This window comes from Dermacentor albipictus, unplaced genomic scaffold (assembly GCF_038994185.2).
Source record: "Dermacentor albipictus isolate Rhodes 1998 colony unplaced genomic scaffold, USDA_Dalb.pri_finalv2 scaffold_34, whole genome shotgun sequence".
NCBI classification, from domain to species: Eukaryota; Metazoa; Arthropoda; class Arachnida; order Ixodida; family Ixodidae; genus Dermacentor; species Dermacentor albipictus.
The window spans coordinates 1,165,367-1,309,545 of NW_027225588.1; the positions used below are offsets into that span (position 1 = coordinate 1,165,367).

The 144,179-nt window shown below is 46.8% G+C and overlaps 1 protein-coding gene across 6 annotated transcripts; it reads left to right on the forward strand.

The window, feature by feature from the left end:
• The first annotated feature begins 28,387 nt into the window (after nt 1-28,387).
• Nucleotides 28,388-114,039, forward strand: LOC135921217 (carboxypeptidase M-like). 6 transcript variants are annotated; one of them, XM_065455531.2, is made up of 10 exons: nt 28,388-28,542; nt 48,483-48,613; nt 52,395-52,622; nt 66,462-66,559; nt 78,168-78,340; nt 79,535-79,728; nt 90,146-90,319; nt 95,580-95,732; nt 107,861-108,003; nt 113,552-114,039. In XM_065455531.2, exons 3-10 carry the CDS (start codon nt 52,415-52,417, stop codon nt 113,660-113,662), a joined length of 1,254 nt encoding a protein of 417 aa, XP_065311603.1. In that variant the 5' UTR covers nt 28,388-28,542; nt 48,483-48,613; nt 52,395-52,414; the 3' UTR covers nt 113,663-114,039. The 6 variants fall into 6 exon arrangements, with proteins under 6 accessions (XP_065311603.1, XP_070385976.1, XP_070385979.1 ...); XM_070529875.1 differs by lacking the exon at nt 28,388-28,542 and adding an exon at nt 32,272-32,355; XM_070529878.1 differs by lacking the exon at nt 28,388-28,542 and adding an exon at nt 32,393-32,675.
• The last annotated feature ends 30,140 nt before the right edge of the window (nt 114,040-144,179 follow it).

Genomic DNA, 144,179 nt, shown 5'->3' on the forward strand with positions numbered 1-144,179 from the left:
CTGATAAAGGTTAGATCGGGACTCGTGTCTGGACTGACGCTATTCCCCTGCCTGGTCGGTTGGTTCTCGTCGGTTAGCAGCTCGCACCCTACGTTCTCTGCCGCCGTGCAGATGCCGCGCCCCTTTTTGTCCTCGTTAGTGTAGCCCCATCTCGGACTCTTGGCGTTAAAGTCGCCCGCAATGATTAGAGTATTCTGCCCCGCTAACTTTTTCGCCTCCGCAAAGAGCCTAATAAAGTTCCCCTTTCTTTGTCTGGGTGGGCTATATAGATTTACGATGTAGGTGCTCTTGGCTTTTCTTTTCTTTTTGGGAATTATCTCCGTGATTACGTGCTCTATTTGGGTATCCTCTATCTCTCTGTGTGCTATGGCTACTATTTGTTTGCTTATGAGGGTCGCGGTGCGGCCGCTCTCTTGACATGTGTAGCCCCTGAGCGTTGGGGTGCTGTTTGTTTCTTGCAACATGATTAGATCTGGTGGGGTTCCTCTGGTGTATATGAATTGCTGTAGGAGGCCCTGCTTGCGCTTGTACCCCCTGCAGTTCCATTGCCAGATTTCTAAGTGTTGTTTCCGTTCTGCCATGTCTGATTATTGTTGGTTGCGTTGGGGGTTTCTGCGCCGAACCTACGTTCGTTGTATAGTCTGTCTCTGGCGTCGTTGGTGGTTCTTTGCGTATTCTGATTCTTCACGTAATTTCGGAAACTCTGCTCTTGCAGGGCAAACTTTTGTTGTGTTTGCTGTATTTCGCTTTGCATCTGTTGCATTTGACTTTGCATCTGGCTCTGTAGATTCATTATGAGACTTCTGAGGTCAAGGAAACGCATTCGGCGCCAGTGCGCGCTCCCGAAGCGCGATCAAAGAAGTGGGCACAAATACGGCGGACTGCGTAGCAGACGACGCGGTTGTCCCCACCCTCCACGGAGCGGCGGAGGGGGGCGCGCGCATCGAGGCACCCTAATGTCGCTACCACTGAAAATTATAGAGGGACCTTACCGGGAAGTAGGGTGCCTCGATGCGCGCGCCCCCCTCCGCCGCTCCGTGGAGGGTGGGGACAACCGCGTCGTCTGCTACGCAGTCCGCCGTATTTGTGCCCACTTCTTTGATCGCGCTTCGGGAGCGCGCACTGGCGCCGAACGCGTTTCCCTGAAAGTAAGCTGTTTTTTTCTCGCCGAACGACACGTATCATTATGAATAGAAGGAGAATGACTCAAATGATAAAATGTCACACTTTCGGCGAAGTCAAGAACCTCAGTGGCTGCTATCAGAAGGCAGTCATTCTTCGAAAGCGCACACACACAAACGAGGCTGAAGTGGGGTATTGGGAATGTATTGCGACATCCAATATTTTATGAAACCTCTTATATTCTCTGGCCTTAAAAAGATTCCGTCGAGTTAACTGAATATTTCTTTTTCATTACAGCAAAACACTTATGTAGAAATCACTGAAAGAATGCACAAAAAATATGGTGTAGTGATCAAAAGCTTTGCGACACCGCTGCATCAATTTATTACAACAATGTGCGAAAAACATGAAAACACTATAGAAAAAAGTTATAAAAAGTACACACCAGCTATGTGCACACTATCAAAACTGTGGTTTCACTGCAAGTTTACTGCAGCACACGTTTTGCTTCCGCAGCCGTTGGCTTCTTTCTTTTCAAGCTGACGCAGGTGAATGCGTAACCTCATTCGGGCATAGGTGGAAATGAGAAGCTTCTGAACAGTTGCACTGTGCACTTGGCAAGCATTCACGTTGAACTTAACCATTTTGATTAAGTACGTCACAACAGCCTGTAAAGGAGATTGTACAGTAAGAAGGCTTTCGGTCCATTCCGTGATTCCCTTGAATAGCTCCTCGCACGACTTCAGAACGCTCATTACTTGAGCATTGGGGTAATGCAGGTTGTCGCCGTTCCGGATGTATTCTTTTAGCCTTGTCAGGTAAGAATGCTGACTGTCTGTCGAACCTAGCAGAGCAGTTTTGCACTGCTCGCAGCTGCTTATCGTTTTGATAATGCCTTTCACGAGGAATCCGGCAATATGAAAGAGGGTGCTACATTCTGTAGATGTCAGCTCTTCAATGAAGAGTATCTCAGAATCATCGATTTCAGATGGGTCTGGTTCAGCTAGCTCACGCTTGCCATCTGTCAGTAGATCAACCAGATACTCCGAATCATCGACAGCATAGCTGGTTGTCTTCGGCGTGCACCAAAATTGGCTAATGCACACAACTTTGAGAGCATATTTCATGTCCAATGCATCTGGAACCGGCTTCTTCAGGCGAACAACAGAGAAAAGGTTTTCCAGGCAATCTTGCAGTAGTCTGCCAGTTAGAAAGAAAGTGTAACCTTCAGAGCTCAAAAGAATGTCCTGGAGTTGAAGTACAGCAGTAGTGGTGATTAGAAGGCCTGCCTGTGATGGCTTCCACTGCGAGGTGCTGCCCATATTCATGCCTTGAAAAGTATTGATGGCCAGCTTGAGAGTACAGACAGCTTCATAATGCTTCTCCATGTCTTGAAGACTAAGAGAAACGGAGGAGTGGCGCGATGACATCAGAGTATACCACCTTGATACAAGTTCTAAAAACCATGCTGTGGTTTCTTCTTCTCGCTCCAGTATTTTTTCTTTCACCAAGTACCGGATTGCAGCGGGGGTCTCTTTGAAAAATTGCACTGCAAGTCCCACTTTCATCTTTGTGAAATGTCCCGAGGAAACATGTGCTTCAGAAAGCTTCGGCGCGAGCTTCAGCTCCCTTTCTTTGTCGAACTCTAGGACAGCACGTACGTGCTCTAGTTTCACATCCTTTGAAGGTAGGTTGTGCTCGCTGACGGTTGCATCACTTAATGTGAACACGATAGAGTTTAGAAGCTGACCCTTGATATTCTTGAGCACATGGGCAGCATCTGCATTGAAAACTAACTCCATTTCACTGAATGACGGATGTGTTATAGAGCACGTAGTCTTGGAGTTCCGATGGCTGGAAAACCCGAGATCCGCCATGGTGAAGGCGCATTTGCTGTGCAGGAAAGTTGGTTTTCGGAATTTTCCAAACGGTGAACGAAACAATCACTGGTCTAGTATTAGAACTGCTAATCACCACAAAGGAAGTAAAAATCAACAGCTCCAAATATTTCGATGTCATTATATTGGTACTCAACAAATGAAATCTTAAACTTCATTAATTTGTCGTGCGGCCTTCGCGCCTTTACTTATTTTCTTCAGAACCTCGGATGAAAGCTACGGTGTAACGATCTCTGACGCGTTCACTTCAATCAGTAATCAGTAATACAGACATTTGCAGCGTTAGGCAAACAGATTAGAGCGGCAGAGGCCTAGAGCATAAAGGTCCGGGCGCCACTGCAGCACACGCATGTATTGTGTTCTGTTCAGATCAAGGTCCCTTATGTCTTGAAACTTAGTCTCTTTACACTAAAGATGCGATTCATGACCACAACTTCGCGTCCTGAAGTGTACGTTGGCTAAGCATTTTAAACACAATGCTTGGTGCCGCGGTATATGCTGGCATAATCGATCGTACCCAGTATCAAGCACGAAATAGTAATGAATGCCTACAAAAACTGTAACGCCGTTTTTAGCGCGCACGTTGGGTATTATTTTAAAGCAGTACACTTATCTATAGAGCAAGCAGCACGGAAACGAAACAAGGAATATAGTACTTACACTGCAGAGGCGTGAAGTGTTGGCCGGCTGCCACTTGACCCGTTTCACTTTTAGAGTCCACAGGAGCCTTCTTTTCGGATCTCTCGGAAATGAAAACATTCTCCAGCCATTTCGGGAGTGATTTGTGCACGCAGGCACGCAACACCCCGGCATGTCTTCCTCGTCTTGCGGCCAAGAAAAATTGCAACCGACGGGAAAGAGGCCGCCGCACGTGCAACTGACGCAGGCGGGACGGGGAGGGGGCACAAATATGGCGCGCGTCCTCGCCGAGGCGGCACTTACCCTTTCAAAGGATTTCCTCACCCTCCACAGAGCGGCGGAGTGGGGCGCGCGCATCGAGGCACCCTAAGCGACATCTGCCGCGCGCGCCACCTAGGAACTTCCTGTAGCAGACGGCGCCCAAGCTAAACCGCGGCGCCGTGGCATTCGTGAGGTGAAAAAATATCTGCATACGCGCGGAAATAAAACCTACTGGTGCCTGACTGTGGCGAAAAACGAAAGAAGGACCCGAACTGCTAAATTTAGTCCTTTAATTTCAAATGAGCGCTCCACGAAAATAGCTCAAGAGAGCGTAATGAGGGCTTGATCGCCTCGATTCCGTATGTTTACATTTCGTTCGTTTGAGCTCAATCACCGCGCGAGCCTTGGTGATTGGTTGCGCTTAATCCCATATGCTCTGTGAAATCTTTTGCATGTAAGTGTGCTGCGTACACATAGCGGTTGCATTGCACGAAGAAGTCGTGTAGAAATGAAGGCTGACAGTAGCTTGGACCGAAAAACTTTCGACATACCGTCGCTCAAACGTGCGATTCTCAAAGCGCGCGACCCTCACGGGAACTAAACAACATCCTGTGTGTGTGTGGAAACGAGTGCGCCAACAGTCTTCTTGCCGCTGAGTGTGTCTGTCGTGTAGCGATTACACGACGACTGCTGTGTCTTGTGGTTCAATGCTACGAGCCAGTGCAACTGTCGTGACATGATGAAGAGGCGGTATGGATCGTGTCAGCGTGTCTCCTCGATCGTGTTCGGGCTGCCAGCGCGATCTGATCTCGCGGCACACCAATATCAAGCGTGGTGTGTGCGCGTGTGTGAATGCGGTTGACTGTTCTCGTGAACCGTGCGACGTCGCCGCGTAAACTCGAATCCTAACGCGCATTGTTGTGTTTATCCCTTTTCGCCTCCGTGCACCGCTAAAGCCCCGTAAGAATTAGAGGGCGCTTATACGAAACGCACGCGGATTGGCCCAGCTATTTCTGCACTTTGTTTTGCTGGCAATCCGTGTATCGCTTGTGGCGTTTTTCTTATCTTCATTTGTAGTTGTGTGTTTTTCATCAGTAAAATGGCATTGCCGATTACTGAAACATCTTCGAGTGTAAGGGAAACTTGGAAGGAACGAGCTCGCAGCCGTATGTAATGTTCTTTGATATACTGTATTACGCTTTATTATTTCACGGCCAGTAGCTGTGGCTATGCAGTATTCGCTTTTAAAAACAGAGTAATGCAGGCACTTAGCAATATATTTATTCACATATGCAATGCACAAAATACGATTAGGATATTGGAAATTTCTTTTTGGACATGTTGTAAAGCGAAGTTAACAACGCGCGCACAAACACAGGAAAGTGCAAAAGTAGAATTCGCTGCTGAATTTTATTTTTTATCGCACGTAACGCAACGCGGATATTTGTCAGCGAGTTAATGTGTTTCTGCCCCACTATTTACTTGCATGCTAGGTCATACTGCACTTGCTAAGTCAACGGGCCCGTAATGCTCTAAAATCAGTAATCTCCACAAACTTCGGCCGTCAACATTAATGCGCGCGAATGAAATAATACTGCAGCTCTGCACACATAGGTGTATACTTTCTCTCGCACCTTCGTATCGCTCTACGTTACTTTCCTCGCATAAGCGGGCAGTTACCGACGGTTCGGTCTTTCCGTCCATTTCTATGCAACCAGAATTACCTTCTGGTTAGGTTTTGTTTGCTGCGCGGGATGCAAAATAGCTTCTTGTCGTCCTCCGTCTGATCTCGGCACCCATCCACACAGCAACAAGGCATTTCGGTCCTTCGCATCCTAGGTCATACCGATCTATTCAGCGGGCTCACAGCGAACTAAAATAAATAATTTCCACAAACTCCGGCCCTCAACAATCATGCACGCGAGTGAAATACTATCACCGCTCGACACACGCACGTGTATACTTTATATCGCACCTTTGTATCGTTGTATGCTATTTGCCTCGCATAGTCGTTCTGTTACCGACGGTTCAAAGTCCGTCCGTGCAATTCTGTGCAACCATACTTTTCGTCTGGTTAGGTTCTGGTTGCCGCGCGCGATGCAAAATAACTTTTTGCCATCCTTCGTCCGGTTTCGGCACCCAACCGCACAGCAACAAGGCATTTCGGCCCTCCCGGAATGAAATTATCGCAGCGATGTGCATAGCACAACAGGCGAATCGCCCGGCGCGCAGGAACTTTCATGGCGGCAAAGGGGCGGAGCAAGGTCACATGTCACCAATCAGCCTATCGCAGGCGTTGTCGGCTGGATCAAAGCCAGTCGGTACTTTTAAATGATTGAGGGACTTTACTTCCCGGTACTCCGCGGTAGAATCCCTCAATAATTCCAAAGTAGAGAAAGGCTTTGATCCAGCCGACGACGCCATTGATGGGCTCATCGGTGACATGTGACCTTGCTCCGCCCCTTTTCCGCGATGAAAGTTCCTGCGCGCCGGGCGAAGTGCGCGCGTTTCGCCTGTTGTGCAATGCACATTGCTGCAATAATTTTGTTCCAGGAAGGCCGAAATGCCTTGTTGCTGTGTGGTTGGGTGCCGGAATCGGACGAAGGATGGCAAGAAGTTATTTTGCATCCCGCGCGGCAGCCAGAAACTAACCAGAAGAAAAGTATGATTGCACAGAATTGGATGGAAAGACTGAACCATCGGTAACTGCACGGCTATGCGAGGGAAGTCACGTAGACCGATACGAAGGTGCGAGAGAAAGTATACACGTGCGTGTGCAGAGCTGCGATAGTATTTCATTCGCGTGCATGGATGTTGAGGGCCGAAGTTTGTGGAGATTATTGACTTTAGTGCATTATGAGCCCGTTGACTTAGCAAGTGCAGTATGACCTAGCGTGCAAGTGAATAGTGGGGAAGAAGCGCATTAACTCGCTGACAAATATCCGCATTGCATTACGTGCGATAAAAAATCACAAATTTCAGCAGCGAATTCTAGTTTTACACTTTCCTGTGTTTGTGCGCGCGTTGTTACCTGTGCTTTACAATATGTCTAAAAAGTCATTTCCAACTCTGCATATCCTAGTCGTATTTTGTGGGTTGCATATGTGAATAAATATATTCCTAAGTGCCTGCAATACTCTGCTTTTAAAAACACACTGCATAGCCACTGCTACTGGCCATCCAATAATAAAGTATAATACAATATAGTCAAGAGTTCGACGAAAGTTCGTCTGGTCAGGTAACAGGATGATGAAGAAATTGCGGCCACTGACCAAGTCAAGGTGAAAAAACACACAGAGACGTTTCGGGACCCGTACGTGTTCCTTGATCACACTAAAAGCGGGCAAGAGCCGCAAGTCGTTTTTATGCCAAATTGTGACGTAGCGAACGGGTGTAGTTAGCAGGAAGATTTCCATCAGTCCTGCTGATACTGTTGTCAGTAGTTTCAATAAATAAAGATTCTTACAAGAGTCGGGTCATCGAATTCTTTTCCTTAGCTATTATAACAGCGTTTTCCCAATCGATGCGGTGACTGCGATTATCGGCGTGTTCGGCAAGGGCGTTCGATACTTTTTTCTTGTTAGAGACGTCCCTTTGGTGCTCTTTTAATCGTCTCGTGAATTTGCCGGTTTCACCGATGTAGCTGCAGCTGCAGTCTGCGCATGGTACCTACGTAGACGACTGTTTTTGCATTGCGCGAAAGCCCTACGCTTTACGCCTCCTCCGTATTCTCAACTCAGCAGACGCAGCCATACAATTTACCACAGAATACGAGTGCGACAACAGCCTCCCCTTCCTTGACGTCCTCGTGCGGCGAAGTGGAACGAGGCTGTCATTTGCCGTGCACAGGAAGGCGACTCATACCGGCCAGTACTTCAATTTCAATTCATGCCACCCGGCTTGCCATAAGCAATCCGTTGTCTCATCTCTCGTGACGCGGGCCACATGCATCTGCTCAAGTGACCACGAAATGCAGAACAAACTGAAGAAAATTCACGAATTATCCAGGAACGGGTACCCCAAGAAGTTTATTGACAAAATGGAAGCCCGCGTCCTCCATCCGAAGCCGTCTCAAGGCAAGTCGTTCATGAAACGCGCTGGCGTCCCATATGTTCCTGGCGTCAGCGAAGCTCTTAGCCGCGTATTCTCAAGATACGATCTCAGAATAGCCCACATGCCATCCAACAAGCTGAGAAATCAGCTTGTTAACGTAAAGGATCGGCTTGAAAGCAAGAATTATCCCGGTGTCATATACAAGGTACCATGCGCAGACTGCAGCTGCAGCTACATCGGTGAAACCGGCAAATTCACGAGAAGATTATAAGAGCTCCATAGGGACGTCTCCAACAGGAAAAAAGTATCGAACGCCCTTGCCGGACAAGCCGATAATCGCAGTCACCGCATCGATTGGGAAAACGCTGCTATAATAGCCAAGGAAAAGAATTCGACGAAGCAACTATTGTTGGAATCTTTATTTATTCAAACTACTGACAACAGTATCAACAGAACTGATGGAAATCTTCCTGCTAACTACACCCGTTCCCTAAGTCACATTTTGGCATAAAAACGACTTGCGGCTCTTGCCCGCTTTTAGTGTGATCAAGGAACCCGTACGGGTCCCGAAACGTCTCTGTGTGTTTTTTCACGTTGCCTTGGTCAGTGGCCGCAATTTCTTTATTATAATACAATATATCAAAGTGCATTACATACAGCTGCGAGCTCGTTCCTTCCAACTTTCCCTTACACTCGAAGATGTTTCAGTAATCGGCGATGCCATTTTACTGATGAAAAACACACAACGACAACTTAACATAAGAAAAATGCCAGAAGCGATATACGGATCGCCAGCAAAACACAGTGCTGTAATAGCTAGACCAATCCGCGTGCGTTTCGTATAAGGGTGCCCTAATTCTTACGGGGCTTTAGTGGTGCACGGAGGCGAAAAGGCATAAACACAACAATGCGCGTCATGATTCAAGTTTACATGGCGACAACGCACGGTTCCCGAGAAGAGTCAACCGCATTCACACACGCACACACACTACGCTCGATGTTGGTGTGCCGCGAGATTAGATCGCGCTGCCAGCCCGAACACGATCGAGGAGACTCGCTGACACGATCCATACCGCCGCTTCAGAATGTCACGACAGGTGCACTGGCTCGTAGAACTGAGCCACAGAACACAACAGTCGTCGTGTAATCGCTACACGATCGACAGACACACTTAGCGGCAAGAAGACTGTTGGCGCACTCGTTTCCACACACACAAAAAGTATGTTGTTTAGTTGCCAAGAGGGTCGCGCGTTTCAGTGACGTTATGTCGAAAGTTTTTCGGTCCGAGCTACTTTCAGCCTTCTTTTTTACGCGAAATATTCGTTGAAAGTAACCGGTATGTGTACGCAGCCCACTTACAAGCAAAGGAATTCCCAGAGTGAACGGGATTAAGCGCAAGCAATCACCAAGGCGCGCGCGGTGATTGAGCGCAAACGAACGAAAGGTAAACATGCGGAATCGAGGCGATCAAGCACTCATTCCGCTCTCTTGAGCGTCTTCCTTTCAGCGCTCATTTGAAATTAAAGGACTAGATATAGCAGTTTGGGCCCTTCCTTTTTTTTCACCCCGGTCAGGCACCAGTAGGTTTTATTTCCGCGCGTGTGCGGATATTTTTTCACTTCACGAATGCCGCGGCGCCGCGGTTTAGCTTGGACGCCGTCTGCTACAGGAATTTCCTAGGTGGCGCGCGCGGCAGATGTCACTACCTTGTTATAGAGGGACCTTATTGCCCGGGTCTCCCGCTTTTGCCTTCGCTCCATTCCATTCTTTTTGTCTGATTTGGCTTGTTCCCGCTTTCACGCGCGTGTTTAGTGAAATTTAACTCTCGGATCGACTCATTCTATGCGGCAGTGCGATGGTGAAGTGCTTCTTGCCATTTTGTAGAAGCCGCTACAAATCGTGTGGGGAGAAGTACTCGCTTTTCAAGCCGCCCCAGGATGACGCAAGGCTCGAAGCGTGGCGGCGAGCAATACCTCGCAAGGACCGTGTACTACAAAGAACAGGTCGTGTTTGCGAAAGGCATTTTTCTTCCCACTTCATCTTGAAGACGTGGTCAGCTAGCGGAAGTTGATGACCGCGTGTTAATGTCCGGCAAGAGAAGAGCGGGCATAGAAAAGACGCCATTCCATCTATCTTCGAAGGGGTTCCGAGCTACCTTTCAAAACGGATCCGAGCCCTCGCAAGACAGCGAAGCGACCATCTGGTCGCGCAACTTCTTCAGCCTATCAACAGAGCAGCAGCGTAGTTGGATCAAGACTGCTCGCCGACACAACTCAACCTGTGGCCTCTTCCGATGAAAGCGACTGCGTTGCGAAGTTCTGCGAGGCCTCGCCGTTTGAAACACTCTTCAACGAAGCGGGCAGCATTTGCTTACCTCAGCATTCATGGGCAGCACATCGCACCGACATTGAAGGGGTGAGAGACATTATGTTTTTTGACGCACCGGTAATACACAGGTACACAGTAATTTTCAATAGAAAGACTGCGTGTGAACAGTGACCTCACAGTTAGGTGCATTTCTTTGGCAGGCCAATTGATTGTGCTGCTGTTGGTGTAAGTTCGTTTGCCACGACGCCATCTGATATCCAAGTCATGCTCAAAACCATTGCTAGCCTTAACGTGTGCCGGGGAGGGCCGAGTTTAAAGGACTTCCGGAGTTGCTTCGGTAGACTCCCAGAAGTGCTGGAGACACGAGAAGTGCCTACTACAATTGCCTGGAGGAGCCATATGTCATCACTGCAGCGGTCTCGCTGACACCTTGAGGTTGCACGCCGACCGCCAAGCTGCAAGAGCGAAAGAGGAGTGACCATGGAAACGCATCAGGCTTTCCGTGCAGCCTTCCCAGCAGGAAAAGCTCAAAGCTCTGCGCCGGGCAAAATCGGTGCTCCAGCAGTCACGAGCGTGACTTATTAGGCGCAACAAACTGTTGATCAAGCAGAAACAGGACACCAGGACAGAGCTAACAAAATTGCAGGATGAAGACGTCAAAGATAAACTCCAGGCACTGGACATGCCACCAGCGCAGCTACTTTTGTTAGGGGAACGCGTTTCAGCTGCCAAGAGCACAACAAAAAGAAACCGGCGATACACAGATGACTGGATTCTCTTGTGTGCTCTTTCTGTTCTACACATACGCAGCCCTGCTACGTATTCTTTTTTTGCGAAGCAACGACATTTTGCCTTTGCCATGTGTTAGTCCTGTAAGGAAGTACATCAGCAAGGTGGGCTTGAAATATGGTTTCAATGAAAACTTCTTCCAAGCCTTGAAGCTGAAAGCCTCTAAGAAAACTCCTTTTCATCGCCGAGGAATGCTGATAATGGATGAAATTCAACTGAGGAAAGAAATGGGTGTAAACTCAAAAACGATGACCTAGGCTGGTCTCGTCGATCATGGGGAGAGAGAAAATCAAAGCAGTGAGCTGGCGGATCATGGTCTTGTTTTTGCTTTTTCTCCTTTCGGAGAAAATTATTTAGAGCCGATGGCTGCGTTTGCATCGAAAGGGTCAACAAAGGGAACCCTCTTTGCTCAGCTCTTGATACAGTGTATTGTACATTTAGCGAAAGCCGGCTTGTTTGTCGACGGAGTTGTGTGGGACGGCGCTTCCACGAACCGCGCGATGTGGAAACAGCTCGTCATCAGTGGAATACTCGGACAAGTGGTTAACTGCTTTGAGCACTCAACGGACACTTCAAGAAAGGTATACGTTTTTTTCCGACGCACCCATCTCTTTAAGTGCATTAGGAACTGTCTCCACGACAAGAAAGTTCTCAAAAAAAGATGGCCACTTATCAGATGGTCGTGCTACGACGCTGTGTTTGTTGCCGACAGCAAGAACACTGGTGCGCTTCGAGTCTGCCCCAAGCTTACTTACAACCACGTAAACCCGTCGAACATGCTGGAGATGAGGGTAAAGCTTGCCACACAGCTTTTCAGCAATTCTGTTGCCAAAAGAATAATGTTTTATGCACGGAAAGGTGCATAAAACCTTGCGTGCATTTATGCACGCAAGGTTGGCTGATGCGGAACCGACTTTTTTTGAACGACCTGTTCGACGCACTAAGCCACCGGTACCCTGTAGAGGGCATTCGACCAGGAAGCACAGTTTTCCCTACTCTCCAAACTGCGTCTGAATGGCTCGACACATGGGAAGAACAGGTTGTAAACGGTGACGTTCCAAAAGAACTCTTTGTGACCCAGTCGACTGCCGAAGGTTTGCGCGTTACGCTGAAATCTGTCCAACAGCTTTCTACCTACCTTCTAAAAGACTGCGGTTTGAAGTACGTGCTGTCCACCGAAATTAACGAGGATCCCTTAGAATGCTTTTTCGGATTAATCAGACAGGCCGGAGGTCAAAATGAACATCCGACCTTTCCCACATTCTTGCAGTTATACCGCATGCTAAGCATGTATTCTTTGTTAAAACCTGGGAAATGCCCGCAGGATCTCTCACATTATCGACCAATAGCCTTGGCAAGCTGTGTCGGTAAAGTGATGGAGCGAATGGTACTGAGCAGACTGGAATGGCTACTCGAGAAAAGTGGTGGACTTCCTGATTTCATCAATGGATTCAGAAGAGGCCGATCATCCATTGACGGTGTGATCGACCTAGTATCTTCTGTTCAACAGGAAAAGAGACGCCGTCGTCTGGTATGCGCAATATTTCTGGACATCAAAAGTGCCTACGACAACGTCTTCCACCATTCGATTCTTCAGGCGCTTGAGGATATAGGTGTTGGTGGCCGGATGTATGCGTGGCTGCAGAGTTACCTCAGTGGCCGCACCATTTTCATGTCCACTTCGGATGGCGAGACTGATAGACATGAAGTTCGCAGGGGTGTTCCGCAGGGTGGTGTCCTTAGCCCAGTATTGTTCAATATGATACTGGTGGGCCTTGCAGACGAGCTACCTGAAACAGCGCGTATCAGTACGTACGCGGATGATATCTGTATTTGGTCATCTGGGGTCACACGTCCGCAAGTGCGTGCAAGGCTTCAACGTGCGGTTACCATAACGGCGAAGTACTTGCGCCGTAGAGGCCTGCAACTCTCAGCTACTAAGTGTGCAGTCATGGCATTTACGCGCAAATTGATGTCAAATTATCCAATCGTTGTCGACGGAACGGCGCTCCCTTTAGTCACCCACCACAGATTTCTTGGCGTGATAATAGACCGCAATCTTTCTTGGACCAAGCATGTTACTGCGCTTAGGGCTAAACTGTCCAACTTCATACACGTTCTACGTGTAATATCAGGACTGAGATGGGGGCCATCTGAGGGAAGTTTGCTCCAAGTGTACCAGGCACTTTTTGTGGGCTACATACGCTACAGCATGCCTGTGTTATCTAACATGGGGTCATCTTGTATACGCACGCTGGAGAGCCTTCAGGCTCAAGCACTACGGATATGTCTTGGCTTGCCACGCTGCACGTCAACTAAGGGCACAATAGCGGAAGCACGGGCTTGTCCTATCGACATATACAGGTCTTGTGAACCCGTGCGAACCTATCTTCGCCTGCTAACCAGACACTCACGCCATCCACTGTCAACGCTTCCAAGCATCAACCTTGACTGTGCTTTTTCTAAAGCTATTGCATGTCACGCAAGCATTGTGCCTGCAAGATTCCAGGTAACCGACATCCCCGCGACACCTCCATGGACATTGCCAAGACCACTAGTGAGGCTTCAGATACCCGGAATTAGGAAGAAATCTCACGTTTCCTCCATTGGCTTGAAGCAGCTCACCCTGTCCCATATATTTACTTTATATAGTGGGACTGTAGAAGTATATACCGATGGTTCGGTCACGCCATCTGCCACAACGGCCGCATTTGTCATCCCACAATTTGGAATTACTCAACGATTTCGATTAGACCACAAATCGACATCTACGGCAGCGGAACTTGCGGGAATACGGGAGGCTGTCCGTTTTATGAGAACGCAGACACCCCATAAATGGACAATATTGTGCGATGCCAAATCAGCGCTACAGGCGCTAAAATACTTTTTAAACAAAGGACCATACTATCTGCTCGTGCTGGAAATCGTCGAACTTTATCACAGTGCCGAGTTAAGTGGCCACGTGATCACCTTTCAATGGGTGCCTAGCCATTGTGGTGTTTTTGGTAATGAACTCGCTGACAGTGAGGCAAGATCGGCCTCCCCTTCATGTGATGAAGTACGGATTGCCTACTCGCGACCTGACACCAACTCCATGATCAAGGCACTCATGCAGGACCTTACAAAGGCTTACAGAGCCCACTCTGATAACATTCACAGACGTTTACGTATGATTGACCCAGACGGTAAATTCTGTTTGCCCCCGAAGCTTACACGGAGCAAAACATCATTGCTACACAGGATTCGGCTCGGCGTTGCTTTCGCCCGTCGCTACTCACACCTCATCGGCCAATCGAACAGCCCTGATTGTGTACACTGCCAGATGCCCGAAACACTGCAACACATACTGTGCGACTGCCCAGCATATATGCTGGAGCGAAGGACGTTAGAGAGTTTCCTAGCCAGCGTTGGCAGACAACTACTGTCGGGTGAAGCTATTCTCGGTCCATGGCCTGACACTGCAATTTCAATGCGTGCCACAAAAGCATTGTTGAAGTTCCTGCAGGACACCAAGCTCGACGAGCGGCTCTAGCGAGGCAACTGTCTCATGTACATAAGCACTCACCACTTCTCTTATCATCATCATCCATCCCAATACTTTCACTCCCCTTCCCTCTTCCCCAGTACAGAGTAGCAGACTAGAGCGCACTAGCTCAGGTCGACCTCTCTGTCTTTCCTATCAATAAATTCTATATTCATTGTCAATATTGTTAAAACCTCCGCAGTTCGGAAACTGTGCAGCGCCTGATAACAGTCAGGCTGCCGTTGTTACTCTGGCGGATTTAAGGGAGATATATCAAAGTCCAGGTATGGAGCAGCCAAATAAACTGCAAGAATCGAAGCAGAAGCTTGATGGGCTGATCGAAGAAAGCAGCTGGGGATGTGACAACATATTTGAGGTAAACGACTGCGACGAGACGTTGTAGACTCCGTCGTATACTACGTCACTGGCTTTGTCTCAAGAAAACTTGCAAATGAGGCCTCCTGTACGATTTGCAAGGAGGCGCTTGAGGGAACAAAAGGGATCGCAAACGTGCTTGAAGCCGACCTGGTGAAATTAAAAACGAGAGGCATGCTGACGCACCCGAATACGCATCGTTTTGATCTCTTCAAGTACTGTGAGCAGAAGTTTGAAAAATATGCGAGTGGCAGGCATGCGTTCTATAGGACAATTCAGGCCGTTCTGGAAAAGTTCCAGTTTACATTTTCATGCAGTCTTCACAAAGAAGACATGCTTGCGAAACTGATCCACTACTACGCGTGCTTATATGCTTCAATACTGCAGGCAGTTGAAAAGCCAGGAAGACAAAAACAGCCAGGACTTGCGAAAATTGTCAGAAGTTGTGTGAGCCCGTGGTTCGAAGCGACTGCATGAGCGCTGAAATTTACTTTGCCATGCCATATTTTTCCTCACTTTATTCTCCCACATTAACGAGTTGTGTCCGGATTTGTGCGTCTGTCAGAATTTTTCAATAAATTTCTAAGAGCTTTGACTTTCATGCAGTGAAGCGTCTTCATGATCTTTGCGGGGCGAGTATGGACATAATTCATGTTATCGTAATATCACGCTAACATCCGAGACGCGGTGCGCCCGTGTATCTTTTCGGCATTGGTATGGGTCTTTTCCTTGCACACGGTAATGTTCGGCAATATCTAATAACTCTCAGAGTTAGTATGAAGCGTGCACTGCGAAATAAAAGACAGCGCCTTATTAAACGCATATGCATGTCATCAACGCCACGTCGCGCTAGGCCCTCGTGTACTGATTTCGACGCTTTGTTTAAAAGAGGTGAAATGTTTTTGTGTAAATAAAGGACACTTTACATCCCCAAAGTAGAATACCAGAAGAGGAAATCTTAAGGCGAGTTAACCACGCAGTTCAAGGAAATACAGGCCCAACGCAACATATAGCCATCGAATAAAGAAACAACTTTAGAGAAGGCAAACTGTACCTTCTACAGTGGTTCGAAAATAAGAAGCGGCAGCGCATAGAACTTAGCGTGGGGCCCGACAGATGGCGCTGCTTAAACAGGAATTATAGCAAACAGGTCCGCAATAGACATTAGTAAGAGGCGATTGGAGGATTGGTGGAAGAAAAATAGGGAAATGACGAAAGACGGGGACGTACAAGAGCACAGTTCGCAATAGGGGATCAGAAAATTTGGGCGTGGTAGTTCATAGTGTTTTTTTTATTTTGTCTTTTTTCATTGATTCACCTAGGTAGGATATTAGGCAGTATAGCAGCAAGAGCTTGGTGGCACAACCCACCGCCCCGTACTAAAGGGGACGCTCATAACATCCATCCGTCCATCCAGCGGCTCGTGACTTGGATTTTGTGGCGAATGGACGTGCTCTTCGGGGCTCCGTGGCGACGACGAAATCAGAAGTTTTTGTGCATGCTTTGAGCTTGCTTCTGTTTTTATTTGCTGGTTTTTTGCATTTAAACAGTAATCGGGGGATTTTCCTTTTCTTTTTTTTTGTCTTGTATTTCCGGTGCGCGGGAGTGTTTCGTGTACATTTGTTTTGCAGTATGATTAGAGCGTCTTTTGATGCCATGTGTTAGAACACATGCAGCTGAGTGGGACGTTGAGTGTTTGTAGTCTTTAAATAGTAGCTTGGAAGTGACAAGACAAATAGCTATTATTGGTTTTACTGTGCGTGTTTGGTAGAAAAGTGAGAGCGTGGCCGCGTGGTTGAGTGCGTGCGAGAGTGTGTCATACCTTCGGTCTCCGCGGCATTGATTGTTTTATTTTGAGGATTTGGATCCTGTGCGTATCGGTTTTTTTCTAAAACGCACGTGCTCTGCATTGATGTAGTACTATAGTATTTGCAAAAAGCCGTCCAATACATGGCGAGAAAGCCGGTAAAGCAGGCAGAACGGGCGGGGGGGGGGGGGGGTCTCTCAAGGCAGATGAGGAGGAAGCGGGTGAGAATGAAGAGGGCGTCGAATCAACCGGTCCACAATGTGATGTCGATACTAGGCTGCAGCAAATGGAAGATTTCCAGGAAGAGCTTCTCAGACAGGTGCAGGAGCTCAAAAATAGCTAAACAGAGAGCGTGAGGCACGGAAGGTAGTTGAAAAGAGACTTGAAGCAGCCGAGGGAAAGCTGAACAGGGGCGTCATTGTGAAAGACAATGTGCGTGACAATGAAACGCAGACCCCCGACGCGACAGGCGCGGGAGGGTCAAAGAAATACGTGGAACGCAGGCAGGGTGATGAAGGGTTAGCTGGAAAGAGCAGCACCTACCTTGAGGCCGGTACGCGGAAAAAGCAGGAGCCCAGGGGACAATGCCCTTTGTCGAGTCCGAATCACGCGGAAAATGACAAAGGGAAGCAGGGAGAGGTAGGAGAGAGTGAAAGGGTGATGATCGCTTGTTATTCAAACCTGGCAAGGTGCTCAAAAGCAATTGTGGAGAGGGTGAAAGGCGACAAAAGAGTGGCGGTAGGGACATTTCCAGGCCGCACACTGGGTTCTGTCATGGAGCGAGCAAAAGAAAAGCTCGCGGAAAATGCCCACGAGCGCAACCTCGTCATAGTAGCAGGTGGGCTAAATGACGTCCTAAACAGGAAAGGGCCAGGACTAGCCCAGCGCTTGGCGAAGGGGGTGGACGACTTGCGCCAGCTATCCCCTCAGGTGCAGATCGGGGTGTGCACGTTGCCGGAGGTGCCTGTGCGTGACAGTCAAGTACAAAGAGCCGTGGTGGCTGCTAATGAGGCAATATGGAAAAGGAGCCGAGAGAAAGGCTTCGAGGTTGTCGAAGTAAACAGAGAAGTGAGAAGTTGTGGTGGTTTTAAACCAGACTGGATCCACTTCAATTACAGGCTAGCACGAGAAGTGGGCTGGCGACTTGGTGGTCGCGCTGTTGCTCTTTTAAGGGGCCCGCGGGCGCTCAGGAGGTCAGAGTAGATAGTAATGAAGAAGATCCCCTAGGGGAACATCAGAAGAGCATTGCCGTCGACAACAGAAAAAAAGAGGAAAACAAGGAAAAGAGCTCACCACACAATAGGCTACATAAACATGCAAGGCGGCAGAAGAAAGGAAAAGTGGGCAGAGATTGAGGAGCAGTTACACAGAGAACAAATAGGGGTGTATGCGGTTACAGAAACGCACCTTAGAGATTCAGGAGAGCCGCCAGTTATTGAGAATTATGTTTGGGAAGGGTGCAACAGAACTAAGACGGAAAGAAAGGGAGGGGGAGTCGCAACGCTCATCCATCAGGGAGCCAAATGTAAAAGAGTAAATTCACAATGTCAAGAGTATCTTTGGTTATCAGGTACAATGAGTGGGAAATAAACTTGGCTGGGCGTTACGTATTTGTGGACCGGAAAAAATTGCACAGAGAAGAATTAAGAGTTAGTGGAATAGACGAATACCAGACCAGATAGACGAATACCAGACAGTTGGCGACAAAGTAGAATGAATTTAATTTATAAAGGGAAGGGGGAGAAAGACAGAATTCACTCGTATATACCGTTGACCATTACATCGGTAATATAGTCTAGCAATGCAGGCAATCAAATCAAAACTTTAAGCATGGACAGAGAATAATGGCATTTTAGGAGAGCTTCAGAATGGCTTCAGAATAGGTATTCGTTTGGACGATAACTTGTTTGTTCTTACTCAGTGTATTGAAATATCAAAAGCAGAAAGCAGACCGTTATATGTGGCCTTTTTAGACATTACAGGAGCTTAAGACAACGTAGACCGTAATATTTTGTGGTATATTCTGGAAGGGGAAGCCTTAGGTAACGATTGTCTACAGCTTTTGAGAGAGCTTTAACTAGAAAATACCGTTTGCGTTGAATGTGAAGGGATGAGGAGCGAGGAGAAAGTTCACATCAACAAGGGACTGAGGCGGGGGTACCCTTTATCCCCGCTGCTGTTTATGATGTACATGGTGAGGATGGAGAGGGCGCTAGAAGTAATATCGGATTTAATCTCTCATACAAACATGCGGGTACAGTAATAGAGCAGCAACTCCCAGGTTTATTTTATGCGGACGACATTGTGTTGCTAGCTATCAAGCAAAGTGATTTTGCAACGTCTGGCTAATATAAGTGGACAGGAAGGCAACAATTTAGGTTTGAAATTTAGTGTTAGAAAATCTGGTGTTATGGTATCCAATGAAAGCAGTGAACAGACAGTGGAGATACAGGGCCAAGGAATACCTCTGGTAACAGAATATAAATTCCTTGGTATATGGATAAACGAAGCAATGGATATATGGAAACAAAGGAAAAAAAATCATAACACTAAAAGGGAAGAGAAATGCAGCCATAATGAAGCACAGAGCGCTATGGAGATACAATAGGTACGAGGTCCTCCGAGGTATGTGGAAAGGGGGTAATGGTTCCAGTACTTATTTTTGGAAATGCGGTTGTTTGCTATAAATCAGGGGTACAATCAGGACTCGACGGGAACCGAAGGTCAGTGGGTCGCCTCGCATTGGGCGCACACGGGAATACTACAAATGAAGCTGTACAGGGTGATATGGGCTGGACTTGTTTTGAAGTGAGAGAAGCTCGCAGTAAAATCGAGTATGAAGAACGGCTGGGAGAGTGTTCAGGTATGTGTACAGGAAAAACATTGATTCACAGTGGAGGAAAAGAACTGGGAAGCTTACCAGCACGTATGCGGCCTGTAGGGTGGACAAAAAAAAATTAAATTGTGGGGTTTTACGTGCCAAAACCACTTTCTGATTATGAGGCACGCCGTAGTGGAGGACTCCGGAAATTTCGACCACCTGGGGTTCTTTAACGTGCACCTAAAGCTAAGTACACGGGTGTTTTCGCATTTCGCCCCCATCGAAATGCGGCCGCCGCGGCCGGGATTCGATCCCGCGATCTCGTGCTCAGCAGCCTAACACCATAGCCACTGAGCAACCGCGGCGGGTAGGGTGGACAACACAGCAACAAAGAAGGTCAAGCGGAAAGTCAGAGAGGCTGAATTAATATCATGGGTGGCAGCAATGGAAAAGAAACCTGCCATAAGTAACGAATTAAGAGGAAAAAACGAAATCAGGAAAGAAACCATTTATGATAACTCAAAGGGAACCTCATTACTTTTCGAAGCGAGATCGGGATGCCTTAGAACACGCACGTATAAAGCGAGATATAAGAAGGAAGAAGAAGCATGTGCTTGCTGCGGTAAAGCTAGGGAAACTACGGAGCATGTTTTATTAGCGTGTGAAGACGTCTACCCAGTGGTCGATTTAGGCACCACTGGCCTCCTTGAAGCCCTTGGGTTCAGAGGGAGCAGTGGTAAAGCAAACATGTCCGCAATAGACATTAGTAAGAGGCGACTGGAGGATTGGTGGAATAAAAGTAGGGAAACGACAAAAGACAGAGACGTACAAAAGCGCAGTTCGCAATAGGGGATCAGAAAATTTGGGCGTGGTAGTTCAGAGTGTTTTTTTTTCTTCTCTTTTCTTTTTCTTTTTTCATTGTTTAACCTAGGTAAGGTATTAGGCAGTGTAGTAGCAAGAGCTTGGTGGCGCAACGCACTGGCTCGTTCCAAAGGGGACGCTCATAATATCCATCCATCCATCCATCCATCCATCCATCCATCCAGCGGTAATGCCTTTCTTTTAGTGTAATATCCAATATGGCCGCTTTATTCCGGTGGCGTACGCTGGGTACGCGCCGTGCTCGACTTGCTGGGGCGTTGCGGCATGCCTCAGCTGCCGCGTTTTAATGGCCAGGAGACTGAAGAGCCTCTACTGACGCCCATACAAACAAGCCACAAGTGAGTGAACAGGACGTGTGACTTTATTGGCAGAAGAAAAGCAGTGCACCTTCTCGTACGAGAGCAGAAATAAAATTTGCATTTCGAGATACGCTGAAGCTGTTAACGCGAGCTCGTAAACTGCTCACTTTCATCGTCGCACACAGCGATATGGTAACGAGTGACAATCAGTAGCGCAAGAAAATTGGGCAGTGCACCACCTGTTTGCATCGACAGTCGCCGTAACTTGCATTACGAAGCGATCGGGTGATGCCAGGCATCCGCTGCCGCAACCAACACAGCGACGTGGACTAGTCGGCATTTTAGCGTTACCTCATTTTCAACCTGCACGTTTCTTTTTGTTCTTTCGGGTTCCCCTAATGTGTAACTCATACTTGGTGCCCCACCTGCTCTCAATATGGACATGGTCCGCGTTGTGGGAATAACCATTTTGCAGGCCTTTCCACTCATGTAGATATCATACATTTCAAACCATGTAATCGTGTATGATAGTCTCCGTACACGCCAACTCGTAGCCAAAGAAGGCCACAAGCACACTTTACCCACGGCTGCAGCAGGAAAGGTCAAATAGGCAGCACCAATCGCAGTACATGTAAACAGGGAGTTTGTGTCGCTGTGCGGACTGCAGGAGCAGGTGCTTACCTCAAGAGGCCATTGGCGAATGCAACTGACCAGGCCGCCACATCCGAGAAATGTAACACGGCAACTATGACTAAGTGGGACAAGACTGAAACAAGACTCTGCAATCAAATAACTTCAGCATACTCTAACATAATGCTCAATTTATACATTGGCTACGATCCACATGACAACAGCGAGCATACGCCCACACGGGTAGCTTGCGGCACATGCAACCATCCGACTGTAGGCATAGTGCTTGCCTTCGTCGCACATGCTTGTCTGGTAACAAGCAACAACCAGCAGCGCAAGCAGATTGGACAGCGCGTCCCACGTGTTTGCACAGACAGTCGCCGTTGAAGTTGAGCAACTTGCATTGCGAAGTAATCGGGTGATGCAAGCATCTGCTGCCGCAGCCAACACAGTGACATGGAGTGCCCGGCATTTTAGCGTTACTGCCTATCCAACCTGCATGTTTCTTTTTGTTCTTTCGCATGCCACTGATGTGTAACTCCCACTTGGTGCCCCACATTCTATAAATATAGGCATGGTCGGTTTTGTGGACATCGCCATTTTGCAGCCACTTTTGCAGGCCTTTCCACACATGTGGATATCAACTTCATACACTTAGACCCATGTAATCATGTATGAGGTCTCTGTTGATGCGAAATTATGGAAGGCCACAAGCAAAATTTGCACACGGCAGCAGCAGGAAAGGACGGAACGGGGAGCACCAACCATGGTGTGTGTAAATTCACAGCCTATGTCACTGTGCGGACTGTAGGAGCAGGTGCTTGCCTGCTCCTACAACTGACCAGGCTCCCACATATGAGAAATTTAACACGTTGACTAGTACCAAGTTGGACAGCAGCGAAACCAGATTCTGTAATCAATCACTTCAATGTAGCTTGCACAAAAACACAGGCTGTCGAGCAAGAATAGCAGTTCTGAATGAGACTAGGAATTCAATATGGGAATGAGAAAGCTTGCATTCAAGAAAGAAGCCACCCTACCTTGCCAGCACTGAAAGCCAAAAACATTAAGAAAAGTTAAATACTGCATAGCACACAGTGTAAACGTCAATGTAAGACACACGCCAAAGCCGCATCAGGTATTTTAGGAGAGCAATTGCACATGGCATGATATACTAGAAATTACTGCTACAGATATGTTTGCTTCTAGATAGTGACTGGTATTAAATATGAGGAAAGAATCAGTTGACCTTTAATGTTTGGATGGGAAAGAGGAATGATCTCTAACAAAAATGTGGAATGAAAAAAGCTTGCATTCATTGAAACAAAATGACACTAGGCACGAATTGGCAAGGCCACGAATCTCAATAAGGAAGGGCAAGCTGACGAACACTCTTGGCCAGCATCATCTGTGCTTGTTCAGAGGTTGCAGGTAGATCTGAAGACACAGAATTTTTGTTGTTGAGGTACCTGGATGATTTGGCCAATATCTGTGCGGGTCGAATGATGGCGGAGGCTCTTTTCACTCTTGAAACAGTCGTCCGTAGACTTGATATCTCATCCAAATTATACTGGAATGGCTTTTTTGTTCGTGGCCTTGCGAATTCGGCTCCAGCCCCTTCCTGTCGGTGTCGATGGGGGCTCCCGTGATGACTAAGATGTACTTAGCACAGACTCTGTTGGGGCAGAACAGTGGCACATGAGATACAGCAGAGATTATCCAAACTCATGTAGTGTTTTCTTTTACGTTTGAACCAATTATGCCTAAACGTAAACATGAACAAACGTTCATGTCATCTGATACGAAACAAATGACATGTATCGCAATAAAAGCAAGCCAATGCACCATATATCAAGCATATTTATTTCTGAACCAGGTGTTGTTTACCTTGTAGTAGCAGCCTAAGTACACACAATGACCTTGTTGTAGCAGGCACCAGCTTCTGTTTAGTGCATGGAGTGTGTCGATTTATACTGATGCTGTCCTCATTACTGCATGTCTGGAACAGAAATTTTGACTGCATCAGAAATCGAAAAAGTACAATTTTGCAATTTAAGATGCGAAAACGTGCGACATGTACATTGTAATGGTTTGTGACTACAGAACACATGCAAATGTGCACTGTTTGTTCTAGGGTGCTTAAGAGGCATGGTTAATAAATATTGTTACTCTCCGTGAAATTGATGTGTGCATAACTACAATGCATATTAACAGCTTAAGTATTATTAAGGTCACAAATGAGAACCTTTGTGCGCTCATTTATACACTAGAAGAAATCACACTGCTGGTTTGACAAACAAATAGATGAAAGACATGAAGCTATTAGAAATGATGCATTCTTTTTCTGTATGAACGTGATGCACCACTTCACTACTGCAAAAATGTCCTGAGGTAACCCAAGCTGAAAAGCAAGAACATTTGGAACCAACAGGATGGATGCACGCATGGATGAATTATCATCCGTGCAAGTGTTTATTATATTAAATTCAGTACATTAGTTTCAGTTTATCAAAGGGTTATTCCGTTCTGTGAACAAAAGAAGTTGCCGATGGCCTCGAAAAAAAATGTATATCGATAAGGCTACTCACTCACCCATGGCTACGGCTACAACGAGATGAAAAATGTGTCGCGCGTTCCGATATCGCTTTTTCTTTCGTGAATGTGTGTAATGATGGCATCACAAGTGAAAGTTTACTTCGGAAACAGCAACGGAGGGTCCTGACTGCCCATATGTAATGCAGCACCTAGTTCGTTAACTTGCCTGCGCCTGTAAGTTAACGAGACGAATTAATTACACAGCGATTGAAGCAGCGATGTTAAACGACTCACCGATATTGCTGTCCCCAGTCGCAGCAGGACCCAGCTCCCATTTCGATGCAGACCTGTGTCACACGGCTCATGACTCAAACCTAGCTTTCGGGCTTAGACCCCAAGTTAAATAACGCCATATATCGAAGCGCAATAAACTGCTTTAAGTGCAAAATAACCAACCGATGTACGAACCAAAGAATCCGTACCTGCCGTGAGCGCGAACATACCGGTAAAAATTTTAAATCGAGGCCAGTGGTCACGTGGGAGGTCGACGATGCTGAGCGCTATTTTGCGTTTAACATGGCAAAAACAACAAAGTTTGTAATAAAGAGCACAATGTAAATTAGGGATGATAATTTTGTACTCTTTGTCATGTAATAGAAACGCTTCGGTTATTGTTAAAGAAAGTTCGTAGGTTGAAATAGCGCTTAATACGGCGCCTCTAGCGGTAGATAATGCGCTCAACGGGGAACTTTTTAATTGGGGTACTATGCCTGTTTCTTTAGCAGCGCCAAGCGGTCAATTTTTTCGCCCTCTGTGGCCATTTGTTTAACTTGAGAGTGTTGGGGGCCAGGTATAGCGCTGGCACCGGTGTGACCCGGTCGCTCGCGGAGCGGGGAAAAGTTGGTCGCGCCATCTGTAGGCTGCCTCCAAAAGTAGAATGTTATGACAGGGCGCTGGGCGCGGGCGTTCTCTCGCCTAAACTACTCTTACACCGTGGTAAAGTCTCTTTGGTCTCCTGGCAATTAGAACGCACCGGCTACGTGGCAGCCAAGGCATTGAGGCATGCCGTATAGCCGGCAGTGCAGGCTCGGAGCGTACCAGCGTGCGCAACCGGTGAAGAGTACCGCCCATATTGGATTTTGCTCTGAAAAAACGCACTTCCGCTTCCTGGTTGAGCGGCGCCATCTGGCGTCCACCTAAGTAAGATCCATGCGCTGCCGCTGCTTTTTTTCGGACCACTGCAGAAGCAACAGTTTTCCTTCTCTAAAGTTCGTTCTTTATTCTATGCTAAAGCGTTCTAGTAACTGGTGGGTCCACTTATTCTGAGCCACGTACGGTGGTGCCGGAGTTTTTAGAGAATTTCAATGCGTCCGGTAATCCGGCAAGCGCTGGTGGATTGCCGGATGAGCGGGGGCGTAAACGTGAGTGACCAGATTGGTGACGCCAGCTAATTGTGCAAATCTCAACCACATAAACAGAGTGCCAATTACTATATTCTTAGCTTATGTGTAAATTTTTGACAGTGGCGTAGTCGTCTTCACAATTACGCCGTTGCCGAAAATTTGCACCAGCAGTGAAGCAGGATATAGTGGGTTACGGCAATTTTAGCTCTGTATTTGCCTGGTTGAACTCTAGGCCACGAGGCGGCTGCACCGCTTTCCGCTCTAGCCACTGACGTTTACGCCCCCGCACATCCGCCCAAACCGCCCCCGTTTGCCCGAATAGTGGACACGCTAAAGGTCTCTATTAGCGAGAATGCATAAATTAGCTGACAAGGATTCCTGGTGCCACCAACAATTTTGTTATGCCGCAACGCATCATTGCCATACTGGGCACTTGCCGCGTTAATCGCACTACAGTTTGTTGGCGCGGCGCATTTTGTTAAAAGCAGCAACGGGAGCGCCCAAGCACTGCGCTTGTGGGCGTCACAGTAATGGTATACAACAAATTTTCGCTTGCATAGCGCTACTGCCATCAACTGTATATCAACACTGTAACGTGAGCATGCGCGTATCCTGGCCGTTCCCGCGGGCTTTATTCGTGACCAGCGAAGTAAGGCCATTTAAGTTATCGCCGCTTAGTCCGCGTTGAAGCGAGAGGCAGCACGAAGGTCAATTCGCTCGCTACTGCTGCCGCGCTTCCTGACTCTAGCGTTTTCACAGCGACTGTGTGCGGTCATCAAGTGAGATGTGTTCAATGTTTGCTTTTGCATGCGTGACATCACGCTTGTTATATTAGTTCGTAAGCGAATGTTTACAAGTTTATACGGCCGTTAAGAATACTATCATTACTTCGTATAGCAGTCTAATAATTTGGTATCGCAATCGATGCTTGGCCTTTCAGGTGAAACTGCGACTTTCTTTTTTCTGCTGCCTTGCAGCTGCCCGCTTTCTTCTCCTCGATTTTCAACCCCGTCCTCCACGCAACGATGCCTAGAAACGCCAAATATCAGAACACATTCTTTTTTTCGGTCTCTTTATTTACAGACCGCCGCCGCCGGCCACGAACGCACCTGACGCCCCCCTACTAATCCGCTAGAATTATCGGGCCAAGGCAGGCAAGACCGCTTGTGAAAAAGTTACGTCAACCTATAGAAACGCAGGCCGCCCATTCTGAGGCAAGTTACTTCTGTTTACGTAACTTCTGTGTGACAGTGTGCAAATCGATCTGTCATATACCTTCTTTATTTGGTCTACACAAGCAAAAACGTTATGAATTTTGAAGCAACAGTGTAAAATTATTTGGCAGCTACTTCGAGGACATCAACCAAAGCGTATACACTTAGACAACCTTTTGTATAACGTATCTATTTCAATTTTGTTCCATAGGAGCGAAGTGTTGAGACCTATACTGTTTTCCTCCATATAGACAACCTTCCACAAAGGCTTGAGAATTGAGCAGCGATAATGTATGCTGACGATATGGTAGTTTTATTCTCACGCAAGAAAATCTATCAAATAGAAAGTGCTACCAACAAGAAAGTAGAAAACATAAGCAAATGGTTCAGGAACAACATATTACCGCTAAATATATCTAAAACAAAGGGCAATATATTTTAGTCCAGTAGAGCTAAAATATCAGCACCAACTAATTGAACATTCTGACTACAACTCCAGAAGTTCAAAACTATAAATATCTTGTCATAGCGATAAATTCATCCCTTCATTAGAAGAGATACAACGAATGTTCGCAGCCGACTCAGTCATGCTTGTTTTACTAATATTAAGGCTCCTTAGTATTTTCCCACATATACAGATACGTTCCACATCATTTACTTCTGTATTTTTCATAGTCATTAACCTGTTGTATTGAGACACGAGGTCAGACGTATTCATCTTTCCTCGGTCTTGTAATCAAGCTGCAGAAAACAGCACTCCGGAGTATGTATTTCTCTAGCTTACAGAACACTCAAATTCTTTGTTAAAAAATTGTGCCATTCTTCGTTGCAAGGGACTTGAAAACAGCGTCTTGAGGTCATGATACAATTACGGTGCATTAGTAATGTGTAATTGATCTGTAATAATACAACAACGTATTATTCCTTGGGATTTTGCTACTTGTTGATATTTGATTACCCGCAATAATAAGTTCGTTGATGTTCTGCGAATCTGTGCTTTCAATTCATGCTACTTCTCAACCTGATTTACAATGTTGTCTTGTATTTATTGGATCGGCCTGGAACGAGCAGTGTTGCTGAGGTCCCGTGTGTTCTTGCAGCAGTGTTTCAGCAAACATATGCAAATGAACTGACCATTGCTCACTCAAAGTGCGCAGCATGACGGCGAAATTAATCATGGCAATACTGACCCATTCGCGTTATCCCTTCATGTCAACTTGATGATTCTCCCCACCACGTTGAGTTCCTCCTTGCTCTCTTTTGTGCTTCTATAAAAAAATATAAACATTTCGGCACAGCACAGGTATACCACGTCAGAGTAACATGATCAGAAAGCTGTGTATTCAGGCCGTAACCACCCTGCGGCGCCTCGAAACCTTTAAGCTTTCATAGAGAATAAAAGAGTGAAAACAACGAAATTTGCAACATGCGAAAGTAAAGTTATTTTGCGGCCAAATGTACCAGTAGGCGCAACCAGGTTGAGAGTAACGCGTGCTAGCCTCATCAATAGCAACCAGTTACCGACTACGTCGTCAGATCCTCGCGTACGTACAAGTACACAATATAATGAACAGCCATCTGAAGCGAAGGTCACATGGTTTGCCGTGGTTGTTGCAACTGTTCACTCACCTGAGTATCTTTGCTTAACAATGCAGTTTTCTTCTACAAAAGATAAAGCCCTAGATAATCCCGCGTTCTGCGCTGAAATATAGATTGGAATGGGCATGTGCTGGCGTGATCGCTTCGTGGAAGTTATTGCATACGTCGTGACACCTTCACCTCCCATCTCTTGCGCAGAAGTATTTAAGAAATGTTCACACGGAGCTGTGGTCACTTGAGAGCTGCGGTTGCAGAAAACGGTAATCCACCTGATAGTCGTCGCTTATGCGTGTAGGTTGGTTCTGAACTGCAAAGTACTGGTTTTGTGCTTTAGTTCTGCTGCGTCATTTGCTGGGCAAGTGTGGTGAGTGTTTTCGATCTCTAACTAGAAAAGCCGACTAAAGCTCAGTTTGCTAAGAACGGTGGCTTACTATATTAGATTATATGGGAGTCGAACAAGATAGCACGATGTCACGGATCGATGTGCACCGGCCTTGTGCTACCGTGGAGGCGTTGGCCGAGGCTCTCAACGCGCTCGCTTGCCCGAGAGGCTTGCATAACTCAAAGGCCCACTCATGGGCGTTCAATTGGACATTATAGCTTTCGCATTCAGAACCCGTAAGAAGTGCTTAGGTGTTTTCACACTTCTTTTCGCAATATTCTCCTCCCACTGTGCATGTGATGCATGTCACGTATGCGGTGAGCTTTTACTGAGGCCGCAAAGGTGTTGGCGTCCACAAGAAATAAAAAAATAGCAACCAGCGAGGGCGAATCCGAAAGTCTTTGTCCCTATTTTTTTAGCCGAATTGTGGATGTAAACGCGAAATCAGCATATCCATACCCAGCGGTGGACCTGTCTTGAACCGGCCTATCCTTATCTGGCGGTAGCCCCACGGCACGGCGCTGCTTTCAGCTGTTGAAATGGCGGTTGTGCTTCACACGTCCACGGCGTACGAGCAACGAAGTGCGATTCGTTTTCTGTAGAGCAAGGGACGAACGCCTGTCGAAATCCGAAGGGAAATGCAGCCCACGTATGGAAAAAGGTGTCTCGCTTTGAGGATTTTGAAGTGGTGGTGGTGCGCAAAATGCCGTGATGACTTGCATTACACTGAGCTTTCGTGGAACCGGCGTGCGTGGCTGACAGGCATTTCCCGCGTGAATGGCCACGCGTATGGGTATCGGGCAAATGTATGAACCGGCGTGGGCAGTATGTGGAAAAAAAGGGTAAGGTGCGTAGAATAGTATTGTACTTACCTGTATGTGCCTTATTTTGGCTAATAAAAATTAGGGAAACGATTTTCTGATTCCCCCGCGTATCATAAATTAATAAAAAGCTAACTTGTCTCAACGGGAATAAACACCTCACAGAATAAGACCGATCTTGTTATGCTACAATACCAGATTTATATTACAAAAAAATAAGATAGGGTAGTACATTGTTTAGGTGGTGGCAAAGCAATTACACAATAATAGCACTAATGGTATAATACGTGTAATATGTTGTCAGGTGATAATATTTAGAAACTTACGTGAAACAATGCTGCTATGCAGGATGCGCCGAGTTTCTCGTTCACCCGAGTTTTGCCCGAGTTTGCTCGACAGCAGTCCATGAACGGAGATAGCGTCAAATGCGCTAATGCTAAAGGCAAAAAAATATGTAGACAAAAAGACGCGGATGACAACGTGAGCGCACCCTGCGCGGCACGCTGCTTCCAGGTTTCAAGCGCAGACGGCTGCACAACGAACCGCTCCAGCGCAGCGTATTGTTATCAACGGATTATCGCAACTTAGCAATAACGTGACTGTCCCGCTGTCTGTCTGCACACTTGCCGTGAGCCGCTTGCCACGCCTTTCCCGAGCGCGTCAAGGGCGTGCCTCCTGTTTCGGTCAGTATCTATCTATCCTCCACCGAATGCGGACAGGGTACATGCGGCGCATACTTGCACCTACACTTTCATTCACTCAAACGAATGCGTTAAAATACAACAAATAAAATAACAAACATTTTTATTTCTTCCAGTAACTGTTTTTCGTTTTGAATGCTAGAAATTTCTTATGAGAAACGGAGATCGAGCAAATTATTAATATTTGCACTTTCAGCGAGTTGCGACAGTCAGGCGAAAGCTTAGAAGCGGATACATTGAAGGGGGTCGCACGCACGAGGGAGTTTATAAGATGAGGAGTCGCCTAGGGGCGCTGCAGTCTATTCTCAATAAAGTCAGTCATGACCACGGTGCAAGAAAACTCAAGAATACTCATGCTATATTCTTACACCGTGGCCATGACCCATGGCCACGCCTTGGGTCATGAGTGGTCATGACCCAAGGCGTGGTCAAAGAGTGGTCATGACCCATGGAGGGTCATGACCACTCTTTCTCTACTAGGGGAATAGAACCGCAGCGCCGCGGTACGGCTGTTCGTCGCAGGCGCTTCACTAGGCCATTAAGGCCCCGGCTTTACCGACTAAAAACGACACATTAGTTACAGATACGGGAGCAACGGCTGTCGCTGCGAAATGGCGGTACGTTATTTTAGGGTCCATAGTGACGCAGTTACGTGAAAATGTACCAGTTTATGTTTGTGCGCGAAGCCTCTGCAATACATTGCGAAGAATAGCGTGCTTCCCAGCGACACAATTCATCGCTTGTCATCGCTTGCCCTGTGAAGATGCCTCTGAGCCCATGTACTATCGCGCTCAGTATGAGCTACACCGCGCGAGCGCGTGGCCGTGCGCTCGCTATGGTCGTACAGTGGCCCCGATAGTGGCGTGCTTTCGAGATATCTGGAGAGGGTGTAGCTGTTCCAGCAAGTTCGCATCACCTCCACTTGCTTGCTTTCCCCTTCACCCTCGTTTAGACTGGTTTTGGTATCTGTTTCGAAAATAATAACTGTAGCCGTAGGTGGACGCCCATACTTCGTAATCGGGCCAGCGTCGGTCCGCACAATGGGTGTTATCTGGTGTGTCAGATTGATAAAAAGGAATAGGTTCGTCAGCTCGCAAGATGTCCCGGGTGCCCAACAGTGATCGACTTCTTAATTCACCTCAGGTTTTAGCATTTACAGCACGCAAGCTGTCTTAGTGCGAACCAACTTTTTTTTTATTCGGGCTGAATATATCTTTGACTGATCACACGACCCTTTCATGTCACTGCACGTTAAAGAACCCCAGGTGGTCGAAATTTCCGGAGCTCTCGACTACGGCATCTCTCAGCCTGAGTCGCTTTGGGACGTTAAACCCCATAAACCAAACCAAACCACGCGACTTTTGGGAAAGGTATTTAAGTACCCTAGACAAAAATAAACTGCACATGACCTTGCGTTTATGTATCTAGGAAAAGTATCCTCTGGATGAGCTGACTGGAAACTAGTGTGTTCTGGTAATACCGGTAATGATCGGTGAAATCGGGGTTTGGGGCCATATAGTGATAGCGCACTCTAAAATTTCGGAACCATTTAGTGCATCTTAAGGAGGCGTGGTGTGTTTTGGAGCCATCACGCATGGTGGGAAGTTTATGAAGACGACGCATGGCCCCAGGAGTTGCGGCAAATGAACAAAGTAGGCTGCTCCTCGCCAAATGTGAAATGTTGCTATAGTACGGAGAACGGCGATGGCAGCAATGGAAACGCGTTGCCGCATTAGCACCGGGGCTGTGCTAACACTCTCTCGAAAACAATGCATGGCCCACGTCGTGGCTGCTTCCGCCTTTACGCAGGACGCTGAGGCGCATTATCAGTTCTAAAATCATGTCTAAACGCACAGCCCTACTTCTTGGACGAAGAAAGCGCTGTCTTTGATAACCTTCGCACACGTCTGGTCGGTGGCAAAAGTGCTGCATGATCTGGCAGTTTCTGCTTCATCGAAATGAAATTGAACAAGAAACAGATGAGTTGTCCTTCAGATAAACGGGGACGAGGGGTTCCAGCGCGCTTGCTGGAACAGCTACACCCTCTCCAGATAGCTCGAAAACACGGCTCAATCCGCGCCACTGTGCAACCTTGCAGAGCGCTCGGCCACGCGCTCGCGTGGTGTAGCTCATACTGAGCGCGATAGTACAGTATTTGAGTGTGTTATGCAGTCCAAGGCACGGAGTAAGACATATTGTCGACGGCTTTGACGAAAAATCGCGCTGCTTCGGCTGCTGTTCCACGTTGGATAGCACCTGTTTCGGCGTATCGCGTAAGATGTGACGACAATTATCCATCTATTTCCGGCAGTAGACAGTGGAAACGGACCTAAAAGGACCATGCCAATTTGTTCGAACGGCGCTTGCGGTATCTGAACAGGATGCAGCAGTTCAGCTGGCTTGCCGGGTATGGCTTTGCGGCGCTGGCAATCCAGGCATGTCTGTGTGTAACGTTTCACCATCGACGCAAGTCTCGGCCAATAGTACTTTAGCCTTATTCTTGCCAATGTCCGAGTGTAGCCCAAGTGACCAGCGGTCAGCCTGTTGTGACAGGCGTGTAGGACTTCGTCGCGAAGAGATGCGGGAATGACAAGTAGGTAGCTGCTGCCACTGCCTGTTCTTCCCTCTAAGTAATGAAAAAGAGGAACCAGTTCTGCGTCCTCGCGTCGGTGGCGTGAAACGGCGACAGTATCTAGCACGCCTAGAAAAGCCGTGTCATCATCGTCGTGCACTGCAGTCCGAACGGGAGACCGAGAAAGGCAGTCGGCGTCGGTGTGTCGTTTCCCTGATTTGTAGACAACCGTGAAGTCGAACTCTTGGAGACGAAGACTCCAGCACGCTAGCCGACCAGCTGTATCTTTTAAATTAGTCAGCCAGCAAAGTGCATGATGATCACTGACAACGGTGAAACAACGACCATACAAATATGGCCGAAATTTCAGGACGGCCCACACCAGTGCTAGACATTCTTTTTCTGTCGTGGAGTAGTTTCCCTCCGTTCTTGATAGCGTCCTGCTGGCGTAAGCAATCACTCTTTCGGCGCCGTCCTGCCACTGGACAAGCACTGTGCCGAGGCCGACATTACTAGCGTCGGTATGAAGAATCGTAGGAGCGTCGTCATTAAAGTGTGCGAGCACGGGAGGCGTCTGCAGCCGTTGCCGTAGGTCGTGAAATGCCCGTTGCTGGTCTTCACCCCATGCGAAGGGGACATCTGCTCTGGTTAGATGCGTTAATGGCCATGCGATGCGCGAAAAGTCCGCAATAAAGCGTCGGTAGTAGGCGCAAAGGCCCAGAAAACGTCGCACGGCCTTTTTATCTGATGGCGTTGGGAAATTAGCAACGGCAGAGATTTTCCTCAGTGTCAGGTCGGACACCTTCACGACTGACAACGTGACCGAGAAATTGAAGTTCTTCAAAGCCAAAATGGAACTTTTCAGGTTTCAAAGTTAGACCAGCTGAGTGTATTGTTTCAAAGACCGTCTTTAGTCTCCGTAAGTGTTCCTCGAACGTGACGGACAAAACAATCACGTCATCGAGGTACACCAGACCGGTTTGCCATTTGAGGCCTGAGAGTACCGTGTCCATTAGTCGCTGAAATGTTGCTGGCACAGAACACAAACCGAAGGGGAGCACCTGAAATTCATAAAGTCCGTCGGGCGTCACAAAAGTGGTCTTCTCACGGTCTCTATCATCAACTTCTATTTGCCAGTAGCCGCTTTTCAAATCCATCGACGAAAAGTAACGTGCGTTTCGTAGCCTGTCCAGTGAATCGTCGATACGCGGCAACGGATAAACGTCTTTCTTTGTGATCTGGTTGAGTTTTCGATAGTCAACGCAGAAGCGCAGGCTACCGTCCCTCTTTTTCACCAACACGACAGGCGATGCCCAAGGACTCTTATGCTATCTTCGGCTGGTCGTTTCTGAGCGCTCTAGAGCGCTCTCGCGAGCGGCGTTGTCTTCGGCTGGTTGAAAGAGGGTGCGCGCCCTGCGTTCGGCTGGTTCTTCTCGATTGCTCTCCTCCATCTTGGAGCGCTCTGAGGCGCTCCGAGCCCTGTCGTCGGAGCAGTCATCGAGATTGAAACGTCATCGCAGCGCCGCGACGCTGCTGTTGGCGACGGCCCAAACCTAGGCCACTGCATGCTGGCGTCTCGACGGACGCTCGTCCCGCCGGCACGTCCACCGGTTTTTCCGGCAGCGCCGGGAGCTTTGGATAGGCGAATCATCGGACGTTGGCAGTAGTCACGTGGTTTCGCATCGGCAATTTCCTCCTCCGAGAGTGAGTCGCACGTTCGGCTTGCGCGCTTGTCCTCTACCCTTGAGCTCGGGAAACGCGCGATCTACCTGACTCTGCTTCGGGGCATACAGGCGACCAGTCGAAGATACCATTAGATGGCCGAATAACCCCGTCCTCAAGCATCGTCTTCACTTGCGTTTGTATCGCCTCGCGCTCTTTCGGTGCCACACGATAAGATTCTGCCGAATTGGTCTGGCGTCGGCTTCGGTGACAATACGGTGCTTAGTGAGCGGCGTCTGGCTGACTCGTGACGTAGATGAAAAGCAGCTTTTAAACTCATCGATGAGCTCAAGAAGGCTGTTACGTTCGACGGGTGACAAGGTGGGCATAAAGAAATTCAACAAGAGGGGACACTCTTCAAAAACTGGCAACAGGAAACACGTCACGCCTAGTTTCAACAACATCCGTTAGTTGACGCGAGCATCAGAAAAAGAAAATAATGCGAAATAAACTTCCAGATAACGCTTTATTTTTTTTATTCCTTCCCACTAAAAGTGAAAAAGTTTTGCGTGTAAATGAACTTATACTTTGCAACTTTTTGTTGCGTTGCCTAGCAACAAGCTAGAGGCACGCCAGACGCGCGTGCATACGTCATGCGCCAGACAAGCCGCAGTAGTGAGCGAGACCGGTCGTACGTGCGAAACTCGCGTGTTCGGCGAGCCGTCTGTTTTGGATATAGCCCATGTTTTTGGGCTCCCGGCCTTCTCTATGCTTTTCTTGCGTATCGTCTGCATTTCGACACGGCACCACTGCACTATTGGACTACGGCAAGGTGAGAAATTGTGTTTGACAGTGTCCGGCGCATTTTAAGCATTTAGGCTTATTTCGAGTGGCGCAGTTAGCGAAGAACAGCTCCGCCGTCCTGGGAGATGTTTGCGACGCTTTCTATGGGACCCAACATTACTGTAACTTATTTCGGTAGTTTTTGGGCACGCTTGCCGCGCCCGGCTTATTGACGCAGTAAGCGAAAACCGGCTCGGCCTTGCGACGCATTTGCGCGGGTACATGCGCCTACTACGTCGTAGCGCCTAAGACAAGTATTCGCGCATTCTGTAGCCCCCAACATTATTGTAACTAACGTCGTTATATTTCGGGTAGTTTAGAAGCACGGTTGCCGCGGCCGGCTTATTGACGCAGTTAGTGAAAAGAGCAGCTCGGCTGTGTGCCGCAGTTCGTTTCGCGTGTGCTGAATCTTACTGGTAGAAGTTCGTGACGCATTCTCTGACTCGAAAAAGTATTGTAATTTATTTGGTAACTTTTTGGGATATCTTGAGGCTTACTCGCCGCGCCTGGCGTTGTGAAGGTGTTAGCAAAAAAGCAAGCCGGCCATAGTCATTAGTTTTGCGTGTACTGAATTTTAGTGGGTCAAGTTTGTGACGCATTTTATAGCTCTGCAACAACATATACCTTATTTCGGTACTCACGCTTCTCGAAAACGCGACGAGCGATTGCCGAGAGTGATAACACGGGAGTGTTGCATGCGCCGGCAGGACGCGTAAAAGATAACACGGAGGAGCTCAAGAACATGACATTTATGTATTCTGAGCGACTGAAAACAGGCTTTTCACCCACGAGTCTGACTTGAGTGCGATTAGAAGGCATTATGCGAGCGTGTAACATGGTCTGGCTGAGCCTGTGTTGTAGCCACGTTTGTGTACTTGGCGTGCCATCGTGTCGACTGAGGCCAAGTTGTTTTGGAAACGCGCAGTCACCCGTGCATTTGTGCACTTAAAGTGCAGGAAATAATGCCCGGGAAAGGAGGGGTGCCTGAAAATCGGATGTTCTGATTTTAAGGCATTGTTTGGGAGGAGTCTTTGCTGCGAAATGTACCTAAAAGTGAATTTATCTGTAATGCCGCTCATTCACCACTTACGAACGTTTCGCCTCTGCACGCAATACTCCTGTTAGGTCAATATACCGAAATGATACATGCTTGTAATTTACTTTCTTTCAGCTGATGGAATCCGGTGGAGCATCGTACGGCAACAACTGCTGCTTACCTGGTGCCACAACTTTGGATGAATGCAGAAGCTCGTAACGAGCATTTATATAGAGCAAAATAAACATTTCATCATTTCAGAAGACGTCTTTCGTTTTCTTTATGAAATTGCACGTGACAGATTCGGTGCAGTCTTGTAAAGGTCATTCGCAATCATTTCTACTTAATAATGAAACCATTCCACGCCTAGGCGAGGTTCAGCAGAAGCGAAAAAAAAAATGAATGCCGCGCCGAGCAGCGGAGCCGGCGCGGCGTGTGCCAACTGGTGTTCAAAACGCGCGCGCCCGAAACCAGAAGGAGTCAACAACATCCGCTTGGTGTGCTACAGTCAATTCGGCCGCTGGGCTCTATGGGAGTGTCCGCTCTTGTTGAAATTTCTTTCTCTATGAGGTGGGACTGATATCAACCACAGGGGCAGGCATGGCCACGGTGGCCGTCGCGTGCTCCCTTGAGAGGCTGTCTTGTATTGAGGTAAATTCGTCGAAGTAAGCAACAGCCGTGCCTCTAACAATGTGTCGACGTTCCATGGCAAAATTCGTCAGCAGGAGTTCAGCACGTCCATCGTGTACGTTAATTACGGCCCTGGCGATGGAAACGCCTTGACTCAGTACCAGTGCGCCGATGTGTTCAGCGACACCAGTCCCGGTGTTCAACTTGTCGCAGATAACAGGTACGAGGGCACAGCTTCGCGGCGGAAGCGTGACGTCGTCGTCGGCGATACGTAAGCGGGGTCGCTGGTGCTCCGCGTGGTCGACGTGGTGTGAGCTCGTAGAAAATGTGACGACGAGGTCACGGACATTAATCACAGCAACGTACTCTCTCAAGAAATCCATACCCAATATAAGTTCCTTGCAGCACTCAAAGAGAATGACGAGGGTGGCGACGAAGGTTTCACCGGCGATTACTATCCTGGCTGTGCATTTTCCGATCGGCGTCATCAACTGGCCGCCGGCAGTTCTGATGTTGGGCCCGGTCCACGGCGTCTTCACTTTTCTCAACCTGTCGGCCAGCTTTTGACTTATTATCGAAAAATGCGAACCAGTATCGACGAGAGCGGCCACTTGGTGGCCGTCAATGAAGACGACAAGATCGGCGCTGACGGCATCGGTTACAGGGGGTGCGGTTGGAGACGTCGGAGCTTTAGAGTCGTCGGTCGTCGGTGATGGGGGCTCTTGGAAAGCTAGACGGTTTGCAACCTCACCCCCGGAGGTCGCTGCTTCTAGTTTTCCCGGCGCGGGCTAGGGGACCTGCCCCTAGAGGCGTCAGAAAAATCGCGACGGGTCGGTGGGGTACAACGAGCCGGAGAAGGAGAACGTGATCGAGGCGTCGCTGAACCTTCCGGCCGAAAGTTTGTAGAATTTTCGTCGCAGGTACGTGCAGCATCAAACACAGGGTAATGGCAGTTGGGAAACCTTGGATACCCGGCTGCGCGGTAGTGGCACGCGCGATAAACATGTCCAGCTTCGCCGCAATGAAAGCACAGCGGCCGGCGGTCAACGGTGCGCCACAAATCGGTCGTTCGAAGCGGGTAGTCCACAGGGGATTCGCCGTATATAACACCGAGGCGCAGCGATCGGCTGGCGGCGATACGGCATAGCTGGCGGCGGCTGTGACTGGCGAAAATATGGCGTCGGGGGTGGCGGTATCTGGCTGCGTCGTAGTGGTCGACGTTGTCAGCAGCATCGAAGTCGCGGGAGGTGGACGACAGACAGCTTCCGCGTAGGTTAGTCGTCGCGGCACCGCCTGCCGGTCGGTGGACGAAAAGGCCTGTCGAACTTCCTCCCGAACGATATCAGCCACAGAAGCCACCGTTCGCTTCTTATTCCAACGAGCAGCTCTGCCTCCGGGAGGCATCTCGCCTCGTGAGTGTCTAGCAGAGGCAAGCGCAGCTGCTTATATACCGCCGCGACGGCGCGAGTTGGAGCCCCGTTTCTCCTCTGTCGTGACGTCACGGTGTCACGTGGTATTGAAGGCGACACCGCCGCGCCTGAGGAGCTGGGTTGAGCTCTCGTAATATGCTTCGCATAAAAAATGTAGCGCCCGGGCAGGCGGCCACGGCCACTCCGGCGCGCTCTCAACGGCGGTAATTTCTTTTCAAGCCGCCAGGCGCCGCCAGCACGATAACGGCTCTAAAACCCCTCAATCTCCCAAAGTACCGCCATTCGCTTCCCTCCTCCTCCGCTCGGCGCGGCCTCGATGGTTGCGCCACTGGTGGTGGGCCTGCCGTAGCAGACGACGGCTAACACGCTACGGGAGGAAATCCACAGAAAAGTTCGTTCGAGCCCTGCGGAACAGTTTTTTCAATCGAGATCTTTCTTCGTCACTCGGTAACTGGCCTTTAGAATTTCGTGTTCGAATTGCAGAAGAAATAGAGGAAATGACCACTATTCAAGGCGTATTCTAGGCGTAAAGCGCGCGACGTTGAGAGTTCGTGTTGCTGAAACACGACGCAAGCACGCGGCGTACTCAAACACGCGCGTAATTACCAAAGTTTCAGGTGTTGACAGCGTGAAAGTATGTGTACCTGGTTTCGTAGGTTCATTCATGTACCTGCAGGACACTTTTGTTCGGTTGGCGCGTGAGAGATTCCGGCTGTGTGCGGTCAGCAATGCCTGGCAACAGGGCCGTTTTTTTCATTGCGGGGTGCTTTAGTAATCGTGACGATATATTGTTTTTTTTACCAGTACTGCTCCAAGAGGGCACATGTAATGGCTAACGGAGGCCTCTGAAGAGCACGTAACCATTACACTAATGCAGGCGTCGCAGGGAGTGTTCGCATACAAAATTGGCTGTCCGCGATCTTATACCCCCTTGGCATGCACAGGCTTCGGCGAGCCCCATCCAGCCCTGGTTCTAGCTTTGGTGTTCCCGTTGCCGCTTTGGTGCCCTGGAGGCGCCGTCAATAATACGAAATAATGACAAGTTCTTACAACTAGTAACTAAAATTTATTGAAGAAATACAATCGCGCCGAGGCGCCAACTTCTACAGCAGCGCTAGCGCGCGAGTATTATGAAACGCCAACGAGGAATTTACCGGCCCACGTACGACTCTACGATCAAAGTGCACGTTAATCATCCCCAGGTGAGCTAGATAAAGTTATCCGGAGCCATCCACTACGACCTCCATCCTAGCTTTAGTCGCTTCGGAACGTTAAAAACGTTAATCGCCACAAACCAAATCAATACATGCGGGCGTACATTCGAAGCTAAATGACTGTATCGTAAGTCATAGTGAGCCTTCCAAAAGCGTCGAGAATGTGCTAACTTCTGGTGGAGCTCAAAACACTCCCTGAATAAAGTCGCTTTTATGTCACAGGCCAGCTGCAGAAGCGTGCATTTCACCGCAAGACGAAACTACATGAAACAAAGAGAGCACATTCGAAAAACAAGTCAAACAACGCGCTAAAAACTACGCAGAGCATGAACACACACTTTTTCGAAGCGGAAGGCGTGAACTAGGCTCAAAATAAGAGGTTGTGAGTAGCCGGGGCCCTTACTTCACTAAGCCGTGCGTTCTTTGCCACTTCCTCGAAGTCAGCCCACCCGATCCTGCGAATCCACACTTCTTTTTGCGTTGCGTCCGCCGGACGGCAAAGCAAAAAGCTTTTTGCCCTCGCTGTGTCTGTTGCGGCAACCGAAGGCGCAGCAGCATGGCATCGCAATTAAGTTCTCGGCGCTGCATATTCTATTACACTAACGCGCTCCGTCAGTCCGCCTGCCGTGCTTTCGTCGCGCAGGCCCAACAGTGGAGGCCGGCGCGTGCTGGAAAGAAAAATTATACAAAAGCGCGACTCCTGCTCCACGCTAGAAAGAAAAAAAATATACAAAAGCGCGGCGCCTGCTTCCAGGTGACACAGATTGGCCAATGGGGGAGCGGAGGAGCCTGGGGCGACAGGAGGCGTGGAGGAGGACGCGCCAGGGTGAGCGGGGTGGCGGAAAGCTCTAAGAATGGCATTACTTTTGAAAAATTGAGGGGTTTTAAACGGCTCCGCGGGCTTGTGACCTTTTCTGGTCGCCGCAAACAGCGGAGTTTCCACTCCCAAATATTTCTTGCTCCGTGGTCCAAGGTGCTTGCGGATTGCCTCTGCTGGAGGCAGCAGTGCTCGCAGATGGATATCGTAACGACACCGCAGCACTCGCATTTTGGCAGGTGAGGGCTCTTGTGTGCCGTTATGAAATGAGACTTCGAACGGAGAAAGGTGCTGGAACTGTTGAAGGCATAGAGTTTCTCACTATAACACCTAGAGGTTAATCTGGCGCCACTGTCTATGGGAGTTTCTTAAGGGGGCACCGTGCCGTCATGGGAATGACGGTATATGTGTCTGCAAGGCTCGTGTTGGCTGGTGTTGTAAGAGGCTTCGTCTAAAACGTAGATATGGCTACATAAATAACGCGTTCTCAAAGTAAAATCTTGATAAAATGTGTCCATTCGCGCATATTACGTCTTTACTCACCCACGATGCATGACCAAGCGAAGAAAAGCAAAAAAAAGGCCCAACTGTTTCAAAGCGAGCGCGAACCTTGTCGTCTGTCCTCCAACTTTAGCGGCCCGCTGATACTTTTTAGGTAACATGTAGTCGTACACACAATAACAATTTCTCATAGTTAAACAAAACATGTTTTCGTGTTATAATAAAGCTTTTCACGTGCTTTTCAAGTGCTTTTCAAGTGCTTTTCAAACGCTTCTCACGTGCTGTTCTAGTAGAAAATGAATAATTGTGACAGACGGAACGGTAATTGCCAAGCGCGTCTTCAAGGTGTCCTGTCTCTACGAGAACGATGCCAACCCGAAGTCACAATATACGGGCATTCCCATGCATACCACAGCGCAGCAGCGCCAGATTTCCCTCTAGGTAATGTAGTGAGAAACTCTATGGTTGAGGGTACCGTCTTGTGATAAAGAAATGACATTGCACCGGGTCTAGAAAAGAGAGCGATTCTCGGACGCTGATCGTATTTACGACGCTGTGGCTCCGACACATCGCCGGTGACAGAGCAGCCATCTCAGAGGACTAATGCGATGCGCACTCCTCAACATCGTCGTCCCCCTAGGCGGATCGACGCCTTGCTGGGAGCTACAGTGACGTGGCGATAATTATTTACCGTGCGCTACGTCGCCACAATGCAGGTAATGAAACCGCGTTGTGGGGCCATCTCCGCCCGAGAAGATGTATGCATAAGCCAGCGACAGTCAACGCTTTGTTTTTGATAGTGGTGCTGAGTACATCACCGATGACAGTGCGTTGTGCGTGTTTTATGTCGGCTGCCAAGATTGTTGACGCCTCTCAGCTCGACAACGCGTCGCTGTTGCCGAAAGATAAGTTGGGCGTGGCCTAACCGTGGTGGGTGCGCGCAGAAGAGTTACATGCCTCGCGCGGGGCGTGACCTCTGGTTTTGATTGACAGGCGAACTCGTGCTAAACTCGTACATCGCGAAATCCCCTCCGAGTTGAACCCGGGAACATGGCGGCGGCAGCAGCCTGTGGCATTGAATCCAGCTGCAGCAAGCGGCAGTATGACCGTCTAAACCCGTTCATCTACATGACCGACGTCGAGTTTCAGCGTAATTTTTGCCTGTCGAAGACATCAGTGCGCTGGCTGTGTGACGACCTAGTCGAAGACTCTCGTCTGCGGAGACAGCGTGGCGGGCTTCATTCGCTCACCGTCGAAGAGGAAGTCCTCTGCGCCCTGCGTTTCTACGGGACTGGGAGTTTTCAGGGAAGCGTCGGCGCCGAGCGTTACATTGGAAATCATCAAACTACTGTTAGCCCCAGTGTCAGAGATGTGTCTGACGCGCTTATCGATGCGGCAGTGCGTAAGCGGTGGCTAGCTTTCCCGAATAGTGTGGCTGAGCGGGCATACATAAAAGAATGCTTCCTACTTCGCGGGAACATTACGAACGCAGTCGGGTGTGTCCACGGAACGTACGTAGGAATTAAGGCGCCTCCAATGTCAGCGTTACTGTGATTAGCATTGAAGCAATGTCTAGACACGCCATATTGCCTAATTTGTCACTTCTGTGCAACCGACTTATATTTTGTGTTACCGACATCTCACATGCGGCTGCCTATGATACTAACTTTGTCGCTGGTTGCTGACTTTTTGCCGATTCTTCTTCTTGTCTGTCAGGGTGCCTTCCAAATGGCTCACATTCTTGGGAAAGAAGTTAATTAGGTATAAATAGATAAATGGATATCACAAATTGTGTTAAGTAACCTATGAATGCTAATCTCATCCAGAACTTGGGGTTCTTCATTCATGAAGTTACTTAGTATGCATAATGCTGAATTTTGGTCAGGCGTCATCTATCGGCCGCACTATGAAACACCGAGGCGTTGCACGATTTGTTGCAGCGGGAGATTTGGATGTTGCGCCAAGCTGGTTGTGCCTATGCATTTGTGGCGAAATGAAAATGCATTGAAAATCTCAGTGTGCTGGCTTGCATGAACAAAATACTTCAGATTGTTTGCTCTGTTCACTGTTGATGCATGTGCCAGCGGTTCAGTGTATCTTCTTTCGGGGGGAAGGGGGGGGCAGCGTTATTCTGGATGGATAGATCATATATTTTCATCTCATAATGGGGCTTTATTTCTTAAGCAGTAGAACAATGCAGATCCAATGCTCTGCAGAACTCGGTGTGCATGAAGATGTGTCGTGAACCACCAAGGCAAAATTACATATCGGGAGAAATGCGGTGCAAATGCCAATGAAAAGTGGGTCTTTAACCCGCCATGATAAAAATAAAAATTGCAGAGCAAATAGACCTTTTCTACAGCTTTAGAGCAATGATTGCACAAAACGTGATACGCTCAAAGGAGTAAAAGCTTGTCGCAATGCCAAAGTAGGATGAACGACATGCAGCATATTTTTGCATTGAGTTTTGGCATTTTGGCATTCCTGTGAGTTTAGTGGTAAAGAATATGGCACGTGCATACACCTGTGCTGTAAAAAGCTTAAAAATGTGATTTTTTGGAGAGATAATTTCTGTTGGGACATTTCAAAGATGTGCGCTATTATGGCCTAGTAACTAGAGCATTGGTGAGGTTGAAGACTGAGTGTATTGGTATAGGAGCTTGAAGTTGAATTGCACAACAATTCGACGGGACACAAAGAAGAGAAATACACACAGCAGAACGCTCTGCTATGTGTTACTCTTCTTTGTGTGCCGTCGAATTGTTGTGCGATCCAACTTCAAATAGAGTATTGAGCTTCCTTGGCGGAGGACCGATAAAGTGAGCTATTCGACAACATGCCAACAACTTGGCACAGAATTATGGAAGTCTGAAGGTTTGCAAACAAAGCTTTGCTTTCAAATCCACCTGCTCATGTAATACAAGCACTGATTGAAAGAACCGTCTTACAAAAATAATGGTGTAATCAATGGCCTGTGAAAAGTGTAATTTGTATATTGACACTGTTGACATAACAGGTGCCATACCGGTCTCAAAATTTTACTGGACAGAGCAGTTTGTTTCCAATGTGAAGCAGAAGCTTCCATTACAAACTGTGCAGATAACCAAGCTCAGTTTGTTTTGACGTGGTACACAACATTCACTGTAATCTGATTTTGATTCTAAAGAAGTGCCAAACACCACATATTATTCAAGTACCTCATGGGAATATTTGGCGAGACCTTTTTACAGCCCCCTCATAATGAAAGTGTGGCCAGCCAGCTTTGCTTGGATGCCTTTACAGATTTCTGTTCCTGATCATTTTGTGATTTCAAGTTGCTATAATCTATGCAACTGGTGCAAGGCATTACGTGATTCTATAGCCGGATACAACTTTAGGAGGCCGCGGAATGTGCGCTGTAAAGGCAGGTGAACACAAGCCTGCATCAATAGGCACGCACTCTAGAGTGACGTCGTGCCGCCGGACGCACTAATACCCACTCGTTGGAGAGGGACTATTTGTTTAGACTTGGCGGCAAGCGGCTACCGGGCTTTGGTCATCTGGGTGGAGCCTGAAGTTGTATCCGACTGTAGGGATGCCGTTTTTCATACAACACAAAAGGACAAAGTGTACAATTCGGCCTATGAAATGGATACATTAGAAGTGAGCTATGCAAGGGCTTACGATGTGTGAAAATTAGTACATGCAAATATATGACATTGTTAAAGAATATGTGGTATCGAACATGCATGTAATGGCGTGGTTGAATCGCGGAGTGTTGCAGTCATATGCACAGTCTATAGGTGATAGCATTATTAAGCTCCTGCTGTTTCCTGTCTCTTCATTCTGAATTACAGACACCGTTCATCTTGTGGCTAATCAACACGCACTGTATTCTTGCACATAGAAAGAACAAACAGCACAATGAAGTGTATGCTGCATTAGTGTATTTTTCATTTACATGGTCTAAGAGTGGCACAGGTTGTCTTGCGTTTTTGCCTATTTCGAAGAGGTACTAAGTGCGTGTTACAAGTGTCCTAATATGCACAGCAAAATGTTTACTTCAATAATTTTTTTCATGTTCTTGAAAAATAAACAAAATAATAAAATGAAAGCTCCCTTATAATACGTCTTCTGGCGGCTCGACTGGGGACAGTGAGGGCACCGATACTACTGTTGCAGGGCCACTACCACACTGTCAAGAGCACGTGCCTGGCGCTGGCTTACTGCCACCAGCAGCAGAATGTTTCGCTGCAAAAAAAAGTGGATTATTGGAATGAATCAACTATTGGTACTAAGGGCCCTTAACTGTGGAAGCTTTTAGTGTAGTATGCATAATAAAACAATGTGTCGGGACAACGTTGCTTTATTTTTCATAACTGTCGTCTTTTTCAGAGGCAATTGCCATGTTGATTAGTGTGCCAGCAGCTGAGGTGTCCCTGCACCTTCACGAGTCTTTACTGTCAACACCACCAACCTATTTTTGTTCACTGCAATACAAATGCCTCTCCCTGCAAACCCGTCTTAAGGCCCAACCACCTCAATACTAGCAAGCCAATACAGCATATATCAAGCATATTTATTTCTGAACCAGGTGTTGTTTACTTTGTAGTAGCAGCCAAAATCCACACAATGACCTTGTTGTAGCAGGCAGCAGCTTCTGTTTAGTGCATGGAGTGTGTCGCTTTATACTGATGCTGTCCTCATTACTGCATGTCTGGAACAGAAATATTGACTGCATCAGAAATGGAATAAGTACAATTTTGCAATATAAAATGCGAAAAGGTGCGACATATACATTGTGATGGTTTGTGACTACAGAACGCATGCAAATGTGCACTGTTTGTTCTAGGGTGCTTAAGCAGCATGGTAAATAAATATTGTTACTCTCCGTAAAATTGATGTCTGCATAACTACAATGCATATTACCAGCTTAAGTATTATTGAGATCACAAATGAGAACCTTTGTGCGCTCATTTATACACTAAAAAAGATCACACTGCTGGTTTGAAAACCAAATAGATGAAAGACATGAAGCTATTAGAAACGATGCATTATTTTTGTGCATGAACGTGATGCACCGCTTCACTACTGCAAAAATGTCCTGAGGTAACCCGAGCTGAACAGCAAGAACATTTGGAACCAACAGGATGGATGCACACATGGACGAATTATCATGCGTGCAAGTGTTGAATACATTAAATTCTGTACATTAGTTTCAGCTTATCAAAGGGTTATTCGGTTCTGTGAACAAAAGAAGTTGCCGATAGCCTCGAAAAGATATATATATCGATAAGGCTACTCAGTCACCCATGGCTACGGCTACAACGACATGAAAAGTGTGACGCGCGTTCCGATATCGCTTTTTCTTTCGTGAATGTGTGTATAATGATGGTATCACAAGTGAAAGTTTATTTCGAAAGCAGCAACGGAGGGTCCTGACTGCCCATATGTAATGCAGCACCTAGTTCGTTAACTTGCCTGCGCCTGTAAGTTAACGAGACGAATAAATTACACAGCGATTTAAGCAGCGATGTTAAACGACTCACCGATATTGCTGTCCCCAGTCGCAGCAGGACCCAGCTCCCATTTCGATGCAGACCTGTGTCACACGGCTCATGACTCAAACCTAGCTTTCGGGCTTAGACCCCAAGTTAAATAACGCCATATATCGAAGCGCAATAAACTGCTTTAAGTGCAAAATAACCAACCGATGTACGAACCAAAGAATCCGTACCTGCCGTGAGCGCGAACATACCGGTAAAAATTTTAAATCCAGGCCAGAGGTCACGTGGGAGGTCGACGATGCTGAGCGCTATTTTGCGTTTAACATGGCAAAAACAAAAAAGTTTGTAATAAAGAGCACAATGTAAATTTGGAATAATAATTTTGTACTTTTTGTCATGTAAATGAAACGCTTCGGTTATTGTTAAAGGAAGTTTGTAGGTTAAAATTGGGCTTACTACGGCGCTGGAGATAATGCGCTCAACGGGGAACCTTTTTAATTGGGGTACCATGCCTGTTTCTTTAGCAGCGCCAAATAGCCCTCTGTGGCTATTTGGTCAACTTGAGAGTGTTGGGGGCCTGGTATAGCGCTGGCGCCGGTGTGGCCCGGTCGCTCGCGGAGCGGGGAAAAGTTGGTCGCACCATCTGTCGGCTGCCTCCAAAAGTAGCATGTTATGACAGGGCGCTGGGCGCGGGCGTTCTCTCGCCTAAACTACTCTTACACCGTGGTAAAGTCTCTTTGGTCTCCTGGCAATTAGAACGCACCGGCTACGTGGCAGCCAAGGCATTGAGGCATGCCGTATAGCCGGCAGTGCAGGCTCGGAGCGTACCAGCGTGCGCCATCGGTGAAAAGTACCGCCCATATTGGATTTTGCTCTGAAAAAACGCACTTCCGCTTCCTGGTTGAGCAGCGCCATCTGACGTCCACCTAAGTAAGATCCATGCGCTGCCGCTGCTTTTTTTGGTACCACTGCAGAAGCTACAGTTTGCCTTCTCTAAAGTTCGTTCTTTATTCTATGCTAAAGCGTTCTAGTAACTGGTGGGTCCACTTATTCTGAGCCACGTACTGTGCTAACGGAGTTTTTAGAGAATTTCAATGCGTCCGGTAATCCGGCAAGCGCTGGTGGATTGCCGGATGAGCGGGGGCGTAAACGTGAGTGACCAGATTGGTGACGCCAGCTAATTGTTCAAAGCTCAACCACATAAACAGAGTGCCAATTACTATATTCTTAGCTTATGTGTAAATTTTTGACAGCGACGTAATCGTCTTCACAATTACGCCGCTGCCGAAAATTTGTACGAGCAGTGAAGCAGGATATAGTGGGTTACTGCAATTTTAGCTCTGTATTTGCCTGGTTGAACTCTACGCCACCAGGCGGCTGCACCACTCTAGCCACTGACGTTTACGCCCCCGCACATCCGCCCAAACCGCCCCCGTTTGCCCGAATAGTGGACACGCTAAAGGTCTCTATTAGCGAGAATGCATAAATTAGCTGACAAGGATTCCTGGTGCCACCAACAATTTCGCTATGCCGCAACGCATCATTGCCATACTGGGCACTTGCCGCGTTAATCGTACTATATTTAGTTGGCACGGCGCATTTTGTTAAAAGCAGCAGCGGGAGCGCCCAAGCACTGCGCTCGTGGTCGTCACAGTAATAGTATACAACAAATTTCCGCTAGCATAGCGCTACTGCCATCAACTGTATATCAACACTGCAACGTGAGCATGCGCGTATCCTGGCCGTTCCCGCGGGCTTTATTCGTGACCAGCGAAGTAAGGCCATTTAAGTTATCGCCGCTTAGTCCGCGTTGAAGCGAGAGGCAGCACGAAGGTCAATTCGCTCGCTACTGCTGCCGCGCTTCCTGACTCTAGCGTTTTCACAGCGACTGTGTGGGGTCATCAAGTGAGATGTGTTCAATGTTTGCTTTTGCATGCGTGACATCACGCTTGTTATATTAGTTCGTAAGCGAATGTTTACAAGTTTATACGGCCGTTAAGAATACTATCATTACTTCGTATAGCAGTCTAATAATTTGGTATCGCAATCGATGCTTGGCCTTTCAGGCGAAACTGCGACTTTCTTTTCTCTGCTGCCTTGCAGCTGCCCGCTCTCTTCTTCTCGTTTTTCAACCCCGTCCTCCATGCAACGATGCCTAGAAACGCCAAATGTCAGAACACATTCTTTTTTTCGGTCTCTTTATTTACAGACCGCCGCCGCCGGCCACGAACGCACGTGACGTCCCCCTACTAATCCGCTAGAATTATCGGGCCAAGGCAGACAAGACCGCTTGTGAAAAAGTTGCGTCAACCTATAGAAACGCAGGCAACCCATTCTGAGGCAAGTTACTTCTGTTTACGTAACTTCTGTGCGACAGTGTACAATTCTGTTTGTCATACACCTTCTTTATTTGGTCTACACAAGCAAAAACGTTATGAATTTCGGGACAACAGTATAAAATTATTTGGCAGCTACCTCGAGGACATCAAACAAAGCGTATACACTTAGGCAACCTTTTGTATAACTTATCTATTTCACATGGTGTTCCGTAGGAGCGAAGTGTTGAGACCGATACTGTTTTCCTCCATATTGACAACCTTCCACAAAGGCTTGATAAGTGCGCAGCAATAATGTATGCTGACGGTATGGTAGTTTTATTCTCAGGCAAGAAAATCTGTCAAATAGAAAGTGCTACCAACAGAAAGTAGAAAACATAAGCAAATGCTTCAGGAACAACATATTACCGCTAAATATATCTAAAACAAAGGGCAATATATTTTAGTCCAGTAGAGCTAAAATATCAGCACCAACTAATTGAACATTCTGACTACAACAACTCCAGAAGTTCAAAACTATAAATATCTTGTCATAACGATAAATTCATCCCTTCATTAGAAGAGATACAACGAATGTTCGCAGCCGACTCAGTCATGCTTGTTTTACCAATAATAAGGCTCCTTAGTATTTTCCCCCATATACAGATACGTTCCACATCATTTAGTTCTGTATTTTTCATAGTCATTTACTTGTTGTATTGAGACACGAGGTCCGACATATTCATCTTTCCTCGGTCCTGTAATCAAGCTGCAGGAAACATCACTCCGGAGTATGTATTTTTCTAGCTGTAGAGAACACTCAGAGTCTTTGTTAAAAAATTGTGTCATTCTTCATTGCAAGGGATTTGAAAACAGCGTCTTGAGGTCATGATACAATAAGGTGCATTAGTAATGTGCAATTGATCTGTAATAATACTACAACGTATTATTACTAGGGATTTTGCTACTAGTTGATATATGATTACACGCAATAATGAGTTCGTTGATGTTCCGCGAATCTGTGCTTTCAATTCATGCTACTTCTCAACCTGATTTAAAATGTTGTCTTGTATTTATTGGATCGGCCTAGAACGAGCAGTGTTGCTGAGGTGCCGTGTGTTCTTGCAGCAGTGTTTCTGCAAACGTATGCAAATGAACTGTCCATTGCTCACTCAAAGTGCGCAGCATGACGGCGAAATTAATTATGGCAATACTGACCCATTCGCGTTATCCCTTCATGTCAACTTGATGATTCTCCCCACCACGTTGAGTTCCTCCTTGCTCCCTTTTGTGCTTCTATAAAAAAATATAAATGTTTCGACACAGCAGAGGTATACCACGTAAGAGTAACATGATCAGGAAGCTGCGTATTCAGGCCGTAGCCACCCTGCAGCGCCTGGAAACCTTTAAGTTTTCATACAGAATAAAAGAATCAAGACAACGAGGTTTGCAACATGCGAAAAAAAGATATTTTGCGCCAAACGTACCAGTAGGGGCAACCAGATAGAGAGTAACGCGTGCTGGCTTCATCGATTGCAACCAGTTACCGACTACGTCGTTAGATCGTCGCGTACGTACAAGTACACAATATAAGGAACAACCATCTGAAGCGAAGGTCACATGGTTGCCGTGGTTGTTGCAACTAGTCACTTACCTGAGTCTCTTTGCTTATCAATGCAGTTTTCTTCTATAAAGATAAAGCCCTAGATAATCACGCGTTGTGCGCTGCAATATAGGTTGGAATCGGCATGTGCTGGCTTGATCGCTTCGTGGAAGTAATTGCATACGTCGTCACACCTTCGCGTCCCATCTCCTGTGCAGAAGTATTTCAGAAATGGTCACTTGAGAGCTGCGGTTGCAGAAAACGGTAATCCATCTGATAGTCGTCGCTTATGCGTGGCGGGTGGTTCGGAACTGCAAAGTACTGGTTTTGTGCTTTAGTTCTGCTGCGTCATGTGCTGCGTAAGTGTTGTGAGTGTTTTCGGTATCTAACTAGAAATGCGGACTACAGCTCAGTTCTCTAAGAACGGCGGCTTACTATATTAGATTATATGGCAGCCGAACAACGTAGCACGATGTCACGGATCGATGTGCACCGGCCTTGTGCTACCTTGGAGGTGTTGGCCAAGGCTCTCAACGCGCTCGCTTGCCCACGAGAAGTGCATAATTCGAAGGTCCACTCATCGGCGTTCCATTGGACATTAATGCTTTCGTATTCAGAACTCATAAGAAGTGCTTAGGTGTTTCCAGATTTTTTTCGTAATATTCTCCTCCCACTGTTCATGTCATGCATGTCATGTATGCGGTGAGCTTTTACTGAGGCCGGAAAGGTGTTGGCGTCCACAAGAAATAAAAAATACCAACCAGCGAGGGCAAATCACAAAGTCTTTGCCCCTATTTTTTTAGCCAAATTGTGGATGTAAACGCGAAATCAGCATATCCATGCCCCGCGGTGGACCTGTCTTGAAGCGGCCTATCCTTATCTGGCGGTAGCTCCCCGGCACGGCGCTGCTGTCAGCTGTTGAAGATGGCAGTTGTGCTTCACACGTCGACAGTGTACGAGCAACGAAGTGTGATGCGTTTTCTGTAGAGCAAGGGACGAACGCCTACCGAAATCCAAAGGGAAATGTAGCCCACGTATGGAAAAAGGTGTCTCGCTTTGAGAATTGTGAAGTGGTGGTTGTGCGAGTTCGCAAAATGCCGTGAAGACATGCATAATACTGAGCTTTCGGGGTGGCCGCATGCGTGGCCGACAGGCATTTCCCGCGTGAATGGCGATGCGTATGGGGATCGGGCAAATGTGTGAACCGGCATGGGGACTATGTGGACAAAAAGTTCAAGGTGCGTAGAATAGTGTTGTACTTACCTGTATGTGCCTTATTTTGGTTAATAAAAATTAGGGAAAATATTTTTTGATCCGCCCGCGTATAATAAAGTAATGAAAAGCTACCTTGTCTCAAAGGAAACTAAACACTTGACAGAATAAGAGCAACCTTGTTATGCTACAATACAAGATTTATATTACAAAAAAATAAGATAGGGTTGCACATTGTTTAAGCGCTAGCAAAGCAATTACACAATAATAGCACTAATGCCTTAGTACGTCTAATATGTTTTCACGTGATAATATTCCGATACTTACGCGGAACAAATCACTAAGTCTAGGGCTACACGCAATGCATTCCAATCTATGACGGTGCGACGAAAATGCGAAAGATAATGAAGTCAACATATTAAAATTTTTGCAGAAACTCGAGGTGCCCCTTACATGCGAATAAATTAAAAACTGAATCCTGCAGTTTACCATGTCAAACCCAATGTCTGATTTTGAGGCACGCCCTAGCATGGGGCCACAATAATTTCGATGACCAACTGACCTTCTCCAAAGGGCACCCACTCCACGTTACGCGAGCGTCTGTGCCTTCTCGCCCCCATCGGACGGTAGCTAATGTGGCCGGAATCGGACTCGCTCGAGCTCTGCAGCGCAGCGCGATACCCTCTGGGATACCGCGCCGGGTTTTGCCGTATGATTAAGTTAAATATGGTTCGTAATCAATTCAAGAATTTTGTGTTTGCACCTACCAGGTGCTCCTTATAATCGAATGTCGCGCTGTAGACGACGTCAGTTTGACTGTGTTCTGTGTTCTTAATTTTTTCCTTGTCCATTGGTACCTTTTTTGCAATATTTAACATTCACCAACTCGCCGAGTTTGTCATACTAATGACGTAATTGCGACTTACGGAAGAGCTCAAGAATTGAGGCTCAGCGCAATCACTAGTTTCTTGTGGCATTTACACTGTTTCAGAGAACAGAACAAGCACAGCAATGGAGTCGTGGATCCTGCTCGGGCTGTCGTCGCTGCTGGTATGCCTTTGCGAAGTTCACCGCTGTCAAGCCTACGTTCCACCTAATATGGGCGACACCCAAGCATTCGCCTACTACGACCACGACGAGATGACTGCATTCCTGAAGAGTACCAGCGAACGCTATCCAGATTTCACCAAGCTCTACACAATCGGAAAGTCTGTCGAAGGTTTGTGCAATGAATTTTGAGTCACCATTACGCAAAACGTAATCCCCTGATTAAGCTAACAGCACCATGCTTACTAACGATGATAGTGCTGGTTGAGGGAGACCGAGCAATTGGGCTCGAAAACGACGACAGGGACTTTGTAACCCAGCAGAAAAAAATTACGACATATTATAGGTGGGACCACACGCAATTGTTTCCGCAGTTGCGCAAGTTCAGCTTTGCGGCTGTGAGAGCGCAATCTGTAATCCAAACCATGTACATTTGAAGCAGAGTGGCTATAGAAGAATTTTACATGATTCCGAACACTCCACATTTCCTTAAAGCTTTTCTCCCTGACCTGCGTCTTCTCTTGACAATTAGTGTTACGCGAATAACATGGACAACGGCTACGAGGCTGTCCATGGTGTTTCTTACAGTGCAAGAGCTGAATGCGTCGTAAACTGAGGCATGTTAAGAACGCTGCTAGCATGCACCCACATGTTAGTACACGAGAGCCTTTGCATTCCTTTCTGATGGTGAAAAATATGTAGAAAAAGGAAAACATAATGGTCTACGAAATCTTCCTGATGTGCCGTGTTGCTAGATGCACGATAATACCAACGATTGCTTGCCAATTAAGCACTCCTAAGTCGAGTTATAATGTCACGCCAAAGGCTGGATCGATGCTCCTCATCTGATACCCGGGCACTGGCTAGCAATTCTAGGCCTACAGAAGGTGCACAGGCAAACAAAGCGAAGGGGAAGTCAGTTGCAGCAACAGCTCACGGTACGTAGAGGATAGCACGTGTAATACGGAAATGTGGGTTCTATTCTAACCTGTGGCAAGCTGTCTTTTTGAGCACTTGTATTAGGTTTTTACGTATAATTTCTATATTTTATATAAAAACAACAGGTAATTTTTGATACAGTTCCCGGGCCTTCACTATCGGCTTCTCGTGGTTATAACGAACAATCAAGTCCCTCGGTTCCACTTTTTGTCCTTGCTTGCCCAGGTGCTTCTAGTGATTCTCCAGGAAGTGATCGCTATGGCATGCGGCAGTCTCCTGCAGCACTCACCATGGTGATTGCTTTGCATATAGAGGCGTCTCATTTCTTACATCTTCTACGAAATCTGAGCGACAGAGCCTCATTTCTTCAGGCTGCATGCAATTTTAATCGTTTTGTGACTTGACCAGGCATCATAAATAAGGTGACGTTATCGCTAAATTTTGCCGCCATAAAGAGTGCGAGGTTTTCAAAGCGAAGCGTTCATTTCGAGGAGATGCGCTGGACAACGTCCGCTCCAAACGACCGTTCAAGGGACACCGCACAAAGAGCCGAAAGAATTTATTGGAAGGAGCCAATAAATGCAGCACATTCAAATTTGAAGAGTTTATTGGAGGTGTAAGGGCGCTCTGCGAGGGGGGGGGGGGGGGAGGATTTAGAGATGTGTAGTATTATTACGGTTGGTGAGGGAAATGAACAACGTTTTCTTAATTGCACAATTCCGACCTTTATGGGCTTCTATCTACTGCGTTGTTTCGGAACAATCCCACGTATCGTTAGGTATCTTCGAGATGATAAATTGTACCTCAGGGGGAACTTGCAGGAAAAATCCTAAATAATTGGGTCCTGGGAAATGTTATGGTAAATTGGGAATTTTTTGCACATTAAGTTTTACAGGACGCTTACAGGGGAACTAAAACGTTTACTGCTTCCAAACTACGAGTCATATAAAAACAAATCGCAGAAGTTATAAAGTATGCTTTACGAAAACTGTGATTGTGAAACGTCATGATTTAGGTGCAGTGTGGCCCCATCGAAGTTTTTCAAGATGCCGTGGGAGCCGTCAAAGCTTTCCTCCCAGCATTGTCTTAAATTTCAGAATCCTCAATTTAAGCAAAGAGCTAAACATTTATGCGTGAAACATTAGACGCATATACTGAATGCAGAGTAAACATAAAAGAAAACTGCTGTAAGTACATTACCCAGTTCATAAGTGTTACTGTAGGAGCATTAATATTAGGATTGTATGTTATCGAGCCCGACACCTTCCCAACTCGGCTATGGCATAGCGCGAAAACAACGGGGACGATTGCGAAAAATGGCTGCAGAAATATTCGCACTGAGCGGAAATTCCAGATAAATAGTCCGAGGACACAACAGGGAGTGCATGATGTGCTATGGCTTTTTCATATCTTTGCACTTTTCGCACTTTATTGGAGCTTGGGTTGGGATCATGCAATGTCAGAAAAGTCTTACTGTCCTTTTTCTAGTTTTGTTATTAACAGTGGGGGTAAAGGATTTTTATATAAGTGTTTGCTTCCTGTTACTTATTAGTATGTTCTACCTGGGCTGCCGCGAAAAAAAGACAGAAAAAGATTGTGTAGAAAGGCAGAACGTTAACCTGATGTAATTCTGGTTGGCTACCCAACACGGGAGGAAGGAATAGGGAGATAAAAAGAGAAAGAGAGGGGAAGGAGGGTACGGAGGGATGAGCGCAAACAAACCGCGTACACTATAGAGTGGTAGGGGGCAACGTTCTTAATGTCTATCGTGAAAGTTCGTAGACAGCAGGGATTTTAGTTACGCGTATAGGCCCTCTGCGCGATTGTTCTTTGGTATCAATGGCCTAGAGCTTTTATTTATGATAGTGGAGGATGGTGCAATTTGTCCATCAGTCTGCAAATCACTTACGTCTCGGCAATATAGCGCGAGCAGACACAGATAATGTGTGCGAGTGCCGCTTCACAGCTGCATGTGTCGCACCTCAGGCGGTTGGCTGTTACAATAAGGAAGACATAAGAGTCGGTAAATGCAACGTTTAGCCACAGATGACACAATATGATCCGTTCACGAAGTGGTAGCCCAGGCGGTACATCCATGTGTATATCCGGAGACAACTGATGCAAACGACACATGGTGCAAATGTTCAAGTCCCACAGGAGCAAAGAACATTCAAGTGACATCAATCGCAGCCCAGCCACAGCGCCTGTTCGCGAAATCGGAATCAAGATACGTTGGCCACTTCCGTGTGCAGATCGTGCAGCTTCGTCAGCGTGCTTATTCCCGCTGATGTTTCAATGTCCGGGAAGCCATTGAAATATTACATCATGTCCCTTGTGATGGCTGCGATGATATATGTGTCTAATTTCTGAGGCCACTTGTACATTGGACCTGGGGCACATTGGGCTTTATATGCTTTCAAATTACTAAAAACCCCATTGTTGTGGTGGTTCCTGATTAATGAAATCAACTGCAGCACAGGGTGTCGCAAGTTCTGCGCCCGTCAAAGTACAGTAACACATGAAGTCATACTTGATTTCTGCAGATTTTGCCGGGATGATGACTGGAGCAGCTGAACTGTTGAGCTTTACCGAGCCACCTGTGCAGACATGTTGGTGGAATCTGTGGACGTTGTAAATATATTCCAAAGTTGCTTCCTTCAAAGCTTGCAATGGCGCTCCAGCTTTCTTTTTGATGCCTGCGATTGTCTGCAGTTGTACTTGGGGCCAGTGAAAACACCATGATGGGGCTGATAATCGTGTAGCAGGAGTGAAATCTGTTTGTAAGACTGATGTCTTAAAATACTTTCGGCTAAAGTTGGAATGTGGCCTCATTGCTGACAAGGAAGCAAGACGGTGTGAGAGAATCGTAGTCTGGTGTCAGATATGTGCTCTTAGGACATCTGTAGCAATGTAAATTGTCATAGGAGATTCTCTGGCAAAGGCCAATGTCGCAATCGGTGACGTAAGTTTTAGGAGACCGAGACAAGTTCCGAGCCCGAAGTAGCATTTAGAATAAAAATTCCGAAAGAAAGCCACCGACCGAGAGCGCTACGACTGGAAGCCGCTTAGGAAACTTGACGGCAGCATGGCAATACGGTCGGATTTTTTGTATTCATTTTCTTTTCTTACTATGGGTCTCGGACTTCCGCAGGAGTAACCCTAAAAATTACGTTATTCTTACGCAGCTCGGTGCGAAGCTCTCATTACCTAACTCGATGGACCATACATGCTGGTTGTCTTTCCACAGAAGTTTGAGATTCAGTCGTTTTAGCAAGCGCGCATAAGGCAACGCCAAAGCGCCACCTTGGAAGCACGAAGACTGCTACACTCATAGGAGCAACAACCTCATTGGTATAGAATACACGAGGTACTTTGTGGCTTCCGCGTACTTAGGCACAAGCTACACAGCCATTTTTAATCGTACCTTCACTCGCGCTTGAGAGGTGCTCATTCGGCTTCACGTTTCTTATTACAAATAACGCCTAATACGTACATGATTTTCTCGCTAAGATAACATACGAGTTTTGTCCCAAAGGTATTGAAGCTGGTTTTGCAAGAAATTAATTTATACTGACATTTTTCGAACGCACATGATATGTAAAAAAAAAACGCTCTTGAGCATTATGCATCGGCGCTAAGTCTAACCTCCAACCACTGACCGTGGACCACGAAAACGTGCGAAAAAGCCAAGGAAATCGATTCGCTTCAAAAGAAAATCGTTTGCGTTATTAAATTTTGATAATCGGCATGGTTACCCCATTGCTCCTCTCTGTTTACCTGCGCGCTGAGTGATGCACAAAACTGTGCAACCAAGCAGACGCAGCTGTCTATGCAGGGAAGCCATTGGTACGCATGCGCAAGAAAACAGGAATATATGAGCGCAAAGAGGAGGCGCCCGTGCCTGCAAGCGCCCAGTGTGATAGTAAACCTTCCCAACCAAGAAATTGAGGTGATGGATGCGGCTGTTAATCGTGTGCGAAACGCAAGACTGTGCAGGACCGAAAAGGGCAGCAAGAATTTCCTCTAAACACTGTGACCCAGTATTGATAAGGTGAATGTTTTTTTTAATTAAGGAGTTTTACGTACCGAAACCACTTTCTGATTATGAGGCACGCCGTAGTGGGAGACTCCGGAAATTTCGACCACCTAGTGTTCTTTAACGTGTACCCTAATCTAAGTACACCGGTGTTTTCGCATTTCGCCCCCATCGACATGCGGCCGCCGTGGCCGGGTTTCGATCCCGCGACCTCGTGCTCAGCAGCCTAACACCATAGCCACTGAGCAACCATGGCGGGTAAGGTGAATGTATTTCGGCTAGCAAGTAACGTGCGGAAAAGCAGCGGCCACTGCGATAAATATGGCACAGATAGGGCGACGGCTTCCAGGCTCGAGGAAGTGCAACGAAGAACAGTACAAGGCAAGCCATGCACGTGATTGCATCACCTCGTATGACGCGAATTTCGAGGAAAGTTTTCTTCCGTGCTATTATCACACCATAGTGTTCCCAAAACATCTACTCCAGGATGCGACAATATGGAAAGTGAGCACTCTTGCATTGATTGTTTCCGCGAGTGAGTGCGATAAGGAACAGTACCGCCAATGCGACTTGCGAAACATATAGACACACTTGACTGCCTAAGCTTCTCCCGCCCTTCTTTCGCGATATGTTTTATCGCATGTTACGTAACACAGGCGTCACAGAGAGCTCATATACACCGTGTAACGCAAAAACGTATGAGAACACCGAGTGAAAGAGCACGTCACGTGCTTGACGTTACATCATTTGATTAAAGGCAGACTCCACTTGGACGAGGCTCCTCGTCCATGGTCTAGGTATTGATGCCGTTCAGACAAGCCCAAGCTATCCTTGCTGCTTGAGACGGGGTGTCGTTTGTAAGCCTTAGATTTGCGTTACGGCGTCGATCGTCCCGAAACCTGCTAGTGCGTTATGAGGAAGGCCGTAGCGAAGCGCTTTGGTATAATGTTGACGACCTGGGATTCCTTATGTGCACCAAACCACAGTAGACGATAATTTTTTTTTTCATTGTCCGCCCATTGGAACGTTGCCACAATGGAGGTGAAGTGCAAAAAAAGCTCGTGTACTTAGATTTTAGTGTATTTTCGTGCGCTTTAAGGAACCCCAGGTGGCCAAATTAGTCCGGAATCCTCCACTACAGCGTGCCTTTTATTCAGATCGTGGTTTGGCACGTAAAACCCCATATTTTCTGCCAACGCTGCCAACGAGCGAGATAAATTTTGCGGATTATGTACCTTGCTGAAAGCTATATGTGTATGCGTACTCACAGTACTCACCCGCACACGATGTGTGGGAACCGGCATGGGCCCTTCGAATCTTTTTTTTTTTACTGAACTGCTTGCTTGAGCGCGCAAGTCAAAAGCATCGTACGTTCACGATCGCTCCACGTTAAGCTCCGGTCCATCGTCACAGCACCAAGAAAGTTTCAAACACGTGGACCGTGGTACATATCGCAATCCGACAAACGCAATGAAGCCGACGACCTGCTGCACTACGATCCCAGTGTAAATAACGCGGGCGCGGGCGGCAGGAGCTAGTCTACGTCGGTGGCACCATCGCTTGCTAGAAACGTCCAAAAAAAAAAAGAGGGAACATCGACGACCGCTTCAGCGCCGTTTCACAGGCAGATGATTTATCGAAGAGGCTATGGCTAGAGGTAGCTCCAGTGGAAACTTTTCCTGTCTGATGCCGGAAGATTAGACCAGAAATCTCCTGTAGGTGTAACTCTTCCCCCTAGAATCACCTTTTTGTATAATGCAATGGTGATGGCTTAAATTTGGTAAAAGCACTCATCCTCAGTTGTAACCATATCCCGAACTGAGAGAGTTCAGTTGCCGGCTGGTAAAGGCGAGGCAATTGCAATACTTGCACCTGAAAATGGCAGTTTCCAGCAGTGACTTGTTCCTTTCTTAGCTGGAATTAGTAGCGAGTCTAGCTGGAGTGTCCCCATTCTAGTATTAGCAACACTGGTCAACTCAATTTACGCCGTGTGGTCATGACACATGCAGCTTCAAGATTTTCTTCCGGTGCTCTTTATTCCATACAACATGATAGGTTCTAAGGCCTGCATTTGCTAAGACGATAAGAAATAAGGTAGCTTGGCACTCTCAAAATTGCGTCATGTATCAATGAAAATCCTGTATCAGGTTGCAAAGTGAGGGAAAACTAAAGCTTTCGTTAGGAAACGCACTATTTACGCGTATTCTGCAATTTATAGAAAACGACATTCGCCTCCTACAAGCAAACAAGGAAGGTGGCTTTGTTTTGTTACCTTGCCGGATCTTTTGTGAAAAAGCTGCTCAAGCAATGGCCAAGGATTTCATCTAAGCAAAGGGCTATATAAATGAGGTAAGGGCGAAGGCCATAGCGCTGCGTAAAGAGCTTCACCTCGAGAAAAAAATCTAAAATTCTTAATGCTTCTAAGCGTACCTCCTTGACCGTGTCTTTAGTGGAAAAACCCACAAGCCTTATATGCCATTTAAGTTGATCGTTAGTGAGCGTGACTGCTGGCAGCAGAACGTTAGCCGGTGTTTGCTAAAGCATCTTAGCACACTGGATGTAGATGGCCCGTTCATTGCCAAAAATTCAACAGATCTTACACAGTTTCTGCAGAACCTTAACTCCAGCGGGTCTGCCTGCTCAGCGGATGTCGAAGACTTGTTTTACTCAGTCCTACATGCCGAACTGTGTCCGATAGTACGGATCTGCATCGAACAAAATGGTGTTCTCGCCTTTGAGAGGGGTGCAGGCATATCTGTCGATAACTTTATGATTTGGCTAGAATTTTAGCTTTTTTCGACTCTAGTTCCGTATGGCAATCAAGTTAAATATACCTGGTAGCGAAGGTTCCATAGAAGCTGATACGTTTATAACATGGCGGTTCATCAGCGGTTTATGAGGCTTAGCGCCATCTGTGTGACGAGGATATACTTCCGGCAGAAGAAAAAATAGTGTGGTTCTATTTCCGTTAAAAACAGAAGTGACTGCATTTTGTTCTCGAAGGCGCGAAATTTGTTTTGGTGGCCTACCATTAGATCTGCGTGTTCAATTCCCCGCCATTCGACTGGATGGGCGTTTCGAGCCTTCAGCGCGGAAAGCGATTCAGGAAAAGGCCAGCTGTACGGATGTCTAAATGACACCCCTGAACGGAACATACTTACTTTGGAGGCTGACGAATGCTTTAGGTGTAGAGTGCTGGCCATATCGTCGGACGTCAATCCCGTAAACCAGCGCAAGTGCATGAGAACTAAAGTGAACAATTATCTGGCGCTTAAAACTCACTATTTTTGGCTGAACAGGTGAAGAAACGATGAAGCTATACGCGTTACCAAATTCAGACAAACGTCGACGAGCAAAACAGCCCATCGTCCGAGGGGAGTGTATTTTAACTGATGAAATTTATTAGCGCGCCTTTCTGGACACTTCAAGAGTTGCACTGTATTGCCAATGATAAAGCCAGTCTTACGATGGTCGCTTAAAACGTAACAAAGTTAATTTATAGAGTTTTAAGTGCCAAAACCCCTTTTTGATTTTGAGGCACACCGTAGTGGAGGATTCCGGCAATTTCGACCACCTGAGGTTCCTTAATGTGCACGTAAATCTAAGCACACGGGTGTTGTCGCATTTTGTCCCCATGAAATGCGGCCCCCGTGGCCGGGATTCGATCCCGCGACCTCCGTGCTCAGCAGCCCAACACCACAGCCACTGAGCAACCGCGGCGGGTTGGCTTAAAATAAGGTACTATTTGCTGATAATAATCAAGAAAAATAGGGTTATCTTTGCTCATCACGATTACATAATATTGATCAGGAATTTTATTTTAGTTGAATGAATCTAACTGTCGCTCGCTTTATTTAAAAAACGCATTTTTCTCTCCCAATGTTTGTTCCCTCCAAACGCAGTCGCACTTCAGTCGCTGCTCCCGTAACCACCCTTGCTGCTGCCGGTGACAATTTGTGCTGAACCGCTTTTCGCCCGAAGCTTCGCGACTGGATCGACCTCTTGACGATTGTGTTTGCATTCAGCTTAAGGTTATCAGCATCGGTTCCGCTGTGACACTAGTTTTGTGTAACATGTTCTTATCTGCTATTGACCAACGCTTGGCTCTTGCCTGTGGCGGTGCAAAAGTGCAAAAATGTTTTAGGTATGTGGACAATATTTTGGTGATCTTAAAATCAGGCCTTTCTGCAACGACGAATAATACAGTGTAAGAACTTTTAGCGCTATTGGGACGACATGCGAAAGGGATTCCTTTACACATGAGCTTTATTTGCATCGCAAGTTGCGGTTTTCATATTTAAGTCTATTCTTTTCTGAACGACGCATAATTTAAGCGGGCCTCCCGCGCTCACGCATAGCTTTTCGCGTTCAACTCGGCGCATACTAAACTAGTTTAAACGGCAATGGCCTCTATGTGTTTTGAGGTGGCGTTGGTGAGAGTCTGTTCTGACAAAATGCAGGAAAGCGTAACTGTCAGGTTGCACGTCTACGATCAGCCGGATACCATTCTTCTATCAAGGTTGAAGTAGCGGAAATCATCATTAAAGAAATGAGGGTTAGGCACGAAACCAAGCCGCTAATAGAAAAAAGGCCGCAGGTTGCTCCGTACATGCGTAAGATGGCCCAAAATTTAAAGAAAGTGACCAACAGGCAGAAAGTACCTGTTGTTTTTTCGGCCCCACGGAAGCTTGCTGGCCTCTGCCAACGCATCTCACATTTGCAGAAGATGACCTTTTGTGGTAAAGATGATACAAGGCCGTATGTTACCGGCATGGTTGCTGTGGAGCTCGAAATTCCACTAAATTGCTGCAGGGCCGTTTTATATTGGCTATACAGGCCATTGCATCAATGATAGGGCAAGAGAACACGAGCTGTTTGTCAAGAATAATATTAATGCACATTTACCTATGCACTTTAATTCCTGCGCGTGTGAGCCAGATCTTTATCTTATCCGCCTTCTTCCTAATGGCAAAGATTCCTTGGTATGGGAATTAATAGGGATCTATTTCAATAACATGAAACGTGACGTCGCTGTCAGCGATACGTCTGTGACTTTACGTAGCACGGCACGCCAGTTTCTGCACTGTATCGTTGAATAACGATGCAAACTTGGAGTATTGTGCACAAACGTACGAGCGTACATGGCCACCTTCTCCTGCAAAAGTCACCCCGTTTGCTAGTTAGGTCAGGTCAGGTCAGTTTATTTCCTTAAAGGCCCCTTTGTCAGGGATGTTACATAAGGGGTGGGGTGCATATTGCAACAACAACTCAACGTGATAACAAACGAAACATTTGAAAAGTTGTTGAAACCCTGTATAAACAACTAGATATTCGTGACAAATTGTCAATTAGAAGAAAAAAGCAATAGTTATTTTGGCCGAAGTGAAGAAACACTAGCAACGGACAATTTACTTCAGTAACTAGTGGAACATTTGAAAAAAGGTAGATACACTGCATACAATCGAAAACGTATGGTAGGTGATAAATTTGTACAAAAAAGCAATCAATTCGACAAAATTGATGCAACCTCATCAATGAACACATGGTGATTATTTGTATATACCACACGGTGGGGAATGCCATTACAATTAGTTGCTGTTCGAGAAAAAAAAAGAAGCAGAGAAGGTAGTTGTGTGTGAGCGTTGTTTTAAATCTTGGAGCGAATGAAGAGCGCGTTGTGATATTCTTTCGGATGGAATAATGTATGCCACACGATTAAGTGAACTGTAGAAAAACTTATGAAAAAGAACAACGCTGGCTATGTTACGGTGGTGCGAGAGTGACTCTAACTCAGATTTCTCTTTTAAGCATGATATGCTTACGTCATATGAGTAAGATGAATGAATATATCTTACTGCACGATTGTGGAAGCGCTCAAGTGCGTTTACGAGATATGTTTGATATACGTTCCAGATTGGTGACGCATATTCGACTTTAGGCCTGATAAGTGATTTGTACGCCACAAGTCTGGCGTCCTGAGGCGCAAGTGGCGCCTCATGCTGTTGATATGCTGTTGATATGCGTGCCCCGGCTAAGATGACAGGAGATTAGGACGCCTAACTACTTGAATGATTTTACTGTTTCAATCCGATTGTTGGCTATTGTGTAAGAAGGCAAGAAGGGTGTATGACTACGAGTAAATGACATGTGTTTACATTTTTTTGGATTAAGTGCCATTATCCAATGACACCCCAAGACTGTACATGGTTGAGATTTTGTTGCAAATTCACTCCATCAGTGTCATTGTTAATGGTATGATAAATAACGCAGTCATCATTGAAAATCCGAATTTTGCAAGTTACATGAAGCGGTAAAAGACGGGGAATGCGAGAGATGGAAATTCAAGACGATGAGCAAAACTTGAACAAGGTGAATGCAGGCGCCTGGATTCACCTCCTTCACGTTTTGCTCATCGTCATGAAGCGGTAAGCCATTGATATATATTAAATATAGAAGTGGTCCAGAACAGACCCCTCAGGGACACCTGAAGATACCGCAAGGTTGACGGAGGACTGGTCGTTGATAGTAACGAGTTGATCGCGGTTACTGAGGAACGTTTCTAGCCATTTTAATACATCCATGTTTAATTTCAAGAAAGGAAGTTTATGTAATAAGTGAGGGTGAGGGACTATGTCAAAAGCTTTTTCATAGTCGAGGAAGATAGCATCAGTTTGTTGATTACAGTCAAGATTCGCGTGAAGGTCGTGAAGGAAAAGAGCTAGTTGGGTCTCGCAAGAAAAGCCATTACGAAATCCATGTTGTGCAGGATGAAAACAATGGTTGGCGTCTAAATGGTCCACGATGAGTGAGTAAATGACGTGCTCCATTCTCTTACATGGAAGACTCGTTAAGGAGATGGGGCGATAAATTAGTCGGTTATTCCTATTTCCTCCCTTGTAGATAGGAATGACTTTTCCTACTTTCCAATCATAAGGGATGCAACCTGTTGAAAGTGACTGAGAAAATAAGAGACACAAACATGCAGCTGAGATATACTTAATATTTTTTGGCAGTTTCGTGTTAATACCCTCGATACCGGGGCATGAAGAGAATTTGGGATTATCAGTTACTTTGGAGATACCATCTACAGAGAACGTGATGGCCGGCATTACAGATGCTATGTTACTAGACATTAATGGTACGGAAGAAGTGGTATCTTTAGTAAAAACTGAGGCGATGGCATTGTTGAACGTAATGGCGCAGTCGGTATCAGTCATGATATCTCCAGAATCGTTAGCAAGAGTTATGGCGCGATGTTGAGGGCGGTTTATTACTTCCCAGAATTTCTTGCGGTTCTCTCTGAGTATTTTTGGTAAGTCGATGTTAAAAAAGTATGTTTGGCGCTGCGAACAGCAGATAAGTACACGTTTTCCATGTGCTAGCATTCGTACTTTGCTTGGCAGATCGAAAAAGTAATTTTTTCTTATTTTCTAGTCGTTTTACATGGTTAGAGAATCATGTGTTCCGATGGTTTGGATGGAAGGTTATTTTTGGTATATGTTTGTTTGCTAATTCAATCATTTTAGCTTTAAACAGCGCCCAATTAGTGCGAGTGGTTCGCTCGTAAAATCTAGATTGAAAGTTTGGCAGAGAGGCAGTCAGTTCGTCATTGGTGGCTTCGAAGTTTCCCTTATCGTATAGGCTGATAGTTTTGCGATATGTTGCACGTGGTGGTGCGGAAAAGAAAAAGGTAGCGTGAAGAACTTTGTGGTCGCTAATAGCAGGAAGGAAGGTTAATGATGATAAGCTGTCGGGTGATTAATTAGTATAAAATCTAAGATGTTCGCACAGCTAAGCGAGACAGTGTTGTTTCTGAAACAAGCTGTGAAAGATTAAAGTTCAATCTGACATCGGCGAAGTCTCTAGCTCCAGCATTAGTTGATGCTGCTGAGGATAGGTCATGCCGGTCAATACGAGGAAAGTTAAAGGCGCCGAATAAAATAATGTGAGCGTTAGGATGTGCGGCAGTAACCTGGCATAAAATGCTGTTTAATTTTCCAGGGAAGTCAGGGTTGTTAACAGGTGGCCGATAACACACACCCAGCAGGACAGCCTGTGGGAAAGAGCGGATAAGTAGCCAGGCTATCTCAAGGCCAGTAGGAGGCGCGATTAGTGTACATGATAATGGCTTGCTAAATGCTATAAGAACCCCCCCTCCTCGCGTTCCTTGGCTGTCACAGCGATGAACTTCGAAGTTTGGCAAGTCGGATAATGCCTCACTTTCACTGATCTCCGATGTTAGCCACGTTTCTGTTAAAATAGGTAAATTACTGCCAGATGAAGAAACGAGACTAGATATATCTTCGCGTTTGGGAGGAACACTACGGGCGTTAGTGAAAATAGCAGATAAAGAAAGATTATTCGTTGTGGTGATGTGGCGAGGGTTAAGTGAACGTCTGTTGCACTTTGATTGCTAGGGAATCTCTTTTACGGTTTTAGACGAACGGTTTTGGATGAAGTTGCTAGTGAACTGGTTGCAAGTTATGCTCCTTCCTGTCCAAAAGCATTTTCCGCCCTTGGTTGTGTCTTTGCCGAAGCAGATCGCGAGAGGCAGCGCATGGGTGACGCATGGGCGCGATTCACAGCTGCCGCCGTGGACAGACCTCCGCTTACTCAGCGCTTTGTTCCGATAAATGGTATCGGTCGATGCGCACTCCGCATGTCATCGGTGAACAGAGGATGGCGTGCTGCTCTGGCGCCATCTCGTAGTGGTCGTCGCCGCAAGGCTCGTTTTGCGGGGCGGGGCACTACGCTTTTCTTCTCACAATTTTGCCATACCCTCATCGTCCGCTTTCCACCTCATGGTCACGCTGCACCCTCCTCCTCCGCTTTCCTCCTCGCGCTTTCATCGCTATTGCCGTCCTTTATCCCCCGCGGTGCTCCGCTTTCGCTCTTTCATCCTTCGCTGTCCTTGTTCGCTGGGTTACGCCGAGGGAGGCGGTCGAGGGAACAGCCGCCTATGAGCTGCGCTCTAAAAAGTGAAACGAGGAGATGTCACAAATGAACTGTGTATTATCCACCCTTACTTGACTGCAGGACGTGACTTGTGGGTTCTGCTGGTGACCAGGGACCCGGATAATGAAATACTTCTCAAGCCCAACGTCAAATACGTTGCCAATATGCACGGCGATGAGGTAACTCTTCTTTTTTTAGTCCATGCATATTGCGTTTCACTGCTAAGTGAACGTGATATTTCGTTTAAAACATTGTGCTGGCATTTCCTTCGTATTCCCGTGAGAAAAAAAATGCATGCAGAGTTCATTAAGCATACACCAAGCACGGTCAGTGCTTTTAGGTGAGGCAATTGAGAGTTTACTAAAACGTTTGACGATTTTCTGAGAAGTAGTGATTTTTTTTAACTTTTCAGTGTTTCTTCACATGGCTAGATATTAGCACTGACTTTGTTCCTTAAACGTGAAAATAACCATCTGCGCTGGGGACGTTATAACTAGGATTAGAGTCATCTTTTGCATTTATTAGAGGGAGCGTTTTCAAGACTTGAACTCCATTTCTTCGCTAACATTGCTAAACGTTCAGTTCCGTGGCTTTTTCGTCGCCCTTCACCAACCCTAAATATACACTGTGTCGTTTTCGCTAAGTTAACAAATCACAAACCATTCCAGTACAAGTGAGCTTGCTGTTGCCCAGGAGACGCTATCGCGCATTCATGCGGGATGTATCAATCTGCGGGACGTTTTTGTGGCATCGCTTCACTTTCCAGCTGCGGCAAGCTCTGCGGTGCGCTTCTCTTATGGCCACAAGTTCCAGCGCGCTACCTACACATATGCGCTTGTATTGTCAAATCTAACTGGAAATGGAGCTGCCTCAAAAATCTCATGAGCATTATTTTCAAGGGCTACTTTACCTCCGAGAAAATTTCATGCTCCGAAATTTTATCGTTGCCTGTGGCGCTAATGTCCCTGTTGTAGAAACGTCCCGGATCATTTATTATGGCACCCATTCGAGTTCGCAGTCCTTGACACGTTCCAAAATCGTTTGTCATATGTTACTAAAACTTTTATGGGTGCTCCTAATATATCTATATTTTGTCAACCTCATAAAATTTTCATCCTGCTACTTTGGTCTCGTAGCAAACCTGTAACCCTTGCACCTCTCAAGGAAATTCGTTACGCCAGCGAGTAGACGAAATAACGTTAACGTAGAAAGAAGCTTAGAGGTTCCCTCACCACGCTTCGATATTACGCTTCGATATTAGGAATGGCTCTTAAAGGCGCAACTAGAAGGTTACCTGATGGGCAGGTTGTAACTTCAATTATATAGCCGTATATCCTGAAAAGGCCTGATGTGAGTCCCTTTATTGGGACATCTGGCGGTAAAGTGCATGCTGGACGTTTAACAAAGTTCAGCTCACAAGCTTTAAGATACATATTTTTGTGTGTTTCGTTTGTTCCCGACATCTGCGACATCACATCGTTCAGGGTAGAGGAGAATCAAAGGCAATGCGAATAGCATTCGAGATATGTAGCGAAATACCGTATCCCTGAAGAGACATTTATTTAACAAGGGTATAATGGTAATTCCGATACTTTCGTTCCTTGCGCTGTATGCCATATACTCCAATATCGGCCCACTTTGCTATGGAATCTGCTTGTCTAGGTCACCCATGAGCATGGCAATATAACGATGACTATGTGAACCGATGCAGTGACGATGTAATGACGAAGTAGGAATCATGTGGATCAGGTGACAAAGGCGCTATAACGACAACGGCATGACGACAATGAGATTTAGATTCTTAAATTAGGATGATGGTGCAACGACTACAGTGGGAAGAGTGCGATATGACTACATTGAGGCCGCAACGACCGTATGACGGCGGTGGTATGACGACAAGCGGAAGAAAAAGCTAGAATGACGGCGATCCTACCAACATGGTGGCATGATGACGATGGCATGATAACGGGTGCATGATAGCGCCTGGTGACGACGCAGTGATCACGGTGGCATGACAAAGTGTGCATCTACACGAGTGAATGACAACAGCATGATCACGATTTATGATGCAAACGGAATGAGTTCGATGAATCGACGAAGGCGGTATGACGACGATGGAATGATGACAACGGTATGACTACATGACGACGATGATACGCGATGACTGCACGATGACAACCGGATGTGGAGTTTATCATGGCGACAATGTAGTGATCTGGACGGCATCAAGACGATGGTATGACTACGAATGCAAGACGATGACTGTATGACGCCCCTGCAATGACAACGATGGCGTAGCAATGGCATGAGGACAATAAAATGATGGCGAGTCTGTGATGACAAAGGGTAACCATGACTGTATCGTGAAAGCTGCATGACGACGTTGACGTGACGCCGACAGCAGCGCAAGAGTCGGATGACGGAGGTGATGTCACGACGATGCGAACCCCTCGACGGCATGACGATGACGGTCGTACAACGGCTGCATGATCGCGACTGTTTGATGCTGACGCCACGACAAGGGCGGCATAACCACGATCTAAAGATAAAAATATGATTGCGATAGAATGACGAAGAAAAATCGACGTCTATTGAACGACGAAGATGGTATGACGATGACCGCATCACGACAGCAGGATGACGTTACTGCATTGATGACAATAATAAAACTTTAACGTGTCGGTGGTGGCGTGACGATGACATGATGAAGACGCCATGACGAGAGTAGGATAACAAAGCTGGAATGATGACGCTGCAATGACCGCGACGGTATCACAACCACGAACACATTCTTGGTGGCCCAAGCAATGAGACAACTTGGACCACGGGGCTGGAGTAGAAGGCATGACGACGACAGGATGACCAGGGTCAGATCATGAAGCTATAATGAGACGACTGTACAACCACGACGCCATCAGAATGGCGGTGTGACCAGAAATGTATGACAACTGTATGACGACGCTGACGTGAAGACGGCATGATAATAGTCAGATAAGAAAGCTGGAATGACGAATAAGCAACGACCACGACGGCATCGCGACCATCAGCCTATACCTAGTGGCCCAGGGTATTAGGGCCACTGGGTTTGGGTAGTCGGGACGATGACGGCATGAGGAGAGCAAGATCTCGAAGCTCGAAGGACCACAAAATAGCGACCCCGACGGCATCGCGACCACTAACACATACCTTGTAGTCCAAGCATGTAGATAACTTGAGCCACTGTTCGAGCCTTTAACCACGCATAACTTAAGGTCAGACCCCACGTCCACTAGCAAGCTCAAGCTCACTCCAGGCCGCTTCTGGGTCGACGCCTAGGCAGACATCGCTCGGTATCGAGCTATTGACAGTCCTTCAAAAAGTTGGATGTCGCTAGTATCCGTTGGTAAAGCTGGTGCAGGACAAAGCTGGTCCGCACAACGTAGTATGGCCTGAGACATAGAGTTTCATATTAGTATACCTAGAGGCAAATCTGGCGCTGCGATCGTTCAACCATCATGGGAATGATGGGAAGTACAGGCTTCGGATTGGCATTCTATTGACTGGCGAACTAGTCTACGAGTATTTTTTGGCAGTTTTGGTTTCGCTCCAAGCGCAATTGCTATAACCTGCAGTGGGACAGTGCAACGCAAAGCTCTCTGCCTTTGTTATGTTGCTCGGAGTGGCGATAGCGCGCTGGGCCAGTGACTGGGACGGTGCTTGTGTCGCGGTGTGGTGTCGAAGCCGTGACGAGAAAGCGGCGGCATCGTAAACGTTGAAAGAACATGTTTTGAGCGTTTGGACCTTTGTTTGTTAAGTGTGCTAGGTTGGTACTGCGTTACGTGCTTTATGAAACTTCAGACTAGGACAAAGAAGGCAACACTAATACAAGACATATACAGTTGTACTTGTAGTGGCTTGACAATCAAATTTTATTGGGGGCTTTATTATGTGATCGTTTATGTGCTCATTGAAATGCGTGTTTAAGGACTTTCAGAACACAAACTTACTTGTGGTAGGAAAGATAGCTGTTTCCTAGCTGTAGTCTAGTGTCGCACAATGGGTACCCGCAGAGCCACGCTGTAACGCTTCGGAAGTGGTACGCCAATATAAAATATAATGAAGCATACTCGTAGGAGGCCACTAGCGTCCTAGCTAGCACTGCAGCAGATGTGCTTAAAAGTACTTGAAGACGTTCAGCAATCGTGACAGCCGACGCAACCTTTCGAAAGAGCGAGAGAGTTCGCAAGTGCCTGTCGTCTGCGAGAAAAGTCTCGCGTTTGCAGCGAGCAGGCGTCGTAGCAGACGGCACTTGTAGCATTCCGCTCAAGGTCGCAACGCTTTGTCACAATACAACATTTTTATTTCCAGAAATACTTGATGAGTATTTTTGTATAAGTACATGCACGGTTGTTTTGCTGTTGCAAAAATGAATAAATAATTATTCTTTGACGTTAAATTGGGAACAGAATCGCACAAGTATGCATACCCTGGTGTGTCCTGGTAACAAACCATAGTAAAACATTCTTCCATCTCAAAGTCATACAAAGTTTATGTAGCGTGTTGTACATTATATAACATACTGCAGAAGTAGAATTAGATTTTACGCGATAATATTTGAGTATAGCTTTGTTTACTGCGCCAGAAGCAAACGCCGCTAGTCTAAAGACCGAAGTCAATCCGAAGCCTGTACTTCCCAGCATTCCCATGTAGGTTGAGGCAACGCTCATAAGAACCCCCGTAGACACTAGCGCCACATTTCCCTCTAGGGTATTTATTTAGAAACTCTATGGCCTGAGAAGAGCAAATAAGCAGAAGCGCAGACTCAAGCCCTGTCGTGCGCAAAACAAACGCTTCGCTTACACAGAGCAGTGGCATGCAGCTGCGGTCTGCTACGTAGCGTAGATACCGCGGACGTAGCGGGCTGCCGCGATGAGTCCGCTGGCTGCGCGCACTGCTGCTCGCTGAGGACAGCTCGATAGGCGCGTCGTAGGCGCCAAAATAAAAAGCAGTGGCGTCTACGTGAAGATTCAAAATTAAATTTGAACTGCTTGCCGCGGTGACGTTCCGTAGGGGGAGCGTTGTGGACACCTCCAGCTCCACCGTAGCCTACACACTACAAGTTATTAAAGGGCCCCTGAAACGGTTCGGACAAATTTTGTAGACGCGTAGGGTACAGCTTAAGTAGAACATTCGCACCACAATTTAAGTGAAGCGTTACGTATTAATGGAGCTACAAGCGATTATAAGTTACCCTCCTCCCCAGCCATGCTTTTCCTCCTCAACTCGTCCGCCGAGCGAGCGGGGCTAAGCTCCGCCTTCACTGGTCCTGCGTCACGATGCGACGTCACATCGTCGACTTCCGGGTGTTTTGGAGCCCGCCCCCGCCCGCGCGAAACCTCTCCGCTAGCTGCTTGGCTGTCGACCCCAAGCGAGAGCTATCGAAGCAGCGTGCGTTGCGAGCATTCTGTCGTAGCGCCGAACGTGTCTGGTATTCCGTTAACCACAGGCAAGCTGGTCATTTCGGCAAATGACTGGAGGCATAAACTCAAGCTGATGACGGAACTTTGGCGTAGACGTACGTGAGCGGCCTGATCGGTCTGCATGGTCCAGACACTTGTTGGCGGAGCGCTTAACCAGTCAAACAAAGCGCTAATATTGCTCTAACGAAGTGTAAAACATTTTAAACATTTATAAAAACAACGGGTTGATGATTACACTCCTGCGAAAAGTACGCACCAGCAGCAAACAAGGAAACGCTTCGTTGCTGCTACTGTGTATGGTTGAGCTCTATGCCACCAGGTGGCTGCACCGTGCAGACCATTCACATTTGCCCTTCTGCTCATTTCGGCTCATCCCGTTACGGCACAGTCAAGCGGCCAGATCCTGTCCCCTTGCGCTTACGTTTGCCTTAATACGGGACTCGCGAAACGAAATTGCGTTAGTAATCTTCCGGTGTAAAGTGACGGCCACAAACGCGCAAATCCTGCGCAGCAGCCAGTTCGCTCGTACGCTGCCTCGTACGACACGATGTCGCAGCTTGACATATTGCCAGTCGCTACGTTTGCAGCCCACAAGGCAACAAAGTCGAATCATAGTGCTCGCGAAAAGACTGACACCAACTCTGACCGCGGAGCTCTCGTCAAAATGGAGTACGTTGTAACACAAGCAGACGACAATTGCTGTGTGCCGGAAATGCTTAAGTGTACTGAAAAATTGTTTTTGTGCATTCTCTTTATGCTACTTTCTTTTTATAAAAACAAATTAACTAACATTCCAACTATTACGAAGATCATTTGTTCACCATAAAGTTGGAAAAATTATCGACCACGCGCCATGGTCAGCCAATCAGATAGCCCGCCCATGTGACGTAATATGGGTTATTTGCATCATATGGGTAGGGGCGGCTTAAAATTCCGCCGAGCAGTGCGCTGCGATCGACAGCGATGTGCATTTTTAAAACCTTATAATAAATTACACGCTTTACGCAGAGCACTTAGATGTGTCAATTAATGATCAGAAGGACCTACTCTAACGACTCAGTACGTTTGTAGAAAATCGCCAAAATCGTTTCAGGGCCCCTTTAAGGAGGGAGCGAAAACGCCGCCATGGGGATGTTTGATTACATATTACTCCGCTTCTGCCAAGCCCACCGGAGTACTTTTCGCAGCTAAGTACTACTGAAATAACCAAATTTAACTCTGAATAAATTTCTAGACTGCGATAAAAAGTGATTCAGGAACCCTTTAAAGGCTGTTTAAATATGCGCTTGTCATGATCGGCCCGCAGGCGCCTTTGATTCCACATACTCGGTGATCCGCCGCCTCTATTTTCTGTGGACGTCGAAAACCGAGGACAGGTACACAACTCCCCGTGCATAATGCTATCGATTTAGAAAAGCAGCACTCACACTGTTTTCCGACACACCCCGCATAAACAAAATGCGATGTGTGCCTCGTTGATGGCGGGGCTGCGGCTTCCATCCAACTGGAAAGGCTCACACCTACACCATCTAACCTTCCGAATACACTTTCAGTTGCAAGTAGCGCCATGGCCTGTCTTTTCTTCTGCTTTAGCTTGTGTCCCAGTAGTTCGCGCCCTGAATTTAGCCATACTTCCGTACCAACTCGCCCATTTTTCACCTTTGACCTAGGCAATCATCCCCATCGATAAAATTTGTTAGAAACGTGGTATTGTACCGGGTATAGAGCACGATTGTATGAAACATTATGATAATTGATTTACATAGGCGCGTTGTCCTTTGTGGAGAAAGTAGTGTGACATACTAAATTTACATCTGGATCTGGGTTCTTAACCTTTTTTCTATGTGAATAACGGAAATCAATGAAAATTGCTCGCGCTTTGATTTATGAGCACCATAAATTTACATAGTTGTAATAATTTCTACGGGATGTCAAAGACAACAGAGTACTTCATTAGTCCGGCAACATTTAGATAAAGTCACAATCAATGCGTTTTAGAATAAGCGACGCGGAAATAAATCTGACAGGGAGACTTACAAAATTCTTTCTGAATGTCCCGTTCCGCTTTTCTAGAGAATGGATGTTATAAGCGAGATCTGTTATCACAAAAAGGGAACCTTTTAAACATCATCATCAGCCTATTTGATGTGCACTGCAGGACGATGGCCTCTCCTTGCGATATCCAATTTCCCTTCTCCTGCGCCAACCGATTTTAACTAACACCTGCGAATTTCCTCATTTCATCGCCCCAAGTAGTCTTCTGCCGTCCTCGACGGCGCTCCTTTACGCTCTGCACCCATTCTGTTACCCTAATGGTCCACCGGTTATCTAACCTAGGCATTACATAACCTACTCAGCACCACTTTTTTTCTGTTAATGCCAATTCGAATATCGGTTATCCCCGTTTGCACTCTGATCCACACCGCTCACTTTGTGTATCTTAACGTTTCGCCTAACATTATTCGTTACATCGCTCTTTGCGCGGTCTTTATCTTGTTCTAAATTTTCTCTGTGCCTCTCCAAGTTTCTGCCTCATAAGTTAGCGCCGGTAAAATGCACTGATTGTACACGTTTCTTTTCAATGATAATGCTAGGCTTCTTGTCAGGAGTTGACAGTGTCTGCCGTATGCGCTCCGACCAATTTTTATTCTTCTGAAAATTTTGTTCACATGATCACGGTCCCCTATAAGTAATTACCCTAGGTTAATGTACTCGTCCACAGACGTTAGAGGCTGACTGGAAATCCTAAACTATTGTTCCCCGTCCCGGCTGTTGATCACTACCTTTGTCTTCTGCATATTATTCTTCAACCCCACTCTTACACTCTCTCTCGTAAGGCCCTCAATTACTTGTTGTAACTCTTCCCCAGTGTTTCTGAACAGGACAATGTCATCTGAAAACCGAAGGTTGCTGACATATTCGCCATTGATCCTCACTCCTAGGCCTTTCCAGTATAACAACTTGATTGCTTCTTCCAAGGACGCAGTGAATAGTATTGGAGAGATTGCGTCTCCTTGTTTCGCCCCCATTTTTATGGGTAGCTTCCTACTTTTCTTGTTTTGAATTAAGGTAGCTGTGGAATCTCTGTGGATATTTTTCAAGATATTTACTTAAGTGTCCTGTACTCTTTGATTAGGCAATGCCTCTATGACTGCTTGTATCTCTACTCAATCAAATGCCTTTTCGTTATCTATGAAAGCAATGTAGAGAGGCTGATTGTACTCTGCGTATTTCTCGATTACCTGATTGATGACGTGAATGTGATCCGTTGTAGAGTATCCCTTCCCGAAGCCAGCCTGTTGCCTCGGTTGACTGAACTGCCGTGTTCCCCTCATTCTATTGAAAACATCTTGGTGAATATATTATATAATACTGGAAGTAAGCTAAAAGGCCTATAGTTTTTCCATTGTTTAGCGTCTCCATTTTTGGGGATTAGTATAATTTTGGCATTCTTCCAGTTCTCTGGGACCTTTGAAGTCGATAGACAGTTCGTATAAAGGGCCGCCAGTTTTCAAGCATTATGTCTGCTCCATTCTTGATTATATCGACTGTTATTCCATCTTCTCTTGCCGTTTTTCCCAGTTTGATGTCTTGCGAGGCCCTTCTGACGTAATTGCTAGCTATATAAGAAGTCTTGTAACCTGTTCACTACTACTTCGAATGGAGGTATCATGGCTGCTCTGGGTACTGTACAGATCAGTACAGAATTCTTACGCTACTTTTACTGTTTACACTGTTTACAATGACGAAGAGGCGAGCAGTCAGAAGATGACGACGATGATTGGAGGCTAGCGTGGGCTGTTGCGTCTTAGCCAAGTGCGGTGTATTGCCTTGTAAATATACTTGTATATAGCTTTTCGTCTGAGTCTTCATACGTAATATCTTCGATGTTCCTGATGATATTAGCCTGCTTATATTTCAGTAAATACATCTTGGTTTTTGCTATGGCAAGTTTCCTTTTAACTGATGTCACTGTGCGTTTTACTGCTTCCTCAGTCTTGCTCACGTTATAATTTCTATTATCCACTATTTTCTGCTTGTGATCAGTTTTGACAGTTCCGCGAATTCTGTCTGATCTATTGAGTTGGACACTTTCATTCTTTGTCGTTTTTTTATTAGGTCATTTGTTACTTGGGAGAGCTTACCTACTCGTTGCCTTGGTACCTTTCCTCCCACTTCAACTGTTGCTGCTGAAGACAGCCTAGTTACGGTTTCATAAACTGCCCCTATGTAATCTTCATGTCTCTGTTCTAACTCTGCATATGTGTTTGCAAGTACCGGCCTGAATTGGTCTGCTTGTATTTTTCATGCCTCTAGGCTGGCCTATTTCTCCCTGATCAATTTTACCCTTTCTCTATTCAAATTGAGGTGAATCCTAAACCGCACAAACGTACGATCATTGCATTTTACCCTACCTTACACTTATACATCCTTCACTATGCTGGGATCGCCTGAAAGTATGAAGTCTATTTCATTTCTAATTTCACCATCAGGGCTTTTCCAGGTCCACTTTGTGTAGCTACGCTTCCTGAGGAGGGTGTTGATTATTCGCAGCTTATTCCTTTCCCCGAATTGTACCTGCCTCTCTCCTCTAACGTTTCTTGAATCGACGTCGTAGTTGCCAATTGCATCTTCACCAACCTGCCCTTTCCGCTATTTTGCACTGATGTGGCCCATTTCTACAGTATGCTGAGTTTGCACTTTTCTCATCGCTAATTCAACATCTTCCCAAAACTTATCGATTTAATCACCATCTTGACTGGAAGTTGGAGCGTAGGCTTGTACTACCTGTACTCTATACTGCTGATCAAGCTTTATTACGACTACTGCAACCCTATCGGTAATGTAGAATTCGTCAATGTTCCTCGCTTTATCCTTATGGATTGAGAATCCTGTGCCGTATTGCTTCTTTTCTGGGTGTCCTCTATAGCAGAGGACATGACCGTTAGTCAGCAATGCAAAAACCTCACCAGTTCTTCTATTCTTACTAACGTCAACGCTATCCCAAACAATTGTTGCTATTTCCTCAACGAGTCCTCGAGAGGATTCGGGTGTTGAACGTGGCCTGAGTCAGTTTCCATTGGCGGCCTGTCCGGGTCCAGAGATTCTTAGCACTCTCAGTGGCGTTATAGGTGTGACCACCGCCTTGGTCAAGTGCTCCGCAGATGCTGGGGACTGAGCACGAATGGTTGATCGAATGAGTCATTTTGGAGGTAGTGGCCGAATACTTCACCCAGAAAGCCAATTCCAGTTCTGGTGATGAAGTGTCATTTGTTGAAGCTTAGTAGGTCTTCCTAATATTAGCCCCACTGGCTCACGGCATCTTTTGCCGGTCTCAGGCGCCACTCAAAGTTGGCAGATGTGGAGATATAGTGTATTGGAGGAGGGGAATTCTGGCTAAGCATCCTCACATTAAAAAAAAAACTATTGTCATACGAGTATTCGAACATCTGACTGTGGCCACCAAGCAGCCGACATAGCTCAGTCAGATAATCCTGTAGGCGTTGAGGCCACCTTATCGCGGAGAAGTCCAGCCCAGAGGATCTTATATGCCTAAATATTCCCTTCATTTATCCGCGATAGACAGGCATGTAACGCTACCCGCGTTCAAAAATAACGTGCGCGGTGCGCTCGCTTCGACTACAAATGGGGAGCATCTGTGCAATCACGTTTCGGCAGCGCACTTCGGTGGTTGTTGCAGCCATTTTGTAAATAATACATGCCTAAAAACTCCATTAATTTATCCGTTATACACGGGTTTTGCTGACCGCGATAGGTAGCACAGTATAGAATTATTTCTAAATGGTTATAACGCCGTAGTTTCGGAATCTCGCGTATGCAGGTGTCCGTGAACGCGGCTTGGTATACGAGACGTTTCGACGAGTTCAAGCGGCACTGAAAACGAGTAGGGGACAAAATGATGGCGGAACTGTTCGTCGCTTCTCTTACCCGAAAGGCCACGATACACAGACGCGCAGGAGTACATCCATCTTGTGCTACGTCGAAGGCCATGCCGTCGAGTGTGAATAACGTGCGCTGGCACATACATACACCTAAATATATGCGAAACATGCTCTCGAGCAAATCCGAAGACTACGACACCAGGCTATCTTCGACACGGGGCCCGTAACGCTACCCGCGTTCAAAAATAACGTGCACGATGCGCTCGCTTCGATTACACAAGGGGAGCATGTAAGCAAGGACGTTTTGGCCGTGAGTTCGAGATGACGAGACTACAGCATAGTGCTGTTTCAACCCCTTGAAAAACGTGATTTATAGGTACTGCTTAACCGATCGTGAAGCCTTTTATATTCCGCGCCCTTCGCAGACCGTCGGCCGCCAGCTGATGGTATACTTGATCTCGCACCTGCTGACTCAATACAATGTGGACCCGCACGTACGCCACCTGGTGGACAATACGCGTATCCACATCATGCCCAGCATGAACCCCGATGGCTACGCTGCCGCCAAGGAAGGCTACTGCTACGGCTCCACGGGAAGGTAAGCCAAGTGGTGTTACGTTCGAGTTTATCCGTGAATGGCGGGCGAATATTTCCTGAATACGGGCTTAAGTCACAATTTCTTGCGGTCAATTTCAATCCCCAATGGAGTTCTCCTCTTCCCTCTTAGGAGGGAAGGAATATAAGCAAAAATTGTATTGGCTGTAGTATTTTGATGCTGCGTATGCCACCTAAAGTCTGTGAAAGAATCATATTTGGAATGTGCTCCTGGTTGGTCGCACGTTTGGTGACGACTCCGTCCGCGGTGGTTGAGCTTTGCCCATGTTGCGTCAGCACCTCCTGGTCCGAAATAAACACGCCTACGCCAATTTGCAGCTTCGTCGGATACATATACCCTTTGATTGCGGCTCTATATAGCGCACTATAGCTGTGCTGATAAGAAAACATTAGCGTATCAATATTGCAGCGATATAACACAGCATGTATTATGTAACACTTGGACGGAAGCATGATCGAACAATCGATGCAACTGGGGCCAATGTTTCTAACAAGAGAGGCAAAGGCCAGTCGATCAGTGTGGAAACGTTGGCTCCCGCTTCAGACAACATATATGTTCCGGAACTGTTGGTCACACATTCTTGGGTTTTACGCGCCAAAACCACGATCTGATTAAGAGTCACGCCGTAGTGAGGAACTCCGGATTAAGTTTGACCACGCGGGATTCCTTCTACCACGCACCGAAAGCAAACGGTATTACGCGAGGTTTCTTGAATTTCGTACAATTCGGAACGTAGCCGCCGCGGCCGGAATGCAGCCTGCCTCCTCGTACTCAGTAGCGCAATGCCATAGCCACTAAGCTACCGCGGCGAATGACCGATGCAGACCGCGCTAGGGCTTCATCTTCTGAGAAATCAGACTCGTTTGGATTTGGACGTATTGTGGGGTTTCACACCGACTTCGCACGCGGTTGTTTTACTAGCGTTCCCTTCCGCGCTACCCTTTCCGCGTGATGCTGCGCGAGGTAGGGGTTGGACTGTCAGTCAGTTGTCACTTCAGCCCGGAAAGCGCGCTGCGCTGCTCAATTGCAAGCATTTTAGCGGCGATGTAGCCCGGCTTTACCCCCGACGCACGTCGTGTACGTGAAGCCATTCGAGTCCACCACTGAAAATTTAAATAGATAATTTGTCTCATGTGCTGCATGTGAGTATGCGTACGTTCACCCACGAATTTGCAGGGAGAACGCTCGTGGCGTGGACCTGAACCGCAACTTTCCGAACCGGTTCAACACTGTCAAACAGGAGGAGCAGCCTGAAACCGCGGCAGTGCGAGCGTGGTCGCACGAGATCCCCTTTGTGCTCGCTGCCAATCTGCACGGTGGCGTCTTAGTGGCCAGCTACCCCTACGACCACGCTCGCTTCCATGCGGAAGGTAGCACTTTCATTTTCCCTTTTCCTTATTTTTTTGTATATTTTAGGTCACATCCACCCACCATTACCTTCAATGGCGCGGACTAACCCACCTAACGCTTAATCTAGCAAACAGAAATACCCAGAATAGCGGCCGGATCGATGACCATCGCCGTAGCACAATTTTAACATAGGCTTAATTCGTTCATTGGCATCAATGCTTGTTGGCTTTGCATGGTTGCGAATATATATATATATATATATATATATATATATATATATATATATATATATATATATATATATATATATATATATATATATATATATATATATATATATATATATATATATCTGTTGTAATATGTTATATGTACATGTTGTTAGTTATATATATAGTTATGTTGTCAAAAACCACGTTTTGGTGATAAAGAAAGTCAGATGGAAACACATGATTGGGTTCATCCAATGTTTCACCCGAGGACTGGCGCACGCACTTACCAAAACTGTCTTGAGAAGCGCCGGCGTTCAAATTACATATTTACCGTCGTGCTGGGCGCTGGGCGTGCGATGTCCCAACTGGAAAGTGTAGGGAAGTGAACAAAAAGCTAAAGGCATTATCTGGCTCTGCGGGCGAGTTATGCTATGTTCACACTACGGTCGTAACGCGCGTAACAGCTCTTTTGGCGTATCGAACGTAACGGCTGTAAAAAACGTTACGGCAGTTAAGCCGGCACCTTTGTTCACATTTACTGCTGCTTAAATTACGGCTTTTACAACAGGTCAATCAAATTTGGAGCTGCAGAATCGACGTCACCAGCGGTCCAATATGGCTCCTGCCAACATGCGAGCGCTGGCCGAGATCGAAGAAATTCACGCTCAAAACAAACTTATAGTCATGTATTCAATCGCACAAAGACGACGAAGGCGACGCAGAAGGGTTTGGGTGCGGCAAGTATTTCTCGACAGGGCCGTGGACGGCGATTTTCACAACCTTTTCGCCAAGCTCCGGGTTGGTGACGCTGCGATGTTTTATAACATCATGCGCATGTCGCCCCAGCAGTTCCGCTTTCTTGAAAACCTAATGAGACCACTCATCGAAGTTCGGAGCACGCATCTGCGGCCATCGATTTCCTCGGCGGATAAACCAGATGAACTGAAAACAGTCTCGCAAGGCGCACTGCAAAAATGTTCACGAACACAGCCAATCGTGCGCACGGAATGGCGGAATGGCACTTCCCGCGCCCGGAGCTGTCTGCAGACGGGAGGACGGAAGTGTCGTCACCGGTTGTTGAAAGCCGAAAGCTTATCGGTCATTGGCTGTGTCGCAACGGTCGTAACATAACAGTCGTAAATTTTGCCGACCCTTTAACACTCTCACCCACGATTTTTGCGAGAATTGCGCAAGTTGGTACCTTTACGTTCGCAGTCTGAACTAGACGCATACGCTTGTTGCGCTTCCGCTTACGTATGTTACGAAAAATCGGCGCCTTACGAACGTAGTCTGAACATAGCATTACAAAACGGTGACAAACGCACCTACATTCACTTGCGCACAAAGCGGAAAAGGGCTTCAGCAGGTGGAACGCGTCAAGCTGCCACGACCAAGAAGGCATTCCGGTTTCTTTCTTCCTTTCTTTTGCTCTCTATCTTTCTTCCTCTTCTTGTTTCTTTTTTAGAAATGCATTTAGAACGAAATGCCCGGGAGATCCAAAAGTCATCTTTATGCACTTCAGTCCGTTGTAAATGCCGCGCAACACACCACTCCTGCTAGAGCAGGCTAAAGAAGTTCAACAAAAGAAACCCTTTGTTTAGCATGAGTACAAGGGGCTCATCAAGAAATATGTCGCCAACTGTCTAGCGCAAGCTTGGGCTTACCGAATTTGCGATTGCAGTCGCACGTATTGCACCGATTTTCACGGCAGGCTCCATAGCCACACGCGGGAGCTTCGCAAATAAAGCTGCAGATCGTCGAATGCGGCTATCGCCACCGTGTCTTCGAAATGTTTGGTTCGTTTAGAGGTTGGCATTCACGTCGTTTACGCCCTAGATGGCTTCTGAGACGTCCCCTATTGTCATATACCTTACATCATCGCATCGTCGTGAACTGCGACGTATTCATCAGCCCTCGCACCAACTGATGCGTTACGACAAGCAGCGTAATAGTCGAGCGATTCCTGGAGCAGTGTTGGAGGGTTTCTATAGGCATCAGCACACTCAACCGCGTTGTTACTGCTAGTGGGGCGAGCGCAGAACTCCCCTTGGTGTGACCTACGCAGGGCAGTATCGGTACCACAGCGTTGCGCTCGTTATAAAGCAACAAATCAGCCGCCGGGTACTCCTAGATCTCTTTGTTGTGCGGCCAAATTTGTTCCAGAGGACTTCTTTGTAGAGGGGTTCACAGTAGGAAACAGAGGAATTCGGCCGGGACATGTTCAATCGTTCGTGGTACTGATCCTTTCACTTTGATGACTAGGACCGCAGACAAATAGATATATATATATATATATATATATATATATATATATATATATATATATATATATATATATATATATATATATATATATATATATATATATACTACTCAAGTAACTTCTCCACTACTCAAGTAAACACCCTTGTTGGACTTGGTGTAGGTACCGGAATCATATATACAGTATGTGAATGCAGAATTGCTTCTTTGGTTCCGATAGTTCCTCAACCGTAAGAAGCGCCCTGGCGCAGGTATAAAAAAAACAAAAGGTCGTGGTGACGGCATGTTATAGGTGTGTGTGTGTGAGCTTGTGGGCGTAACCTATACGTGTGGTTTAACAAGAGCGGCGTCTACAGCATGCGCCACGAATTGGTGATCGATATCACTGTCCCCAGTCAGCGCTGTTGGTGCGGGTAGAACAAAAGTGCAGCTGAAGCTCTCTTACTGGGACTTATCGTGGTGGCTAGCATTATATAATGACTGCGTGTGTGCGCCGTTTCGAGGTAAACGTTCTTCTTTCTCTGCCTCCTTTACATTGACCTAGCATTGTCTATCCCTGGTTATTCTGGCGCATGACGCAGGAGAAACTGTCAGCTTCATTGTTAGAGGCATGTTTGCAGTCCGAGAGCGGGAACAGTTGTTGAGAGGGGCGAGCGGCGTCAACTTAAATATGTCTCTGTGCTTACCCTCCTCCTCTGCTATTGTCAATCTCTGCCGCAATGAGCAATCACTGCCGCCGCCTCCGCGCAATTTACGCGCCAGCTGCGTGGTAGTCACGCCTCGTGCGCCTGTAGGGGTCAGAGCTTAGGACTTGTAGCGGATGAAGTGGAACTCGTGTCCAGAAGACCCAGTTATCCTATCGTCACGTGACTGATCTTAACTGAACCCTTACTACATAGATAATACAGATTGGTTGCTTTCAAGCTCCTAAGTCACCTGATGAATTAACAATCCTCACAAAACCAAGATTCAGTCTCGTAACTGAGTTTTATTTTAACTTACAGTAATTAACTATTGTATATTTCTTCAGTGTTTATGTATTTTATCGGTTATATTATCTCTAGTTTAGCCTTGTAGCATTATTTTGTCGGATTTGTACGAGGAGAATCAATTTGTTATGGTGTACCGAAAAATTTAACATGACCGTGTATGGCCTTGAGAAGAGCTTGCTTTTAATTTTTGCATTAATATGCAGACATGCATGTCATGTTTCGGATGTGTCGTTGTGAAGTATGCGAGTTCATATAGTGTCACACAGAATTTCATGGGCGTGATAAAAAGTGACGCAGTTCATTAGGGTTTCAGGCCCGAGGCGCCCTGCTTGGCCCGTAAATTCTGTGTTTGATTTATTTATTTACTTATTTATAAATGTTTCACATGACCATTGCATCGGAAGATTGCATGGAAGAGGGAAATAGATGCAAAAAAGTTCTTGATACGATGCATTCTTTGTTAGCTTCAGCCACTTTGAATCTATCTATCTATCTATCTATCTATCTATCTATCTATCTATCTATCTATCTATCTATCTATCTATCTATCTATCTATCTATCTATCTATCTATCTATCTATCTATCTATCTATCTATCTATCTATCTATCTATCTATCTGTCTGTCTATCTACTCGTATCTATCTATCTATCTATCTATCTATCTATCTATCTATCTATCTATCTATCTATCTATCTAGGGGTCACGTTGTCACGGCAACGTCGTCAGTCGAGCGTTATCGGAATCTCACCTGGACTCTCGCACATAAGATCGAGCATGAAGACTCTAGTGCACCGGATGGTGGTTTGCTCCATATGAAAAACGACTAAAAAACAAGTTTGTTACCACCGCACACGCCAACCGGCTCCCAAAGCTCACAATGAAGCCCATGGAAGACCATTGCTTCGACCAGAAGTGGGTCAACTCGGTCATTGCATTCATCAGAAGTCCACTTGAGCAGCTCGAGGATGGCGCACTACGGGGGGCAACGCTGGGCACAGAGGAAGAAGCACGTGTGCTCAATGATCGAGCAGAAGGGCAAGCAAGCCTAACATCTTTCTGACCCTCAGCATGTCAGAGCTCCACATTGAGCGCCTGATCCAGTTCGTCGCGAGAGTGAAAAATCCATATGAGGCGAACCGACGCAGGGCCGACGCGGAAGCCGGCTACCTGCAAAATGCCTCGCTTAAAATCGATTCCCACAGTACGATGCATCTGTATATTTTTTTTATGTAGATAGAGAGAGCACTGCAAGTATATACTTAAGGAACATAAGTCATCATCATCATCAGCCTGGTTACGCCCACTGCAGGGCAAAGGCCTCTCCCATACTTCTCCAACTACCCCGGTCATGTACTAATTGTGGCCATGTTGTCCCTGCAAACTTCTTAACCTCGTCCGCCCACCTCACTTTCTGCCGCCCTCTGCAACGCATCCCTTCCCTTGGAAGGGAAGCGTAGCAGAGGTCATTAGCGTACCATATGGTCATTAAGAGATACGGAATGGATTTCAAGGGAAGCCAAGGAACATAAGTAAAGGAGATGCAATTGTTATCATTATTTGAAATATAGTGCGAAAAAGATATTAACGGAGAAATAATTATTGCCACTGGCGGAGTGCTTGTAAGAGTGCTTACACGGCGTCCTCGGCATGAAATGACACTAAGCGATAACCAATTTTACCATTTATTTCTTGCTCTCACGACGGTGAGCGAGTATTACTGGCGAATTAGGTTCGAAACGGGAAGCCCCGGTGCTGACATGCTGTTGCGGAAACACGGTGTCCGGCTGAGAATTCCGGTAAATTTATACCGGTGCCCGCTAAACTCTGTGCATGCTCAGTCGTCGCAGCCGGTATACGCTGACGCTTGCAGTACACGGTAACAGTCTGCTAAAGCGGCATAAGCGGTGTAAAGCGGTCAGAGGGCAGCGTTGGCGTAGACGTAGAGTATCCGCCTCGCGTGCAAGAGGACCGTGGTTGGAATCCCGGTGCCGCGCAATTTTCCACCGGATAAAAAAAGAAAAGAAAATCCGCATGTTGACAAAATTGCATAAACAGGCCTAGAGTGTCGCCTGATCCCGGTGACCAGAACCGGTAACACACTCCCTCACCATAGCAGGATTGGCCACCCTGGTGCAGTACTTGGCCACAACCTCCTATGTAAACACAACAATCAAAACACAGCCCTTAGTCCCCAGCGGCTGCGAAGCAACTGACCACGGCAGTGGTCAGATCTGTTACGCAGCAGGGGGTGCTAAGAATACCTGGGTCCAAATAGGCCGCCATTCAAATCTGAACCTGGCAACGTTTAACGCTTGAACGTTATCCAGAGAGGCGAGTCTTGTGGTGCTATTGGAGAAATTAGAGGGCAGTAAATGGGATGCAATCGGTCTCAGAGTAGTTTGGAGGACACAAGAAGCATATACAGTGCTAAAAAGCGGGGACGTTTCCCGATTCCGGATTATTAAAGATATAGCTGGTAACCATACAGGACTTCTATATCATTAGGGAGAGAGTGCCAGGTCTACTTGAGAAACTTAATATGAGGTACAAATTGAAGGTCGTACAGGTCTTACGCCCGTACATCCAGTCATGATGACCAGGAAGTCAAAAGCTTCTGTAAAGACGTGGAATCAGCTAGGGGTATAGTCAAAACAAAATACACTATACTGATGGGCGACTTCCATGACACGGTAGGCAAGAAGCAGGCTGGAGACAAGTCAGTGTGAGAATATGGCATAGGCTCTAGGAATAGCAGGGAAGACTTCTTAGTAGAGTTTGTAGAACAGAATAGTATGCGGATAATGCATACCTTCTTCCGCAAGCAGGGGCCCTATAACGTAAAACTATTCCAATATGTTTCTATTCCAATTTCCTGACGTCAAATTTGCGTAACCACCGAAGCAAGCACCGGACGGTCACCCATAGGGTTGTCTGAACAGACCAATCAAACGCTCTCCTCGTTCATAGGACGTCCCTTTTGTTTGCTTGAAAAACGAATAACATTGCCTACACTGAGCGGCTTGTTGTATCTAATTGGCTCACAAGAAGCGAGGAGAACGCTCAAGTGGAGAGGGATTCGATGTGGCCGAGCCACTGCACTGAAAACCGATAACCGGATGAAGAGGGTGGTGCTGGCGTCTGCGATTGGTCGGCTTTCCCTTACTTAGCTTGTGGTGGCTGGTCGAAAATCGCGGCGGCATGCAACGGAAGCTTAAGAATGACGCTAAAATTGACCCTCAGCAAAGAAGAGTTGGCAGAATGAGGTAGTAAACGTGCTGAAAGTGCTTGAAAACGTTACACGGTCACGCAAGAAGTTTTATTATACGCAAATACACCCATGCTCTCCGGCAGGTACGAGTAGCCAGCGTCTCAGCGATCGGCGGCAGCTATCTTTTATTCCTTTCGGAACGGGGCAGCCTGCGGCTATTCCGGAAAAAAATCAGTTTTGTTCAGCATATTAATGCATCTTTATCGCGTACACGTCACTTTGACGCGGTGAGTTCGTGCGGTTTTGTGACGTCGCGTGACAGGCAGGTGAAGTGGGTGCAGCCCGAAAACTTTTCACCAATAGCCGAGGGCTAATGGCGAAAAGGGGTCGAATCAGAAATAACTGTTTTTCTTTTTTCTGTCAAATCATGCATAATCAGTGTGCACACATCATATCAGATGGGGAGGTATTGCGGTTTTTGTAACGTCGCGTGACAGACAGGTGAAGTGGAGGGTGGTCGAAAAAAGTTTTTGACCAATCGCGGAGGGCTGATAGCAGAATTGGAATAGAAAAGTTTGGAATAGTTTTACGTTATAGCGCCCCAGGATAGCCAAAAGTGGACGTGGAGGAGCCCGAATGGCGAGACTAGAAATTAAATAGACCTTATACTCTGCGCTAACCCAGGCATCATACAAGATGTGCACGTGCTCAGCAAGGTGTGCTGCAGTGACCATAGGACGGTAAGAACTCGAATTAGCCTGGACTTAACGAGGGAATGGAAGAAACTGGTGCATAAGAAGCCAATCAATGAGTTAGTGGTAAGAGGGAAAATAGAGGAATTCCGGAGCAAGCTACTGAACAGGTATTCTGCTTTAACTCAGGAAGAGGACCTTAATGTTGAAGAAACGAACGACAATCTTATAAGCATCATTACGGAGTGTGCAATAGTAGTAAGTGGAAACTCGGTTAGACAGGATACCAGTAAGATATCGCAGGAGATGAAAGATCTGATCAAGAAACGCCAATGTAATATAGCCTCTAAACATACAGCTACTATAGGGCTGGCAGATATTTTCAAGTTAATCAACAAGCGTAAGACAGCTGACATAAGCAAGTATATTAAGCATAGCATTGAACATGCTCTCAGGAACGGAGGAAGCCTAGAAGCAGTGAAGAAGAAACTAGGAATAGGCAAGAATCAGATGTATGCGTTAAGAGCCAAAGCCGGCAATATCATTACTTATATGGATGGGATAGTTCAAGTGGCTGAGGAGTTCTATAGAGATTTATGCAGTAATAGAGGCACCTACGACGATATTGGAAGAGAAAATTGTCTAGAACGAATGAAATCCCACAATTACCGCCAGAAGAAGTAAAGAAAGTCTTGGGAGCTATGGGAAGGGGCAAGGCAGCTGGGGAGGATCAGGTAACAGCAGATTTGTTAAAAGATGGTGGGCAGATTGTTCTAGAAAAACTGGCGGCCCTGTATACACAATGCCTCATGACCTCGAGCGTACCGGAATGTTGGAGGAATGCTAACATAATCGTAATCCCTATGAAGGGGGGCGCCAAAGTCTTGAAAAAATATAGACCGATCAGCTTACTGTCCGTTGCCTACAAAGTATTTACTAAGGTAATCAAAAATAAAATCAGGAACACCTTAGACTTCTTTCAACCAAAGGACCAGACAGGATTTCGTAAGGGCTACTAAACAATTCACACTATCAAGGAGGTGATAGAGAAATGTGCGGAATATAACATACCCTTATATATAGATTTCATTGATTACGAGAAAGCGTTTGATTCAATCGAAACCTCAGCGGTCATGGAGGCATTACGGAATCAGGGTGCAGAAGAGCCGTATGTAAAAATACTGAAAGATATCTATACCGGCTCCACAGCCACCGTAGTCCTCCATAAAGAAGGCAACAAAACCCAATAAAGAAAGGCGTCAGGCAGGGAGATATGATCACTGCAATGCTATTCAGAGCGCGTGTACAGGAGTTATTCAGATACCTGGATTGGGAAGAATTGGGGATAAGAGCTAATGGAGAATACCTTAGTAACTTGCGATTCGCTGATGACAGTGCCTTGCTTAGTAACTCAGAGGGCCAATTGCAATGCTTGCTCACTGACCTGGAGAGGCGAAGCAGAAGGGTGGGTCTTAAGTTCAATCTGCAGAAAACTAAAGTAATGTTTAACAGTCTCGCAAGAGAAGAGTAGTTTACGATAGGTAGCGAGGAACTGCAAGTGGCAAGGGAATACATCTACTTAGGGCAGGTAGTGACCGCGGATCGGGATCATGAGACTGAAATAATCAGAAGATTAAGAATGGGCTGGGATGAGTTTGGCCGGGATTCTCAAATTATGAACAGCAGGTTGCCATTATCCCTCAAGAGAAAAGTGTATAACAGCTGTGTCTTACCAGTACTCACGTACGGGGCTAAAACCTGGAGGCTTACGAAAAGGGTTCTACTTAAATTGAGGACGACGCAACGAGCTATGGAAAGAAGAATGATGGGTGTAACACTAAGGGTTCAGAAAAGAGGAGATTGGGTGAGGGAACAAGCGCTAGTTAATGACATCTTAGTTGAAATCAAGAAAAAGAAATGGGCATGGGCAGTACATGTAATGAGGAGGGAAGATAACTGATGATCATGAAGGGTTACTGACTGGATTACAAGGGAAGGGAAGCGTAGCAGAAAGTTAGGTGGGCGGATGGGATTAATAAGTTTGCAGGGACAACATGGCCACAATTAGTAGATGACCGGGGTAGTTGGAGAACCATGAAAGAGGCCTTTGCCCTGCAGTGGGCGTAACCAGGCTGAAGATGATGAAGATGAAAACGGTCTATTAACTCTCTTCAGCGCTAAAACCATTTGTTTTAAATATTCCTTCTTCCCTAGCACCATCTCTTTATGGGACAATTTATTTCTAACAACACTACATAGGACTGACTCTGTTACGCAGATTGTCTTAAGTTGTTTCCGGTAAAAGTTTTTTGCATCGAGCCAGGAAGTTTCTTTATTGTCTTATTGTACAGAGTGTTACTAAACATCAGTATTTGTTTGCTGTTTTGATAGCATGTTTGTTTTTTGTTTAGTTTTGTGTAACTATTCCATCTCTATCTTTGTGGTTAATCATATTTCTCCTCTTTGATGCCCCTCCTGTTAGGGTACTTATCAGGCCTATAGTATTCTGCGAAAGAAATAAATTTATTATTTGGGAAACAACTAAATAAATAAATAAAGACACCGAGCATGAAGGATTCCGTAGTTGAAGTCTCTGCGGTATTAGAACCCTCTATCAGTTACTAAACGTGAACTCTACTCTACCTTCATTAGCTCCTCTATGCCCTGTCCTTATCGGAATGCTCTCCTACTGGCAAGGAATTGCTCTCACAAACTGAACTCCATGGCCGTTGACCCAACGCTGGTGGTATAATATATGAACGACAAATATTTCAAAGGAGCTTTAATGATCTTGAAGATATTCTAAGGCTATATGACATGTTCGAATTGCATATTGCAATTAATAGTTGGCACAGCATATTGTAGTACTAACTGTTAAAGTGAAACATATATCAACAGCCTGGATACTAGCCAGAAGCCAAAACGCGAGAGTACGCATCAGTGGTAGAACAAGCTCTCAATTTTTTTTAAGTGCCGCATATTTAAGCAAGCGCAAGGCGGCTTCATACTATGCGAACCAAGAGTGCAGAAATTGAATTTCCTTTCGCCGCATGCAACGGTCTCTCTCAGGTTTCGTGATGGAACGCCAGGACTCGCTGACGTACGACGACGACGTTTTCCGGCACCTCGCAAGCGTCTACTCGTTCAACCATGCCCGCATGCACCTGGGCGAGCCTTGCTCCATCAATGACTTGGGGTTCGAGAATGGTACAACTAACGGCGCCGCCATGTACGCCTTCCAAGGTACGCACTCCGCACGTGCGCTAATGATGGGAGTCACTCCAAGATATTCAAGCATGCGTACGTTCTGCTGCATCAAGTAGCCGGGCACTGTGCGAGCAAACAAATCCTTTCGATGTTAGACTGTTATATTATCGGCCACAAAGCATTTTGGCCAATGGTTACCTCATGTAACCCAGCGAGGCCTTGTGGTTTTGATGGTTCTTCTCTTTTGGCAGACATCACGCAAAAAGAACTAATAGGACATTGACAGGAAGGTCACTTGAACACGTTTCATCTGCTAGAGCAGACGACATGTGTTTAAGGGAAATTTGGTGTTGCAGACCCCACGTGGAACCAACTGAGGTGCGCCGGAAATGGCACAGACAAACTTTCGAAGTAAGCAACACAGGAATTTCTCTACATGCGGGTCACGGCAGTTCCTTCAGATAAACTAAAGTTAAATTCTTCAACATTTGTCGCTTTGAATTATAGACGTAGTATGTTACCGTAAATTATTTACGAGGTTTGCATGACCGTGTATGTCGTAAGAGTTACAAACGCCGATGAAATTCAGAGTTATATGTCAAGGTTCCGATGCTCGCACATGCAGTTCAGACCAGCCTTTATTGTTGCATGTATCGCCCTTAGCAGTCTCCAAATTTACGTCGATCGTTTTGTATTGTATAACCACCTTAAGACTGTTTTTAACACCATATCAAAGTAAACCAGCGGACGTGCTTTGAAATGCCAGCTTCAAACAAAAGGGGCAGACGGGTAAAAAAAGCTTAGGCCATCAGTGTTCTTCAAATAGAAGGTCACCGGTGGCATTGTTTCACTAGGCACCTTTTTATGCGTAAAAAGTGGCCGAGCCTTTCACCACGGTGCATAGGCGGCATACGTACTTGCGCGATTGTGCAATTCACTGGCTAAGCGAAGTACCAAAACGTACGTCAGATGGTTGGTCTTTCTGACGCATGAACCTGCAATGAATGTTGTTAACGATAATACACTTGCATCAACTCACCCACTTGGGACTTTTATTTGTATAAATTGTATGTTTAGCACTGCAGAGCAAAGAAAGCTTTCTACGAAACATATGTGTTGATGCTTCCGCTACTCAATGTCTTGTTGTGCATTTTTGGTAGCTGGTAATGTGCCTACAAGGTTAAAGCCACCGAAATAGAGAGGTGCACGTGTGACCTCCGATGAAGAGATGAACGAATTGTACGACTTGGTGAATAATTCTTTTGGTGGGGTCGAAAAGCTCGCTCAAGTAGCTTAGCGGGCCATACGGGTAGGGTTCGAGGTAAACTCTACGTACAGCGCTCGTGTATAAGCGCTCTACGTAAGCGCTCGTGTGTCCCCCTTCACTGTGTCCTTGTCAATTGTGCGCGCAAAAATATTTTACTATGAACTATGTATGTGCACGTACAGTTTTGAGGTATTATGAATCTAATGTCGACAGTGTCCGAGACAATAAGGGGAACAGAATGGGCTGAGCTGCCGAAGTCGGAATCTGTTTGCTGACTGCAATTAGGAAAATAAAAAAAAACACACTGATCATCAATAACATGACGCTGCGGATATAACAGCATGAGACTCATCCACGCCTAGTGAAGGTGTTTGAAAGTGTAAATGAAGCATATGAATTTGCTTCTTTGCCACTCGCATCGTCGGGATAGTTTTTCTTTCATGCCTATGATTTGTGGGCGTTAGTTAGGAGACAATTGTGTCATAGAGCAAGTACCAACCAATCCAAGAAGTTCTTCTGAAGCTGGACATTTGGGAAAGAACACACGTTTAAGAAACGAAGGCAAGAACAGCCGCCTTTCTTACGTAGAAAAAAAGAAATTAGGCAATTTTTTTTCATTTACTAACAGCGAAGCAACTAAAACTTTGCTTGTGGAACAAAGTGCACGTGACACTTAAGAAAATGTCATATTTTCTTGGAAAAGATCCTATATTGAGAGAAACGTTGTGCCATGAAATAATGGATATAATATTTAGACTGCATTCATTAAACACCAAATGCAATAAGCTTTGTGGGAAAGGCCCCAATGCGTTTCTGTTTTCAGATGTACAAATTAGACCACGCCTGGTTTTGTCCATATTTGTTTGTTTGTTTTTCAGATATACTGCTCGCAAAGCTTGATTGCGTGGTACTTTTGCCATCACAGTTCTGCAAATAGGCGCTGGAATGAAATATATGCAGCACGTTTTCTTTTAAAAAATACACAATGTTTTTTTTAAAAAATGTTGTCAACGCTGCGAAGCGGGCGTGGCGTTATTGCAAGATAGTTCCTAGGAGATGCGGCCACAAGTTGCCGGAAGTAACGTGGGCTGCAGAAGATTAAGAAACAAAAAGTCATCAATTTCATTTTCAGTAGTGCCTTGGGGTCTAAGCCTAAATGGCAAATCCAGAAGCGGTCATATTTCAATGCCCTGCCATTTTTCAAAAATCGTGAAAATCCCACCTAATTCGAGATTGTGATCATCGAGTTTCAAAGCTCCCTTGAGGCAATATCAAAACCGACCACGTCTCACGTGCAGATAGCCGCACCCCGTAAAAAAGTGTGTGATGAAGTTTCTATGATGGCATATGTCACGACGAATCCTAGCCCGAAACACAGCCGCACATACTTGCCAAGCAAAGCCTGCGGTATCACTAACGTCCGCGACTGGCCAAGACGTTCAGTTTGAAGGTTTGTCGAGCATTCCGTTGCGGGGTGTCTCCTGCTGCTACGATAGCGTGGCTGCCTCTTCTACGCTCCCGGCACCCATATTAACTGCATTTATTGATCAAATTTTACAAGGAATATCTCTAGTTACGTGTGATTTGCAATTTAAAAAACATGAAGGCACATTGAGTCTGGCTCCATATTTGCCACTTATGCAACAGGCCCCAGAACACCAGGAAATTATTTCTGTTAATTATTCTCCTGAAGCTCGCGTAATTAGCGGCAAAACATTTTGGATTCGTCCTGGAACTAGTTTTTTAAAATGCTACGTTACTGCACACAAATATTCTTTATATAAACCTAAAATAAACACCCTGTGCAATGGTCATACCGCGCTAACTGAAAAGGAAATCCACACGTAGTTACCAGAATTATTTTTTGCCAGTACGCGCTGCAGATTACCACGCGCTGTATATGGATACTGCTGAGATCTGGGTTCTTCGGTCCCACAGCTGCCACCACTGTTGCGATCTGAGTTCTTTAATGCTAGGGCTTAGACCAGTTTAAGGATTTTGGGGAATAAAAGGTACGGAGACTCTGGTTAAGAGAGGAACTTTATACAAGTCGTAATCATCATCATCGTCATCGTCATCATCATCATCGCCCAATTAGTATGTACACAGCGGGACGAAGGCTTCTCCCTGCGATATCATATTGTCCTTGTCTTGTCCTAGCTGATTCCTACCTGCGCCTAATACACCTATTTACATGTAATTTACAAGGGTGTAGTTGCCAAATAGCTCGCAAATGGTTTACATATAACTGTGAAATAGCGGCCAGCGTCCACAAGTCTTACTAGTTCAACTGGTGTCCCCGTCTTTGCTATTGCCCGACTTTAAGAGGAAGTTTTATCTAGGGTGCTCCTATCTAAATACCTGTAAAAGAAGAAATCGTTTTTCTTGACACCCACAGCACCAATCTTGACTAGGTTTGTTGCATTTAAAAGAAAGAACTTCAATATTAGTGACTGCTGGTTTCAAATTTTCAGTTAGGTTGCTAGTTTTTAATTAAAATGAGCAAATATCGCACATTTCCAGAAAACGAAACTATTTAGTTTACAGCTCTGTAACTCAGAAATGCACAATGATATCACAATTATGCGAATTGTACCTGATAGAACATCCAAAGCGGACAAAATTTATGTGTTGCACTTGACTGTAACAAAAATCTGTAATATTAAAGTACAGCTTTCGCTGAAACCTTGTACACAACGTTAAATATTCACGTACGATATAAATTCACATATCAAATTTGTCCGCTTTGAATGTTCTAATAGGTGACCTTCGCAGACCCGCGACATCTGTTCTTCATGCAGAGCCATTAATTTGCAAACTTCGTGCATCTATTTCTTTCGAACTGTTGAATGTTTCAAAACTTCTGTAACAAAATTCAGGCCCGAAATAGAATTCCGCATGCAACAGTCACTAGAATTTAGCTTTCTGGCTAAAATGCAACAAATGTCATTAAATCGGTCCAGGCCTTATCTCAGAAAAAGGTTTTGCATTTTGCATGTATTTCAATAGGCCACGTTGGAGTTGGGTCCGAGCTGAGGAACCTTTAGTTAGTGCTTATTCAGGAACCAACCCCGAAGTGAAAAAATATAAGCGACGCGAGTGGGCGATGAGGGAATGTTTTCATTGGAATGAGGAGGAAAGAAGAGTTCTGTTTCTCCACCGCCAGGGGGCGCCACCTCCTCAAAGGAAAACGACTCGGGCTGAACTGAAGTTCTCTTGATCTCGAGAGATCTCTCGCGTGCGTCCGCGAATGTCTACTACAATCGACACCGCACAAAACAAAACAAGAAATACTGCGCATAGTTTCGCTCTCGCTATCGCGTCACTGCTTTACAATCATTGTACGAAACTACAATTTTTTTTTTCATCAGGTCTGCCTGTGTGAAGGTACTTCCGTACTTCGATTCACTTTAAACAAGAAAACGAGTATCAGTGGTCATGTTTAACGTCACTTCGTTGTTTCTCTTGAGTACAACTCGAAGTGAGCGCGTTCCGTAGTATCCAGCATGACATATTGCGTCTCTCATTGATCACAGAACGCTACTTGCGCATAACGTATCCAGATATTACCCTCACCGGCATAAACATGATACATTGCTACCTTGAGAGCGCGTCTCGTTTTCTTGGCATCCTTCTTTTTCGACCAAATATATGAAGAACAGAGTAATGTATTTGAGAGATTACTGAGTATCATCGGAGTGGATAAATTTTAATTCTTGGCTTTTACCTGCCCGGACAACGATCTGTTTATGAGGCACATCGTAGCACTGGGCTCAGGATTAATTTATACCGCCTGAAAATCTTTACCGCGCGTCCAATGCACACACACACACACGAGCGTTTTTGCACTCCACTCCCACCGCAATGCGGCCGTCGTAGCCGGAATTGAACCCGCGACCTCATGTTCAGCAGTGCAACGCCATAGCCTCTGAGCTAGGGTGGAGGATGGGATTGAGTTAAAGAGCTCGCAATGGCAGAAACTTCGAGAACCACTGCATCGCTGAATCGTCTCGGCGTCGTCTTGTGCAGGAAGCATGGCTGACTACAACTACATCCACGAAGGCTGTCTGGATGTGACGCTGGAGCTTTCATGCTGCAAGTTCCCGAACAGCAGCGAGTTGCCGCGCATGTGGGAGGAGAACAAGATGCCCCTTATCGCTTACTTAGGCGAAGTTCATAAAGGCGAGTGCATGATCCTCTTCATTCTTCAAAAAGCTTGCTGTTCATCATAACGTACGCAATCAACCAATATAAAAGGAAACACTCTGTGTTTAAGCATCCACTTCCACAAATACAATTCAAAAAGCCCTTCACTGCTGTTTACCGTACAGTTATTGTGCTGATAAATCCGCGTTATGACATGTTTTTTTTTATTTAGGAGACAAAACGTTTTTGCTGATTTTAGGGATATGTGGTATTTCCTTGCATATTGGTGCACCGTACTCGTAGGAATGCCGCATAGTTCAACTGGTAATGCATATGTGTGGCTTTGGAGGCGGACACATGACAATCATATCAAAGTTAATTTTGTCTATCCATCGCGTAACTATATCGGTCTAGTGTCGACTTTTCTTTCAATTGGGCGTTGGCCGTGCCTATCGCAATATCGTCAGGTCGTCCTGCTGTATCATTTGCGAGTAATGTGCTTTGATGTGCGTTTCTTCATTCAACTATAGACGCTGTACCTAATGAATGCCTCCTGTATAACTAGCAACTTACGCACTTCAAGCCGTGATGAAGCGCACATAATCTGTCACTGAAAGTACATAAAATAGAACTTGGGTGGCATCTATCCCGTCAATTTTTATATAGTAGTATCGCTTGCCACAGGAGCATCAGCCTTCGTAGATGGCTTCAAAGAAAGTTCACCGACATTTTTTTTTTATTTTGGATGGGCTCTTCTTGATCGAGGCTTTAGAGTTCTATGGTCATATGGTAACGCTACCAGAAAAAAAGTTTACAGCTGATGTCGTCTAACCAACATAGTATTGATGGGTACTCCATGGAATTTCCTTCCTAATAGCGCGCGGCTTCGTTAAAACACGGCTACGTTCTTTTATTGCTATTTTTAGTTATGTTGTGTTGCCGCCTAGACTCGCAACGTCTTTAAAGCAGTTGAGCGCTTCACGCTCACTACTAATACATATTACCATGTCATTTTGACAGCGCACAAGAAAGTATGTCTATTTCGAATAGGCGTGTCACTGTGATGACCCTAATATGTGGGCAAAGGTTCGTGTACTCAAAAGGTTCTGATGGTTCTCTTAGGCGGAGCCTCCGAGAACCCAATTGAGGACAAAGCCGTTCGTTTCGAACACACACACAAATGTTTAATGGAACTAAAGAAGGCTTAAAAATAAATAGAAGAAAATAGCAAACATAAAACATACACTCAAATACACATCAAGACACACTTTTGGGGCTAGTATGGAGCTAAGTGGTGCGCGAGTCCGGGCTTGCCACGACGGCAGGGATACATAACAGTCTCGACGCGGCGACACTGCGACAAGCTGATGAAAGGAGTGGCGCCGGTCTCACCAAAGGTCGTGGTCTACGTTGGTTGACCGGGCGACCGGAGCTGGCCAGCTCTGTCCCGGAGAAGTAAACCAGGCGGCCTGGTGGCACGAGCAGATGGCGGCGGCGTTCTGGCCGGGCAGCTGGGTGTAGAGCTCGGGCGCGTAGCCCGACTGCTCTTGTCCTGCCCACGGGCACAGAAACTCGAACGCCTGCCTCGGGCAGCAGGCGGCACGACAGACGGGGGCGGCGTTCTGGCCTGGCAGCTGGCGTAGAACTCGGGCCCGTAGCCCGACTGTTCTCGTGCTGCCCACGGGCGCAGAAGCTCACCGGCCTTGAGGAGCTGGCGGCCGGCTCAGGTAGACGGGCGACGCACAGGCACAGGTTGGCAGGAGGCCCCGGTCGGGTGAAGACCTGGTAGCTCGGGTCCGGAACCCGACGGCCCGTCTTCAACGCCCGCTCCGGTGGTTGACCTCCTCCTGCCGTCGCTTCCTGGGGCTCTCCTGGCGTCTCCCCTGCGTCTCCCCTGCGTCTCCTTGCGTGTCCTCGCCTTTTGCCAGCGCACCACGCTTTTTCTTCTGATCTGGCCGATTCGGCATTTTCCCATTGGCTGCCTGACTCCCCGTGGTCTTTCCTAATTGGTTGCTTTTCTTCTTTTTGTTGATTTTCATGCGCCGCGCGTTCTCGTGCCGGACGCTCTTCGGCGTCGTTGTTTTCCTTCTTCCAGCATGGAATCCACCTCGGCGCGCGTGCGCTCACTGTCATCTGCTCTTGACCGTCCCGATCACCGCACCATGTCGCGCACCACACATCACAGTCACTAAATCTAGGTTACATGGATTCTCTAGTGCCCGGTGTGCGCAAACATTTCCGATGTTCTCCACAATTTGTATTCTGTAAATTGTTTTGCAAATAGCAGTATGACTGAAATTGGAGCATAACTCCTATCGAGCCAATAGTTCGCGATTGCAAATTATCTTCTTTACGTCTGTTCGAAGCCACAAGGCGGGAGTTGGGACAAACACACGTAGGCTGTCCCTGACTACTAGGCTGGGGAAACACCCAATAGCAGACGCTAAAGCCACTTTGTTTTTCCTGAATTTTAGTTTGAAACTATGATCAACACAACTTTGTTTCTGAGTAATTGATGCGAAATGGTCACATCCCAAAGGTTTTGACCAAAATAAGGATGGATTCAGCAATGGATATTCATGTACTGTGAATAATAGTGAAAAATGTGGCTCAGTGTTTGTTCACTGCACAAAATGTCTTGGTCGGCTGTGGCAGGTGGGTGCTTCGAACGCCACAACGAGATCGCCATCGACTTTTCAGACTGCTACAAGCAGCTTCCGGATTGGTGTCTACCACTTTCAGAGGCACGATCTTTTGACGTGGCTCGCACACACCACTGATGCTTGCTTTACAAGCGCTATATAAAACGAACCAGAATGAAGAATACTCAAGTACGTCCGCTGTTCCAATCATATATTCCTTTTTATAGATAGACAGACCTTGCAGTAACGTAGACGGCTTCTCCCAAAATATACATTGCAACGACAAGATTTTAGCAACGTGAGGATTCTTGGCATTTTTCCGTAAACCGCAATGCGAAGTGTGAGAAAAAGCATTGTCAAAAACAAGTATTGTTACAAGTATTACAATTTGCCTTGCTGTACTTTACAGAGTAGGTTGACTACCCGCAAACATTTTTAAGCAATATATGATAAACACCGCTTTTTATGCGCTGAGATCTGTAATGTTTCGAATTTTTTGAAAATTTCAGTAGTACGAATGGACCTCTTTTGTAGGTTCAATATAAGCTCAGTTAGGTGTCTAGGACCCTAGCTTTGTGAAATCTCTTCACAGGCAGATAACGTAGCCCATCACGAGCAGACAACGTTACCTTTCCTGAAAACTCCATCCAGGCTTATTTTTAGCCGTTCATACAGCGTGTTGATGGTTCTGGTAAAAACATGTCCAATCATGCACTTGGTTGAATCGAGACATAATATTTCCGCTCCGAAATATTGATTAACTATATTTTTGTTTTAAGCGTGGAAAACGAGTTTCCAATGGCGCTCCATATACCTACGTTCTTATTACCGAGCGTTGATCCCCACGAAAAGCAATTAGACGGTAAATGAGAGGTTTACCTGGTGAAATGTTGTCAAATACGCGTGCTGCACAATACAAAACAAATAAAGACGAAAGAATAGCTTTAATGTGCCCCTACACGTTTTACTCCTCAAAATTAAAAACAAATATTGTACTCTCGATCTCTTACATCAGCGAGAAAAGATAACCGAGCTTGAAATCCACAAAAGATAGTATAAAACTAATCCATATTCGCAAAACACCCCATACACGGTGCCCGAAAATTTCATGACATAGTGACTTCAGATTACGAACGTTATTTCAGTCAAGAACCTAAAAAATGTAATTGTACGTTCCAATTTCTTACACAGTTTTTTTTTCACTGTTCTTTAAGGCTGGTGAATAAAACTACCGCCAGCCTGAATTGTTGCTTGATTTCGGCTTCATTTAGAGCATGCTTGAATGGCATATGGAGTGTTAATGATGGCTAGTGCTTTCGGAGCAGCAGTTTTCAACGAGCTGCTTGAACATTGTTTTACACTCCCTCTCCGTGACGCTGTGCCCATGGATAGCAGCGTAGCAAGTATATGTTGGGAACTGCGGACGCCAAAGGGGGAGGGCGACGTGGCCGCAGATATTCCCAGCCAGTCACTCTGTGGTCACGTATGCCCTGTGGGGGAAAACAAATCTCTTACTGAAGAGTGTCGCATAGTCAAGCGGGCACAGAAAGCTTGGCTGTTGATACCGCCACTTAAAGCTACTCTACAATGGCCACACTTCGCGTTTTAGAGTTCTAACTCATCTTACTCCATTTGCTAGACAAACACAGTCACGTGAACGGCATCTGACCACTAGCGCCACTTTGTTCACTTTGTATTAGATGAAATTTGACCATAACCGGTTATGTCGCTCCAAGAACAGATTTTGCGAAATTCAAGACGGTGGCGATCTCCTAGACGGAGCGTCTAAGGTGGCTAGAATAGCGTGCGGACTCATCTCCTCTATCAGACCGGAAGCTGATAACCAGGCTTAAGCGACCTAGACAGGTTGCTCATTCTGGCATGGAGTTATTATTACCACCTCTAGAAGAAAAGCTCCTCATAGCGACCATGCACTGAAACCGTTAACCGCAAGGGCGCGTCCATGTTGCACGCAGGTGAGACACGCAATTCTGACGAGACGCGAAATCAATGGGAGCCAGAGCCTCCCTCAGTAGGACGGCCCCATCTTGTTCAGGTGCCTTCAAACGCGTTCTTTCGCGCACCAAAAATATTACAGTGCTATTTTATAAACACCAATCGCATTTTTCTAAAATGCATACAGAATAAACTTTGCAAGTTGTCCTTATATACATGTTGCCTGTAAATGCTTTTTTGTGCGTCCTATTTTCAATATCTTTATCGTTGCGAAAAGTAGAGCTAGCAACATGGGGATGTCTTGCGGTTGCCATTTTTCTCGCCCAGCTTTTCCCCTAGAGTCGATTCATGCGGCTGGTGAAGACGAAAGTAAACGCATAGGCTAATTGTGCAAGCATGTTGATGCTGAAGGCGACCCGAAACAGCCTTCTGAAGTACCTCCCGCACTCGGCATTCACTATCGGCGAACAATATTAGTATTGGCATTTTTTAATATCATTTACCTCTGTAACATTAGCGCGCTACGTTGAAGATCTACCACATGTTGCCGTGCCTTACGGGCCGTGGGCGAAAATGCGCCGGTCCAATTTCTATTCCCCGCCAAAGGTCTTGCGGTGAGGACAAAAAATGTGCAATAACTGAGCGAGTTGGAAAACCATTCAACATTAAATAATACTGTTTTGGTACCAAAACCACGAAACACAGCTAAACGTAGGTCAAGATATCATTTATTTTCCCCCGCAGGGGCGTCTGCGTCAGCAGGCGTTTGGGGTGTTGCGACACCACGTACCCGAGCACACGAGGGTTGGACCCTCCCGCGTGTAGCCATGCCCTCCCCGTGCCGGGTGTTAGGACCATTAAGGCCCCCGGCGGAGGCAACACACCTCTTTGGCCTCTGCTTCACGTAGACGGCACCCCCGGACTGACCCACCTGGGGGAAATCGGCAGTCGCCTTTTCCTGTCTCTGTCTTCGCACATCTTCGCCTTTCCCTCTCCCTTTTAGTCTTTCCTGTCTTCTTTTTTTCTGATAACTTCCAACATTCCTGGCGGCCAGGGTTAACCTGGTGTGGTATGACCTACCTTGGTTATAACATATATGGTTATAACGACGATGTACAGTTGACATGGCAGGGCTTGTTTCACCACATACCTTGCCTTGTCCCCTTGTTCGGCTCGGTGGTGGGTGACTGGCATCGTTGCTGAATACTCAACATATTTCATGGGAACTTCCAACCCTTTTTCAACCGATCGTCCCTCTAAAAGGGGGCGCACCGATGCTACATTTCAGTTTTCTCTAAAACCCACTCAGACTTTCCCGAAATTTCACGTTGTACACAGTGACAGACCTGACAAAAAGGCAAGAACGATTTCACCATTCATTTTGGCGAAGTATCTCACAGAGACCATTGGAGGCGGCAAGCTGGCCAGTGGGGACCTATTACTTGAACTGAAAGACAAAGCACAACGTGACAAGCTAACGAACCTTGTACAACTTGGAGACATCCCTATCAGTGTAACAGCACACCGAACCATGAATACGGCCAAAGGCGTAATCTCTGACATCGACTTGATGGACTTGACCGATGAAGAACTCCTGGAAGGATGGAAGGATGAAAATGTAATAAATGTACAAAGAATAAAGATAAGACGGGACAATAAGGAGCTGCCAACAAAACACCTGATAGTTACCTTTGGCTCTAGCACGTTACCAGAGACAATAGAAACTGGATATATCAAAATCAGAGTATGACCGTACATCCCCAACCCGCGACGCTGTTTTAAATGCCAGAGGTTTGGCCACGCTTCCCAGAGCTGCCGAGGGTGGCTAACATGTGCAAAATGCGGCAACAATGATCACTCTGCAGATGACTGTAAGGGGGAGCCCCGTTGTAGCAATTGTAACGGTGGCCACCCTGCATATTCTCGATCATGCGCGGTCTGGAAAAAAGAAAAAGAAATAATTACGATAAAGGTAAAAGAAAACATAACTTTCAGAGAAGCACGACAACGCATCTCACACACATTTGCACAGAGCACATCTTTCCCCGAAGTGGTACGTCGGGGGGCAGTACCACAACGGCACTTGGCGGACGCTAGCGCCACGCATAGCGAGCGTGTGGCAACGCCACCCGCCCCCACGGTGGGAGCAGCGAAGGCTGCCCTACCCCTCCCGAATTTGTCCAGAGTGGAGGCCTCTGCTGGTGCTGGCACCAGTCAACCCAGCTCCGAGGTCAAGACTAGCCCACCAACCACCACCACGGTGGGCTCCAAGGCTTTTGTCTTCCGAGACAAGGCCTTCGCCTTGACAAGAGCCCAAGACAAGAGGCCATGGACACAACACCCTGTCAGAAGGCGCAGTTGACGCCTAAGGAGCGGCGCGAATTTGTCGACCGCTCTAGGAAAGACAAAACTCAAATTACAGAGCCTCAAAAGGGCGCTGTAAGCTAAACGATGTACATTCTCTTCGACACATAGCACAAAATTTATTTTAATATGGATACACTAATTATTCAGTGGAATATCAGAGGCCTGCTTTGCAACCTCGATGATGTCCAAGAAATCCCTAATGAACTAACTCCAAAAGTGCTGTGTGTCCAAGAGACTCACTTGAAATTTAAACATAAACACTTTTTTCGTCACTATGTTATTTTTCGGAAGGGCCGCGATGATGCTCTCGCATCATCAGGCTGTGTAGCCATCATAGCTGACAAATCTATAGCCTGTCAACACCTACAGCTACAAACGCCCCTTTAGGCAGTGGCCATTCGAGCTGTACTTTTAAATAAATTGATAACCATCTGCTCTTTATATATACCGCCGCATTTTCAGCTTCACAAACAAGAATTCCAAACATTAATAGATCAGTTACCCGAACCATATCTTGTGCTTGGAGATTTAAATGCACACAGCAACCTATGGGGCGACTCACGCTGTGACGCGAGAGGTCGCCTGATTGAACAGTTCCTTTTTTCCTCAGGTGCATGTCTTTTGAATGGGAAGGAGCCCACGTATTACAATCTGGCAAACAAAACATACTCCTCAATAGATCTTAGCATTGCATCTCCTACTCTTCTACCTTACTTTAAATGGAAAGTTATTGAACACCCTTACGGGAGCGACCACTTCCTTGTAGTTCTAAGCACACCAATGTCTAATGAATGTCTTCCACAATTACCTCGCTGGAGAACTGACTCAGCTGACTGGGAAAAGTTCGAAAGTCTTGCTTCTTTATCCTGGGACGACATATGTGCTTTAAGCATAGACGCTGCGATTGAATATTTTACAGTGTTTCTCCTTGACACCTCCTCCAAATGAATCCCTATAACAAGTGGATTGTCCACAAAACACTGTGTTCCGTGGTGGAACGATGAGTGTTGAAAAGCGCGAAAGAAGCAAAACAAGGCATGGGGTTTACTTCGGGATTCTCCGACAGCAGAAAATCTAGTTAATTTCAAGCAGGTCAAATCCCAGGGTCGGAGAACGCGGCGAGAAGCTAGAAGAGAGAGTTGGAGAAAGTATATATCGGGAATTAACTCATACACTGATGAAACAAAGGTTTGGAATAGAGTGAATAGAATAAAGGGTCGACAGCCTTACTCGCTGCCTTTGGTGAATACTCAAGGCGACAGCATGGAAGACCAGGCGAACTTTCTTGGCGCACATTTGGAACAGATATCCAACTCGTCGCACTATTCTGAAACATTCCAAAGGTACAAAAAGCAAATAGAAGGAAAACCACTAGACCGGAAAAGCACAAAATTCGAGGCATACAACAGACCTTTTTGCATGGCAGAGCTTCAGGCAGCCCTAAACAGCTGCAACAAATCTGCCCCCGGTTCTGACCGCATTCTATATGAAAAGCTAAAACACCTGCCGCCTGAAACACAAAAAACGCTTCTTTGTCTTTACAATTCTATATGGTCGTCCGGCCACATTCCCTCTGCTTGGAAAGAGGCCATCATAATTCCCATATTGAAATCGGCTAAGGACCCTTCTTTGGCAAATAGTTATACGCCTATAGCATTGACGAGCTGCTTATGCAAAGTTTTTGAGAAAATAGTAAACACTCGCCTGGTACATTATCTAGAAATTAACAAGAAATTAGATTCATATCAATGTGGCTTTAGAGAAGGCAGATCGACGACAGATCGACGACAGATCAGCTTGTACGCATGGAAATGTACATCAGGGAAGCGTTTGTCCACAAACAGCTTGTGTTATCAGTGTTTCTTGACATGGAGAAGGCATATGATACTACGTGGCGCTTCGGGATCCTTCGGGCTCTTTCTGCAATGGGCATTCGCGGCAACCTGCTGAGAATAATTGAAAGCTATCTCTCTGACAGGACATTTCGTGTTAGAGTTGGCAACGTGCAGTCTAGACCATTTTTACAGGAGACAGGTGTACCGCAGGGTGGAGTACTGAGCTGTACGTTATTTATTGTTAAAATGAACTCCCTCCACACCGTATTGCCTCACACACTCTTCTACTCCGTCTATGTGGACGATGTACAGATAGGGTTCCGGTCATGAAATGCTAGCATTTGCGAGAGGCAGCTACAACTTGACTTCAATAGACTCTCAAGGTGGGCTGACGAGAATGGTTTTAAGTTGAACCCCCAAAAAAGCACATGTGTCTTATTTTCAAACGGGAGAGGTGTACTACCACAACCAGACATTAACCTTAATGGAGGAAGACTAACTGTTAGCCCTGAACACAAATTCTTAGGTGTTATCCTGGACACAAAGCTTAACTTCATTCCCCACTTAAAATATCTTAAAGAAAAATGCCTGAAGACCATGAACCTCCTCAAGCTGCTCTCTCGAACAACTTGGGGCAGTGACAGGAAGTGTCTGCTTAGCCTGTATAAGAGTCTCGTACAATCACGCCTCGACTACGGAGCCGTGGTGTACCACTCTGCAACAGTGACTGCGCTAAAGATTCTTGACCCAGTCCACAACCTGGGTATATGACTGGCAACAGGCGCCTTTAGAACCAGCCCTGTTGAAAGTCTCTGTGTTGAGTCCAACGAATGGTCCTTACATCTACGCAGAACATTCCTAAGTTTATCATACTACACTAAGGTAAAATCAGACACCGAACATCCATGCCATTCCATCGTTAGCGACCTCTCCGCTGCCAGACTTTACCGTAACCGCCCACTAATTAGAACTCCTTTGAGCCTGCGCTTGGAAGCAATGGCAGAAAAAACAGACATACACTTCCCAGAAAATATTCTGCCTCCCACTCGCCTTCCACCGCCTTGAGAATGGCAGACCATGGATTACGATATCTCTTTTGTTGCAATAACGAAACATGCACCAGAGGCACACATATTATCACACTTCCTCGAACTTCAAGCGAAGTACTGCTGTGCCGAGTTTTATACAGATGCTTCCAAGTCATTTGCTGGTGTCGCGTATGCAGCTCTTGGGCCAGTTTTTTCCACCTCCGGTACTCTGAATCCTAACACAAGTATTTTTACGGCTGAAGCGTACGTAATACTCTCAGCTGTAAAGCACATCACACAAACAAATCTGAATAAGGCCATCATTTTCACAGATTCATTAAGCGTAATAAGGGCCTTAATGAGTTTTCGAAAACATAAGAACCCTGTTTTTAATGAACTATACACACAACTATGCCTAGCATTAATGTACAACCAAAACATCGTCCTATGTTGGGTACCTGGCCATAGGGGCATGAAAGGCAACGTAGCGGCTGACGAAAGTGCAACGTCAGTCATGTGTAATGAAACGGATGCGAATAAACCCATAGCAGCAACAGAACTTAAGCCATTTTTACGCCACAAACTGAGGAAGCACTCGCAGGACCAATGGGATAATGCAGTAGAGAATAAGCTACACGTTATCAAACCAAAATTAGGGAACTGGATATCTGAAAGAACATCAAGACATAAGGAAATGCTTCTTTGTAGGTTAAGAATAGGACATACTTACGCCACTCACTCCTACCTTTTGACGGGAAGCGAACCTCCGACATGTACCAAATGTGGCAAGAGGCTTACAGTTATCCATGTTCTTATCCAATGCACAGAAATAGAGGCAGAAAGAAAAAAGTACTTTCCTTCTGCTTATCTCCAACACATACCGTTACACCCAGCATTCTTTCTCAGCAATGAACCGCTTTTTACTTTTCAATCAGTATTAAACCTTCTAACTGAAACGGACACCTTACAAGTGATTTGGCCAGGCTACTTGTAGCACGGCCTCCACCTGGACGTCGTAGCTGCAACGAAACCATTTTCTAGAGCACGTGTCTCCCAGCCCTTGCTTTCAAGGCCTTGCTGAGGCACTAGTGCTACAGATTCTACATATCTTACTGATCATCCCTATCTCGTGAAACATCTATTGTCATCGGAGACACGATCAATCACTGTCATTTTTAATATATAGATATTCTTATTTTACGACTTTAGAGCGAATACATTTTAGGGCCTTTTACATCTTCATTGCACCACATGCATATTTTGCACTTTTTATTGAATATTTTAGGCCACTATACAGTCGTGTTTTATTACTCCTCCCAGTTAACACTCACATATCATTGAGAAGCACTCATCATCGACTTGGCGCTCTTTGGCCACATCTGGCCCTTGCGCCGATAAACACTACTAATCAATCAATCATTTATTTTCCTTGCTTTATGGCTAGGTCTACGTGCAGGTGAACATTGATAAGGCTCACGTTCCCGAGTTCTGTACCTTATGTAGTTATTTATGTATCTTGTGCAAATATCTGACCATAAAAGCGAGCCTTCTTCCCCCCCCTTATGTTTCTTGTTATAATACACTATAGCATAATTTAAGAACGTATGGAAAACAGACGGATAAATATTGATATTCAATACAGGTTTTAAGAAAGGGAGCAAAGACTGCACAACATCCAATTGGAGTTTATAGTTATTTTCAAATGACGCTGCTCTTGGAAGCCCTTTATATCCACCCACTTGTAACTTGCACCAGCCTCAGCAAATCAGTGACTATAGCGCCCTGCTACCGAGTAGGAGGTCTCCGGTTCGATTCTCGACAGTGGCGGTGGCATTAAATGCACTCGTGTACCAATATGTGGGTAAAGGGCAAAGAAACCCCTGTGCCGTCACCATTGATCCGGCATCTCCCCCCTCCCCACCGCTACGATGTTTCTCTTAACCAATTCTGCAGATTCGGGACCTAAATAAAATTTAAAATTTTTTTTGCGCAATATATTTTCCGAAAGGACAGCTTTGTGATTCTCCAAGAAACCCACTCACATTTGTGGCGAAATGGGTGGTGTCAAGCGCCATCGTATGGAAGAGCTATGATGTGCGTATTATTCGCTTTTAGGATGCGCCTAGTGACGTGTTCTTTTTCAGTCAACCTGCATTCCTAACGTCAATATCTTAAATCTGTACTATCTGACTGACAATGTAGTTCGCGACCCTTCTTAGTATGTACGTAACCAAGTTATCTCGCTTAGCCTAGTCTTTTGAATACTGGTTTTAATATCCGTGATGTTGGTCGCCAGTGTTATTTCACCACTCGTGATTCTTTGCTGCTTTCCGCAGGCGTACGTGGCATCGTAATGGATGAAGAAGGCCGTCCCGTCGCCAGAGCAACTGTGCGCACGACGGGACTCAGAAGTACATTCATGACATCGCCCAGAGGCGAATACTGGAAGATACTCAGACCCGGCAGCTACACACTAACGGTGCGTTCAATCAAATCGACACGTTGGCCTGCTTGAGTTTCTAACATAGACCAGTAACTGCACTGTCGCCTACACGTCGCCGACGTGGCATTCACGGACACACTTGCGGACCGCACTCACTGTGGCGATGGGCGAGGCGATCAGATCAGTCAAAGAGACTCCGTGCAAGGGGGACCTTGCAAGGGCGAGCGTTCTTATAGTGCGGCCCACAATACGGATCGCGATTCGAGTAGGCTTCCCCTTGAAGCGCGTCTAAACTTTATTGTGCACCGGAGGTTCAGGCGTAGGAGACTCTGCAGCTGACATCGGTAATTTTATCGAATGGTGAGAATGCAGTGGGCTTTCTTGTGTCTGAAAATGTAATGCTTTGTCAGCCGTACGCAGCCAATGCAGGCACTGTGGAAATTAACTTTCGTTCGGATTTGAATTCACTAATCGTTCATTAAAAAGCAACCGTTAAAGGAATTTGACCACGTGATTATTTGGAGAACTAAATTAACATTGAAAAGTAGTTCCTTTCCTGTGTGCTCTCCGTGCCTTTCTTCTCTAGTTTCTTCGGCTGAGTGAAATTATCGAGCCCTTCGTTTCCACGGAGCATCTTCACTCATTGCGCCTTGTCAGAATCATTGCCTACCTTGTGAGAAAAAAAAGAAAACATGTGGGCACTTCCGAACAATCAGTGACTGCTACTCATGCAAAGCATCTACGCTGTCAGGTGCTTTTGCCAGTTGTGTACGAAATTCTCCTTGTTAAATCTTGCTTTCTTTCGCGTGTAACCAAAATAATATGTTTGTCTCACAGCATGTCCGTCCCTTGTATTGAGTTCTCAGCGTTCCATTTGCTTCTGTTTTGACTGTACCATTCGTTCGTTCATTCACCTTCTAAAGCGAGATGCAAAATTAGGGACACTCAAAACACTTGTTCGAGGGCCTGTACGAAATTCGTTTCAGAAGGCACTGTGAAGTAAGAAAGCTTAGTTCTCAAAAACAGAAACAAGGGCGACGTTTATGTAAGCTGGGCTTAAACCAAGTCCTCTTGTTCTTTCGCTTTTGATTCCTTTTGGCAACTTTAGAGAAATGTACACTACTGTAGCAGCTTAATTATTTCTCCTTCTTTTGCAGACGCTTGGCTCTGAACAAAACGATTCATATCCATATGATATAACGAAAAGTGACACAAGGGGGAACTGAAATTTTTAAATGACATCCTTACTTGATCGCCTCACTAATACCAGATTATTTATTTTGTTTTTTTCTTCAATAAGAGAAGCGGAAATTTACTTGACCAGGTGGGACTCTTAGGCAGCTCATTAGAGAACACTGAATCCCCGTCAATTTGTTGGTTGATTGCGCAGCTCAGTGTCCTGAAAGAATGTTGGCGTGTAGCGTACGCAACAAAAGTGTAGAAGTGCAGCCGGTTTGGTGTAACACTTTGAAGAATATAAAAGCTCCACAGATGGGACTGAGATCAAGCCAACACAACTTAAGCTCTAGCTTTTCACTCAACATACACTGGCCGAGCGTTTTCCAGTGCAAGTTGAGTTGAATGGTAAAGCTTTTGTTCTTTCGTCTTAATCTCCTGCACGTCCTTGACGCCATGTTATCCACGATAGCGTGAGCATAGGTAAAGACATAGTTCTATGGGATTGCTCCATACAGGGACTGGTATCCCGAATGAAAAATGTGTGTTTTCTATGCAGCAGTGTGCTAGAGGCCATTAGAGAAAGACCACCTAATTCCTAAAAAAGAAAAAAGAAAAGAAAAAGCTGCATGTCTACATTTAATTCGTTCCGATCTGAGGATCAAACGAACGTAACCCTTAGTTCATGCAGCCTCCGCGTTGACTGAGAAAAAAGAAAACGATGCTGCCAAAGAGCAATTCAAGGCGATGATAACCCGAAGTAATATTAAAAACAGGAAACAAAAGTGCTCGGTGGCAATCTCCTTCTGGGGGGCGCTCTACAAAAAGTTCTCGGGTAAGAGTTGGCGTTGGCAGCCTGGACTTGCGGTACTATGTTCTCCTGTTTTACTTGTACCGGAAGTCTTTTTTGAGACCATGCAGAAGTTTTCTTTTAATTCGCCTATCGCAGATGGTGTATTTTTGCCATTGAGCTGGGCTACTCAAAGAGGAGGATACTACTTGCACAAGAAATTGAAATACACAATCAACCAATTAAGAAATAAATAATTAGCTTTCTAATAAATTACATTACGGCACTTAATTCAATTTACGAATCGTATCGGGTGAGTTTGCAAGGCGTTTCTATTTGAAACAAATTTTCCGAATGACACCAGTTTCGGCATATTCGTTCTCAAGGTGTCGGACGAAATAGTTGAGTGATGCAGCTCTCTCTTTCTTGGATCGCGCGTAAACAAAAATGGGACGAATGCAGAAGAGACGTACACAGCGCTGTATGTATCTTCTACGTTTGGCCCTTGTTTTTTACGCGCTGTTATTTGACGGCAGTAAATAACCAACTAGCCTAAATCTCAGCTCCACCGAGGCTCATCTCCTTTGTGCTTAAATGCTTAAAGCGACAGTCCGTTAAAAGAAGTAAGTCAAGCAACAGCATTTTTCCAGCAAGTCTCGCGGCGCATATCTTTTTCCCTCCCTGCCTTTACTATATGATTTCTCTCTCCCTCTCTGTATTGAAACTGGTGCGCTCCCTTGAAGCCGTTCTATGTGGATATGTCTCGCAGGCTAACTGGCTAGAATTCGTAAGTTGGAATATGAGCCGCAGTGGGAAATATTAAGCAAGTTAATTAGGGATTTATTTCTTAATTAGGCAATGATTCACTTCGAACTCTCGTGGGAGTAATGTCTGCCGCTGCGAGTAACCCGGCTAACAACTACAATTATACAGCGGGCCACAATTTCAATGGTCTAGAAAAAACCCCTACAAATATGTGCTGGACTGACTGCACAAAGCAAGGTTTTGACTCATATCTGACTCCTCGACAAATATTTCTCCACTACAATTCCTATATTCGGAAGAAACCTCGTTAGTTTTCTTTCTGTGATTGTTATCCGATGACGTGATATGTCTAATCACGACACCAGTTTGCTTAATATGCACTTGTATCGGGCTGCGCCTTAGATCACCCGTTGAAAGGTCCCCTGATGCACCACCATGTCTGCATACAGCTTGCATAAAGTCATGGTCCCTATAATGTAAGGATTACTTTCATTACATTTTAAAGTTAGAAATCTTTGGGCCGTATCTTGTCCCCAGACAACGATCGAAACCAATTTTGCGTGTCTTTCTTTTGTTTTAAGCGGCTTGCTGGGCACATTCAGGTCACGAATGGCATACGCGCATTAGACTGCCATGGCATTCTTAAAAACAACGAACGCACTGCTTTAAAGGCAAGGATATTCTTTTTTGTAAAATACCTTTCAAGGCCCCTACATGGGGATTGAGTAAGGGGGGGCGAACGCATATAATTTAGTAACAATAGCATATAGTGTGGCGCAACTGGGAGCATGGCCACGCTCGGTGCTGTTAACGATACGCCAGCGAAACGTGGAGGCGCTACAGTCTATAAAGTGCACGGCGCAGCCAGCGTAACGAGTGGCGCCGAACAAGTCCCATTTCAGGACGAAGCCGGAATGCACCATGTGCTAGCTTGGCAGTCTGCCATACAGGTGGGCATGCAGTTAGGGTTCTCTGAACATTGAACCATAGGGAAAGAAATTATAGAGCGGCGAGTTTGCGCTTTTGCTCAAACATTAGGCGCCCGCTCGCCACGCACTTGTGTGCATGTAGTGCTGCAACAGTTGATCGCCGTAATACTGCGGGCCACACTCGACGCGTCGAACAGGGGCTACATTTGCGGCACTCTTGGCGGCACCGCTGTGACACATCCAACTTCGTCACTGGCCGCCTGGTACGCTAGGACCGTCCCACAATATATGCGCTATATGCACCCAAGAGGCGTGGCGAATACTGTTTATGGAGAAATCCGAAAGGGCGTGCGTTTTTAATGCGCACGCATTATTACACCATTCCCCCAGGAAATCTGTCCGTCGGGGTTTCTGTCATTCCGTAGCGCGTAACACGAAGCGCTCCGTAGAGAAAAACAGAATAAACTCGAAAGAAAATAATTGAAAGGAAAAACAGGAGCCGATCGTCTTACCCACTGGGCGAACGGCTCTTGCTTGTAGAAGGTGGATACATCTCGACAGTATAAACTTATTTGAAACAGAACAGCGTGGTGTTCACGGGGACAAGCAGGGAGAAAGGACACGGAATAGCGCTGACTTGCAAGTGAGCGCTCGTTCGTGTCGTTTCTCTCTGCTTGTACCCGTGAACACCGCGCTGCTCTGTTTCAAATATGACCAACTCGCCCAAACGTCGGTTTTAATAAACTCATTGTAGCGCCAGTACAAAACAAATGTCAAAGTAGAACAGTTTGTATTATTGCTCTGTTAAAAGAGTTGGTGATGGTGCAATAAACGCCTTCTCTAAGCCCACGTGTACAGCCGACTTATAGTCTTGTAGACGCCAGCAAACTTCAGGCTTTGCCAAAATTTAATGCCAAACACTCCACTTACCCAGTGCGTTTAAGTGGTCGTGGGATGTGCCTTCCGTTGTGTGTTCCCTCACCGACCGAAAGGCCACCAGCCTTTCAGGGCTCATGGGCTCCGCGTCGCGCAACACAGGCACATAAACAGTCAATGAGTTGATAAGGGTGTCAAGGAGCGATGAGGGGTTATATGGGTGTGATCATGGTTGATAATGGTTATCGCGGATGGGTATACGGCGCTAAACGCTCATAAGGACTTGTTAGCGCAATCCTGATAAGGTTGATAAGGAGCGATAGCTACGCAGACATACGTCACGTCGTATGCGTGGATATGAGCAAGTGGCACAATGCTTACGCCTACTTAGAGAACTGCAGTGTAGTTTCTGCATAATGTTTTACAGTATATTGCTTTCTTATCGCTTACCACTGCCTGCACGTAACGCCCCTCTATCCACGCACCACGCTGCCGCTTTTTTTAAGTAACTTTCGCTATGCGCCGCTGTTCCCTGATTGGCATCTCATGCCACTTTTCCTCAATTTCCACTTGCGGTATTACCTTTTCGGGTTGTTCCACTTCCGAGACTCCTGGTTTCCAAATTTTCGATTGTCGCACGCTCGCACCTCTATGCAGGAGTGACGTCACTTCCGTCTAAAACTAGAAGCAGGGGCTACGCAAATTCCGCTTCACGCCGGAAGCTCAGGAGGTGAGCGAGAGAGGAGCGTGGAGGAGGAGGGTTGGTTGGCGGTTCTAGAGCCCTTTCAAGCATTGAAGGACTCTGGCGGTACTTAAACTGGTCGGCGGAAACAAGTATGGAGGGGCTTTACCTGTACCAGCCGGTGCCGGAGAAAGCGTAGGCGCAGTGTCACTCGGAGAACTGACCAAGTAGCAAAGGGAATAGTATCGGTTTAGAATCGGTACGTAATTGGGAACTCACGCCTCGTAGCAGTAACGTACGGCAGCAGATCACAACATGATGTTTTATTTTGCTTTTCGCACTCTCTCTTCCTTGCTACGCTCGCAGGTCACTGTGCCTGGGTTTCGAAAATTCAGACACTACATCCGTGTTCCTGAGGACGGGATGATCATCGTGAATGTGACGCTCAAGGCACTGCCCAAGGAACACGCAATTTGAAGGAAAGCTTGGAGAGAGAAAAGGCAACATCAAAACTGTTAAATAAAAAAAAGATTGTTCAGTAGGAAACAAGTTTGCGGGAACAAGGTTTCCAGAATGGTCAACTTCAGAACGAGGTCGATTCGTTAGCACCGCTCAAAGGAACAGTATCGTACACAATTTGAGAAAGGTGGCAGTGTTACTTCTAAAATAGCTTGTTTTGCGTCACTCTTACCTAAAGAAATTATAATGCCGTTTCCCTCGTAAAGCGCAGTGGCCGCATGTCTATGAGGGCGAAATGCAAAAAAAAAAACACTTGATCGTACACCTGCCTTGGGCCTACCTAAAAGAAAAATCCTACCTAGTCAGCTTTATTCCAGGGCCCACCAGTACGTCGTTTTCCATAGCGCCAGTGTTGCTCTATGCAAGTCCAATCCAAAAAATGAATCTCTTGCGTTGTTTTTTTCTAATAAAGACACTGCAATCGGCGATATACCGCATCCAACATTTACTTTTGGGCAGATTGGCTCAAAATGCATTCCGCACGCGGTGCGCTAATCAAGCATCACTGACACTTCCATATAGCTGCCGTGTAGTTCTGCCAGTATAGTACTACAGCATTTCAGAAAACTAAACATCATCTCATCTTGCACACAAAAAAGAAAGCCACCGGAATTATTGCATTACACTTGTAAGTGGAGCGTCGATCGTTGCTTGTAAATGAAGAGGGCCAGCGGGAAGGAGAACGAGAGGGGCGTTTGTGCAACATTTGGTGTTCTCATGCTCATACAAATTGGGCAAAAGCCACTACAGCAATTGCTCTATTTCACACCAACATCTGAACCACTTACCTCCCACTTTGGTGCTTAAAATGTAGCTTGTTTTTCGTGTAACGTTGAATAAGGAAGTCTGATCAGTCACTCATTCCATCCTAATCCCTTATTGCTTGTGGTCTTTCAAAGGCTGCAGTGTTGCGGCCTCCGCAATCATTGTCCACTGTCCTTTTTTCGGACAGTAATGCACTTTAAAATGCGTATTTGCAGTAAAATAAGTAAGTAAATAAATAAATAAATGAATAACTGTATAAAATGCTCGTTGAGGTTGAACATGTATGAAAAGAATTGATTCATGTAACGTCAAACTTTTTGGCAGTAAAACCAGACAGAACAGTTCCATAACTGCTCTTTCAATTAAAAACAAATCCCGCACTCTGCTTACGAGCTGCCGTGAGAGGTACATAAGCCGGACAAGACCGGTCCAATATTGCACGCTGCAGAAGCAGGTCACCTTGCTTCAACAAGCACAACGTATCAACCGGAATGAGAAAACTTTACGTAGGCATGATAGCTAAACTGCATGTGCATGCGGTGTGCAAATGTTTTATGGTCGTGTTTTATGCGTCTTTGCATATACGTGCGTGCTAGGTGTGCCGAAGAGCGTCTCTCCACAGGCAGATGTGGCACCAATATTGGCTGTCTAAAGGTGTTTATTAGGCAGAACTCGGAGCAGCGCAACGTCGACGGGCAGGGCAGTCACAGCTTCCAAGCACGAGAGCCATTGCTGAGCAGGAGCGCTCGACCCACTACCGTTTAGAGCCAGTAGCGCTGAACCCACTAGCGTCTCTCTTCGCTACAATCACCCCCCGGGAGCGAGAAGGGAGCCATCCGGCGACCTAACAGCTCGTCACGATGAGCGGGTCGTAGTAAGGCTTTAAACGGTCGACATGGACAATGTCTCCTCTACGGCGGCGCATGTCTGAAGATGGCTCAACTGGTTCGATGACATAGTTCACAGGTGATGCACGTTCGAGAACACGATAAGGGCCTTCATACTTAGGGACCAGTTTTGATGAGAGGCCAGGGGCAGTTAGAGGAATTGAGAGCCACACGAGCGCTCCCGGATCGAAGGTGACCGCGGCAGTGGCGTCACCGCGAGTGCTCCTCTGGCGCTCTTGATCAGCGGAAGTAAAGGCCCGTGCGAGGTCGCGGCACTCTTCTGCATGTCTGACCGTGGCAGAAATAGGCACGCACTCGGATGCATCCAGCCGGTATGGCAGAATGGTGTCAATGGTGTGCGAAGGGTGTCGACCATACAGCAAGAAATAGGGTGAAAATCCAGTGGTGCTCTGCGTAGCGGTATTATACGCGTAGGTGACGAATGGCAGAACGGCGTCCCAGTTCGTGTGGTCGGAGGCAACGAACATTGAAAGCATGTCGCCGAGCGTATGGTTGAAGCGTTCTGTGAGGCCATTCGTTTGAGGGTGGTACGCCGTAGTCGTACGATGAACAACGTGGCACTCTTTGAGAATCGCTTCAACGACTTCCGACAGGAAGACGCGTCCGCGATCGCTGAGCCGTTCTTGAGGTGGACCATGCCGCAGGATGAATCGGCGTAGCAGAAATGGTGCAACATCGCGCGCTGTAGCTGCTGGGAGAGCAGCGGTTTCGGCGTATCGTGTAAGGTGATCTACTGCCACAATGGCCCAGCGGTTACCAGACGACGTCAGGGGAAGTGGCCCATACAAATCGATGCCAACGCGCCCGAACGGCCGGGTAGGGCAGGGTAGAGGCTGCAGACCAGCTGGCGAGTGGTGGGGTGGAGGTTTTCGGCGCTGGCAGTCGGGGCATGAGCGAACGAACTTTTGAATGTAGTTATGCATTCCCCGCCAGTAGTAGCGTCGTCGGAGGCGCTGGTAGGTTTTGAATAGTCCCGAGTGAGCACACTGTGGATCAGAGTGGAACGATGCGCAGATTTCAGAACGCAGGCTTCGAGGTACAACTAATAACCACTGGCGGCCGTCAGAGGTGTAATTGCGTCGGTGAAGCAGGTCGTCTCGAATGGCGAAATGGCGAGCTTGACGGTGCAATGCACGAGTGGCTGGCTGCGAGGACGAATCAGCAGGCAGTCTATGATGGAGGCAATCCAGGGGTCCTTGCGCTGCTCAGAAGCGATGGTCCCAAAGTCGACGGAAGAAACGTCAAGCTGGGATATTGCGCAGCAGGGATTGTCGACTGGCAAGGGAGAACGTGAGAGGGCGTCAGCATCAGCGTGCTAGCGTCCGTTCCGGTACAGTACGTGGATATCGTAATCCTGTAAGCGAAGCGCCCAGCGGACGAGACAGCCTGAGGGATCCTTCAATGACGACAGCCAGCATAGTGCATGGTGGTCCGTGACGACATCAAATTGTAGACTATATACAAATAGGGCCGGCACTTGGTAAGCGCCCAGATGATCGCCAGGCATTCTTTTTCCGTGACGGTGTAATTGGTCTCGGCTTTAGTAAGCATACGGCTTGCATATGCCACAACATATTCAGGAAACCCTTCTTTGCGCTGCGCTAGGACAGCGCCGAGGCCAACACCGCTGGCATCTGTGTGTACCTCAATAGGTGCCGTTGGGTCGTAGTGGCGCAAAATGGGAGGAGACGTCAGCAAACGACGGAGCTTAGTGAACGCCTCGTCGCACTCGGACGACCACGAATGGAGAGGTCCGTTGCTGCCAAGGAGCTTCGTCAGGGGCGATATGACGGCGGCGAAATTGCGAATGAAGCGCCTGAAGTAGGAACACAAACCTACAAAACTGCGCAGTTCTTTGGCGGACGTCGGTTTAGGAAATTCAGCTACGGCACGAAGTTTGTCTGGATCGGGGAGCATTCCATCCTTCGAGACGACGTAACCTAGTATCGTGAGCAGCCGCGCAGCAAATCGGCACTTCTTTAGGTTCAGTTGGAGGCCAGCGTTTGCTAAGCACGTCAAAACACGCCGTAGGCGTTGAAGGTGCGTGGTGAAGTCAGAGGCAAAAACAACAACGTCGTCGAGATAACATAAGCACGTGTGCCACTTCAAACCACGGAGAACTGTGTGCATCATGCGTTCAAAGGTTGCTGGCGCATTACAAAGTCCAAACGGCATGACGTTAAATTCGTATAAGCCGTCGGGTGTGACAAAGGCTGTCTTCGGCCTGTCGACGTCAGCCATGGGTACTTGCCGATAGCCGGAGCGTAAATCTAGAGATGAAAAGAATTCTGCTCCGTGTCGGCTATCGATCGCGTCATCGATTCGCGGCAGCGGGTATACATCTTTGCGAGTGATCTTGTTCAGGCGCCGATACTCTACACAGAACCGTACCGAGCCGTCTTTTTTCGTAACAAGGACGACAGGAGATGCCCATGGACTGTTCGAGGGTCGGATCACTTCGCGGCGAAGCATATCGTCCACTTGTTCATTAATCATACGACGTTCTGTGGCAGAGGCGCGATATGGTCGTTGCCGCAATGGCGGTTGGGAGCCAGTGTCAATATGGTGCGTGACAGCAGACGCCCGGCGAAGGGACGGTTGCCCGACATCAAAAGAAGAACGAAATTCTTCTAAGATGCACAGAAGCTGTGAACGCTGAGGTGGGGTGAGGCCATCGGCAATAGATGAATCGAACACACCTGTGGGCAAAGGGTCCGACGTAGAGAGAGAACCGAGCGTGTTGTAACTGGCGCAGAACGTGTCTTCGGGAACATCCGTAATTTGTACGGTGTCGATCACTTCCACGTGGCCAAGACATTCGCATTGAAGCAGCATCACAGGGTATGGGAAGGAGTTACAGAAAAAATAGCTGTGGAGCCCTGTTTGACGTTCACAGTCGCAAAAGGCAGCAGCAGACTTTTTCGAGTATAAAAGTGGCCCGACGAAGAAAATAGTGCGATGGCGTCAGAGAGGCTGCTGCACTGCATTGACACAATCACTGGCGAGTTGGCAGGAACGTTTGTGTCGTGCCTGACGAGTAGTTTGATCGCAAAAGAAGCATTATCGGCAAGCGTCATATCTGAGATCGGCGACAGTTCTAGTTCGGCCCGTGCGCAATGAATGACGGCATCGTGGCGGGCGAGAAAGTCCCATCCCAGAATAACTTCGTGGGAGCACGAGAAAATCACAATAAATTCGACGGCGTATACAACGTTCTCGATGAGAACACGAGCGGTGCACGCCGCAATCGGGTGAATACGCTGTGCGCTTGCTGTTCGGAGGGCGATTTCAGCAGTGGGCGTCGTAACCTTTCGAAGGAAGCGACAAAAGCTTTGCGTCCATAACTGATACAGCGGCTCCGGTATCCGCGAGGGCACATGTGCGCACACCGTCAACTAACACGTCTATCGCATTGGTCGGGCTACGTTGAGGACTTCCGCGTTTCGATGGGGTCGCAGTCCTTGCCTCATAGACTGCGACGATTAGTTTTCCTCATCCCGATGCTTCGGGCCTAGGCCGCATCGGTGATGGGGACGTCGGTGTGGAGAAGTTGAGCGGCGGATGTTAGCGGACCGGCGGAATGGTGGTGACGAAGCCCGAGGTTCGTCGTCGTAATAAGGGCGCGGAGAACCCACCATAGAACTTCGCCGATATGGTGTAGCGCTAGGCGACTGCACGCAACTACAGTAGCGTGCGACGTGACCTGCGTGGCCGCACGCAAAACATATCGGTCGATTGTCCGCTGTACGCCACCGAGTCGTTGCGGCAGGTCCCATCCATGTGGAAGGACGCGTTGGACGTGGCGGCTGGTGAATTGATTGCATAGCAGGCTGTTGTCGGGGCATAGCGAGGACTTCGGCGTACGTGAGAGGTCCCCGCTGAGGGAGTTGTTGAGGCTGGGTGACGACTTCCGCGTAGCTGAGTGGCACAGCTGTCGGGATCTGTTAGAGCCTGGCCATGACTTCGGCGTAGCTGTGAGGCGCAGCCGTAGGAACACGCTGGTGGTGCTCAGGCAAGACCTCGTGCAGTTCTTGCGCTTTGACACGGCGAAGCGGAGGCGCAAAACGTGGCGTAGGCACGTGTACCGACTGCGGCTGTGCAAAATCCATCAACGAGGGTTGCCGGGCAACTTCCTCGCGGACGAACGCCTTCATTTCTGCGAGCAACGCTGCCTGGTAGGACATGGTAGCCAAACCAGCGAGGTGTTCGTCACGCGGTAGAGATCGACGGGTCAGTGACCGCTGCCTGCGGAGTTCTTCATAGCTCTGACACAGTGTGACAATTTCAGCCACAGAGCGTGGACGTTTGGCCAGCAACATGTTAAATGCGTCGTCTTCTATTCCCTTCAGGATGTTTCGGATTCGATCAGACTCCGCCATGGTCGAATCGACTTTCCTGCATAGGTCCAGGACATCTTCGACATAGCTGGTGAACGTTTCGCCTGGCTGTTGAACTCGTTCTCGCAAACGTTGCTCGGCACGCAGCTTGCGAACTGCAGGGTGACCAAATACATCGGCGAGGAAAGTCTTAAATTCCGACCATGTCTGGAACTCTGCTTGATGGTTGTTATACCACGGGCTGGCAACTCCAGCGAGGTATAACAGAACATGGCTCAGTTTCGCCGCTTCGTCCCAATTGTTATGGTCGCCTACCCTGTCGTACGCCGTGAGCCATTCAGCCACGTCAGTGTCGTCCGCTCCAGTGTAGATAGGAAGGTCGCGATGACGAGGCACCCCGGGACACGCAGTGGGTGCAGGAGGAGGCGTTTGCTGGGAGGCGTCTTGGGGCATGGTAGATGGTAGGGTACGAGACCGGAGTTCCAGGATGATCGTCTGAGGGTACGCCGCACACTCCACCAATTCTAAAGGTGTTTATTAGGCAGAGCTCGGAGCAGCGCAACGTCGACGGGCAGGGCAGTCACAGCTTCCAAGCACGAGAGCCGTTGCTGAGCACGAGTGCTCGATCCACTACCGTTTAGAGCCAGTAGCGCTGAACCCACTAGCGTCTCTCTTCGCTACAGCTGGTGTTTCGACACGAGTACTCGTCTCTATTCTACGCGTTCTCCTTCCTCCTGTCCGCCCCCCCCCCCCCACGCGCACGCGCGCACGCGGGAGACTCTTCAACACCTTCTCTGTGACCATCCTTGGTAGAATTTACAGAGATGATCGCTCATTTGGGCCAAATACCTTTAACAGAGGAAATCATTTTAGAATGCCGACATCCCAAGTCATCGTCACAGCTGAAGGCGACGAGGGCTTTCTTGCAGGTTTGAAAGACAACAGACTTGGACAACCGGCTGCAGCCTGAACTGATCATTACGGGGCTACAAGATCTACTGTGCCATGCGGTGGTTGTACGCGCTGGCAGTGACCCACTGCGATTGTGTATCTCTGCTGCCTTTCTTTCTCTATCTCAACTTTACTTTATCTTTACCTCCGGCAACAGGATCTTAACCTCTAGTTAAACTCCCTGCCGTTCTCTTTCTTCTGTCTGTTTCTTTCTCTATCGATTTTTGGTACATTTTATTTTTCAATGCTATATTTGGCTGAAAGTTAGTGTACTGTAGAAGTAATGCCTGCATAATTCTGAAACATAATTGGTCTGCTCATGGTCGCACTCGGCACTAGAGCTCAAACATGGTGCGAGATATCTCAGAACAATCTAAATAACAGCTGGGTACTTGAACTCCACCAAGGATGGCCAAGCACTTCCAGGCATCAAACATTGTGCATCGCGGGCATGCGCTGGCACCCCAGCTACATCCCACACACTAAACCTACATTCACTTAACGCCATCATGACTGAATATGTCTCCTTTTTATCCCCGCACTGAGACGTCTAAATACAATTTTTTTTGGTCCTCGCTACAGAACTGTGGAATGCTTTACCCGATCGTGCTCGATCTTTAACGCCTGCTGAATTCCCCTTGTAACCGCTGATTATATTTGCGTCTTGTAGTTTTCTTGTTTTCTTTTTACTTTTCCAAATTTGTATCTTGTACTCCCACTCCTGCAATAGTCATTCGGAACAACAGTATGTTAAAATAAATAACATCATCAAATTTCAAGTTGATACCTTGGTAAATCACAGACCAAGTCCATGCACACAATGAGAGCAGCTAATGCAGAACAGAATTGAAGGAACCTTACTCATAACCAATTTAGGATAGCCATCGTGAACATAAGGCTCAAGTCTGGTATGTAATAAGCAAAGTTTACGCCGCAACACACTGACATGCCCGCAACCACAGCGTTGTACTCTCCAAGTAGCACCGGAATACTGGTGTTAACACACGAGACGCTACTATACAACTCTGGTGCGCACAACCTGGGGTGCACCCCCATAGTGCTGGTGTTTGCACTAGAAAACATCAGAATACATGAAACCGGTCGGTGGACTTTACAACTAGATGTACAGATAAACGGTGACATGAAGGGTGATCATAATATGTTTAATTGAAATAAAAAAAATAGGAAGCTGCAGATAATTAACGTACTTCTAAAGCTTGAGGTGGATTATTTGTGAGGCGGACATGACTTACACGAGAAATCGAAACACATAATAAATTAATTAACAAAAATGCAATAAAAACCTATTTAATTAATTACTTTATGGCACATATTGCAACTTGCGAATCGCAGACGGTGAGCTTGCAAGGCGTATTCACTTGTAATGAATTTCCAGGAGGACACCAATTAGGAGATATGCGCCATCAATGTTGCCCTACAACTGCATTGTCATGCCCCTCATTTTTTTTAACAAAACGCACTTTCATGCACTGAACCACAAAACTGAGTGAAATTACCATGTATTTAGTTGCATAATACAGAAAATAATATCTCGAAACTGGTGTCACCATAGAAATTAGTTTCAAATGCATACGTCTCGCCAGCTCACTGGCTATAATTCGAAAATTGCAATATGTGCAGTAAAGTAAATGATTGAGAAGTTAAGTATTTCATTTTAATTAATTATTTCTATATGTGTTTCGATTTCTCGTGTTAGCAATGCCCGCTATCACGTGTTAGCAATCATGCTATCTGCCACCGGCGATATTTAAAAACTCCATAAAACTTAAAAAAGATCCCCCTGTATACAAATATGTCGTCCCAGATGGCCCAATTATTAAATGCTTAGCCTGAACATTCTCCAATAAAATTCATCCATATGGTGGAACTTATAAAAGAACTCCGGCAGAACCCATCTTATGGTGAATGTCGACGTTAATGTGTTTAGCATTGAAGCAACGTAGCGGCATAGCACGTTGCCAAAGCCGAAACGTTATTGCGACTCGGAGTCGAAGGCGAGAGACGGACTCTTTGAGCCGACGAAGACGAGACTAAAGTATAGGGACCAAGGATTGTGCGACAAAACTAAATTTCTCCTCTGTCTGTGAGTGCAACTGGAAATTAAATACTGCATTCCAAACTTGGCAATTCCAAACTTGGCAATACAAATTTTCTAGTCCACTCGTCAGTTTCTGCTTATGCTTGTTAATTACAAAGAAATTCTGTTTTTTCGGTGACTCGTGGTCCGTATACTTTTGCCCACGGCTGGCGTTGTCAGATCGGAAGAGGACTTGGCACCCGCTTGGGCCGTGACCCAGAGCTTGCATGTACACATCAACCCAACATCATTCGGTACATTGACCCCGGTTTGGGTTCAGGCCAACGGTCCTTCCCGGACAAGAGGGTTGGTGTGGTGCAGCGTGACTGAGCTGCTGTACTCAACACACAAACAGCCATGTCGGTCTTACAGGACACGAGCCTGACAGACCCTCGGTTTGCCTTAACACAGAAGAGGTCAAGGCATAACACCATGGAGACCACCAAAGCCATCCGCGCAGTAGCGCGACCACACGGCGGTGCGCCACAATCGGTTCCGGCTCTGGGTTCCACTGAGCCAAACAAAACTCCGTGGATCGACTGAAGTCGAGCGACCTTAGGAGTATGCATCATAACTTAATGAAGAGCTTTCCACCTGACTCATCAAAAATCACGGCAGGACGAGCCCGCACCTCGAGAAACTCCTTGTCGCCCAAGTGATGCCGCTCCCGGGTGAGATGGAACCGTGCTTTCGCAAGCACTTCGTGAAGGCCCGGCACCCGCCCCCCGAAAATCGCAACACAGCGTGCCAACCAAACTTGGTATGAGCGCTCGACAAGAAGCACGAACTGATGGATCACCTTATTAGGCAAAGGGTGCAAAAATCGAACAGTCCGGTATGGAACAGCTGGGAGACTAAGAAGTCTAGCAATACGCTGGAGAAGAGCTGCGGGAACCAAGCATTGCCTAAATATATGAATCGAATCCTCACGAAAACCACAAAAAAGGAACAATCTCTATCATATCTGCTTGTGCGCGCATTTATCTTTGCTTCCGAGCAAAAACGTGCCGACATGTCCTTTCATGATAACCTTCCCTCCCGGTGGTACTTTGCCTTTCGCACTAACCCTCTCGCCCAACGTGGCCTAATCCAATAAACGACTGCTGGCACTCGTTCCCTCCACAATAACTGCTGTCCGTCATTATGTAGGTTGACATGACTGATGCAGGACGAGCCAGGATGGCTGTGAAGGGCCTGTCTCTCAACGACAGGCACCCTCGCGCCAGTGGTACATCAACGTAGCTCGCCTGGCATCGAGAAAACTGGCCGTAATGAGCCTCCACCTTGGCCTGTGGATGGACAGATTGTACCTTTGGTAATATGGGGGGAGACCTGGGGTGAGGATATCGACTAGTTCTCGGATTGGAGTTGAAACTACATAGATGCCGTGGTGAATTTTGAGGAGGCATACCAGAGAGTTGGCAGCCGCCGAATAAATGATCGACGGGGAACCTGAGCGAGGCACACAGTGGGAAACTGTGCTTTAAGAAAATAAGCTCAGTCGGATACTAAGAAAAAGGGAAGTAAAGCTTCGAGTCAGGAACATATCCGAGTCAAGAACGACCTGGGTTCACCTGACGTGTTGTGCAGGAGCCACCTTGCCCAGATCGGGAATTCCGAGTCCTGCCTTATCCTTGGGCAACTTAAGCACCTGCCGAGCTACACAACCAGTTGTCCCTTTCCAGATGAAACGAAGGAGGACCTTCTCCAAGGTAAGCTTCGTTCGCGGTAAAACAGGTGACACATGCCACGTACGTAAGGAAGGAAAACAGTAGTGAGCGAAGAAATGTCGCTCGAGCCTTCAATGTACATGAGAACGCGCTGAATTCCTGAATCCTGATTTCAAGCTTCTCCTTAGCTTGCTGCAAGTTTTCAGGAGAGAGACCTTCTAGATCGAATTGGAAACCTAGAATGCGCAACCGTGTTTTCACGGAAACCCGTGAACGGGCTTCGGACTGGACGGAATGGAGTTCAAGTACATGGCTGCACTTTTCAACCTATTCGAACTTGCACAGCTCACCGCGTAGTAACTGTGGTACATGGCATCCAAGACGGTGCAAGCTGATGCCTCGTCCGGGACGACAATAGACAAGTCATCTGCGTAGGCAAGGAGAGAAACCGGAGGCAACCAGGTGAAAGTGGGACCCTGCCAATTCTACTGTCAAAGGACAACCTCTGAAGAAGCGGCTCAAAAGCGAGCACGTAGAGGGCAGGCGAGAGAGAACACCCTGCCGTGCACCACGTCCCACAATGAATGCCTCTGAGACGCGATCCTGTATGAGGACAGCAGATGTTGGTCGAGAATACAAAGCTTGGACCATCTGCCCAAAACTCACGCAAAAGCCAGCCATTCTCAAAACCCGGAAACGGTACCTGTGGCTAATGATATCGAAGGTCATCTCTGGATCGAAGGAGCACAGAATACCTGGAAGTTTCCTGGCATTTGCACACAGGAAAAGGTCCATGACTGCTAAACCGTGAAGCTGAGTGGAACGTCCCTGGACACAACATGCCTGGTATGGACCCAAAACAGTGTTGATTACTGGAGTTAGTCGCATTCACAGACATTTTGCTATGAGCTTGTAATCGCAGGTCTGAAGTGTAATTGGGAGCCATACTCTCAAATTGGTCCTTCCCTATAGTCATCCTTACAAAGGGGAATAATATTCCACCCCTCTTTAAGACGCTGATAGAGGTCATTCACTGAGTAGCCTGTTCACCAATAACGTGAACGGCTTCCCTAACAGTGTCCGAAACTTCACATAATATTTGACTGTCAGGCCATCGGATCCTGGACTGCGATTGTGCTTCATAGGCTTCAAAGCTGAAAACAGCTCGTCCTCGACTATAGCTGAGTCGCAGACTTCCGGCAGCTCGGCTGGTGAAACGAATGGAAAGACAACTGGAATGGCAGCTGGTTAGGCATAGAAGTTCGTGTAAAACTGCCTCGCCACTGCAAGAACTCCGTCTGGTGAATTTACTATGCTTCCATCACTTGGATCTACTAGGGAAGAGAGAGTTGTGCTCTTGCTTGAAGGATGTCTACGTAGGACATTTCTGTTGCACCCCGCTTCCATTTCCCGCTGCTTTGCTCAGGTTGCGGCTCTCAAGCTATCCCGACATCGCTGCAGGATTATCCGAACTTCTTTTCGGAGTGAGGCCATCGGCGGAGCGACACCAGGCCCGCAGGACAGTGGCTTCGAGAGCACGAGGATCGCGTCGGAGACCATTTTAATCTCCACGTGCTCCTCGCCCGCTTGGCGCTTGCCCGAGGACCTGAAGCACTCGCGGACACTGGCCTTCACTTTATCTCATTCTATGCGATTTGAATTTCTCTGTTGTGCAGTGATCGAAAGGGAATGGATGATACCTCTGCGGTTGCCTGCCTGTGGTTGAGGAGCCGTAGATTTAGACTCCACGGTCTTGTTCCTTGCGAGAATATGTTCGAATCGGCAAAGCACAAAATTAGGAAGCAGTGGTCGCTAAGGGTAGAAAGAACCAACCATGAAGAATGCACACAGGAAGCCAGTGACGATGAGACGTTAATACGATCGATGCGGCTCTGCAAGCCCCTTCTTGTTCAAGTCATTCCTAACTGTCCAGGGCGAAGCACACGCCAAGCATCGACCAGTCCCTGCCAACGACGGGCTCTCGCAGAACAGTTTTTCCAGGTCTATCTTTGAATTTTGGAGTTGCTCAGCGGGAGACGCGATCAACAGGTAATAGCATATACGTAGCAATGCCGAAGAGCGCACCAGACCAACGGGGCTGCCAGTAGCGACACTCTCTCTAACAAAAGGCCGGTTCTACCTCAAATCCCTTTGGCAGAAATGAGTACAGACCGGTGCTGACGTCAACCACGTCGCCTTTCTCTTTCGTCACGGAAGAAGTCCAAGCTGCGTACCACTAGTCTCCACGGCAAGGGGACAGCAGTTCGGTGGAATTTTGAAGGCTGTCAGCAGATTCGTCGAGGTGCTCTGTGCCCCCGAATTGCTCATCTTGACCCACGCAGAAAGGCTGGTAGTTTCTAGGAACTTTGCAGGTTGTCGCAGAGGCAACCACTTCAGAAGAGCGAGGGGGGGAAGAGGGGAGAATGCAACCTTTCCTCGATGATAGGCACGCAGGGTGGCAGAACAACGTGCATGCAGCCGGGCGCTTGTCCAACGCTCCCCGCTGCAGCGAGCGGTGCCGTCGCTATGCTCGTGCAAGGGGCGGGTTCGATCCCGATGAGCAGCAAATAAATTTTAAGGGATATTTTTTTGTCACACAAGCGTGGCACATACCCAGTTACTCCAGTTGCCATCGAAGAGGTTCATTGAATTTCTGCATATACCTTGTGCCACATACCCAAGTGCTACCTAGCCAGCGACCCAATTCGCAGGGCGACGGTTACTTCGTAAACTACCGGAAAATGATTATTCCATTAAAAATGTGTTTAGCCCAAGTGAAAAAAAGTCTACAACGCTCTATACGACGCCGTGTTATCCTACGATGATGTCGGGCCCGACAGGGTGCCGTAAGGCTGACAACAAACGTATGTGACCTTAAAATCTCGTTCGCAGACGCATGAATGAAGCTCAAATTTGAATGGCATGAGTATTCTCTAAAGATCGTTTTCGGTTGTTACTCACCGCGGAAGTTTATTAGCTATGATATGTCGCTGCTGAGCACAACGTTGCGAGTTTGATCCCGACCAATGTGCGCGCATTTTCATGCGGGCGAAATGCACAATTGCTCGGGCACCTAAATTAAGTGCTACCTAAATAAAACCCCGGTGGTTAAAATTATATCAGAGTCCCTAAATACGGTTCACTCATAATCATATTATTGTTTTGCCACAGAAAACGCCAGATTTCTTTCTTGTTGTTTAGGCGATACTTATGCGTTATTGGGGAGTGGGAGAGGGCGGTGTTGTGGGGATATCATTGCTCATCCGCGCGGCAGTTCTTTCCGAAGGGAGCAATGTGCAGCATGTCATTTCACATTTCGGCTGTTCAGCATGACGGTACGCCTAAAGGGTGTATACGCTTCGAGGAAATAACACACGAACGCTGCTCAACATGAAATTTAGTCACCTTTTCCACCACTGCCTGAGTGAAACGCGTCATTAACCGAAAGTGTGAGACACTCTTTAGTGCTTGAGTGGTGACACGGCTTCAATATTCTCCACTGTTGCAGGCGGCGGCCAGCAATCGTCATTATCTAGTGCGGCAAGGAGTCTGTACTTCCGTTTACCAGTATTATGTGCAGTCAGTAAAGGACACTGCACTAACGCCGCAGTGGCCTCACTCTCTGCGCGCTCAATAAAGTGTCACGGCTCAACCACAGACACGCGTCGGCAAGTTTCGCAACGCGCCGAAGCGACAAAAGCGTCGGTCAGGAACACCGTGAAGCGTGACGACGCGTAGCGATTTTGTCGACTGCTGATGGTAGAAGCTCAGTGACGCGAGGCGAAGCTATTCCAGCGTGCACCAATGAAAATCTTCGACGCGTCGTTGGCGTCAACCAATCGGAGGCTGCGAAGGCTCCGGCTGATATATGCCTATGGTGGCCGCCCATGCGAAGACACCGACATCAACGATCGTCCGAATTTTTTGGATGCAAGACGTGCGCGACAGTGTTCCCGAAAGACAATGTCGTAATAGTAGGCCGACAACGACCCGACCGACAACCGTGGGTAGTGGTAGTGCGACCTGGACACGAACCGTCTTCCAAGACCCAGACAATTCCAACCTGCTCGCTGGGTTCCGCACGGCTCAGTGCAATCGTCTGCTAAAACATCCAACAGAATTACCATTGCCGCAACGTCGGTACTCGGTGTATGTGCATGTTCTTGTGCTCAAAACGAATGAAAACAGGCTTCCGAACCCCGAAGTCTGGATAATCATCACTCGCCTACCGCTGATGTTTACATTACGCGTAGGCCTAGCGCGTCCATCGAGTTCGTAACTGACCAGATAACGAGCCCAGCTAAGAAACTCTGCAGAAGGAAAAGAATTTTCACTTACGTTTGGCGCTGCAGCGATTTAATCAAGGGCACTGCTGACTTCGTGTGGTGTGTGATGTGGTGAATGAACCGTGGGGAATTTCAGGTGGTCAACCGCGACGTCTTTCGTGTTGTCTCAAGTGACTCAAGTTTAACGGGGGAGCTTTGCGCTGCTTCCAGTGGCAAAGTTAACTTTCGAAAGAGAACGACACTACTAGCCAAACAATGGGAAGTACGCATACATCATCAACCATGCCGTCCGTTCCAGCTGACAGTGCACTGTTCTATTCGGCATGTGAATCTAGTTTAGTACAAGTGCTACTGTTCTCCGTCACTTATTTCTTTCAAGTGCATGCGTGTTTCGGGCTAGTTGGGGATAAATCTCTCGTGGAGCACTCAAGAACACTGACGCACTGAGAAATACGCGACACAGCACAGTCATGTTTGAGTCAGTGTGTCCTTATACTTCAGAATTGCAAAAAGAAATGATCTGTTTGCAACGTGTGCACCGTGTGTAGTGCATAGCAGGACCTGGATCATGCAAGATCTATGCATGTAGCAGCACATACCAAGATTGCTTCGATGACTGCTTCAGCAGCAGCAAGTACTGAGTCAAATAAACTGTAATAAATTTTTTATCTTACTTTTTGTTTTTGGAAAGTGCAGATGGTGGGAGTGCATTGTGGGAAATGTGAAAAGGTTACATCAGTAATTTGTGCAGTCGGTATGCTTAAACTGCCCAACTCTCTTTAGCTTCTACTAAATATTTCTTGCTGCGATACGATAAAGTGTAGTCAGGCAAAAAATGAACTCAAAACCAAGTTCTTAATGCATATTTGCAGAATGGATTTGATTGGCGAGTTAACACTTCCACAGCAGCATTATGCAAATGTACAGCATATGTGCTTGAAACACATTCCGTAAAGGGGAACGACTGGGCCTACAATAACAAACTTTGTAGAAGCACTGCAATACGTTCTGCCATGCCAATCAGCCACAGCAAAACTGCAGTGTGTCCAACCTACTTCCTCGGAGGTGCCTTTATTAAGACTGTTCGGGCCCTTCCCATTTTGGGTCTAACATTCAGCTCTTCTCTCAACTTTCCCGCATATGTCACCACCACTGTATCTAAGGACCGGCCCATTCTTGGTTTTGTGTCCCATGTATTCCTTCCCTGCTGTCCTGAGGTTTTCCGAGCACTCTATACTCCTATCATTCTGCCACGGCTTGAGCACTACTCAACAGTATAGTTCCCGTACCAAACTCCCGTCGCTGACAAAGTTGCACCTGTTCAGCGCTGGACAACATGCACCCTCTACTCCCGTATTTTCGGTTGTCGCAATCTCATGCCAGCCCACGAGGATCGCCTCAATGCCCTCAAGTGGCACAGCCTGCAATACCAGCGAAAAATTACCCTAGCCCGTCCATTCTGCAGGGAGCTTGATGGCTCTCTGCATAGCGCTCATCTTTATTCTTCAGTTCCTCTGAACAAGTGGTGAGCACAGCCTGAGCCTCATCACGCCTATATGGCCCAGCACAACTTCATGAATATATCTGGCATACATAGCTTTATCTCTCCCCCCCCCCTGGCAATTTGGACTCCCTTTACTTGTGACCGCACTAAATTGGCACAACGTTGTCTTGTGCACCCGTCGACTGTGTGCGTGTGTGCCCTGCTGTGTGATTGAACGAGTGTGTGTGTGTGCACGTGCGCGCACTAGGAGGGGAAGGGGTTGTCTTCGGTGCCCTGCAAATTCCTGCTCTGGTTTGCTGACTATATGACGCTCTAGCATACAGGCATCACCCTTCTTTTTTAGCGTAGACTGTCATGCTACCCTTAAGCATATCATTATCTTAATATTAGAATCATCACTACGACTGTATTGATTATGCTGAAGCAAGCGTGACACATAATTCAAAGTATTTCTAGAACTTTGTGCGCTCTCACTCTTCTAAAAGGTGTGCCAAATATGTATGTCTCCTTGATGAAAATGGTGATGTTGCCTCGAGTGCTGCTGCTGACTTTGTAGAACTAATTTATCCACTATAAGGTGTGACAGATGCTTCAAGTAACCTTCTTTTTCAGTCTGGCACGCTGTGTATGCTATCAGTCAATGAAAACTTTGCTTTCAATTGTATTAAAAGCCTCAAACCTCCCTTTTGTTGTGGAGTTATTAATTTCTTCCGAAGTGCTTAATCCTTTCAGACGCGGTCTACATAATTGTACACAGCAGTATAGTGCATAAATAGCAAAAGCACTGGTGAAAGTAATGGGATTTGAAATGTGTTTCATACCTCTTGAAACAATTATTACTGGAACTATGCTGCAATATTGAATAAGGTGCAGAACGTTTTATCAAAGTCAGTGCGAAAGTAGACGGTAGGGAGTTTTTACTCTGTGTCAGTATGTTGTATGTAGGGCACATCTTTGCACTTCTATCACATCTATGCACATCTTTCATTGATTTTCACAATTTTCTGCACCATGCATAATTTTCAAGTGGCAAGATAAGTGCTTTTCAAGCATTTCAAAACCCGAAATATTATATTTCTGGCGTTTCATTTTCCTGTAGTGAGTTTTTGTATGGAGCAAAAATATTGTAAACGTTACGATACTAGCTGAGCAATTGAAAACTCTTAAACTTCCCTGCAGCTGTACAATTTTGTGATTCTGCAGATGGAAGAGATGGGTTTAAAGCAAGTTTTCAATCAATGGCATAAAATGGCGTCTAAACGCGTTAAGACGTATGGAAGCATTCTTGTTCCCTGATCTCACAAGCACCTTCACTAGTTCCCTAAAGTCTGGTACGTTTTCTAGCACTCGGAAGGTAGCATCGACATTGCCCATGCACAAATCTAGTGCTAGACATGCAGTTACTAACCACCGGCCGACATCTAGCCTCTGCAGCGCGTCAAAAGTGTTTGAATCGGTATTGCATTCCTTGCTTTCTCTTAGTGCTTAGCGCATTTTCATAAATTTACAGCACAGCATTCTGTGCCAGTGACTGAAAAATATATGACACTGTCAAGAGTGTTCACCACTGCATCGACGTCCAAAAAGACATTTTTTTCACTCTAAAACTGGTTAAGAAAGAATAAGGAACTCTTAAATGCTTCTTTGACTTTGGCATCAAGTTATATGCGGAAAACACACCATGTGCAATTTTAATACACACTATGGGATTCTCCACTCCCCAGGGTCGATAAAATGAATGATCTTGGCGCGTACTTAGACAAAATGCTAAGCTTCTCCTCACAACGATAATCACACAATATGCACTTCCCGCTCATGTAATTGCATGTCGTATATTGCATGATTTCCACTCACCTGTTGTGTTTCCGTGATTGTACTCTGCTGTGTGCCTCCCACCACTAGAGTATACCTCTGTAGGAGGGGTTGAAACGTGCAAATCTAATTGTGACGTCATTGAAATATTTCAGAATAAATTGATATTTATTTCTGCGCACCACTTATGCCAATCTGGCGACCACAGTTCAGCCTTCTCAAATATACCTCAACTCGCACCTCTGGATTCAAGACTTAAATAATCAGGCGTTTTGCTCATGTATAAGGTGGTCCATGACATTATGCATTGCCGAAAGCTTCTTGATCGCATGCATTTGTTCGTACCGCAATAGTATACCAGGCAGCATTCCACATTCTTTGCCTGGCCTTGTTGCAAGACTGCGCTATATATGACTAGACTCCAAAACACATGTAATATTTGTGCCTGTATTGACATACTTTAGAGTTCATTTCCTGTGTTTTGTGTATCTGTAGATAATCATGTAGAATAAACTCTGTTTCACTCTTCCTCGTTTTCTTTTTTTCTATTTGTTTCTTTGTCTCGCATTTTTTGTCTACCACATTCATGTGTACTCTACATATTGTCTCACATATTGCTCTTCAAGTTCACCAGTACGAAGGCTCTCTAGCTCTTCCTGGCGACTATAATAAACATTTGATTGATTGATTATTATTGTAGTGTAAAATCGTGCTTTTTAATTATGTACTAGTATATTATTTCAGGGCTGTCAGTTAGGTGAAATTAAAAGAAGGCATGAATTCAGACAGATCATTAAAGTTCTATGTGCCCGATCATATGCATTGTGTTATTAATTTCTACTGACTTTTAATAATTATTAGCTACTATAGCCAGAGTGCTGCAATAAGGTAATATACCACATCAATTATTGAGTGCGTTAGAGAACAAATTGAATGTCTTTCGCTGTCAATACATCATAGCAGGCGGAAAACAGTAAACTTGTATATTTTTTGTTATGACGAAGTGTACGAATTGGGAAACTAACTTGTATATAAATATATATATACATGATAGATTGTGCAAAGGGCAACTAAATACAACTATTAACACCATCCGATTCTCATGCTTGTATTATCAGACGGTATGTCATTTCCTTAATATCCAGGAAGACAAACTTGACATGTCTAAACCAGTTACAATAGAATATGGCTTCTGCAGCGTGAAAACTTTTTCAAGTAATACACTCAACGTGAAGGCCTACCGATGCACTGTTGATGCGTCAAAGCAAACTAGAATAATAAATGAGGTGCTCCATAGGCAAGATTTGACTGAATAATGAATCGAGACGTAAATTTTTTCTACTCTATATGTTTTTCTTGTGACTGATACAGGTGGTTCAATTCTTTTTTGCTGATTTTCTCAGAACCCACTTTTTCATGTTTTTTTCATTCACCAACAAGCACAATCATATTGACACGAATACAATAATAATAATATATGTAATATATGGCGTTTTACGTGCCAAAACCACTTTCTGATTATGAGGCACGCCGTAGTGAGGGACTCCGGAAATTTTGACCACCTGGGGTTCTTTAACGTGCACCTAAATCTAAGGACATGGGTGTTTTCGCATTTCGCCCCCATCGAAATGCGGCCGCCGTGGCCGGGATTCGATCCCGCGACCTCGTGCTCAGCAGCCTAGCACCATAGCCACTGAGCAACCGCGGCGGGTCACACGAATACATTATCTGTATCCGGTGCCCCTATTTCAGCGGCTAAAAAATGTTAAACGTTATGGCTCTGCGCTAGACGCGCCTCCACGTATCGGAAGTTTCCCGAATGATGGTTCTGTCGGTTGTCTCTTGTCGACGAACCTTGTATAGTCTGAGTGCATCTGCGACACGAATTGTCTAGCAGTTTCTGAAAGGCGCGCGGGCTCCAACGAATACGCAGTACTTTCGACGACTGATATATGCGAACCAATGCGCTTGATCCGCAGATGAGATTTTGGACAATTGCCGACTTTGCTCACCACTATCGTTGCGACTGAGTGTTGCTTCTGCTGGGCACAAGCTCGCCTAAAGAAGATTTCAATTTGTTACTCCCCGTTTTGACTACATGTTTTCCCACCGTCACTACTACGTGACCATATTTCTAACACAGACTTTTTCAGTGACACTTTGCACGTCTAATTATTACATAGTTGGCTGTGAAATGAGCTACCAAAAATGACATGGTACAAAACCTTTTGATATGATGTGGCATTCTCGTGCAGGTGTTTGCAAAGCGATCTTGTACACAGACGACGCGCATGCGCGAGCGCTGCTGTCGATATTTTGTGCACGATTGTCGCTTGAAAGATAAAAAGAAACTGTTGCGGCAGGCGTACATTCATTATTCAAGCGTGTTTTTATATATAAAAGAGAATACATGTAACTAACTTATTGGTTCAAGCTTAGTTTACAGCAGGCTGTTGTAGGTCGGACTTTGAAAGATGAAGACAGAACCGTCCAGCAACAGTGCTCGGCAGCCGAGGAGCGAGCTTCGGCGCACGCGAGATAGACAGTGATTGCGAAGAGAAAGAGTCGCGTCAGCGGGTGAGAGCTGCTGTACAGTGGTTGCTTGCCCTTTTCCTCCGACCAACGCGAAGCGAAGCGTTCGCTTGTCGGCGCGTGCTGAAGCTCGCTGACGCGTGCCAGTGATTGGGGCTTTACGCCTCACTACGGCGACGAGCATTCCTTGGGCGTTTCCCACGAGGCAAGTCTTTCACCAGCACGCGCCCAGACGACGCCGGGGCCTGACATTGATAGCGACGCGCAAACAAAGGAGGTGACTTTGAGGTGAACACTACCGCGAAGATCACTCTGCGTGAACCTGAACCTGACAAGCTGAACTAATTGATGAAAGGGGCCAGCGTCGAAAGGGTCCTTGGGGACGGGTTCAAACTCGTATTCCCAGATTGCTACGTGCTTGCAATGCCATCATCATCATCATCGTCACAATCGTCGTCGTCATGGCCAGGACGTCATGACGTCATCATCGTCATGGCCTGGCTACGCCCACCACAAAGCAAAGGCCTCTGACATACTTCTCCAACTACCCCGGTCATGTGCTAATTATGGCCATGTTGTCCCTGCAAACTTCTTAATCTCGTCTACCCACCAATCTTTCTGCCGCCTCCTGCTACGCTTCCCTACTCTTGGAATCCAGTCCGTAACCCTTAATGGCCATCGGTTATCTTCCCTCCTCATTACATGTCCTGCCCATGCCCATTGTTTTTTCTTGATTTCAACTAAGATGTCATTCTCTCGCCTTTGTTCCCTCACCCAATCTGCTCTTTTCTTAACCCTTAAGGTTACACCCCTCATTCTTCTTTCTATAGCTCGTTTCGTCGCCCTCAATTTAAGTAGAACTCCTTTCATAAGCCTCCATGTTTCTGCCCTGTACATGAGTACTGGTAAGACACAGCTGTTATACACTTCTCTTGAGGGATAATGGCAACCTGCTGTTCATGACTTGAGAATGCTTGCTTCATATGCAGGGGCAAAGGTGCAACATAGACGGCAGAGTCCGATGGAACGATGCGATATCATGGGAGGTATTTTCAGACCGATTCAACGATTGTGATTGACCGAGATATAGTCATCAGATTCCTTAACCTACTCTCCCAGGGAACATGACTGTTTTAAAGACGGAGACTTTTGGTGCAGTAAGCAGTGCGCTGACGTGCCGTATGTGAACGCGGACATTTAATATGCCCCTAAAAGGAGTGGGCTTCCGTATTTGGAGCCGGTGTAAATAATGTAAAATAAACCCTTTCCCCTTCATTCCTACTACCGGACGAACTCATACCTGTGCCGGATGGATTCCTGGCCTACACCTTATCCCGAGCCCCAATAATCTTCTTCAGCTTAGATGTACTTCCTGCAGTAATTGCATTCCCTGCCCCGGTACTCCCGTATGTCCGAATAGTTGCCAGGCGCGAGCACCACCGAGATTTGTTTGTCCTCGCTGTACTTGGGCCACTGATTTTCCCTGGGAAGTTCGAGAGTCCTGGAAATAATAAGAAACGAGAATTTGACACAGCCGGCGTAAATGAAGCATTTCACCTTTGCCAAAACTACTGTAACAATTGTGCTTTCAAATTTAAATAGCATCCAAAGTGACAAGGAAGCTAAGGAAATTCGCTACACCCTATGCTGGCTTCCAACAAATATTTCGAACTGAGCACTAATACGGGAGCCCGTTTCAACTAACTGTATAGAAATGCCGTTGCCCATACCTCTAAACGAGCCAATGGTACAATGAAAAGTGATCACAATGAGTACAATGGTAGCACTTGGGAACGAACCGAGCAAGAATTTATTGTGGTTAATGAATGTTTCCGACAAACATGTCCTGACGCCAACGAGCTCGAGCATGTCCTGAGCGCAGATGCGCCTGCGCAGCACCATGTAGGTGACAACAGCCGATTGCTATTTCAAAAAGCAGATTGCACAACTTCAAAAAGAAAAACGAAGGAACATAGGGCGTAGCAAGTGGCTCATATTTAATTTGCGTAGGATCGCCCGATGTTTTATTTTATTGTAGCGACAAGTATTTATGCTCGTAGTAGAAGTTCTAGTCGACATTAAAATAATGATTTGATTTTGCTTAGTCAATGAATAATTGCTTGCATATAGTAACACATGGCACACCTATGTATCCCCCGAAATGGTTGTTGAATGTCAACATTATACCTTTGAATGAGCTGTTCATGGCCTGTACATTGGTTGATCGCATGTGTGCATATATTTCAAGTACAATTCGACGCAACGAAGAATAAAGCAATCAAATAGTAGTACTACCTAACCTTGTCCTATACAGTTACGTTTCATTCATTTTTTTACCGTCTATCGTAATCTGACTTGAGCACCACTTGAGGAAGAAAAGTGTTTAAGATCCAAAGGCAGTGCGCGTGAAGGGTCTTTGTAAGATGAGGATACTCTTTACTCAAACAAACGCCAGAGTGCCTGCGCGTGGCCAAGCCCGAGCTTCCGCTCTCCCCTTACCACAAAACATCAGTCTTTAAACCGAATGTTGGCACAAAGAGTTCCACCATAATTAGTAGCATATGATAGTCACTACTGGCGCCACCAATGCTAGAGGAGCTCTCGTACCACACACGCGGATAAAACATTGCGAAAGGCACAAAGAGATAGGCTCGATGGCCTACACTTTCGTTCTCACTCTCCGTCTAGTCTCGGCGGCGTATTTTGGCCTTTACGCTCATAGCCACAGGGGCTGGGACTCGAGTTCACAAGTGTGACAGTAATTTATCAGCGCCGTTGCCGTTTGTAGCCCTAATGCATGGGAGGCGATCCCGAATCTTTGGTAAAACACTGCCACGCAAGTCGTGCTGATTGTTTCGAGCGGCCACGGCTACTAGGGCGGCCCCGCGAACAGCAGATAGTCGTCCAGGAAGCGCTAGAAGTTGCACGTGGCCGGGTGCTACGCCGAAAAGAAAGAAGGCATTAAGGGTCGTTGATGGCGAACGCATGCAACAGCCGTGGCCCAAAAGTTCCATATAAACAACATCGAAGGGGCCCCGTCGCTTTCAACTAAGCGCGCGAGTGCGAAGCGATGGCAATAAAAATGGGGTACAGTCGCGTACAACGTTACCCCAATTCGGTGGACCACGGTAACGACCATTCAGTCGGGAAGGCTTGCAAAGGCACGGCGGTGGTGTGTGAGCCTTAACCTAACCTCGTCTGTAAAGCCGCGCGCGGGGCATCCCAGGACGGCGCGCGAATGCGATGCCACATCGAACTCACGCGCAAGCTCTCCAGCCAAGTCGAAACGTCGTTCCTCTCGTTCCCAGGTAGAGCTTGTATCGCAGCCGCTGTGCTGCTACAGCCAAGTGAGACTCCTTTCCTCTCAGCTAGAGAAGTCACTTGCATCTCCCTTATCAACAGAAAACCACGTCCTGCAAATATGAGAAGCCCACATGCTTAGACCCCCTTCCGAAAACTTGCCTAGGTAGCAGCGCGATGATCAAGAACTTTTCAGCACTTATCTACTTAGTAAATGAACAATTTAATACACATTAAACTGACTCCTACTGAAATCTACATACTAGGCAGACATTTCTTGACTGCTCTGAACAATAGTACCTCCTAACGAAAGGGAACAGGCGGTCCCAATTTTGATGTAGCTGAAATGATGTCGAGGCATTCCTTTTTGGTTGTAGACCAATTGCCTTCCGCTTTTTACAGCGGTCGGCTAGCGTTGGCTGTCACCTGTTCAACTCCGTCTTTCCTCTGGACTAGGACGGCACCGAGGCCTAGGCTACTTGCGTCAGTGTAAATTTCTGTATCGGCGTCTTCGTCGAAGTGTGCAGGGACCGATGGTGACTGAGTTTGTCGTTTGGGTTCTTCAAATGCGTTGGCCTCCGGCGTTCCTCATTTGATCTCACCATCGCATTTAGTTACACGTGCCAGCGCCTCAGCGATGCGTGAAAAGTCTTTGACAAGGCGCCTGTAGTGAGCACACATGCCAAGGAAAATACGCCCGGCCATCTTGTCGATGGGCTGCTCAAGCTTTGCGATGGCAGCAGTCTTCGGTGCGTCGGGCGTAGCGCAGACTTGCTGATGACGTCACACAGGAACGGCAGCTCTTCGTATGCCAAGGGACACTTTTCTGGTTTAAAAGTGAGTGCGGAAGACTTTATTGTCTCTAGTACTGTTTCGAGGCGTACCAAGTGCTCGCGGAAACTTGCAGAAAAAACGACGACGTCATCCGAGTAGACGAGGCTGGTCTGCCACTTCAAGCCAGCCAACACAGCGTCCATTACGCGCTGGAACATTGCAGGAGCCGAGCAAACGTTGAATGGCACGACCTTCAATTGAAAGAGGCCGTCCGGAGTGATAAAGGCGATTTCCTCTCGATCCCTCTCCTCAACTTCAATTTGTCGGTAGCCCGTCTGGAGGCCCATCGACTAAAAGGGTTTTGCATTATACAGAAGCTGCTCATTGCGTCGTCCATTCGTGGAAAGGGTTGTACGTCCCTTTTCGAGACTTTGTTGAGCCGACGGTAATCGACGCAATAACTGAGTCCCATCATTATTTTTCTGCAAAACAAAAGGAGATGCGTACGGGCTGTTGGATAGCGCTGCATTTCATCGACTTATTACTTTATGGCATCTCGCTCTCTTGTCGGAACTCGGTATGGGCTTTGACAGAGTGGCCGCATGCATTTCTCCGTTATCTTGCGATGCTTAGCAACCGGTGTTTGCCGTATCCTTGATGAGGACGAAAAAGGTCCCTGAATTTGTGGAGGAGACCCTTGAGCTGTTTTTGCTTATCCCTGGGAGGAATCAGGTTAATACCAAAATTATGTTCACGAACACGCACCCTCGTGTAAATTCGGTAGAATCGGAGAGGACAAATGCATCGCTTACGGCTGAAACTTCCTCAACGTACGCGATCTTCGTGCCCTTGTTCAGATGTTTATACTCCTGGCTGAAGTTCGTCACTATGACCTCAGCGTTTCCTCTGCGTAACTGGACGATCTCCCGCACAACGCCGACTTTATGGTCGAGTAGCAGGTGTTGGTCGTTCTATACGATGGTTTCTAAGTCTTCGGCTGTTTCTACCTCAAAAGAAGTCGTGTTGCTGGCGCAAGGTGGAATGCTGAATTGGTTCTCAAGTACACTCAAGGAACGCTGTCTGGAAGTGCTGTCCGGCGCTATCGCTTGGCCTCTTGACAGTGGTATCGACTTCACGACGATGATTGCGCCGTGTTGGTTCAGGAAGTCAATGCCGAGAAAGAATCTAAAATCTTCTGGAGGGTGTACGTCACCTACGAGTCTCGCCGGGTGAATCCCTTCGCATTCCATTAGGATGCGGTGAGTGTTCTCTGGATTTTCGTTGCAGCATACACATGCCTCGCGTAGTTGTGAATATTTGCTCCGGTATGCTTGTATCCTTAGGACACCAGCTGGAGCCACAAATAGCAAGGCACAGTCATTTGTATTACTCTATAGATTTTCCCTTCTAATTTTTTTCTTCCCGTTCTTGTAAATTTCTCGTAAATTAACCTCCACGCCCTTTTTTGTTTCCATTCTTTATATCCAATTCGCTGTCTCTGTTGGTTTTCTTTTTGGTGGTTCCTAGTTGTCTATTTGCACTTTCAATTACCCTGTACTTGATTGCCAACTTTCTTGACCTCTTCCTCCCTTCAGTCTACACGCTTTTTAGGTACAGATACTTGTGCACTTAAGCAACCCATTTATTTTGAGCCATCTTCTTCAGCTTATCTTCAAAACTAATTTCGCTCTGCGTGAATTCCCTGACTTCAAATGAGGCCAAACCCATGTCACCCTGCACTCATTCATTTATGGTTCTGCAGCATACTGACCAGCATACTGACATTTCGTTAACTTGCAAACCTAACAATATATCCGATTTCGCGCACAGAACGGCATTGGAGAACGTTGGAGCTTATGCCCATACTCCTTTTCAGATTGAACGCACCACGTCTTATTTATTGTGGCCCCAAAGTGCTCTATGTTTCATTATTGCTGCACTGTGCTTCCCCTTTATACTCAGATTAACTTGGTGGGTGGTGCGACTGCTACATGGTGTGCCACCTGCTGCAATAATATGCAACTGCAATGTCAAGTGTGCATGTATCTAGACTACGGAGCGCGCATGTCACATCGCACGCCTCTTCGCGCGCTCGCACACGTTCAAAGGGCGTGTTTCCCCTACAAGCGGGCGCGTGTTCGATCCCGGCGGGAACTGGCAGTTTATCTTGGCTCATTCCCGGCGTTAGCTGCGACCGAACCGGCGATAGCGGCGACGGCGGTGGAAGACATCGCTAACGGCAACGCCTATTGGAATGAGCCCGTTACAGGTTACGCTGTAAAAGTGGTAAACACAAACGCATTACCATATTCAAGAACCTGCAATATATTACGTGCCAGCTAATGATTAGCTTTCTGTATGATTACGAACAGCCATTCCGAAGCTTAGGTAACATTTGAACGACAAGGAACATAAAAAAAGCATCTTTGTGGCGCGCGTGATTTGAAGGATATTTAAACGCATTTGCTCGACTCCCAGAATGTGGAGAAGACATATCGCCTTTTATTGTGTGACGCATTTTCCCCCTATTTTAGACACCTTTAGTATATCTAGCAGTGTCTTACGCTGATCCAGTGAATCTAGCGACCAAAGTAGCTCGCGCCACTAGGTATGCGTTCATGGCCGTGATACGCTCGTGACTGTTTCTTTAAGTGGATACATGTTGGTGGTTATTAGAGTTACAGTACGGGTGCAAAGGGAAGACAACCGTAGTCGAGAACGGCAGAAAATTAGGTGGGGCGATGAAATTAGGAAACTTCCACACGGATGTTGGAATCAGCTCGCTCAAGACAAGGGTAATTATAGATCGCTCGGAGAGGACTTCGCCCTGCAGTGCAGATAAAAAAAAGGGTTATAATGGTGTCACCATATGCAAGACGTGCCATAATAGTTGAGCCGCTGGGTAGTTGCTCGGGGTCGTGATGTCATCGGGCTCAGCTCTTTAACTGGACATATGTCAGTATATGCAAGACATCACATGACATGCTCGTGGTCGTGAGGCAACCATGCCCGTTTCTTTAAATGTGCATATATATATATATATATATATATATATATATAATGAATGACAGTACAAATGCATTCAAATTATAAATTAAATAACATTATACGCATGAATTCAATGTCACGACATGTATGTCACATGACATGCAGGCATACATGACGTGACGAGAGCGACGTGCTTTCATGATGTGAATGTCATCATATGGATGACACCGGATAACACTTTGGGGAACCCCACACGATACTGGATAGCCTTCCAGCAAAATGCTTCGCATAACATCGATTCCCCAGCGCGTAAAATCTGCATATCTTTTTTTCATTGTGGTCAATTCCTTGCAGTTAAATGGAGTACTATTGGAATCCCACCGATGGCACCGGCTGTTGGAACCTCAGTGCTGACACCCGTTATTGCAATCGGACCGCTGGCGCCCGTTGTTGCAAATGGGTCGCAAGCCCCAAAGGTAGCGTTGGCCTGGCGGCCTGGGGCACACTGGAAGCATCCGGAGGTCCCGGCAAAGCATGAGTCGACTGCTAACAGAACAACTTGTTTATTCTAGCATCGCAAAGAGCGGGCGGTCAGGTCGACCGAAGTAGAGAGACGGGAGAGCACGTTACTCAACAGAAGAAATCGGAGCCTCTTTCTTCGCGTCCGGGGCAGCTGCTTTTATACTCTTGGCGTCGCGGCAAGAAGGAAGGTCACGGGATGACACCACGTGACAGCGAGGCACGGACGTGCTGAGAGACATGTAGAGACGAGTGTAGTGACGCATCAGCCGGGCCGGCGCCGGTCAGACCTCCTCGCTTCACACTTGGGGAGCTCCTCTCCCCGGCTGCCGCGCTTTGACAAGCGTGGGCACACACACACACACGCACACACAAAGACACGTGGCACTGGACATGCCGGGACGCGCTCGGCGGGGATGCGTCGCGGCCGCTCCAAACGGGCCAAAATGCCCGCCGCTTTGAACGAAGCCCCGGCGTCTGTTGCATCCGCGCCGGCTACACCGCGCGTCGTAGGCGAAACGTAACAGACCGCCCCGCCGGGGGAAGGAGATCCCGATGGTCAGGGGACTGCATCCGCTGTCCGGAGGGATGTCGCTCGATGATGCTCATAACCGAAGTCGGTCGTCCCTCGGCGTTTCTTGAGCGCAGCGCACCGAGAAGGCCTCGTTCTCACGTTCAGGTTCACACAGGACACTGCAAAGTGACTTCGGGAGAGTTGTCATTTTTCTCTCGTTCCGAGCAAGCGTTAGAACTACGCCGAAACTCAGCCGCTCAGTCAGCAAGCACGGCACAACCCTCACTAAGCCATGCCAGGCTCTTTCCCCTTTTAAACTACTGCCTAGTTCCTTACAGTAGTCTAGCAGCACTCAGAACGCGTCCACAAATTGGAAAATTGCACTAGAAAGCACATCATGACTTTGAAACACTACACAAAAGCAATATGTTAAAAATCCTGCCTCAGGAAGAAAAATATTAGTAACAAACAATTTTGAGGCTGATTCCCACGTTAGGGGCTTCGACTTAAGCCATCGGCGTTACCGTTGAGACTCCCCTTTTTGTAACGCAGCTCAAAAGAATACTGTTGCATAGCGAGGCTCCAGCGCAGAGGGCGGCCATTTGTGGAACAGATGGTCTGCAGCCATTGGAGAGGGCAGTGATCCGTGTCGAAGCATGCGAAGCGGAGATCTCAGCGAGCGACCGTACACTAGTTCAGCTGGCGAAAACCCCGTAGCCGCATGCGGCGCGGTCCTCAATGCAAGCATCACCCCAGGCAGAAACAGCTCCCAGTCAGTTTGTTGTTCAAACCACAATGCTCTCAACACGCGCTTCATGACGGAGTGGAGCTTCTCAACGGAATTCGACTGGGGTTAGTACACTGAGCTGTGTAACAGTTTTACCCCGCACCTTTCGAGAAAGGCTGTCGTCAAAGCGCTAGTAAACACTGTGCCCTGATCTGATTGGATTTCCGCAGGAAAACCAACTCGCGCAAATATGGACAGTAGTGCATTGACTATCTCAACTGAGCTGAGTTCTTTAAGCGGCACTGCTTCAGGGAACTTTGTCGCTGGGCAGATCACAGTCAAAATGTGTCTGTACCCCGTGGCTGTTACCGGCAGAGGTCCCACTGTATCAATAACGAGCCGTCTAAAAGGCTCCGTAATGATAGGTACCAACTTCAACGGCGCCCTCGATTTGTCCCCTGGTTTGTCCACCCGCTGACAGGTGTCACATGTCTTCACAAAGTGGTCTGCGTCCCGAAAACACCCTGGCCAATAGTACTCTTGCAAGAGACGGTCCTTAGTTTTCTTAACTCCTAGGTGTTCGGACCACGAACCCCCATGCGACAAGCGCAACAGATCCTGACGATAGCACTGAGGCACGATCAGCTGATCGAACTCCACTCCCCTGCGGTCTAGATACTTCCGGTACAACACTCCACCTCTTTCCACAAAGCGAGCATTTTTCTTGGCTATACCTTCCTTAACAATGCAGCGTATGTTTTCTAGGCTGCCATCCTTCTTTTGCTCGGCT

Excerpts from the sequence above, each read along its gene's own strand:
- LOC135921217 (XM_065455531.2), top strand. The coding sequence starts at position 52,415 with ATGGAGTCGTGGATCCTGCTCGGGCTGTCGTCGCTGCTGGTATGCCTT. Across the intron at positions 52,623-66,461 it reads AATCGGAAAGTCTGTCGAAG|GACGTGACTTGTGGGTTCTG; the intron begins GTTTGTGCAATG and ends ACTTGACTGCAG. Across the intron at positions 95,733-107,860 it reads CTTAGGCGAAGTTCATAAAG|GCGTACGTGGCATCGTAATG; the intron begins GCGAGTGCATGA and ends TGCTTTCCGCAG.